Source organism: Phycodurus eques, chromosome 4 (genome assembly GCF_024500275.1).
Source record: "Phycodurus eques isolate BA_2022a chromosome 4, UOR_Pequ_1.1, whole genome shotgun sequence".
NCBI classification, from domain to species: Eukaryota; Metazoa; Chordata; class Actinopteri; order Syngnathiformes; family Syngnathidae; genus Phycodurus; species Phycodurus eques.
In genome coordinates, this window is record NC_084528.1 from 10,485,904 (window position 1) to 10,627,209 (window position 141,306).

A 141,306-nucleotide genomic window follows, 5' to 3' on the forward strand; every position below is an offset into this window, starting at 1 on the left:
TACAAACCATAATTGCAAAGGAAGTGTATCAGCGAGCAAGCAAGATTTGGTTTGAAATATTCAGACTGTGTTTAATTAAAAGCATGAGGCAAGTTCCACAACTTCATTCACAGTTTATTTATGTATAACCCTTGTGGTAGGAAAAGTATTTCATAATCTCACATTTTAAAGTACAGGACAGAATTGCTATGGGCATCTTTCCTAACATTTGTATAATATGAGCAGTATTGTGTGCTGGCGGCAGTTCTAATGGAAAAAGGGGCATCAGTCTGAGACGTGTTTGGGACAAAAACAAATGGGACAGTTTGCCTTTTCTAGGTCGTCTTTCAGCACACTGTTGGTCATTTTACATAGTACTGGAAGATTAGGTGTGTACTTCCTGTAACTATCAAACTATTGGCTGTGTAAGATTTTCCATGATGAGCATCAGAGAGTTCCTCAGTAAGCCTGTGGAGAAGTTTACTGGCATCAGCGTGTGTGTTAACCTGGCTTCTAGCCTTCAGCAATTTAGCCGATCCACAGTGCACAAAATCAATTTGATCACAAATTGAGACTTGACTGATGCGAGCACTGTGCCAAAAAGTATCAAAGGTGTAAGTTAGTGCAGTGTTTCAGAGTTTGTGACCAAATGGAATAGTGGTTGGATATTAGTTGAGCTTTGAGTGTTGTGGAAACACTTTTCTGCATGTGCAACATAATATACATCACCTCCAACATGAGCACAACTATAAATCCACACAGACAAGTATGAAATAAAAAGTAGGAATATAAAAATCTTCCCATAATTTAAAGAACTCTAGGGTGTGATTTGTGTTTGAGTGGCTCACCAAAACAGTCAACATGAATCCAAAACACAAGGCATCATGAAATCTAAGACGATCAGCAATTGTCAGCAATAATCTTGCAGAATGTCTGCAGCTGCCAAGTCTCTGACCCGGTGTTCATGTCCATACGCAGCAGACTGTTTATTTTGAAAAGCTCACTTTGCTCTCTGGGAAGATGTAGTGGATGGGAGCATAATGTATGTGAGGAAGACGATATACTCAACGTGCAGCCGTGAGGTGGAAATGCAGGATACGCCCTGCGGAATTCTGGTGCCACAGATTTGTAGCCACTTCCATGAGCAGTTTAGCCTGGCAGTTACAGCTGGGTTTTGTGGTCAGAGTGGAGGTCAGGGCACTCTCCAAAAACACAAGTCAAGGTCAAAGTCAAATTTGTTGGCTCATCTGCCTTTGAGAAGATGGGATTGTTGTTTGTTTTTTTTCAAAACACTGCTAAGGTTACATGGCATAAACAATTAGACACAAAGAAACAAACAAGTGTGTAATTCAGGGTTTCGCTTTTCACTAAGGAACTCTCAAGGTTTTGTTTCCATTTTTCATGCTGAATGCTGTCGCAGCAAAAAGACACTTATCATTAGCCGCTCTCACGCAGGCCATCTAAAGCCCGACTCAGACGTAAAGATAATCGGGACAGTTTTGAGCCTGATCTCCCCCGACTAAAGTCAGCAAAACACCAAGATGTCAGATGTCTCAAAAAACTATCCTGACTGTTTATCCATTTTCATATTATGTGTTGAATATTATTTATTTCTCACTGGCAGGCTCTAAAAGTGATCTGGGCCGACAGTCGTAAATGTTTAACATGTTCAATGTGCTCAATCAAAAATCCGTACGTTTGTGGTCAACACCCGCGACAACCTAGTCACATACGCTGTGATTTTGACAAGAAATTGATGACAGCCAGTTAGGAAGTGACCTGAAGCCGCACTGTCGCCAACAATAACAACACGAAGAAATTTGCTCACATTTAGAAAAAAAATTGTTAAATGCTAAAATGTCGGGCTTTAGCAAGCCTTTTCACTGCTTTTGAAACTGTCCTGCATGTAAGGTATCGATGCAGAATGGGGGTTTGGGGGAGTTTAAGTACACCTGTGAATTTTCAGGCTTTTGACTTAGTTTTAGGGCCGTAACAGGCGCAGAATGCCACCACTGTGTAAGAGGGATAGTGGAAAGCCACATCCGGGGTGTCACTGCACGTGACCCTGTCGACGTGCATCGAATTATCTGAATGTGTGAAGCCGCAACAGCTGTGTCAATCTGCACAACAAACACAGCGATGAAGTATTTTGGCAACTACTGTCTGAAAGCCACAGGTGAATAAATGTCGCCTTTACTGTTACACCTTGGATGTGCCAATTTGCCAGGAAGAAAGTTTAAGGGCCTACTGTTTTTTATTCAAATCAAATTAACACCCAAGTCACTGATGGTGTAGTGGTACACTCGCCTGTCTTTGGTGCAGGCAGCGTGGTTTCAGTTCCCACTCAGTGGTGGTGTGAATGTGAGTGTGAATGGTTGTCCGTGTCTATATGTGCCCATTGACTGACTGGCGACCAGTTCAGGGTGTAGTCCGCCTTTCGCCTGAAGTCAGCTGGGATAGGCTCCAGCGTCCCGCGACCCTAATCAGGATAAGCGGTGTTGAAAATGGATGGAAATTAACACCCAGTTACACTATGCAGATTGAATTACGTATATGTGATAATGCCAATAACAATGCCAGACATGCCAATTGTCTATCATTTTCCACACTGTTTGAGCTCAAAAAGTATGATAATGATTGATAATAATGATAAAGCTAAATCTAAAAAATGAGCTTAAAATGTGTGTGTGGGAGGGGCTGCAAACATTTGATTGCCTGGCACTGAAATTTTGATTGCATTTCTGTTAAGTCCACTTTCTTGCATGGTTGCATTGTACTATCTACATGTCAATCAACACAAGCTGAACCATAGATTGGTTGTGATGTCACACAGTGTGTCTGTGTGTTAAAGATTACTCAACAACAACACCCTAAATCAAATAGGAAGCAGGCCTATTATTGTTTTTATATGGTTGTCTTATCAAAATCCATCAGTGTTTTAGTGTAAAAATAGCTAAATACTGTATTTTATTATATATTTGCTTCTTTTGTGTTGCAGCCTCACAGACGTTAACAGTGGATATATGAGCTCTTTGCTCACATACTGAGTGTATTAGCCTGACATAACATTTCATTGATGTCAGTGTTTTTTTTGTGTGTGTTTTTTTTATGTTCCCCTTTTTTAATTTATGGTGCAATGCACACATCCAAAATAAAACTGTGATTTAAGGGAAAAATCTGAGCCTCCAGAACTTTCATCTCCAGAACGTGTACAGACTTACCTGCAAGACTCAAATAAAAATACAGACAAGACAGGGGGATAACTGGAAAAGAGACATGACTATGCTTGCAGCAATACATGAACGACTGTACATTGTTCATATGTATAAAACTGACCAGTAATAGGACGGCCACACACCGCCACTGTAAAAATTGTGCCTGTAATATTTTGTAGTCATTCGTTTTTATGTTTGGAAAGAGGAGAATACAGTGAAGATGTGGGCAAGAGAAAGAGAAGCTTCTGTTGACATTAAAATGAAATGATCCAGGCAGTCATACGGTGCAGTTGTGGAATGGAGCTTCTGCCACTTGTCTTTGTACGGACCATAAAGTAAGCCTCTCTGCCATGGACAATGAAGCTCCTTGTGAAATAGCAGCAGCGATGATGAGGTAGAATGAGATGAGCCTGCCAACAGAAATAAAGAAGGAGAAAATGGAGCACTCAGTAAAAACGTAAACGCTCTCAAGTAAAAAGAACAAATAAGATCGCTGCTCCACTGTGAGCCATCAATCATGCATGGGGCCTCTATCTTTTGCAAGAACAAATTATAGAAAAAAAAAATCCTATCATAAATTAGATCCTGAATATATTTTTCTTGTGTATGCCAAATTATCTTTACCACTGATACAGCACACTGTGTGAAATTGAAAAGAATGGCTTAGAAAGCATAAAAGCTAGTTTGGGATTTTAAAGAGGATTGGGCGTGTGTCCAAGTCTGTCAATTTCGGCACACAAATTATGGCTTTTATTCTGTCCATAATGTTTATGGACACATGTCATAGCTGGAATGTGGACCAAAGCCCAATGTTCAGATGATGTCAATTAGATGTTTGGGAAGTCCAGTTAAGTCTGTATTTTTTCTCAAGGGGTGGCTGTGGTACTTCCTCTTTGGCCTGGCTCCAACACAGAGGCCTCAATGCTCTCTAATGTAGCTAAGCTTCTTTAAACTTATTTTCCTCTTTTCCCCAGTTCAATCCATCTATTTTTATACTGCTTATCCTTTTTACGATTGCATGGAGCTGGAGCCTATCCCATCTGACTTGGGCCAAAAGGCTGACGACACCCTGAACTGGTCGTCAGTCACAGGGCACATCAAGAGAGAGAGAGAGAGAGAGAGACAACCATTCATTCACATTCACACCGTCACTGGGTGGGAACTGAACCTAGGCTGCATGCACGCATGTCCACCAAGTAAAGCACTACGCTATCAGTGACTATCCAGTGTTATTTATTTATTATTTGACTCTGGTTTAAAAAGTATCAATATTGTATATCTTATACTAGAGTGGAACATCTAAAGCAGACATCCTCAAATGGCAGACCGCAGTCCGGGTCTGGACGGAGTCAAGGTCTCACACGGTCAACTGCCGTTAAATAAAGATAATGTATGCCATTATGCTGTGTTTTTTTTTTCCCTCCCAGAGGCCGAAACCACAGACGTTTTACGAGCCACACGTAGCATTACGGTAGAACCTCTGTTGTGATAACTTGACCATAACGAGCCAATCAAACCATTTCTTTACCGGTGAGATTTGCAGAAGAGATTTGCTAGAGAAGATGCTGGCGGAGTGGCTCGTTTAAAAAGTTCGCAAAGTTGACTCAGCAAAGAGACTTTTTAACAGCGAGTGGATGGACCAGAACGTTTCTCTTCTTCCGGAAGCCGGCTCAAAACGTTGTGTCTCATATGTTGTCAGACTGGCTTCAATAGAAAGTGGGACTTCTAAATGAGACACGAATCCTTTGACCTTCCTCTGAACCCGGTCACGGTTACTTGCTAGATAACCAAAGTGAGAGCACAGAACAGAATGTTTGCTGCGGATAGCGTGGATTTTGGAGTAACGTAAATTAGCATTTAGCGACATTTTGGTTGTAAGGGAATGTGTCAATACAACTGTAAGATGTTACTCAAAAGGTCAACAGTCTATTTTTACTTGAAATGTGCATCTAGCTATTCTAATTTACTTCAAAGTTGGCCTTTATTTTCCTGTTCAGTGAAATTCAGGAGCTGAGATGCGTGTGCTGCTTCAAATCTTTCAATATTTACCAGCCTTTTTTGAGTTTCATCAAAATACAATTTGTACTGAAATGTATAGGCCTGACATGTTTGTGCCTATTTATTAGATACTGTGTTAAGTTATCGGTGTTCTTTGTTTTTAAATGTGAACTGTTTTAATAGTTTAGGTGTGTGTTTAAAAAGCACTTTGTATTTCTGTATTTTGGAGAAGGCATTTATTCTTGTTCATGCATTGTTGACCTTAAGAAGGATCAAAACATTAATTTACAGGCAGATATTAGTTTCTTCATGGAAACCAAAAAAATCATATACCACAGTTGTGAAAAGGAAAGGGAAATGTACCATTTGGATATTGTTCTACAGGCGGGCAACGTGGTGTAACGGTGGGCGACGAGTTACCCCACCCGCCTCAAGGTTCAGTTGTCATGGGTTCAAATCCAGGCTACGGCCTTCCTGTGTGGAGTTTGCATGTTCTCCTCGTGCCTGTGTGGGTATTCTCTGGTTTTCACCCACAGTCCAAAAACATCCATGGTAGGTTAAATGAAAACACAACATTGTCTGTGTGTGTGATGTGTTTGTTTATATGTGCCCTGCGATTGGTTGGCGACCAGTTCAGGGTGTAACCCGCCTCACCGGCAAAGTCAGCTGGGATAAAGTCCAGCATACTCCCCACCAGAGGTGGATAGAGTAGCCAAATATTGTACTCAAGTAAGAGTACCGTTAATTTAGAATAATATGACTCAAGTAAAAGTAAAAAGTAGTCAAAATATTTACTTGAGTAAGAGGAAGAAAGTACTCAATGAAAAAACTACTCAAGTAAAGAGTAACTTCTTTTTTTTAAATCATCGCAGGAACATCAAATAAAATAAAAAAATAATAATATATGGGAGTCGGCACACACCTGCCACCATTTCAATTTTTAACTGCCCAAAAACCAACAACACGTGCATTGGGCCCTACAGAAACATGATTTGCTTTATTCGCTCAAATGACTTCATGAAGAAGTTGTTTGCTGAACACACTTATTGATTGTGTGTGCATGCAACACCATAGGGATAGTGCTAATTTTGCCATATCCACTGCCAAAACAACAATAGAAACATCTGCAACTCACCGCAAGGTGTTTTCTAAAGTTAGAATTGGACTGAAATATCCAAGTTTGACAGTCACAATTTAAGAGCTGCATGATAAAGCTGTTGTTTTTTGGAGTCTGTAAAATAGTCGCAGTCACGCGGCTCTTTTTTTCCCACCCAAAATGAGTCATTTTGATTGGCTCGCAAAGGCTACGTGCGCGGTCATGTGACTGCCTTGTGTCGTCTGATTGTTGAAAAATTAGTCATTTTGATTGGCTCGTGAAGGCTACGTGCATGGTCATGTGAGTGCCTTGTGTCGTCTGATTGGTGAATTGGACTCAAATGGCATTAGTGATCCCGTTTGATTGGCGCAAAGGGTACCCTATGCGGAGGTCGAAGATGGAGTCGAAAAATAGATGCGCACACCCAAGAATGAATAAATAGAAGTAGCAAACGGCATGCCGATCATTGTAACGGAGTAAATGTATCAATCCTTCTTCACATAAATACTCAAGTAAAATTAAAAGGTATGGTGCATTTAAAATACTCTGACAGTACAGTACTTCCTCCATCTGCAGGCTCAGCAACTCCATACACCAGTTGACTAACATGCATGTGATATGGTCTTCATTCACTAATAATTTTGATAGAAGCACTATAGACTTCAATTACTTGTGCGGGAATCACTACTAACAACACGGGTTATACTAACATATCAACTCACAGGTTCTTACAGGTGGTGAGACACTAAAAAAAGAATGCCACCGCACCACTCGACAGTCGCACTGCCTTGCTCATTTTCCCACATCCTGTCCTGCCCTTTTCTGTCCTCTCTTATCTGGTTCTCTTGGTTAGTTATTGCATGTCCTCACTGGGTGTCCTCCACCCCCCAATCTACAATTAACTGTTGTCATGTTACTTGTGTTCAAATATCTATACTGTCTCACTGTTGTTCTGCTGTGGTTTTCACCCCGAGTCCCCTTTTCCAGTCTGTCCCCTAAAAGCCTTTTCTGTTTGACTGCATTTTCAATAAACATCAGAATAACTAAAACAATGAAAAAAATAAGCAGAAGGAGTATTTCAAACTCCCCTGTTGCACGGCAAAACTGTTCCGGTACAAAGGCATACAGATCCACCATTCTGCAAGGCCATGCAGCTGAACAGGACAGGTTTAAAAAAAAAATAATAATAATAATACAAAAATTGATCAGTACATGTCACAGTCACTTATCACTTAGCAGAATTCATTCATTATTTGTGCTGTTTGAGGATGACGCTGTGCATGAAAACAGAGAAAGGACAGGGAGAGTCAGCAGAAACACAACGTAGACACCTACAGTATAAGTATAATGAGACCATTTTGTCATCAGTACTCTGTATTAAATCCAGTACAAGGTCCACATTGAAAAGGCATTCATTCATCCTTCTATGCTGATTATCCTATTCAGGCTTGCGTGACGTTATCCATGAGGACTTTTGGCGAAAGGCAAACTACAGCCTGGACAGTCGCCAGTCACTAGAAAGGCACATATAGAGACAGACAATCATTTACAATTACTCGGTAAGAGTGGGTACTGAACGCTGCCTGCACAGATATAAGGCGAATGAGCTACTCAGTACACCGTGAGTGACTGTTGAAAAGACAGAAAATACAAAATGCGTGTCCCTACACTGCCCCATCTGGTGGAGCTGCCTTTTTTGGCCTCAATGTAAAATTGCTACTTTGATCAGTGTGTTTTGTGTCCTGCAGCTGGGTAGTCATTATGGAAAAAAGGGAGCAATGCATGACACACTTTCTATCAACACAGAATATGGATGATGCAGCACTTTAACATGGCCAGAGGTCAGCAAACATTTCTTGGAAACTGCTCATACTTGAGGCACACTTCACCATCATCTTTTTCCAGTGCGGTCCAACCACATGCAACACAATACCTGAATGGTAAATATCAAATGGATATCCAGTGAAAACCTGATCTCACTCCTGGTTTCAACAGTCTGAATGACTTCCCAAAGTGTGCTGGTTGTATAAGGCCACTTTGACATCATGTTGCCATGTTATTATTTCAAGCATTGTACCATCATGGTTTGACAGACAACTACTACAGTCTGCAATGTTTAGAATAATAATCCAAGAATATATTCACTTTGACTCAGTGGATGTCATGTTGACTTCCCCTTCAGGTGCACCATTGTGGTAATGTTACCTTCAACTTTGCTTCTTTCAACCTCCTCCCATCACAACGATGATGTTTTCTTTTTAGTTATCACCAACTCGCACCCCCAGCCTGTCAATCCACAGTTTAACAGCAATGGCTAATAGCTTAACCTTACTGCAGCAAATGATCCATTCCTCCCTTTGAGGTTGGCTTCGAACCTTGAAATATGACGTTGGGGCACATTTAAGGCTAGAAACCACCAGAAGTGCTAAAAATACCACTGCCAGTCTGGTAGCCACGAGGCTCCGTCACACATTCATTACCACTCGACCTGAGGTTGAGAGGAGAGGAGTGAGTAGGGGATGTGGTCAGAAAAGAGCCGTATAGCGTGTGTGTGTGTGTGTATGTGTGTGTGTGTGTGTGTGTGTGTGTGCATGTGTGTGTGTGCGTGCGTGCATGTGCGTGCGTGCTGTGTGTGTGTGCGTGTAGACAGCGACAGTAGGACAGTTTAGGGATGTGGTAGAAAGAAGAAAAGAGAAGTGGAAAGTGAAGATATGAGGTGTGTGTGTGTGTGTGTGTGTGTGTGTGTGTGTGTGTGTTTGTGTGTGTGTGCAGAATCAAAAATGGTTGTGGTCAGATACATTAGCATTATATATTTCCTCTGGTCTTCTGTCATCTCGGAATGATGGCACTCTTTGCAGTCTTTTGGCTTATTATTGAAATCTTACATCACTTCATTTCTGAAGAATGTGGCTAATGAAATCAATTTTCTATGATTCCCCTCCTCCTCCTCATGCCTCCTTCCCTCATCTTGAACCCTAGTCTGTGCTCTCGCCGCTCCCGTCTCCACGCTTCCATCCAGCGTCCTTCTCTTGTCTATGATTTATTCCCCTGCTTCTCTCTATCCGTCCGTCTGTCTGTCCGGTGTACTCTGTTCCAGCTGCAGAGTCCCTCTTGGACCATCAATCCCTCTCTTCAACCCATACCTGGCCCTCCATCAGCAAGCAAACACACATGGACACACACTCATGCTCGGCCACATTTACACTCACGGTACATTCATGCCATGTCCACGCATACAATACAGTACATGTCCTGTATCTATACTCAAATACACACATGTACGCATACACAGGATGCCAGAGGGGCAACCTGATCTTCAGTCAACCTTGGACTGAACCACACAGATGGAGCTTCCAGGTTTGGGTCCGAATGTGAAATCAAGACTAACAAGGTGATATGTGGCTGCGTAGACTCAGGCCCAACCAGTTCTGCTTCCAAATCTCGAGTTTCTTCCCAAGACTGCCCTTCAGTCTGTAGCACGGTTAGTAGGAGACAACATTGGATTTGAAAAGAAACAGAAGCAGGAATGCAGCTTTTAATTACATGGGTACAGGAGATTGTTAGAATGCCTTTGACCAATGACACAGACGGAGCACAGGAAACACGACTTCATTATAATGTGAATAAATTACTTAATGACAACCTTCAATACTGTGTCTGCGTTTTAAGGTATGTGTACAGAGTGTGACAACACTGCGACTGTAATTGGGGGGCCACTAATTTCTTCCCACTCATTTTGTATATGCAATGTGGAATAATTTCACATATTTTGATTTGTTATTGTTGGTGGTTCGGTGGTAAAACTCCAGACATACATTGAGTCACGGTTTAATTCAGTGTGGAATTCTAACCTTTCCGAGCTACAAGAAGCATGATTGGTGTGATCGCTGAAGGAGGAAGGTGTGCCTAAATGTAGCAGAAAGGACGTACCAGAGGCTTTGACAAATAAGATAGTGTTACTTGGCTTTTTTTACCCCATTAGTTTGAATGATTAACAGGTCATAGCCCATGCAGATAGTAAGAAAATAAACTGTACAGTTTATGTGCTGATCCACGAATTGTTCATGATCAGACTTGGGATGGGATGCTGGTTTACATTGGGAAAAGGGATGAAAATCTAGATAGCATTATCAGTCACCCTTTCTTTACATCATCACTTTTACTTCCTATTTTGAATACAGTGTTTTCTACTTTTACCTGACTACCACCTCTTTTAGATAATCTGTTATATTTTATTGAAAATGCAATACACTATTCGCGGTGGATAGGAACATTGAATAGCAAAAATCCTCGTATAATTGACACCCATTAGAATTGCGTTAAAAAAATTAAAAAATAAAATAATCCAAAAACTTTGAGTATGCAGGGATAAACCACCAATGTGTTTTCTGCATTGGTTTCCCACCCCAAAAAAGAAATAACAAAAAGAAAAATGAAATGAAAATTGTTTCAATATATATATATATATATATATTCCCCTGCTATATATATACACATACACAGGTTGGTTGAAAGGTAACTCCCTTTTTAAGTACTTGTAATTTATCTCTGAAGTATAATTCTTACAAGAAATTAACATGAGAAGAAAGTGTATTGCATGGAGTTTTATTTAAAATTCGATATGGGCGCCAGCATTAGCCACCAGTTTCTCTAGCCGCCTGGGAACTGCATTAACTGAATTGACAAGGAACGCTTGTGGGATGGAAGACATAACTTCTCGTGTTCGCCACATTCTTCCAAAGTTGTTGGTTTGGTAGAATAGACTTGCTCCTTTAATCATTGAACATACACAAAAAGAAGAAGAAAAATATTACAACATATTAATAAATTATAAGTATTTTAAAACAGGGAGTTACTTTTCAATCACCCTGTATATTTGTATTAAAACTCAGTGAATGTGTAAATCCGCAGGGGTCCAACTGTAGATTTCACAGTCTATCCTCCAAATGTTACTGCTTTGCCTAAAACATATCTCGGGTTCAGACCGTCCCTTCTGCAACAGCCTATTCTCACAAGAATTAGTAATAGGATTAGGATAGTGTACAAAAAAATGATGCACTTCAAATATGAGACCGAGAGACAAAATCTGTAGTTGTTTTTTTTTTTATTACTTGGTAATAATGTCAAAATAAATGTTTTTTAGATGCGATGCTTCTTTTGCTTGATGAATGTCCAGTTATATACAGTATTTCCTCAAATAGTGGTCTCCGCTTTAATAGCCACACCCTAATGAATCACCACAGGTGCAATCCACTTAAATAATGAAATGCCTCAGCCAAAATAAATGTTTCATTTATTCCCCTCAGAGAAGCAAGCAGCTGAAGAAAGTTAGAGAGAAGTTTGAGAGAAAACCTTTAGCGTGTACTCAAATAAGAAAATGGTTATGGTGATTAAAAATATCTGGATTATTTGACAAATGAGAACTATATCTAGTGCTCGAGCATGATGTATTTCCCTGGTCCCAGAACAGCTGAAAACAACGTGCTTGGTAACGGTGTGGCTACTCAAGCATGGGTCCATGCACCGACAAGCAGAGAATGGCTCGTTTTTTTATCGGTCCACCAATAAACATCAACAACCCCCATCTCGCAGAATCAAAATAAGCGGAATTACTCAAAAAGGGGCAAAACACCACATCCACACACAAGTGGGAAAGAGAGTCGTGTCAAAATGGCAAAGGGAAAGAGAAGGGAAAATGTGGGGGGTAAAGGCAAAGATATTCCGAGACGAGATGAGGCATTTAAACATCGAAAAACATGTAAAACAACTTGAAGTGTGATTCACGGTTGGCCTATTGCCAGATGATGTGTTTAATGCACAACACGTCTGCAGATGGAGATTTACTAAGTGGCAGATGTGCTGAGAGAGGGGGACAGATGAGGAGTGAAACAGAGGCGGGAGGGCACATGCAGGACTTAGTGTTGATGCACTGAGGTGAGAGAGGAGGCAGGGAGATGATCTCACTGTTAAATCCAAATCAGACAAATCAGTTGAAGCCAGGAAAAAAAAAAACTTGGAGAGGAAAGAAGAAAAGACAGAAGTCGTATATATACTGTATACATAGTTCGGATATGCAGACCGAGAACAGCTGTTTAAACATAGCGGTTCGGTGTGTGTGCGCATGCAACTCATTATCTTTTGTATAATTACCAGGTGAGACATTAAAGAAATGTCAAACTCCAAAATGCAAAGCGCCCTTCGCTCTATCAAGATCAGATAAGGTTATGTTTAACAGATTAGATTAAAAAGTCACAATGCTAGAATTCTGTCTGTCAGTTTGTGATTCAATATACAAATATTTTACACAGTACACGTTTAAATAAAAAAATCTAAATGTGGTATGCATATGACAGTCGTACTGCTGCAGACGGTGAAGTCGGTCACAGCTGTTAAAATAGTTTATAGAATATTGCTTTAAATATTTACCATAATCAAAAAAATAAAACATGCTCCAAGAGTATTGCCCTCTTTTTTTTGTTTGTTGCTATGTTGCTAAAGTAGTAGGTTTCTCTATTATCTATTATTTCTCTATTAGCTATACTATCTCTCAGACTGTGAATGTTTATAGATGAAGAAGAAAAATTGCATTGAGAATATACTGTATTGTGATCCTTTTGTGGATTAAGTAGAAAAGGGCAAGATGTTAATATTACTTTATTCCCTACCCTGAAAGTATAACATAAAAAAAGCAATATCTATGCAGCTGAGGGAAATACAGTACATTAGAAGCATTGATCAGGATAAGCTTCATTGGATTTTTAGTAGCCCTGATGTGGAAATGTACACACTTTTAATGTACAGCACCTTGAACAACAGTAAAACTACAGTATAATTTTCTTGCTTGTGCCTGCAAAGAAGTAGGTGTCAAGTGCATAAACAGCACAGCACGGATATAATAACATTGCATTTTCCAATTGGTAACTTTCAAAAAAGTTATACGCCTCTAGAATTAATAGTCAATTTCTATTTTGGTTTTGGAAATTGCTCATCTTTCTTCCCTTGCTGGCCTTTTCTCTGCATTCTCCTTTCTTTTCCTCATATCTCCTGGGGCCCACCTGATGTTTTTGTACTCTGAAGAATGTAATTTTACTTTTGCCATAGAACGTCTCACATCCTAAAACAAGCGCACACACTAAAATGTATTCATTTCATTTTGTTTTCTAACTTGAAGTCTGCCTTCAACCAAACCAGTTTATGACAAATTAACTTTGTGAACATAATTTTAAAAATGCTATACAAATAAAGTTATTATTATTATTAATCGTGTACTTATACATTAACCACATCTAACCACATCACTGTGCCAAAGAGAAGTAAAAAGTTGTTTTGTGCACGTGGACAATTTCTACTGTAAAGCCATAAAAATAGTTGCGCACACCAGGTCAACTAATAAAGAATCCAGTTGACAGAGAATTTCTGGTGGACTACAATTAAATGAGAGTACATGAAAAAAAACTGAGTGACTGCTCATTACAGAAGAAGCCATACACAGAAGTAAGATTCTCTGTTGTTCAGATCAATCCAAGTTAATAATCTCTTTCGTCCTTTGACCATTAACATTACAGTACATAACCATTTGCAACAAATATCAATCAAAAGTAAATTGATTAGCAAATATGCTTGAGACTTAGGTGAATACAGTGCATGTTTTAACCACCCTCACGTCAGTGTGTACAATTACTTAAAAATTACAGTACAATACTTACTGTTACTGTTCAGTGAAATAACTATAATTAACTATTTTGTCAAAGGAATTTGAAGAAATTTTTGTTCATAATACCTGTTTTGTGCTCCTGTCCAAACTAAGACACACACACACACACAAAAACGACTTGAAACTGTCAGACACATCCCACACACGACTGAGGCCGAGCTCCTTGTAGAGTTATTATAGACAGTCAATCTCTCAAATAGACAAAGTTTTAGATTTTTTGGTGGCCCTTTTCTGTGGAGTCAAAAGGTGTTTGTAGCACGCTGCCAGTTCCAGGTTGAGGATTTCAGATCAGATTAACAGACATCCTTCGACAATCTCCAATGACAACAAAAGTCGGCTGTGATGAAGTGACAGCTCCAAGGCAGCAAACAGGCCAAAACAAATAGAGGATGGAGGAGAAGAAGGTAGGCAGAAGGACAGGTTAATTCATCACACACAGTGTAATGATCATTATAGCCTGTGTTTGCTTGGCAATTATGTTGATTGGAAAGGTTTGTAAGGAAATCTAAGAAGAAATCTCACTCAATTGATGAAATACGTTAAAAGACTCAGTTAGGTTCAGGGAGAGAGGGCAGGTTTAAAATCTAAGTAAGCCTGGTGAAGGGAGGCTAGTGAATATAAAAAGTCAACACACCCCTTGCTCAAATGGCAGGGTTGTAAGCATAGCTAGCTACCTAGATAACTGCTGAACGCTGCAGTTTTGGGTCTATTAATAATAACTAACGTTGCATCTGTATGCCTTTTGTGCTGGAACAATTTTGCTTTGCAACAGGGGAGTCCTGAAATAGTCCCTCTGCCTATTTTTTAAATTTTGTAATTATTCTGATGTTTATTGGAAATGCAGCCGGACAGAACAATTGTTAGACTGTACAGATATTTGACTACAACTAACGTTACAAAAATCAAAACATGTTCTTATTGTGGAGGGGGGACATGCAATAACTAACCAATAGAAAAAGATGAGAGAGGACAGAAAAGGGCAGGACAGGACAGGATATGGGAAATGAGCAACGCAGTGCTAGTGATGAATGGTGCGGTGGGATGCTTTTATAGTGTCTAAACACCTGTAAGAACCTGTGAGTTGATATCTTAATATAACCTGTATTATTGTTAGTTGTCCCAACACAAGCAATTCAAGCATATAGACTGTCTATGGACCTTATTAGTGAATGAAGACCATATCACATGCATGTTAGTCAACTCGTGTACAGGGTTGCTGAGTTGGCACATTGAGGAAGGGTGGGCCAAGCCAGCGAGCCCATCGTGCGGGGGACCCAGCCAGGGGGATGCCTCCCACGCCCCAGGACAGTCCCCCAGCCCAACCGAAGCGCCCCGATCGGTCCCAAAGGGAGGGGCAAGGGTACCAGACCACCACCACCCATGCCCAATATCAGGGGGAAAGAAATCTATTATTAGTAGGTGAAATTAAATTTGGCTCATTACTTTTTGACTGGCCCTTGCACAAGTTGTATTTATTACTGACATTTTAGTGATATATCGGGAATCCAGAAATGTATTTTGTTAATGAAGGCAGATATTTAAAAGCTTTACATACAATGTTAAAAGGATAAGATAAAGTGCAGCACTGCGCACAGTAATGAATTATTTTGGCCTCAGAACGTCTTGTTCACGAGTGAGGGAAGAATGGAACAGGAGCTCGACAGGCGGCTCGGTGCGCCGTCTGCAGTGATGCGGACTTTGTATCGGTCCGTTGTGGTAAAGAAGGAGCTAAGCCGAAAGGCGAAGCTCTCAATTTACCGGTCGATCTACGTTTCCTACCCTCACCTATGGTCATGAGCTGTGGGTCGTGACCGAAAGAACAAGATCCCGGATACAAGCGGCCGAAATGAGTTTCCTCCGCAGGGTGTCCGGGCTCTCCCTTAGAGATAGGGTGAGAAGCTCGGGCATCCGGGAGGAGCGCTGAGTAGAGCCGCTGCTCCTTCACATCGAGAGGAGCCAGATGAGCTGGCTGGGGCATCTGATTCAGATGCCTCCCGGATGCCTCCCTGGTGAGGTGTTCCGGGCACATCCCACTGGGAGGATGACCCAGGACACGCTGGAGAGACTACATCACCTCGGAACGGGAACTGGGAACGCCTCAGGATCCCCCCGGAAGAGATGCATGAAGTGGCTGGGGAGAGGGAAGTCTGGGCGTCCCTGCTAAAGCTACTGCCCCCGCGACTCGACCTCGGATAAGCGGTAGAAAATGGATGGATGGATGAACTTCCTGTGATCCTGTTCAAACTTCACAAATGTATTACATTGAGTTTTCAAATGGTCTAAAATTTTATTTTAATGCGTCCATAGTATAAAGTATGTCTTCAAATGTTCCAAGTATCTTTAGTATCCAAGTACGATTGAAATGTGAATGTGCAACTTGAATATAATACAGTTAAAACAAAGATGGTGGGTTATGATGTCATAGTTTTCCTTAAATTGCTAAACATTGTGGCTTTATAGTGTCGATAGCTAAATGTCTTAATTTTATTTATTGTTTTTACAATTCATTAATGTCTTTTGCCCTGTTTGAATGTTCCTGCAACACAAGATTTATTTCACCAGCTTCATTAAGCATGTGAGTCTAATTAATTCCCAAATACGTATTCCAATATTTTTTTTATTTAGAAATTTGGAACCACATACTCTCTTTTATCATTTATTTTATGTCACTTTTGCAAGGATTTGCAATTAGTCTATTTCAAATGAAATAAAAATTGACTCAATCTTCGAGACCATTTTAAAAAACACTATATAAGTCCTTTTTTTTTTACAATCATTCAGACATCTGTTATGTCACTGTGGATAAATATCTCACTCACTTTTATGGAATCTAGCATTCCATCCACTCCATACTTCAACCTGAGGTTCTCATTGTGAATGTTGTTTTCCATCCCTATTCCCTAGTATTCTTTAGCAGTAGTCCAGTCCACCCACAGGCTTTCTTAGAAAAGCTTTCAGGTTAATGTGCAGAAAGACAGATGATTCACGTTTCCTAAGCAGACATAACCTGACTGTCCAACCAGTAAAGCAAGCACACTTATAGGTAACTTTATGTTTCACTGGAAAGATCAAATATTTCTTCGTCTCTATAGCAATGCTTTTGATTCAACATTGTTCCCATCTTTCATTGTATTTTTCACGTTACATTTTCATAAATAGCAGACATGCTGTAAAAAAAAATAATTGTCATGATAAATGTCTGCACTTGGGCTAAATCCTGGCCCCCAAGCCCTTTTAGCAGACTTTGTGGCTTAATGATGGTAAGCAGATCCCGGTATGTGAGTAACATTGCGTTTAGTGCCCCTTTAAATGCTTATAATTCTTAGCCTATGAAAATATTATCAGAGAGGTTTGCCTCTTTGCCTGAGGGGGTCAAGGGGTTGTTTTAAGGCTACCAGTGTATGATGAACTGTTTGAGCTTGTATGCTTGAATACCATTCAGTGGACTGAGGTGGTAAAGAAACACTACCTTATATATGATTATATGCTTAAAATTAATGGTGGTATGTAAACATGAAAATTGAGCTTAATGATCCAACTTTTAAACCACTGACAATAAGAGAGCATGTGGAATTGATTGTAATAGTTGGCGGTATCATGACAAATGCTTTGTTTTTCCAATGTTGTGGGTGAAGGAAACCCAAAATTCTAATATGTTCACATCTGCACAAGCATATACATACACCCCCACACCTCAGCTCAGACCGAAATTTCCTGTTAAGTAGTGGTGGGAGATGAATATGAAAGATTTGTCATCGGCCAAGTGGCTCATTTCAACTGACAGTTTACAAAAGGAAGCTTAAATATCAATGAATACTACGTTGTGCTACACAGGGGCTTTATGCTACAAAGAAGACATACTTTGGTGTGTTGAAGGGGAAAAGATGGAAAATATCAGTCATAAATGGAAATACTGTATACTATAGTTGGCTGAAGGGCCATCATGCCAGATTAAGCAGTTGGTTTTCATCCTTTATAAAATGTACACGCTGTGTTTCTATAAACACGAAAGGGTAAAACACTTCCACCACAATTGCAGAGAAGGTTGTTGAATCGTTTTTGTTTTGGTTGCTACATACCCGATATCATGTGTTTTTGAGCCATTTTTGTAACAATTCATATAACTTGTGGTATATTTGTGGTATAATATGATTTGCAGTGCTGTAGAAGTGCACTGCATTATATAATCCATCCATCCATCCATCCATCCATCCATTTTCTGTACCGCTTTATCCTCACAAGGGTCACGGGTGTGCTGGAGCCTATCCCAGCTATATTCGGGCAAAAGGCGGGGTACACCCTGAACTGGTCGCCAGCCAATCGCACAGCCCATAGAAACAAAGAACCATTTGCGCACACATTCACACTGAAGGGCAATTTAGAGTTTCCAATCAACCTGCCATGCATATTTTTGGGATGTGGGAGGAAACCGGAGTCCCCAGAGAAAATCCACGCAGGCACGGGGAGAACATGCAAACTCCACACAGGCGGGGCCGGGATTTGAACCCCGGTCCTCAGAACAGTGAGGCAGATGTGCTAACCAGTCTCTAACCGTGCCGCACGCATTATATATTTCTGATATTTTGATTACCTTCTTTAGCTACATGTCAGACTAGATCTCATTATTGTGCTGGTGTACCTAATGACGTGTCCATAATAACAATATATAACAACATGTATATTCTCTAAATACCAATGATATGGTTATATCTATTATTATAAGAATAATGATATTGTTTTGACTGTTCTTCTGGAAGACAGACAAATGTGAAGGCCCATACTCCTTACATACGCTTCACACACTGTATTTCCTTTTCTGAAGCAGCATTTTTAATGCAAAAGAATACAAGAGAATTCCCATAGCTTTTAAATTTGTCATACAGAATAAGTGGCGATCATGAACTGCTCCTTATGTTGTGTTCGAGACAAGATTGCCCCCTATTGAGCCAAGAAAAAATGGCATCTGATAACGGCCAAACATTTTTTCTGATAAATTGACAGCCAATTGTTCAGCGGTGGAAAGAATAGCCAAATATTGTACTCAAGTAAGAGTACTGTTACTTTAGAATAATATGACTCAAGTAAAAGTAAAAAGTAGACATCCAAATAAGAAAAGTACTCAATGAAAAAACACCTCAAGTAAAGAGTAATTTGTGAGTAACCTGTTTTGTTTTTGTTTTGTTTTTGACCAGTCATGTGACTGCCTTGTGTCGTCTGATTGGTGAATTGGAGTCAAATGACACTAGTGATCCCGTTTGATTGGCGCTACGGCTGCCCTATGCGGAAGTGGAAGATCGAGTCTCAAAATAGACGCGCATGCATGTGGATCATTGTAACGGAGTAAAAGTATCGATTCTTCCTCACATAAATACTCAAGTAAAAGTAAAAAGTACAGTGCATTTACAGTACTGTGACAAGTACAGTTTATCGAAAACGTTACTTGAGTAAATGTAACGGAGTAAATGTAGCTCGTTACTACCCTCCTCTGCAACTGTTCAACAGTACCAGACATTTTATTTTCACAATACAGTGATATTGATTACAAGAACCTTTACCAATATGCAGTATTAATGCTGGTAGTGTTTTGACAAATTCACAAAGCTAATAAAATCGCTATTATGTGTTTATTGCTGGGGTTGAAGTGGTGTACAACCAGGGACGTTCTGGGACCGAAATTCAGTCCGAGAATTTGAGAGAGGCCGTGATTTTAGGCCTAATTATTTTTTTGTGGTGTAGCCTACTATGCATAACGCAATTGCCTACCCAGTACGGCAGCGTGACAAACATGCATGACCCTGTGCTGTGGTCTGAAAAATTTATTTCTCACATATTCAGCATATTGCTGTGAAGGGGCCAAATGCTAGACTTAGTTTGAAAGTTTGATTAGTTGCACTTATACAGGACTTTGATAGGAAATGACATGACTGTATGCAAACGATCAATATAGTTTTTCAGATTTATTTATTTATTTGCTCTGATTCTTTTATCTTTATCTCAATGTTAGTGACTGAAATAAATAGGTTTATACTGAAATAAAATTTTACATGAAGATTGGCACAAAAGTTACATTAATTTACTTTATCTGAAGCTGTCATGTCGCTCAATTTAAGACCTTCCTTTAATTTCAAATTAGAAACCAAATTTGGGTAGTTAAATATTAATTAAGCCAATGGTAATGATTGAGGGGTTAGGTCAGGAGATGTCACCGATCTTTGTCAACTGTGGGCATGTGAAGCCCTTTGATACAAATAAACTTGACAATGGGCCTACTATTATGCCAATAAAATTAAATAGACAGCTTTTCCTATTTATTAATCATTCTTGTAGATGCTGCTCTTTATTGTATACTATATAGCGCGATATAGTACATACAACTACTTTTAAATGTAAATATATTTATTTTTATTTTATTTTTTTGTGTAAATGCTTGTATTAAGTACATACTGTATGTGACTTTTGGCCAGGATGCTGCAATAAAATATTTTTGTCATTCTACTGCAAAATATGTTCGTAGTCTCCCCTGGCTTTCACATCAACAAAATTAAAATTTTAAATGAGAAAAGACGAGTGGACTAATGTGCAAAAACTGTCTTTAAATTCTCTGCCCATCAGATGAGCTGTCTTTCTGTCTGTGCTGAAGCTTCTCTTCATTAACATGAAAACGTGACAATTAGAAATCACGGAACTCGTTAGTTAGCAAAAGACCTTGCAGAGATTATGAAAGGCGCTATATAAAATAAACATTATGCTCGCACAGATGCCGAACGAGTGCTGTGTGATACGCGATATGTCCACAAGATGGTGCCATCGCTTAATTTTTTTAATTTGATGAGTCATAGCTGCAGTTCGTCGTCATTCAACTGGTAAAACTTTTGGGCAAAAGGGGGTCATGGATGGGGGGGGGTCTTCTTATTATCCCATTTTCATTTTGTTATTTTGAAATAATAGTAGTTATTTTGTTTTGCCATCATATATCACCCAACGCTTAAAGACAAACGAGTCTCTCGAGACTGCATAGAGTTATATAGAGCCTTTCAAACAGTCATACACAAAATAAGATAAAATAGCATCTAATCAATCTGTTGGATGGCTCGATGGACTGGAGGATGGATGGATGGATGGATGGATGCATGCATGCATGCATGGATGGATGGATTTCCCCATTCTTGCCCCGGAAATCAAACAGTGACCATAAAAGACAGCAATAGAGCAGGGATGTTGCAGTGCAGGAATTTCCCATGCTGCACACATCCTGCTGCACGTAGCCTTGCACGAGACGCGTCATATGACACTTGTGTAAGAACGATTACAAATCAGTCGAGGACATTCAAACGTCAAATGCTACTGAAAAGTGTATGTTAATCAAGAATATCGTGTCTCAGTGTTGTATTGCCACATTTCTTTAACCAGTCAGATATTCCGTCGTCTGAATGGTTGTGGTTGGTCAGAGCAAAACCAGTTAACAGTCAAATTTGACTAGCAAAACACGTCTTTTGCGCTCTGCACAGATTAGTAATCAGCATTTCTGGGCGGTATGATGTATTTTATTGACATTTTAAAATATGTTTTCGTCTTTTTTGACGTTATTTGATGCGCATGCACCAGAGGATGTGTTGTTTTGGTGCGTTTGTTTTTTGTTTTGTTTTTTGTGAATCATTGACAATTTGCGACATGATAGTTGCGGTATTAAGAGGTGGATTAAGACGGGTAAATGTCATGCGTTCACTATTTCAACACGACTAATGTTTAATCGTCATTGTAGTATTCTCTTCTGCCATTTCGCCGCCTGCTGTTAAATCTGTGAGGGTGACGGTTCGTCACTATGGCGGAGGGGGGAGAGCGGCCGTGTGCGGAGCCTCGTCCAGAATGGACGCCGGCAGCCAAAGGATGGCGTGACGTCACGTCGCCATGGAAACCCGGCTCAGCGAGACACGTGTCACGTATAAAAGCGGAAGGCGGACCAGGGGGTTGCGCACTCACAGGCACATTCAAGGGAACATAAGTCGTCGAGGTAAGCTGCAAGCCTACTTAGGCCTTACTTCCTTCACATTAGTAACTAGCACGCAAGTATGTGTAACTATGGACGAGTATTGGAAACGTCATTGTAAAGACATTTAGTTTTATCTGTCGGTGTGCAGCGCAGCTTGGCCTCTGATGCAACGACGACATCATGTTTTATGTGCGTGCCTGCACGTCCTATTTTGCCTCGCGGAAGCTCCATACCATCATGAACCCGTGTTCGTTCCTTTCAGATACACTTAATCAGTTTACACTGGGGCGAGATGATGAGTCGGTGGTATTAAGAAGGTGATGGTTAGCATTCTGCTTGATTTATGACTTCCTTCCTTCTGTAATGGAGGATAAACCCGGGGTCGAGGGGGAGGGGGGGTGCGGTTATGGCGCCTGCAGGCTCCTCGTTGTGTAATCCATGCGTCGTTGCATCATTTTGATGGTTCTTTTTAAATATTCACAAGGGGTTTTTAGTCTCACCGATAGGAGTCGTCTATATGAATGTAAAACGGCACGAAAGAGTGCATTCGTCTGATGTGGGCAGGAGCAGCCTTGCTTCGTGACATTGGCGGCGGCACCCTTTGCTGCATCTTTGCGGAAGTGTATTCGCGACCGTGTGACGCAACCTGCCAGATTCAACATATTTGCAGTTATTACAGTGAAATAGGCTAAATAGGCATCGTTTTAACATGTTAAATTTTACAGAAATCATATAGAATCCTGTGATTTGACTGGGATACCGTTGTGACGTCGTTAATTTACATGGTTAAAATGTGAGCGAAAAGAGCTACGTGCCTGTGTGTCTTTTCATAATGCGGCCTGGTGTCTGGATGCTTGTGCACTTTTTTGGAATATTATGTAATTCGCCGAATGAATGAATACACTGCAACATACCACATTTTTGTGTTTGAAACTAGAAGGGTGCTTTTGACTGTCCACAGCCTTTTGAGTTGTCCTTTTGTAATGTAGCTCATCTGGTGTGAGCCTCCTCTGTGTTTAAATAGTGCACAGATGCAGGTATGGCTGAAGGTCATCACTCCAGCTGGGGAAGGTCGACGATGCAGGCCTGCAGCTGCTGTTACAGTGCAGATCATCGGTGAATTTATTCTCATCAAATAAAGTTGAGATGGGCTAACCACTGAATCCATAGTACAGGCCATGAATGACATCATGCCAGGCCTGTGGTTGCTGGGGACATGCTTGGTCTTGTCGTTGGCAATCCTATATCTGTTAGCAGGGTTTTTTGGGCCTAGTGATGTTTTGGAAGGTATTTCTTCGTGACAAGCATTGATATGGTTTCAGAATGAGAATTTTGTACATTTGAAGTTTTTATAATAATTATAAAGGGTTGACTATCCTAAATCACGTACACTGGTTTGCAGGAAGTGCTATTGCTAATTTTATATACAGTATGACTATCCCAAGGAAAATTCTCAGTTGAACAATATATGTACATCCTGTATGTTCTGTATTTGCTACCAGTTATGAAGAGAAGAGGTCATTTATGCCAATGTAATATAAAGCCTCATAATACGATGTAATATAACATACATAATCAGTTATTTCACCACTGCTGGTTTTACAAATGCTGCATTCGAGTAGCATTTTTCAAGGGGGCAGAGTTGGCCTACCTGCATCTCCTCTGCAGAGTCATCATGACACGTCTCCTATTGAATCCTCTGCAGGCTGACAGGCACGCCTTTCATTTATTCATGCGCACTGTGTGTGCTGTCTTATACATTAATGTGTTGCTATTTAATTTGACAGCCTTATTTTCCAAATTTTAAAATCAACATGGTGTGTATCTGCCAGGGAACAATGCTCAGCCACTGCCAGTCCCAAGCCTGGATTAAAAATGGGTGGGTTGTGTCAGGAAGGGCATCCGGCGTAAAAAACTGCCTAACAAAATATGCGGACAAGCTACAAGTCCCAACAACAACTAAGTCTTTTTGGCAGCTACTGATAAACCAGACACAAAGAGCAGACGTGTCAAATGGGTTTCACGGTCCGCAGGAAGTGTAAAGCCTGCTGAATGTGCATCCAGTGTGTGTGTGGGGGGGGGGGGAATAAGAATGTGGCAGCAAGGCGACATTGCTGTAATAGAAACTGGCAGGGGAAGGTTGCGAGAGTTCTTATATGTTGTAATTAACAGAGTAAAGCTGCAACCAAAGTCTGTCTTTGCCTTGTTTCTCTGGGAGGAAGGCCACAAGTGAAAACATGCCCTAACTGGATGTTCCTCCTGGCCTACAGCCAGTCAGCTCACTCCAATGGAAAATTACTGTTGGGATAAAAGGTGTGGCAGAGGGATAGAAAGTGAGATGACTGTTTGAATAGGCCAGAGAGGTTATGGGTAGGACAGAAAAAAGTTAGGGAGTGGCATTAGTTTGACGTTTCTTGGGGGGTATCTGACATTAATTGTAGCTCATATCGATTGCCTTGGTTCTCATAGAACAGACAATGGAAGAATGTTGTTTAGCACAGACCCCTTTTCCCCAGCTATGGCCCCTCCAACTCCCACCCATTTCCCTCTTAAAATGGGTCACAGCTCAGGGTGAGGGCACTGTGTGCCAAAGGAGCTATACAGGACTAACAAAGAACACTGAAAAAAGGAACAAGTAGGTTGATTGGGAGGGGGGGCTTGCTGAATTGTAATAATTAAAAATAGTACAGAAATGACAACCGGTGGCAGTGAGTGAGCAGGTGAAGGAAGATGTACAGCTAATGAATGTGGAAAGAAAATGTGCCCATGAAATAGAATGTTCCGGACATGCAGGACTAAAGTTTTTGGCCTTCCAGTGATGTCAGAAAAATGATGGACGCCTCCAGACCATCAGAGAATCTGTGTCAACCTCCCCCTCTACATTTAATGAGTGTCATCAGATTTGAAGCTGCTGTTCACATTTGACTTGACTACTCTGCTAGGCACAATGCAGCCTCTTGTCCACTGACTGGTTTAATATGTGAGAGCGTGTGCTGAATACAGGATCAGCCAGTTAAGGCCTCTATATACTCCCAACAGTGCCCACATTGCATCACGTGACTGACTCATTGGTCAGCTTGGCCCCTATGCGTCACGACGCGCACACGGCAAAAATTGTTGCTGCGCGTAGATTGCCGCGGAGATCATCTCTCATTATTGGTCCGTTTTCGTCACATGCTGTGATGACGTAGTCGGCGTTCCCCTTGGTTCCACATACCATCTGCGCCGCTGCCTTCTTGATCAATTTTGCAGTATAATTAAACGTATCATCTGGTCATCTAGGTCCATTTGTTTTAGCAGACACTGTTCTACAGTCGCCATTGTTGTTGCTTTGTTCCTTGTTCCGAAAAGGAAAGTAAAAATGGCTACCGGAAATGGCGCAAAAATGTAGAGGAAACTCCACCCTGTGGTGTCCTAGCCAATACCAGCTGTAGCGACACCCTGCCGACTTGGAGGTGAACTGCAGTACATTTTCCAAACTGCGCGTGTGACTTGCGCGCGAGTATAAAGGCAAACTGCCGCAGTGACGTCAGCGTGGTCGCCGCCCACCCGTGGATAAAGAAAGAAGCCTTTAGTGTTTGTCATGTTTGAATTCAAAATGTAAATGGCAGCTTTCAGTTTACTGAAACTACTACAATACTGTTTAAAGCAAATTTAAATGAATATTCCCATTTAGCAAAATAGTCTACATTTGCATGCGTTAGTGCCAAGGTTATTATAGCAAACAACAACTACCAAAATTAAAAACAAAATTTAAAAACATTTGTAAATGAAATAAAATAAAAACAAGTGTTTTTTTTTTTTTTTTTTTAAACAACTTTCAATTTGCAAAACTAACTAAAACTATAATTACAGCAAAAATGTCCTTCATTTTTGTCTTTGTCAATTTCATACATTAGCTTTCGGCTTTTATTTTAAATGTTTTTATTTCGGATAAATACATAGATATGGAATGAATATGGGAGGAAGGTGGGATCAGTCCTTTGGTAATTGTAGTTCACTTACTGTGTGTCGCCTAGAAGTGATGCCATCGGGCAGCGCCGTCATATTGACGGCTCGACAGACCAAGCGTGAGTTTTACCGCGAAGCTAACTTAACTTTTACATCCAAGCTGTTTTTACGCACTGCTAACGGAAATGCTGAAACGGCTAAGACGGCTACTGAGTAGGTAGCTCCTTCACCAAACCTGCACGTCGTTTATTCGTCTTTTGGGGAAAACTCAGACAAACGGACAACTGCCGAGAGTCTTAAAATGCCCCACCGCAAAAAGCAGATGTGAAAGTAGACAAGGAGTTTGTCTCACTCACACAGCAGGTGATTGAACTATTGCAACTTCAGGAGATTTTCACAGGACTACTTCAGCAACAGCATTAAAACTTGAAAGGCTTTGTCACAATTGTCATGGACTCAACAAAAAAAAAAAAGTATGGATGCACTTTCACTGGAAATACAGAAGGTAAAAGCAAGCTTACTTTGTCTATCTGTCTGACAGTCACAAATCTCCAGCACGCCCGCGACCGTAGTGAGGATAAGCGGTACAGAAAATGGATGGATGGATGGGAAGGAAAACATGCAATTAAGAACTTGTCCATACTACAGCATGTGGCTCATGAATGGTTTTACTGTACGTTGTAATGCATCTAATCTAACCTTAAAAGCAGGATTATGTACTGCACCTATTGCACTTTAAATTTGTTTGTTACACAGTACCTGTATTTGATTTGTGGATGGTTCTTCATCTGTTAGTTAAGTTAATAAATGTTTAAAGTGGTATTTTTTTGTTGTGTTTTTATTCCACAATACTTATTGTGATCTTTTTTTTTTTTTTCACACTTGACAAATACTCAGAATATATATTTAAAAAAACTAATACTGGAACTAAACTCAAATGAAGCATTCTTGAAAAAACAAATACTAATAACTAAAAAAAAAACTTCTCTAAAAACAAATTAAACTAACTGAATTTGAAAAAGAAGAGCCAAAAACAAATAAAAACCAACTATAATGGAAAATCCAAAACTTTTATAACCTTGGTTAGAGCTGAATAAGCCCCTTTCACTCCACGCATCTACTTTGGTTGTCATGGCTTTACTTGCTATTGGCACATTTTCCACATTCAAATCCAGATACCACGAGGTGAGATTTCTCATACTTGGGCAGCTGGGGTTCCAAGTGGATTGTACTGACACAATATGGGTTTACATAAACAACTGCTGGTTCCTCATTATGAAATTGCAATGAGGAATTAAAAAAGACAATTCATTTCAACTTTCACTTATTTATAGAGCACTTTAAAAAAACTGTACCTCTAACAAAGTACTGTACATAATAAACATCAAACAAAACAATAAATGGAATACTTAAAATACAAACAAAATAAAGTCTTAGTTTTTTCATTAAAATATGTCTCTTGAAACAATTTTTCCAAACAACTCCTGGAGCTCTCCTTTTTATTTCCAAATTGTCACAGTCCAAATATAATTCATCACTGACAATGCCTCAGCACAAATTTTTGGACATAAATGCTGTTATTTATTAGAGAATCAAATATTATAAATATTGTATTTTATTCACTTTATCCTCATTTAATTGAGTAGCATTAAGATCACCTCAGCTAATGCAAACACTCTTTAAAACTAAGTTCTCGGTTATGTCTGATGCCGCAATGTTATGTTAATCCAGCCCCACTTCCATCTACTTCCTAGTCCTATTTAATGGCAAGAATGTGTATCATTTATCAGCAAAGTAGCCATGTTGTTTTGTTGCTGAGTTTTGTAAACACATGAAAGGTGATGTAAAGGTAGATGAGGAAAAAAAGGGTGCATATAGCCACACTAGCTTGAATCCTCTCTCTTGTAGAGACCTTTGTGAATAAGAGAGAGCCACACTGCACAAAATGGTGGACAGGACCCATAATGAGTTTCAGTGGTTTGACAGCCTGTCTTAACATGATTGAGACACACATTTAGCCACACAGCAGTTAAGGAGATTAAAGCAGTCTAAAATAACTTCCAACCAGTGTCAAGGACAACTTGCAAAGTGCCCTTACTTACATGACACACACATGCGCACACACTCAAACATACGAGCTTCTCACCACACATTTTTAATGCTGCTGGTTCAGCAAAGGCTGGAAGTTTCAGAAATACATTTGCATTTATAAACATTTCATGATACCAAGTTCTCTAATACAGAGCGGGTCTAATAACTCATTCCCTATGTTACTGAATGAGAGTCAACAAATTACTTCTATTAAAGTGGAAGAAAGACAAAGGCATAACTAGACACAGGATAGACTGGCTATGTGCCTCTATCTACCATGGGTCATTGCACTCAGCATAAATGAAAGGAGACTAAAAAAACAAGTGGGGTCATGGGGAAGGGTGATCACATAGCTGAGTGGATGCCAGCCATCTTGTCTGATCTGATTGCAGTGCTCCAGTCCAACCTCTTTCCCTGTGTTTCTCCCTGCCTCCCTTCTCATCGTCACCATTGTTTTCTAAACATGTCCCTGCACGACACAATACCACAGCCTGCAGTATATTCATTGTCAAAACCTGTATTTTTCTTTCACTGCACTGGAACAGACTAACATTCAACTTACTGAAATGACTACATAGCACCTTGGTGATATGTTCACCCTATTTGGTCACACTGCCTTTACATAGACCATGGCATAACATAATGTAATACTTCAATGTCTTATGTATTTTATATTGTCTTTTGGCATTCAATACACCACTTTAATATACATAACAAGAGAGGTCTCTTGCTTTGTCCCTATTGCTGCTTTGCATGCCATGTAAGGTTTTTGTCAATAAGTCTTCTTATGTTGGCTTTCCTCTTCTTCTTTCCAGGTAACCCAGCAGCCCCCAAGAAACAGCAACCATGCCAGAGCTCTGTGTTGGAATCAATGGGTGTGTTAGAAACACATTTAGTTTTAGGTTGCATAATGGTTCATCCTTCTTGCAGCTGTTATCACAATAAAATTCCTCAGAATGTGTTCAGGTTGCATTATTTATGACTGGTCTGGATGTTGCTTTTTATTTTTTTTTACTTTTACAAAATATTTTGAAATGCTGTTTCATGTAACATCATAGGCATGACTGATGTCTCTTTTTTTTCTTTATTCTTTTTTGCAGCTTTGGCCGTATTGGCCGCCTTGTGTTGAGGGCCTGCCTTCAGAAAGAAGGCATCAAGGTTGTGGCCATCAATGACCCCTTCATTGACCTGCAGTACATGGTGAGAGAATTTAAGATATGCTGAAATGTGGTGTGGCCCATGTGGGTGTAACATTTAAGATGATGAGCTGTGCTAAAGCTTAGAAGACTAACATTAGACTGTTCTTGCTATTTCTTGCTTGTTATTCCATTTAAATGTGTGTCCATTGATCACAAACATGCATAGTTAGCATTATCATTTCAACTCTTAGGTCTACATGTTCAAGTATGACTCCACCCATGGCCGTTACAAAGGTGAGGTCTCCGAGGAGAACGGCCAGCTCATCGTGGATGGCCAGTCAATCTCTGTCTTCCAGTAGTAAGTGGTAACAGTGTTTCATAGACATGAACGTTAAAGTAGGATTCATTACTATTAGGTTACCAGTTTTTCCTGCTGCTCAGTCACCTCCCAAGTGAATTTCTGGCAACATGGAAAAGGATTTGAGCCTCGTGAAATAGTTGCCTTTGCTCTCTTTGTAAAACTTGGTAAAAGACAAAAAGGGGATTATTCAAGTTTGCTGTTTGAGCACTAAGCCTAGCTTTTTAAATGTTTCCTCTTGTGTCATCTTTTTTAAAGTACAAAGATTTTTGTTTGTCCGTTACAAGCTAGTAGTTATTAAAGATCTTTTCTTCTTTATCTGACTCGAGTATGAAGCCAGCTGAGATCCCTTGGGGCAAGGCTGGTGCCAAGTATGTTGTGGAGTCCACCGGAGTCTTCCTCAATTTGGAGAAGGCTTCTGTATGTCCATGCACATCCACTACATGCATCCACGTGTCCAGTTGGTCACATTTCCAACGTGTGCCCTTTCTCTCCTGGCCATAGGCTCACATAAGTGGTGGGGCTGAACGTGTGGTAGTGTCAGCACCCTCACCTGATGCTCCCATGTTTGTCATGGGTGTCAATGAGGACAAATATGATCCCTCCTCCATGACTATCGTCAGGTAATATGGTGGCGTCTTTTAAGTGTTGTGTTTTATGCAGGTGACTGACGTGACTCTCACGACTCCTCTTTAAAATACACGTGTGTGTTTCTGTTGACAGCAATGCCTCCTGCACCACCAACTGCCTGGCCCCACTGGCCAAAGTCATCCATGATAACTTTGGCATTGAAGAGGCCCTCATGGTAAGCTCCAGTAAGAGTGTATTACCACAATAACAACAAGAACCATTTTGTTTTTAAATTTATCTACTTTTAATTGATAGTATTACTAAAAATTCAATGATGAGGTTGAAAGTTAAGTCTTTTCTCTTTGTAGACTACAGTTCATGCTTACACAGCCACCCAGAAGACAGTGGATGGTCCCAGTGCCAAGGCCTGGCGTGATGGTCGTGGGGGTCACCAGAACATCATTCCGGCCTCCACTGGTGCTGCCAAGGCGGTGGGCAAAGTCATTCCCGAGCTTAACGGGTAGGGACATAAACACATTATATGAATCACCCATTGTAGTGAAGTAATGAATTGTAATGTTTTTCATTTGTCTCCAGTAAGCTGACAGGCATGGCGTTCAGGGTGCCTGTGGCTGATGTGTCTGTGGTGGACCTGACATGTCGCCTTTCCAAGGCTGCATCTTATGCTCAGATCAAGGAAGCTGTCAAGAAGGCCGCTCGTGGGCCCTTGAAGGGAGTGCTTGGTTACACTGAGGATCAGGTGACATAAATAATGTCAATGGCTGTTTTTTTTTTAAATGTTAATTTAATTAGCAGACACTGACTGCCTGTATTGTTTTTTGCAGGTGGTGTCCTCTGACTTCATTGGTGACACCCACTCCTCCATCTTTGATGCTGGTGCTGGCATCTCCCTCAATGACAACTTTGTGAAGCTCATATCCTGGTTAGTTGTTCTGTGCAATTGTCCTTCTCATGAATACAATTCTTCTCAACAGAAAACAATTCATTTTATGAACAAATTATCTAATTTCTTTGTTCCCTGCTGCAGGTATGATAACGAGTTTGGCTACAGCCACCGTGTTGCTGACCTGCTGTTGTACATGCACAGCAAGGAGTAGACACTTCCTGTGCTGAAAGCACATCCAGAAAGGGACCACACCAACCATGCTCGTCTCCCCACCTTTCTCTTTTACGCACAGGCTCCACCATAAACGTGTCATAGAATCACAGTCCCTTAGCTCTTTTTCTGGACAAGTAAAAAGCAGCAACCATGTGTTCAGTGTTCTGATTTACTCTTGTCTTTTCCTTTAATGATGAGATGATCGGCTGGTGATAGTATTTGTGTCTGTGTGCCCCTGCTCTTTTCACCTCCCACTGCCCCTGTAGATGTGTTGTTATGGCTCAGTACTGTCGTTAACTGCTGGATCCATCTTCATGTTGGTGTGTTTTAAAGGCTTATTTACCAGTGGAAGGAGGAAGAGCAGAGTGACTAACTCCTCTAAAGGGTAACGAAACAAAAAACAATAAAACTTGAAACTTCAAGCTGTCTACTTGTCCTGTTTATTTATCCAGTACATGTATAAATGCATGTATGTCAATATGATACTGTGACATTGCTCCTAATTAAATGTAACTTAAAAGTGTCATAAGCATTATTAGTACACTCAACATAACACTTATGTCCTGTATTTAATTTAATTAGTTGTTAGAGTAAATCTAACCTAAAAAGTAGATCAGAGTAAATCTAAACCCGAGTAAATTTAATAAGTTTTCTGAAAATGATACTGTTGGGCAGTAATCACAAGTAAATAATTGTATAGCTAGATAATCTTGCAATATACTGTATGTATGTTATGTTTCCATACAATATTATAAAGTCACAAATATAGAGCATTATTTACTACAAGGTTAGGAGTCATGCGGCTTGGGTTATATCTTATTGACTTCCTGTGTGTTTTACTTAGGTTTCATACAGAATAATGGGGGACACACACACACACACACCCCAAAAATGAATGGATCCCTTTAAAAGGACAAGGAGTTGGTCAGAGTTACAATGACCATTGTCTGCAGTAATTGCAATAATCAGACAACAATGTGTATTCATGCTGAGCAGCTAACTTTCCCTCCTCATTGAATTGCTGGTAACATGGTGTAAGTGATGACACCTTGGATTTAGGGTGCTGTGAAGTAAAACAAAAAGGGAAAAAAATAGGTTTTTGCCTCCTCACGTCAAATTGAAAATACAGTACTTCTTTCTAGGGCCCCTGTCTGTCATGGGCCCCAAGAACCATCATCTTTCTCCCCTTGCAGAGCCCCTGGTTCTTTGGATGATCCCTGGAATGATGCAGATGTATTTTTCTCATATCCTCCAGAAAAATGTTGGACAGCTATCTGCAACACACATCCAATCTAGCTGTTAGATATTAAAACGGCTTGCCATAAAAACCAATGCATATGAATGACAAAAAGTGCCATCATTTGTCATAGCCAAAATGACACTGCAGATGACTGTAATTCAGTTTTGACTACACAAAACTGATTTACAGATATCTGCTTCGACAATTATGTTTCAGATAGTTTGAATGAAATTTTTAACTTCAGAATGTAATTACCACTAGTCAGAAAGACGTTGAGATCGACAATGTTAATTCCGGATAGTCAAACATAGCTTTTACTTGTTGATAGAGCTTGCCATAGTTACCTTGTTACCCCAGAAAAGCACCTTATTTGAGTGGTCTTATAACACTGAATGTTATCAGTTTAAATTTTTGTTTGTTTGTTTTTTGCAAGGTTGCGGGTTGTACACGTGATGAGTGTTTTTTCCCCTCAGGGGCGGTGGTTTCTTTTATATCAAATTAGAGGCACAAGATTGGGCCAGAGACGGCTGATTTGTTCACAGATCATATTTATCATGTACTACTGTCAAAACATGTTGACAAGTTTAACAAATCGGGCAACTTGTGTTTAAAAAAAACAAAAATCTTTTTTTTTTTTTTTAAATTGCTAACAGTTTGAACAGGGCTTCTTCAGTTGGTCTACATTGAGCCCCTGCGGAACCATTGACAAATAGATTCCTTTTACACAGTCGGAGGTATTTTAACGTAGAACTAACACACTAACTTCCGGTTGTCGTTCGTTGCCGGACGGTATTCTGCTTTTCCAGTGTTGTTATTGTAAGTGATGTCTTTACTAATATTCATTTTTGGATTAGAAACATATTTACATGCTAAATGTTTTTTTAGACGCTAAGAGATGTATATATAAGTGTATATTGTGTATCTATGGCTTGATGGACATGTGTGTCTAGTGTTAGTCTGATCAAGGTGCCTTATACAGCTAATACAATCAGATTAATACTATTCAGAAAATGTACCGCGTAAATTCGAAATTTTGAATTGTAATAATGAGTATCAGTCCAGTAGTGTGAATGTCCTTGCACATATGTCATACCGACTGTTAATACTTTATTATTCTTTACTTTTTAAATCTGTGCTTCTACAGGCCACCCGATTTTCTGACCTGCCGTCATGACCCTGTTTCATTTTGGAAATTGCTTCGCTTTGGCGTATTTCCCTTACTTTATAACATACAAGTGCAGCGGGCTGTAAGTGTCTCTTCTCTTTTAAATCTGCAACAATTGTTGATACAGCCATAGAACATTTTCAAGTTGCTCCAATTTGAAAGAAATGTGTTCCATTGGAAAGGGCCCGGAAAAACTTGACATCAAATCTACTGAGAGTATCTTGAGTAATAAGGAAATCGCAAGCTTTTTTTATATCAGCAATTGACACCTTAATAAAAAAATTTAAAAAAAGGTAGGGACGAGCCTTTTGTGACCTTCTACAGCTTGGTTGACACCATGATGATTGTTGGCAATATTATTTGGCTTATTAAGACAATTTATTTTAGTAAACTTATAAATCCCACATCTCAAGATGTATATTGAGCATTAGGATAAGCGGTTCAGAAAATGGATGGATGGATGATACATAATTTGGTGTTTGTAGCCATTTCAAGATGTGTTTAATGGACTTTACTGAATGCACGCACCACTTATGTATTTGGGGTGAGGTCGCGAGTTAACTTCCGGTTGCTGGTCAATGCATAGCGCAATGACGGCATACAACTCTTCAAAGTGTACTCAGTCTGCTGGAATTATGTAAAGTTATCATTAATGACATATTAGCATTATAATTGTGAGAGTTATCCAAGTATCATAGAAGCAATCAAAGCACGCTTATCTGATTTAACGAGCCATTGACAGTCTCACAGTACGTACGCATGTGTGTGTGTGTACTTGCGTAGCATTGAGACGCATAGCTGTCAGGATCAATGTTCTCATGGCTCGATTGTTTCTCAGTCCCCTTGAGTGACCGGAGCTTCGTGATGGCAGCGGCTGGCAGTCGATCGGCGGGCAGAAGCCTAATGGTGCCAAGCGGGGAGGGAGAGGGAGTGGGCTCAGAAGGGAACGGAGGTTCGACCACTGGCCGACTCTTGTTGTTGCACACCCGCGATGGTCAAATTGTCTCAGTGAATGTTAACTTTCCGTCTCCTTTGTAGCACTGGGTCACTGTTAAAGTGACCTAGTTGAATAGCTGAATATAGCGGGCGGGCGACACGTAGTGTTGGCTGGAGGAGCTATCCATTCGTCTTTATAAAGTCAAAACATTTGATGAAATTTCCACCTCGAAAAACACTGAACTCTGAACTATTGAATATACCTCATTAAACAACCCCGCTATATCACACGTTTAAAGAATTTGGTTATTTTAACATCCGATGGCGCCAAAGTAGATTTAAACAGCCGGACACGCGAAACTCCTATGCTGCCTGTTCTTTCTGCTGGAAATACGTAATATGTTGCCGTGCATATGGTCCATTACCCACCAAGGCGCAAACAGTGAGTGAGTGTGAGTGAGTGTGAGTCACTGGGATACATACATTCATGAACAACCCCGGTCACCTTCTTTCGTGGTCGAGAGAATGCCTTGACAGTTTACACAATTCTCAATCAAACATCAAATAAGTCAGCTTATCTTTAAATAGCGTCACATCCAGTGGTGCTTGTCTCTGGAAATTGGTCAAATAAGTCAGCTTATCTTTAAATAGCGTCACATCCAGTGGTGCTTGTCTCTGGAAAGATGTTTAAAAGAACAAAAAACCTCAAGCATCAAATCTATCAGAATTAATAACGGAGGTGTAGGGGTTTACCAAAGGTCGACTGTGGGTTAACAAGCAATTTCTTACAGCAGTCAATGAATGCGAGAGTTTTTTAGACCTCCTGCATGCTCAGCCTGTGCAGTTACAGAACAGCAATCTGTTAGAAAATGGCCACCAGCGTTTCTTCACATACACTATATTGCCAAAAGTGTTGGCTCACCTGCCTTTATTCAGATAAGAATTTCAGTGACATCCCATTTTTACTCCATAGGGTTTAATATGACATCGGTCCAGCCTCTGCAATTATAACATCTTAAACTCTTCTGGAATTGCTTTCCACAAGGTTTAGGATTGTGTTTATGGGAATTTATGACCATTTTTCCAGAAGTGCATTTGTGAGGTTACACACTGATGTTGGATGAGAAGACCTGGCTCTCAGAGCCTGCTCTAATTCATCCAAAATGTTCTATAGGGTTGAGGTCAGAATTGTGCAGGCCAAGTTCAAGTTCAGTCACATCAAACTCTCATCTGTGTCTTTATGAACCTCGATTTGTGCACTGATGTCCAGTCATGTTGGAACACGAAGGGGCTAGCGCCAAAATGTTCCCACAAAGTCGGAACTGTCCAAAATATTAGTCCCTGTGCTCCAGTGAAAGGAGCTCTGAATGCTTCAGCATACCAAGAGATCTTGGACAGTCAAACAGTTTGGGGATTACCCCTTCCTGTTCCAACATGTCTGTGCACCAGTGCACAAAGGAAGCTCCATAAAGACATGGATGAGAGATTTTGGTACGGAGGAATTTGACTGGCCTGCACAGAGTGCTTCCCTCAAGCTGATGGAATACCTTTGGGTTGATTTCGAGCAGACAGTGAGCCAGGCCTTCACGTCCAACATCAGTGTGAGACCTCATAAATATGCTCCTCGAAGAATGGGAAACATTTCCCATAAACTCACTCCTAAACCTTGTTGAAAGTCTTTCCACAAGAGTTGAAGCTGTTATAGCTGCAAAGGGTAGACCAACGTCATATTAAACCATATGGATTTAGAATGGGATATCACTTAAAATCATATGTGAGTCAAGGCATGTGAATCAAGGCAGGTGAGCGAATACCTTTGGCAATATAGTGTACCTATATGATAAAACTTACCCATCTTGAAACATGTTACTATTTACAATATCATTCTTTTGTAATTTTACATGCTGCTTTCGTGTTCCGTTTCCTTATTGTCGCGACAAAAGGGTCAACTAATCAGCTTAGTAATGTCAGAGCTTTGTGAGGGTCTGCATAAACCTCTTAGTAGTGTACAAATGGTGGTACAGTACTTCGTTTAACAATAAATTTTAGGCTTTATATTAGTATTTTTGCAGGATTTGCAGGAAATGGTGAAACTTACTCTCCAGGTTTTTGTCTTTTCCTAATAAAATCTCATCTTCACCCTGTGCGTCTGAATTTTAGTTCCGAGTACAATGCTTTCTGGAGGTGTGTCCAGGCCGGAGCTACCTACTTGTTTGTGCAGCTCTGTAAAGTGAGTGAGCTTTCTAGTTTGGCATTTACCTTTAAGCTAAATGAGGACAATTTATAATAAACTTTCCTATTAGATAGATAACACTGAAAATGTCTGGATAATCATCCCTTAAGAACATGGAAAACTCTGATGTGACTTTTTTTGCTTATCTTCATGGTTTATATTATTGTTTTTGCCAGATGTTGTTCCTTGCAACCTTTTTCCCTACCTGGGAAGGAGGAGCTGGAGTTTATGACTTTGTAGGGGTAAGTGTCCAAGTGGCATCACATGTACTTACTAGACACAACATTAGGTACTTTTGTACAATAGATGAGATTCAAAACAAAATCTGTTTCAAAAAGTATGCCTTCAAAAAGATAAGTATAATTACCTCTGCTGAGGCTGGAAAATTCTAAACATGTCTGTCCTCCTCATAATTGCTGATACTGTTTCAGTAAGACCTTTAAAGTGACAGTAATTTGCACAAAAATGGGTGCCAGTTGCCATACACAGCAAGCTTTTTTAATCTTGCTGTATCTCAGTTGGATCTGGTGGGTCACGGCCCCGACGTGGCGTCAATGCAAGCAGACTGTAACAATGAAAAGTGATAATACATTCCATGATACATTTTATATGTTTATGCAACACAGTATAATTGATTCTCCTGTGGCTTGTACTGTATGCCACCTGTGCTCAAGGTGTTGTCTCTAAACATTTTTGTAGATTTTCACAGCTCAACAAGAAGCCATACAAAGTCTTTTCCTGCTTGGCAGAGGTAATAATGGTCCATTTTAATGGAAACTTGTTGGAGATGTTAAGTTACCAATATGTTAATGGGGGTTCTAGTGCTGCACTGCAACACACAGAGATATTTTGATTACCTTTACATGTGTGTGACAAAATATTAGAAACAGCTAATAGTATGATGCAGTACACCACTGAAAAACTACAACCTCAAAATAATTTATATATTGTGTAAGTAATTTCTCTCAGCCAAAGCGGCATCATAATACTTTTAAAACAAGATTTTGTTTATTTTTTTTGATAGAGCTCTGTGATTTGATTAGAGAGTGCAGGTGTACCTAAGGTTTTGGACAAGACTGTAATTCCTGGTTTTCCTGCCATACTGTGTGTGTGTGTGTGTGTGTGTATGTGTATCTATCTATCAGGAATTCATGAAAGCAACAGTGGACCTTGCAGACCTGTTGGGCCTCCATCTTGTCATGTCACGTAATGCCGGCAAAGGAGAGTACAAAATCATGGTAGCCGCAATGGGCTGGGCAACAGCAGAACTTGTAATGTCAAGGTAAGCATTGTCCTTTTTCTTTGAAAAATTACCATAACTTGACTTTGTTGCATTTAAACAAATAGCTCTGTTTCGTCAAACGAGTGTTCATATCTCGCTTGTCTGCTTGTGGCTCTGCAGATGTCTTCCTCTCTGGGTCGGGGCCAGAGGGATCGAGTTTGACTGGAAATATATCCAGATGAGCTTTGACTCCAATATTAGTTTGGTGAGTGTCTGCCATTCATTTTCCGATCCACTGGGGTCTCCTTTTCTCACATACTTTTTGTTCACAGTAGCACTGGCAACATGTCAATCTCCATTTTGGAATCATGGCAACGTTTGAAAAGATAGTTCCGCTCTGTGGTCAGATGAGCACATTGTCAAATTGTTGTTATTTCTCTTCTTTCTGTCTGTGCACAGGTCCATTATATTGCCATGGCAGCAGTAGTGTGGATGTTTACACGCTATGACCTTCCCAAGAGCTTCAGACTCCCTGTTACTGTGCTGCTGGCACTATGTGTCTACAAGTCCTTCTTAATGGAGTAAGTACATCCTCAACACACTCATTATTGCATATACACCAAACACGAGCACGGAGAGCAGCAAACCCGTTAAGTGGGATTTCTATCAAAAACTGTAACCAGAAAGTTGCATATAAAAGTGAAGTGTCATATCAAAGTTAAAAAAGAAAAAAGGATCTCTAGGGCTAGGGGTGTCCCAAGCCGCAACAAACTCGCTTAACAGCACAAGCTGACAGAGGAGCAAGCGGAGGCATTGTGAGCAGAGGGAGATGCGTCACTGTCTGTGTGAACTAACAAATTCTGTCTAAAGTATTATTTGTATTTTTTAGACTTATTATTATTTTTCAGGCGTTTCATTCATTCTGTTCAGTACTAGAATATGCTTATGTTAAGTTAAACATTGTGGTCATTTAGCACTTTAAAGCAGTGGTTCTCAACTGTTGTCGTCACCCCACGACCTGTATTTTTCTATTGTTGCAAAGTCGCGACCCACTTTCATTTCTTGTCTCTTTTCTACTATGCTCCGTGTGGGAACGTAGTACGCCTCTGTACTGTATTGAAAGAAGATAATAGGAACACGTAATTTTTCACTAGCAGCCTGCAACCCACCCATAATTGGCCCATGACCCACTTATGGGTCTGACCCACCGGTTGGAAATCACTGCTTTAAAGTATATGTTTTTTTATTTATTTTTTTATTCAATTGTAGTATGTTCTTATGTTTAAGGTTAAGCTTTATGTGACACACTAATTTATAAAAAATGTTCTGTTTTTCTGAGACCTACTGCTGCTGACTAATGTTCCCTGTTTGAATAATATAATTTGATTGAAGCTGTTGCTAAGAATCCATACAACAAAATAAATGTATGTATGATTCGTGCTGACATTGTATCAGCTCAATATCGGTAATACCAATGCCAGTAAGCCTAATAATAGTAATGCCAATACTCGATGTTGAAAGTAAAAAGTTTGTTTCGGGACATCCCTATTGAGGGCATCTAACTCTGGTATCCTGACTTTTGGGCTTGTAGAGAATCTGACAACACCTAGGCCTGGTACAGAAGTAAGGATTTTTCAAATCGTAAAAGAGATATTCCTGAGCCATCAGGAAACCTCTTCTTCATTTCTGGCTTTACTCTTTTCTCTATAACTTCCAAATACTGCTCAGAACGCCTCATTCCTTCAACTGGATGCAGTGGACCGACCGACTCCACGGTAACTGAAACAACCCCAGAACATCATCTTGATAATGCGACTTACAGATGATTGAGCAACTCCCACCAACTGCGATATTTTCCGTTGTGACATGGAACAGTGGTCGTGTAACGCGATAATCGTTTGCCTTTTTTTTCGGTGTAATATCCATAGTGAAGAGTGCGTCTTGCTCGAGCGTTCACACAACAATGGGCAGGCGAATAGCAGTGAGCGGGGATAATGCAATACCAAGAGGGATGATGTAATATCTCATCGGTCACGAAACTATGCTGGTTTTGTAACATGTAAGCATTTGTCTTACCATATTTGGCAAAAAAGGCGCCAGAGGCATGAATACAGATAGTCATGAACTTTTAATTGCGATATTTTCGATAATACGTGGAGAGAAATATGAAAACAAAAAAATTGCCTGGTGATCCAATTCATTTGCACAAAGCTATAGGGTCCAGCCCCTGTTGTGACCTTAAAAAGGCTGCTAAGCAATACAGAAAATGCACAAATCTGTACATTGAAAAAAACTTAAGATGATTCTTGATAGTGCTTAATTTGAATTTGGAGGATGCTATGAAGCCTGAATGTGGCGACTGCACTTAATCAAAAATAGGATAGTGCTATAATATGATGGCTCAGCTGGTCGGGTTAGTACATTTTATTTTCAGTGCAAATCATATATAAATCTGTAATAAAACAAGGTTGTATGCTGATCCTTAAAAATCTTTCAGTAAATAATTATCATTAAAAATACTCTCAATCCGTAATTCACCATTCAAAGGTATTCAAAATACCACAAACCTAAAAACTGTTATGTTTTTGGTTGGAAAGCTTTGTCAATTTTGTATATTAAAAATCCGCAATGTCAAAATATTTTGTAATAAGATTGAGCTAACTTCTAATAGCCACATTTAATGAATGGGGGTCTTAAATCTGATCAGAATGTCTTAAAAGGGCATATATTTGTAAATTGCAGGTAACCTATAACATGAATTGTTGAATGTATGTTAAATGTCCTTCTAACGGCATAGCTAAGAACTTTTTTTTTTCCACCTCTGTATGTGCAGGTTGTTCATCCAAGCCTTCCTTCTGGGCAGCTGGACCGTGTTGTTGGTGAAAGCTATGCTGACTGGAGCGATCTCTCTCTGCTCACTTTTTCTCTTTGTCACCCTGGTGCACAGTAACTAAGTCCAAAACTACTTATATTGACGGGACTTACATGTAAACCACCAATTGGTAATCAAACCAATTCATCCCCCCAAAAAGTCCCCCTAATTGTTGATTTGGTGGACCTGCAATGGGGCTTATTCTTTTGCTGTGGATGCAAGTGACATCAGAATACACCCTCTTTTATATTGACTGAAACACTGAGATATTGTGAAAGGCGGTGTCTTGTGTCACAAATTAAGCCATCATAAGTAACATTTATGTTTCTTTCTTTTTATATCACAGATTAACAATACATTTTGATTGTGCATGTTTGGTAAAGTATGGGTTTTGTATGTGGACACTAGAAATTAAATTTTATTTTTAGAAATGTCGGTCAATATCTATGAATTGGAAATAATCATTGAGCAACCTATTTATTTTTCATCACAGTTCAAAACATTTTACGTGTATGTGATTAATACACTTGGAATGTTCTAAACCTAGGAGAAACATTACCTGATCATTTATCTAGAAATACCACAGGACAAATTCAAACCTGTAACCCATAGTGTCGAGAATGTTTCTATGTGTGGAGAAAATACATTGAATACAGTTTTTAGGGGGGAAAAAAATTAATTATTGTTCTTCCTCAAATCTGGATTAAAGACATAATCTTCCACTTGCCATGGCCTCTTACACCTGAGTCTTGTTGGCCAGTTGGAGGAGTTCGTAAGATGACATTCCTACAATAAATTAATAAATATGAACTTGTTTTTATTGTTTTTTCGTGATTGATTAGACTGTTGAGTTTCAGGGATTTTTTTTCTTGGTTGTCCATCTTGATTTATCCTGGTCAAACGGGTTTCGAGCGTACCGATAATTGGGCCGAGTGTGAGCGGGAAGAAGGTGCAAAGAGGATAACAGACCCGAAAGTACTTCTACAACAAACAATGGAAGAATGGCACCCATCCTCTGCATGGTTTACTTTCATTCTAAACAACAACAAATAATGGTGGTCTGGCTATCTGGTTTTCATTATGACTACTCTGCATTAAACCAACATTTACATTTTTAAATTACCCCCTTCCCCCCCAACATATACAGTATCAATACTCAAATTAGTCATGATTTTTCGGGATATTTATCCACTGTTGGAGCAGAAAGATTTTTGGGGTGTTTGTAGTTTACGCGAGAGTGATGATAAGACTTTCAGAGTGATGATAAGACTCCCCCCCCCCCCCCCCCTTGCTCCACCTCTTCACGGGTGTTTCAGGGGGCCCACAGCGTTTGCATTCTGAGCAGGCCTCAATGCTCATGGCTGTTCGCTAATTGCACATAGACATTGCTTTCTCTGTTGATACACTGTGGCTTGTGTATGTAAGAAAAACGGATGCTGGGAAATGCTAGTAGGCTGATGAATGCACATTCCACTGAGAATTAAACAAGTGTGACTCTGGTGGCAGGGGGTCAGCATCACTAACTAGTAGGGTGTCTGCAGATCTTGGGTTTAAATTGGACTTTACCAAATTAAGGTTTTAAATATCCTGAAAAATGACATGCATGAGGAATCCCACAGATGTCATTTTCATATTACTTCACCAGATGGTGCCTTTCCTCGAAGACCCTAGAAAGTTGGAAGCATCAAGCTCAGTATCCCTGCAAAATCAATGGTTGGCAGTAAAGGCGAATGTATAAGGGAGAAAAGTGGCTCAGCCTTGTCAACTGAAGAAGAAGAAATTTATTTATAATCTCGCAAACTACTAATCTGACTACCTCAAAGAGTGAGGTGTGACGTGGACTATCAGTCCTCCTCCTGCAGTTCTCCAGTCAGCATGTCCTGGCCCAGCTACATCAAGTACCACGGCCTGGCCCTGCCACCCGGAGCACACTCTGAGGAGAGCTTGGAATATGCCCAAAACTTCGCTGTGGAGGACACTGACGTGTTTACTGTGACATATCCCAAATCAGGTACTGTGCTGTTTATTTTAATGTCTAGTCTGAAGGACATGGTATAATCCTTTGAGAGTCTGGGACTTCATATAACAAAATGCAACATGATGAAGATTATAGTCAAAATTCAGAGTGACAGGTTGGACCAAGATGTTGGCATTCATGTGTACAGGTTTGATGAATTAAGGGCAGCAGTGGCATACAATAGTCCAGTTTGGGGGGGGCACTACGACTGGGTCTGTAAGTACATTACAATATTTGCACTATTTGAAACCGCTTCATTCTCTGCTCTTCTTAACTATTACAATATTACATTTTAACTTTTAAAATTGTATTTCATGGTGGCTACTGATTTAAATTTAAGAATCTGACTTGAGTACTGTGAGGGTTTCATTCTTTCTGTACAGAATTTAGATTGGCTTCACTTCTGGCCTGCATTTGGCAGATGTGCCTTGTGACCATTATCATCAAGTCTTTGGCGTCTTGGAACGTACTTTGAATTTCAATGGCAGGTGAACGTGTTGTTTTATCAATGTTAGATACGCTCGACGCACCACAAAACTATAATTCGCACAGTTTAAGCGTGAAGTTTTTATTTACGTGTTGGAAAGTGACATCCACTAGTCCCGTGGAAGTGAGAAAGTTCGGAAGTGGTGTGCTTACTTCTGGTACCCTCGGAAATGTGCCTATTTCAAATCGGGCGTCTTCTTCTTGTCTCCTTTTGGACATTGGGTGGTGATATTAACTTTTAGGGCTTTCCCGACCCAACGGTAAATATGAAAAAGATTGGACGCTGTCGAATATATCTTTCTGGTTGCTCCAACTTCGTAAATTTGAAACACATATTCCAGTGTACGTGAATGTCTCAGCGGATCCGCCTGGCTCTTCGCCTCGGTAGCGTGAAGGACAAACACAATGCTTACACAGGACCTTTATTTTATGTACCATGGATGTATGCTGCCAAATGAAACCCACTCCCAAGAAAGCCTGACATTTTTTGCACAGGACTTCACGTTTAAAGACGACGACGCCATTGCCGTCACGTACCCAAAGTCAGGTCAGTGTTGTTGTTGATCCATCAGTGTTGCCTCTGGCGGTCCTTATGTATCGTAGGATATTTTTTTGCTAATATGGAGTCCATGTAAGTGTTTATCAGCTACCACTGACACCAGATAGGCTTGAGCTGTGATTTCTAGTATACTACTTGATTTGTTATTTATTTATTTATTTACTGATGAATCAGATGTTCACTCAACGTTGGTCAAGTTGGTGTTTTTGTTTCTGTACTGAATGATGGTGCAGTCTATGCCAGGGAGCTGATGATAAACACTAAGGGGGGGAAGCATGGCAATAAGTTGCACCATCGGATTCTCTAATCCAAATGGCGTGTAAGTGTGTGGACATTGCAATATCGCGCAGACGAAAGATAATCATGGAATTATATGAATCTTGACTTTGCGTCATTCAAAAGAATAGTAACAATACATTTAACATGAAAGTCAGAAACGTACATTGTGTCAACTCGTACATGAAACGCATGAGCTGAACTAGACTGGGAGCTAATTACCGGCGTTGTGGAGTGAATTCGTGAATTGCCAGCAAAAGGTGTGGTTCTGTGAGTGTGAACTGTGCATTACTTCTCTTGAATGTCTATTTGTAATTGAACAAACGACTTAGACTAAAATTGTGAAAATCACTTATTATTAAAGTGTTCATTTTGTACATTCTTAGTAAAAAAAAAACAAAAAAACAAGATTTATACAACTTTTGGCATACCTACGCTGTGTATACAGTAATGTACATAGTAATATAAAATGCTCTCCTCTGCAGGTACAATCTGGATGCAAGAGCTCCTCCCGCTGGTGCTGAGTGGGGGGGACTTGACGCCCATTCAAACCATTCCCAACTGGGATAGAGTTCCCTGGCTGGAGGAGAAAAGATTAAAAGTAGTTGTGGATCAATTGTCTTCTCCACGAGCGCTGGTCACACATTTTCCTTATCAACTCATGCCACAGTCCTTCTTCTCCTCAAAAGCCAAGGTTAATTGTGCTTCCAAAAACAGAACTCTCGCTCTCTTGAGCAAATTCAAAGTCATCCTGCATTTGACTCCTTTTACCCCCATCCTCAGGTGATCTATGTAATGAGGAACCCCAAGGATGTCATTGTGTCTTCCTATTACTTCCACCAGATGGCCACTTTCCTTGAAGACCCTGGAACCTGGGATGAATTTATGGACAAATTCCTGGAAGGCAGAGGTTTTAGTTTGAAAAAGTTTCTTTCCTTATGTGGGCTTGCCGTCACTCCGTGCCTTGTTGTCATGGTAGGAAAGGCTGTTGTCCCCCTGAGAATAGGTGGGGCTGGGCGAACAGTGGCTAATTTGCATGAGAGAGAATACAGTACCATATGTCCAGAAAAGTAATTTAAATGAATAGATGGTGATTTCATTCATTTAATTACTTCACACATTGATGCCAGTACTGTATTAAGCCCCCATACAATGGATGAGATCGGATTTCTAGGAATTGAGGTGTAATGTTAGGAGCTATCATTAGACATGTACTTTCACGTTCACGATAGACGGACATGTCCCCCCCACCTTTTCAGAGGGCCATCCCCTGCACTTTTACCATCCAGCACCCATTGCTTCCCCCCCCCCCCCCCCCAATTTTAACATTTATATAATTGTAAGAGAATATGGGCTCCTTATTTGTTATTCTAGCTATGTCTAATCTACTTTTATCATTGATGATCATATTTACCTGTTTTCTACTTCTGGAGCAAAATCTAGAGTTAATTTTATCACTTTCCCTTGTAGATGCCATAGTTTTACCTTCCACATGATTGTCACTTGAGCTGAGTTCTCTTCCTTGGTCAGAATGCGAGTGATGTCATCTGAGATACGCCTCTGACTCATGGTGGAAAACTAAATAGTACACTAATTATTCCATTATCAACAAAACGTCAGCGACAGTGCATGATGGTGTTCACTGATTAATTAATCTTTTACACTGACCATAATTTCTCTTCTGCACCCCCACCCCACATATGAACATTGATTTTGAATTATATTACAACTAATACTATTATACTTATTCTTATTATGTACTATTAATTATACTATTTTGACCAAAGCATTCTTTGTCATCTGTCTGCAGTGATGTTTGGCAAATGGACCGACCATGTCAAGAGTTGGAGGCACACAGAGCTGGGAGACAGAATCATGTATATCACATATGAGCAAATGATTCAGGTAAAAAAAAAAAAAAAAACGATTCTATGCGACACACACACTTAGAGGATTCATTGAGAAATGCTCATACCTTGCAGGACCTTCCTGCAGCTGTGCGTCTTATTTCCGATTTCCTGGGGAAGAACCTGAGTGACAAAATCATTGAGAAAATAGCCTACCACTGTTCTTTCAACTCCATGCAGGCCAACATCATGTCTAACTTCAGTTTGGTCCCCAAAGTATACATGGACTCTGACAAGTCTCAGTTCCTTAGGAAAGGTGAGGCAGCACTTCTCTTTTCTCTGGTTACAGCTGGTCATTTACGTATGTTGTCAATTTACATGCGTTGCTTTTGATAGGAATATTGCCCCCACTAACATGGCCGCTACATAGGCACGTCGCTTAGCCAGCCTGCTATCGCGTACTCATCTAATGTTCATATATGTGGTTGTAGCAGTTATAGCAAATACATAACCTGTGTGCTAAGGCTAAAGAAAATGTCCTCGTTAGCCTTGAACTAATGTTAATGCTTATCGTGTTAAGCAATTAGCTAATGTTAGGAGCGAACAGCTTACCATAATAACTGTCCTTCTTCGTCAGGAATGGAATCAGCCACAACGTACTTCCTTTTTAGATGCTCCTGTATAACTGTCGTGCTGCCACGAAAGGCCCGTTCAGTCTCATGTTTTGAATTGCATTCCTCTACAGTATTTGGGCTTAAATGCTTTCAAGCGGTCCTGCTACGCAGGTGACTGTAATTTTTCTGGGTACAGCACGGCTAACCCAGTAGACCACTACTTTGCATGTCCGTCACGCCGCAAGCAGACAACAGGGAAGCGCAGCGAGCATTGGGAGGATTCAAACGCTTTTGTGAGAAAATCAAAGCTTAAAAATAAAAAGAAATGACGATTTTGACGAATACATTTATTGTCGATTATCTTGGTCGTCGTGACTAATCGTGGCAGCCCTAGTATAGTCAAACAGCCCCTCATCCAGAGAAGCAACTGCTTGCGAACTGTTTTGTATATTTTGTCGGACTGGATTTCTTTCTGTTTTGTGTGTGTGTTAGGTGTTGTTGGGGACTGGAGAAAACATTTTAGCTCCGAGCAACTGGTCCACTTCTCCTCTGCCATTTACAAGGAGCTGGAGGGCGAGCGCTTCACTCTGCCATGGAGCCTGGATGGCGCAACGGATGTAGCAAATGTGGTTGCACAAGTTTAAATGCCACAGCTGAAGTTTCAAAGTTAGGTTATTTCATACTCAAATACAACCCTAATTCCAATGAAGTTGGGACGTTGTGTTAAACATTAATAAAAACAGAATACAATGATTTGCAAGTCATGTTGAACCTATATTTAATTGAATACACTACAAAGACAAGATATTTAATGTTCAAACTGACAAATGTGATTGTTTTTAGCAAATAATCATTAACTTAGAATTTTATGGCTGCAACACGTTCCAAAGAAGCTGGGACAAGTGGCAAAAAAGACTGAAAAAGTTGAGGAATGCTCACTGTACTGCATCAAAAACCGATATCAATGTGTAAAGGATATTACCACATGGGCTCAGGAACACTTCAGAAAACCATTGTCAGTTAACACAGTTCATTGCTACATCCACAAATGCAAGTTAAAACTCTCCCATGCAAAGCAAAAGCCATTTATCAACAACACCCAGAAATGCAGCCAGCTTCTTTGGGCCCAAGCCCATCTGAGATAGACTGACGCAAAGTGGAAAAGTGTTCTGTGGTCCGACGAGTCCACATTTCAAATTTATTTTGGAAATTGTGGACGTCATGTCCTCTGGGCCAAAGAGGAAAAGACCCATCCGGACTGTTATGGACGCAAAGTTCAAAAGGCAGCATCTGTGATGGTATGGGGCTGTGTTAGTGCCAATGGCATGGGTAACTTAGACATCTGTGAAGGCACCATTAATGCTGAAAGGTACATACAGGTTTTGGAGAAACCTATGCTGCCATCCAAGCAACGTCTTTTTAATGCACGCCCCTGCTTATTTCAGCAAGACAATGTCAAACCACATTCTGTACGTGTTACAACAGCGTGGCTTCGTAGTAAAAGAGTGCAGGTACTAGAGTAGCCTGCCTGCAGTTCAGACCTGACTCCCATTGAAAATATGTGGCGCATTATGAAGCGTAAAATACGACAACGGAGACCCCGGACTGTTGACCAGCTGAAGCTGTACATCAAGCAAGAATGGTAAAGAATTCCACCTACAAAGCGTCAACAGTTAGTGTCCTCAGTTCCCAAACGTTTATTGATTGTTGTTAAAAGAAAAGGTGTTGTAACACAGTGGTAAACATGACCCTGTCCCAGATTTTTGGGAATGTGTTGCAGCAATAAAATTCTAAGTTAATGATTATTTGCTAAAAACAGTGAAGTTTATCAGTTTGAACATTAAATATCTTGTCTTTGTAGCGTATTCAATTAAATATAGGTTGAACATGGTTTTCTAATCATTGTATTCTGTTTTTATTTGTTTAAGACAACGTCCCAACTTCATTGGAATTGGCGTTGTATTATACACAAGACTTAACCCGCCTTTCCCCTGTTGACTAATCTAGTTTGCATTGTCCCCACTACCTGAATTTAGTATGATGCTGGGACGTATACTATGCAGGTTTAGTGCTTCACATGGGCCATGGCAGGCTTCATTATCAATATAGTTACTGTACACTAACTGGCCTCTTTATTAGGTGCACCTGCACAGTCAATTGAGATCCAATACAATACCAATACATTGGAACCTCGATAAAACGTACCCCGATATAACTGATATCGGATAAAACGGACCATCGGCACTGAACAAGGCGTCCAAAAATAGTTTCCATTTGTCACTTAAAATGCCGTTGACAAAGTCTGGTAGTTCCAGAATTGGCCGCTGTTGTTTACTGGCGCTGTGGTGTAATGCAGGCAGAGAATGGCGAGTGATGTATTTCCGGGTCAAGGCTATACTAATTATACTCGATCCTCCTGTTGTTGAGGGTGGGGCATTGACGTTGTGGCCATGTGACAATGGTAAAGCTATTGTCCATTGTACATACAGTAGAGCAGAGAGAGAGAGCATCATGGCTGCAGCGTTAACTGTGAGAAGTACAAGACACATCTTTGGAGTCTGGAACAAGCTATTTTTGGTACAGTAACAGTTTCTTTTAAATATTTTTTTTGTCAAGCCGTTTGCTTTTGCAAATGGAATTAGGAAGCACACAAATTCCCCGCGGCTCATGAAAGCGACTCGCCTATGATGAGTACTGTATGTCAACAATGTCACCATGACGAAGCACACCGGAATGGTAAGTTTGGATAAAATTTGAAACTTTCAAACATTTTAAAGCTTTTTTACAAATATTTGTTTACAATAACGTTGTACTGTACTTGATGTTTTAGGCCACACAAAAAAATCTACAAAACAACAATTTTGTACTGTACAGTAATATGCATGGATATGGCCATAAAATAAGTGCTTCAATGTAACGGACAATCGGCTATATCGGACGATCCCCTCCCCTATTACTCCGCTCTATCAAGGTTCCACTGTATATTAAAAGAACGGGCCATGCATGTATTACTTAACAAACATCATGTATACCTACTGCCATACTAACAAGCATAATTCTTATAATCACTGCATATGTTTTTAACCTCATGAGTATATTGGTTCTTAGCTTGCATGATATTGAAATACATTACTTACCACAAGCATTTTATTTTTAATCACTACTTGGGTGCCTTATTTACCTAGTTACAAATGGGATGATCAAATGCTTGTAATTTCATTTTCCATTTACCTTTTAGCGTATATGATGGTACTAAAATAAATTTCTTTTTTTTTATTAGATTGCTTTGCTAATGGATTTATTGCAGGCTAATGTTTTTTGGAATGCTAAAGGATTCCTTTTGTTTTATAAAAATATTTTTGGAACTCATTGGTTTAACTTTTTATTTAGCCTCACAGTCATGTATGCCAGAGTGACAGAATACATCAACCAAAAATAAATAAAGAAACAAACAAATAAATAAAACTTGAAAGTATTCACTGCAGCGATTTTTATGGATATTGTAATGCTTTAGCATCCCTGTGTAATTTAACATGTGAGTGCATTCATCTGTCGAACTGTAGCAGTCAAGCGCAGACATGCTGAGTAAGAAAGAACTTGTCATATTTGCCTACTTAACCGATAGGGGGCAGCAGATTTTTACTGTCGTCGAGAGCTCGGGTGGCACCACACACACACACGCACACACACGATATCAATATACAGTATTGTTCTGCTATACTGTATTTTATGAGGGGTCATATTATTATGCCATATTAAGGAATCCCAATATAATTCTGACTGACTGACAAGGTCAGTTGGAATATATTTTCTATTTACAGTATGGACTTGGAGGGGCCTAATGTGAGTTATTAATTAATATATATATATATTTTTTTTTAACAAGCCCTAAAACTGGCAGTGCTCGTCGACTCATGACCACCAGTCCAGCGTGCACCCATGTCATCTGGGACAAACTGTATCCAACATGTAAACAACCTGAACAGGCTAAGTTGTTGAAAATGAATTAATTTAATTCATGAATCTAATTGTCAAATTTTTATTACCAAACCACAATTTAAAGCTTCAACGGCTCTGACCAAAGTGTTAAAACATGCAATTTGTCAATAATAATAATAAAAAAAAGTGAATTCATCATCATTAATCATCATCATTCATTAATCATTAATCGATGAAATACTGCATTACATGAGTGATGATGCTACAGCTTAACTCTATGGAAAGTGAACGTCACAGTATACTGGTATCCCTTTTTAACTACAACAGATCCCCTCTTCTGGGAAGGCGTGAGCTTAGACCTGGCTCAAAATCTCTGTTCTAGTTTGTCAGGTGCTCGATGGAGTAAAAGTTAAGGCTCACAGTTGTTCCACACCAAACTCATCCAAGCACATCTACATATATAACATCTTTGTGCACTGGAGCAAAAAAAAAGAGCTTTTCTCAAAACTGTTCCTATGTAAGAAGTAAAGAAGTGTCCAAAATGTCTTTTAGATGAGGTGAAGGGAACTGAGGGATTTGCTGTATAGTCCAACTTCAGACTGATCAGTAGAGAGGTATGTTCCAATACTTACATCCATCCATCCATCCATCCATTTTCTGAGCAGCTTCTCCTCACTAGGGTCGCGGGAGTGCTGGAGCCTATCCCAGCTATCTTCAGGCGAGAGGCGGGGTACAACATGAACTGTTCGCCAGCCAATCGCAGGGCACATACAGTATGAACAAACAACCATTTGCACTCACAGTCACACCTACAGGCACTCTAAAGTCATCAAATAACCTACCGTGCATGTTTTTTGGGACGTGGGAGGAAACCGGAGTACCTGGAGAAAACCCACGCAGGCACGGGGAGAACATGCAAACTTCACACAGGCAGGGCCGGCTATGAACCCGGGTCCTCAGAACTGTGAGGGAGATGTGCTAACCAGTCGGCCACTGTGCCGCCCCAGTACTTCCAGTATGTCAATAATGCGTATTAGTCAGAAAGCAGTCCTCTTTCCGAAGTTAGAAAACTATGATGACCTTACATGATTCTGATTCAAGTAAATACATTTGATCTTTGCCTTTTGTGTCACGGATTGGAAATAAAAACTTTAAACTGGTGGCTGAGTCTCAGTTTATGATAGTTAAATTGCAATTGTGTGCGTGCGCGCGTGTGTACATGTGAGTGTTATAGTCTTATCTGTCCCCTGAGTCCTTACATTACATTACATTCATTACATTCAATTACATGGTGGACTATTTATCTGTGTGTGTGTGTGTGTGTGAGAGAGAGAGAGAGTGTGCGTGTACGCGTGTGCGTGTACGCGTGTGTGTGAGAGTGTATGTGTATGTTGCAGACGTCATGGTGCCTGCTCTAGGACACCCACTTTGCCACTGCCTTGCACCCACTGGTCCTGCCCTGGGCTGCCCACAGGATGCTTGCCTTCTTTGAAGCCTTCTCTCATTAAGACACACAACCGCACGCTGCAAACATCATTCAGCCAGCAGAGTCCTTTTGAGTCTGCCCGGAGACATGTTCACATTTATCTGATGTTCAGAAGTTTACTTTAGGCCAGCAAAATGTTTTGATCAGTTACACTGTTCACAACGTTTTTTTTTTCAAAAATTATGCCATTTGCTGACTATCTTTTCCAGGATTTGAACAATGTTTAATAAGCAGTTAACCCTAGTTTTTGTCACATCACGTAGTGTTATTCGCAGCCCAAAATCCTGGCCGGAAGTTTCATTCAAAACTCTGAATTGCTCATAGGAGTGAATGTGCGTGTGAGTAGTGATCTGTCTTTAGTCCTTTAATTGACAGCTGATCAGTCCTGGGTGTAATCTGCCTCTCAGCTGGGATAAACTCAAGTTCACCCTAAACAGGATAAGCAGTAAAGAAAATGATGGCTGAATGGTCAAAGTTGGATTCATTCCACAATTAAAGACATCCTGTCTCGTGGGAAATGGCGTCATTCACCGACTTTCTATGAAAAAAGGTTTTAGCCTCATTGTCGCAGTCATCTGCTAAATTGCCCATGCTTCTTTGATGCCTTTGTTAGATATGTGCAGACTGCCGTGTGCCCTCCCCAGGGTCATATAGAATTCTGTGGATGACAAATGCCCAGTGATAACATGGAATGTGTACAACACACATACATCCTCCCCCCCGCTTCATGTGTAATATAGAGACATAATATAGGGACATCCCTGTGTAGAGCCACTGTATCTATGGCCTCAGTTGATGTGCAGTATTATCCTTGTGCCACAGTGAGGCGCCAGGACGCACGCTTACTCATTATACCTTTTATGTTTGCTTCCTTCTTGTGTGTCAAGAAAGTTCTTTGCAGCTTTCTTCTTTGAATGCAGTTGGTTCTGTGAGGCTGATGTGACCACAGTTCCTATTAAATATGCCGCGCTGGGCTAAGTAGACTCCTATTCTTCATCGTCCATTCATCTGAATACAATGTTAGGCTGCGACAACTTAACAACCACTCTTGCTCAAACTGTCATGTTGGACCAGTACAATTCTGATCTGTCAACTTGATCAAATCAAAGGTACTGTCAAACATCACTTTAGTTCTCACTGCTTTGTTGTACTTTCACATATACAGTAAGGTTCCATTTTATATCTGTTTTAAGTTTGTGATGATCCAAAATTCCATGAATATCAGATCCAGCACCTGGGTGGGTTGTAGAGGCCAGAAAGAGAAGCTAATTTTATTTGGGCCCTAGGTCCTGGAATGACCTTCAGAGTTGACTCAAACTAGCCTCGTTGGTCTCTTTGCATTGTTTTCAGTGAAAAGTTGCTGAATTTCTTGATACCAGTTGCTCGTGCTCTTTGTTGATCTTCCTCATTGTGATGTGAATATATGCTGGGTATGCTAGACTGCTGTTGTTTTGTTCCATCCATCCATTCTCAACTTCGATTATCCTGTTCAGGGTCACGGGGCACTGGAGCCTACCCCACATGACTTCGGGCGAAAGGCAGACTACACCCTGAACTGGTCGCCAGTCAGTCGCAGGGCACATGTAGACGCGGACAACAATTCACACTCACATTCACACCGTCCCTGAGTGGGAACTGAACCCACACTGCGCGTGCCAAAGTCAGGCGAGTGTACCAATACACCATCAGTGACCTGTTATTTTGTTGCGCTTGCATTTTGTACATTTGATCAGTATTTACTGCTCTGCATTCCAGGTAGTCTATCAACGGTAGTTTTCTGTTTGCATGTACTGTTCTTTTATGTATACTTTTATGTATACTGTGTTCTTTTATGTTTACATTTTATTATGATGGGAAATGTGCTTTACCTTCTTGACCAGATCAGTAGAGCATCCTGGAAAAAGAGACAATTGGTTTTTATTTTTGGATTAAATTAAGGTTTTGATTGGCCCACAGCATGATGCTACCACTATCTTTCATTGGTAGTGGTTATTGTCTGAGTAGAACATTTTGGCCATTGACAAATTTCTTTTTCCCTGCAGTTATGCCCAGAATTATTCATACCCATGCCACATTGTGAGTTAAATTAAAGAGTTAGGAGGAGTATTGTTTACAAGAAAGTTGCAAAAGACTGAGAATTTTCTTTCGACATTTTCATTGTTTTGTTTTTTCATTATTAATATCCTTGATCTGAAAACTATTCAAGGTAACTAAATCTGTTGTAGCAATGTAAAGGATCCTGGTCATTTATGGCCCAGTTACTATGAATTTGAAATATTGGCTGTGCCTGTGTTGAGAAAGAATCTGAATAAAATAACAACTTAATTCAGAAAGTGAAAGATCATTAAAAGAGCAATTTCCCTATCCTAAAGAATATTTTTAAAAATGTTCAAAATTTGTATTCTTATAGTTTTACATTATGATCATCAATTTATCCCACCTCTCGCCTGAAGTCACCTGCGACCATATAAGGATAAGCGGTATAGAAAATGGATGAATGGATGAAGATTTCCAATAAGAACAACCTTGTACAACTGATTTCATTTGTAGGCTTATGAATAACATTTCTTTCTCTCTCTCTCACACACACACACACACACACACACACACACGCACACACAGACTCACGTCACGACCCACCCAGGGTGTCTGCTGAGTTCCGGGCTGTGGGGCAATTAGCAGTAATAGCAGGAAGCTAGTTAGTGTTATCTGCGCCGTGGCACCCTCTATTGGTCCCTGACAGACCCTGGCCGGTCACGTAGGGATACAGTCAGACAGACAGCAAGGGAGGCGGAGAGGTGCACAGTTGGGAAGATGGACTAGACAGAGGCCCCAAGTATCATATGAGAACATACATCGTAGGGCCCACACTGCCTCATGAATGCCATCATAAAGAACTGTACATTAATTTGGGTTTCTAGAAATTGTCACAATGGTTTCTCAGATTAAAACTTAGTCTATACTGGCTTTTATTGAAAAGGATAAGATCATGTGCCATTGCTTTATCTGCACAGAGGCTCCTGGCTGCAATAGTAATGTCTCCATTGTTTCAGCAGCACATCTCTCTTCCTGGATTCCTGCATGCATTTAACTACGTACGGTGCCTCTCTTGGAGCAGGTGACGGAGTGGGTTGGTTTGGGGGGAATTGGCACGGGGATAATAGAATGAATATGTGCTTGAAAGCATTTGAGGATGTAGTCTGGGAGGCCCAAAAGAGATCCAACAAAACAAACAAGAGAAATCCCTGAATGGAAGTCAGACACAACAGTCACGTAGCATTCACTCAGCAGGCAGACAGGCGCGCACACGGAGGATGCTCCGCTCCACTCTTTGCATCTACTGTGATTGTATTTATGCTCCATTTGTATCAACATCTGGTAGGGTTGTTGATAAAGCAACTCACATGTCACAGAAGAGCGAGTAAATATGGTCCAAATGTAGCTGCTGTGGACTGAATTGACGAAACATCTTTAAATGGCTTTGAGTTCATCCATGCATGGATTCCCAAATTGTGAAATAATATTTATACAATCACCAACTGCTCAAAAGAAGAAAAAGATTAAGAAATTAATGATTTAGAAAACACTATCCTGATTACTGTTAATGAAAGTTGTTCATTGTTTTCTCTATTTCTTTATTTTTGTTTTATGTGTATCTCTTTTCTCCTGTGTCTCTTACTGTTTGCTGCCCATGTTTGGAGGATGACATCCTTCACTGCAATGTTTGGACATGGACTCATTCACATATGAGGGCCTGCAAAATAAACGTTGTGGCAAACAAACAGCTCCCCATTCAAGTGAAATGTTATTTGTTTGTGTGTTAGTTCCTGTTTCACAGCAACGAAGTTGATAAGTTTCCATTCACCATTCAAAACTCATCTTGGAATAGAATAGAATAGAATAGATTAGACACATTTTAAATACCATTACACGGTGTATAAGAAAATCACACTGCTGGCCAATTACAGTATGTGACCATTTTGTTCCAACAAAGGACGGATATCACAGTACTGCACATCTGGAACTGGCCTTGGCAGCGTGGGGTTACGATGTTGTGGCTGTTCACATTAAGGCTCTGGTGAGAGAATTAAAGGCAGCAGTCAAGATTGTTTTAACAGCCAAGCTGGATGATGAGTGATATGTCTTTTAATGGAAAATCCTCTCTTTGTGTACTACCAAGCTGCTGTCACTCCTAAATTTGTACCTTTTATGTCATCAGGTCAGAACCACAGAACAGGAAGAATCCTGATTAATTCCATTATTTAGTGCATTTACTCAGGGTCTGTGAAAACCTTGGACAGTGCCTGAGTTGATGATGGAAACATGCGTACTGTATATGCACATGAAGTTCAAGGAGAAAGTACAGTACACTACAGCTTTTGTATATTAGTGACACAATGATTGTGGTAAACAAAGGCTTAAATGACCTCCCGACGGCTCTGTCTTCACTATGTATAAACATAATGTGGTTAAATATAGCGAGCAGTGTTGCCGTCACTTTCACAGTGATAACAGCAGAGACAATGAGAAAAAGGAGTGAATCACTTTTGTTTACAGTTCAGACTACGGTAGTTCTATTCCAGTAAGACATGATTTTCCAACCAGCACCATTATAAACTGTATAGCTCGATGCATGGGGCAAAAAACTGTTTTAATTTCTTTCTTAAACGTGGAGCCAGTGATGTTTTTGTATGTGCATGCGTTCAGTGCCAACCACTATTTGTCTATTTGTCAACATAGACAAATTATTACTTTGCTTGGATTGTTCTTCTTGGTCACATCACATTTCACTAGCATTTGTTGCCAGGCCGAGTTCTCAGGCCTTAATTGTACAGGTATCTGCCCCATCTACCAATGGACCATATGCAGGACAACACATTGAGCATTTCCAGTGGAAAGGTTAGGTTGGAAATGAGTTTCCGGTGTCAATTTATTTTAACCTACTGGGACGTCATCTGACGGAAAAATATTTGGGGTTGTGTAGTGAGTATATTCAACAGTTTAGTGCTGGTACTCATTTTTTACTTTTTAAAGACAAAGGGATCGCAAAACGGCAGTGTGCAACCTGTTATATTCAGCGTTTTAACACGTTTAACAGGGAGCCAGTACTATCCATCCATCCATTTTTCTGAGCCGCTTATCCTCACAAGGGTCACAGGAGTGCTGGAGCCTATCCCAGCTATCTCCGGGCAGGAGGCAGGGTACACCCTGAACTGGTTGCCAGCCAATCGCGACCCAGTACTATGTAGGACTATATACACTCTCAGAGCGCAGTGAAAGCGTCAGATGGAATTTCCGAATGTAGCGTCAGTTTTCAGAGAGACAGAGCACAATCAATTTTGGATGAATTTACGAAAGAGCGTGTTGGCCTTTGGCGGGGATACATCAGTGCGTCCGCCATATTGAATGTGTCAGTTCTGCCCTTACCAATCTCGTCCTGCCCGTCCAAATCTCCCGCCGCTTTGACTCCGGCACTCCCAGAGTGCACCACTCTGAATAACCGAAAGGCACCACTCCAACAACGCTCTGTGTTTCCGAACGTTGCAGAGTGTAGAGAGCGGGCTTGGAGTGAATTTCTGAATGGACCCAAGATTACCACTGAGACCATTTTCTGCTTTTACATACATGGTTCATAATGTCAAGCAAAGTAGATTGATGGCTACTGCTGTGGGCATTTTACGCAACATACCAATCACACACACAGCTCGACATCCTTCCTGCTTCCTGATGTTACAGTAATAAAGTGCGAGGACATGCCTTCTCTATATTAAGGCCAGTTTTCCTTCTTTTGTTTTAAACAATTCAAGTGCAAATTAAGGTAAATCCTTATGAACAATTTCATATTAATTTCCATCTGTACCTTTATATCCGGCAACATCAACTGACTGACTGTAGACGCATAGACACACACACACACACACACACACACCAACAGATGTGAGTTCACTGAGAGGAGCGTGGGAGGTGTGCCTCGTCCCATCACAAGATTTTGTGTGTGCCTCTCCTTCCACTTCCTACTGTCTCGCCGTCATGTCTTCATTATCTTCTCATTGTTTTTCTGTGTCTGTGCGTAATATAGCACTGTTTGTGTATACTGTTTGTCAGTGTTGTGATAAAGTGCATGTTAAAAAAAAAAGTGTACATACATTACATAATTGTTTGTACAACAGTGTATACATAGTAGATTGCATGTATTGTATTCCATCATAACTGGAAGTCAGTAAAAAATGACACAGTACAATGCATTATACATACAGTAGATATACGTGTCTTCGAACACCCAGTTGAGAATCTCTCAAAGGGGTTCTCATATACAACTCATGCATTCCCCAGTGGGCAAAATTGACAAAAAACATGCATTGATATGATACCTGAGGCTATGTTTTAAACTATGTTTCTGGCAGCCACCTGAACCGTAATGCACCGTAGGCTTTTGTGCATTTATTTCTCTCCATGCTCAAGTTTTGCTAAGTTTTCTCACAGTTTATCAAGGTATTCGTGATAGACCAGAGGGTCACGGTTTACCACAGATACCAGTACATTCTCTTCTGGGCTGTCACGTTATGATGGGGTCCCTCACGTTTCTCACAGCTTTCTACGGATGAAAAGTGGACCCAGCAGAGTCAAATGACTCTGGACCTGGCTACAGAGTTGGCATCTGTGGGGTGGTAAGGGTGGGGCACATACCGCCGCTCAATAAAAGCAGGAGCATTTCTGTCAACAACTCAGACTGTCTAATCAATCTCTTGTACCGAAACATTCCAAATAGCCCATTATTCACGTACAGCCTGCTTATTCGCACACTCTCTCTCACACACTTTCTCTCGTGCACGTACACACACATGCATGCACACGTACACACACATTCAACATGAATCGTTATAAACAGGCATGTCACGCTGGGCATTTAACACATGGCTTAGCTTTAGAGGAGTTGTAGGCGGTGAATTTGAGATGGCGGGGAATACATATGCTTCCCGTCCTTCTGTGGACCTCCTCCAAGTTTTGATACGACCTATTACAGACTTTCAGGTGTTGTTGCGTTTACCCCGTCTAATGGACTGGGATGGAACGGTCCCAAAATAAAGTTTAATATATGCAATAGAAAATGGATGGATTAATGGTAAAACCTTGAGACCGGTAAAGAGGAGGCTAATATTAGCACAGCTAGCATCCAAGATCAATAGGGTTATTGCTTTCAATTGAGATATAATCCTTAACCGTTTGAATATGTAATCACACTGTACAATATACTATACTGTAGCTTCGTGAGATTCGAAAAAAAATGCTTCTCTCGAAAGTAGCGAAGAACAAAAATTGTATGGTTTAATGGAGTGTTGGGCAGTGAACCTTCACATACAGAACATCAAATGCCACAGGCAATTCACCAATCACTGTGAACCATGCATTGTACTGCTTTTCATTTTGCCATTTAAAATCTCATGTAACTCCTGTCGTGTCTACACCCCCAAACTGTTTTTCTGAAACAAGTCTTCCACTCGCTCTAAAGTGCGTCTTCACTCACTGAAGGAATTAAAAAAAGATCTGTTTTCCCATTAAAAAAGGCAAAGTTGAAATAAATTGTTTTTTAATTTCCTTTTCTTAAGTCTCAGGATACACTGTTTTAACATCTGCCTTTTGGTGGTTAAATCCTCCTAATTACTGTTTGCATCAGTGCCTTCAATCACTTACTAAGTTGCTCTAACGTGAAGTCTCTTAAGGCTCACGCCTTCAGCGTCGCAGCACCTACTCCGTGGAACTTTCTTCCCATGGAGATTTGGCAGGCAGGTGCCACCACCAACATTGGGCAGTTTCAAATCTGCATACAAATGACACTTTTTCACCCAACCTAGTTTGGCTGTTCTGTTTGTTGTTGTCAGTTGACTGTTTCTTGATTATGTCTTTCTCGTCTACTTGTTATGATTGCCTTTTGTTGATGTAAAGCGTCCTTGGGTTTCATGAAAGTCGCTACATAAGATAAAGTTATTATTTATTATTATTCACAGCCCCCACGGGGCAAATTTGCAGGGTATCTGCTGTGCTATGGTATGCCATGATATATTATTAACCAGCATTCCTCAGTTCATTTTACTCTTCGGCATTTCATCTGTGCAACGATTATTAGTTCTACACTTGTGCTTTCCTCTATCACAACAATTTACAGTGGAATGATGTAAAAGTCACACCTAAAAAGAGTGGTGGTCAGTGGGTGCCCACCCATGTTAATGGCCCTAATTTTGAGCACACGCCAATATAATGACCCATAATAGCACCTCCTGATAGTCAACCTGATAGGTACCCCCAATGGACTATTTATGTTTTGATTAGAGGATTGGAGTCTAGCGTGAAGATACTGATAGGCTATCAATGTGAGGTGGGAGGGGCAGCCTGGTGCTCAGCCAATGAAAGTGATAGGACCCACAGGAACAGGTACTTAGACTGTTGTAAGATGAAAGAACAGTGACAAAAGCACAATATTTCATAGTGTGATATATGGCTGTTACAGGATGACTTTTTTTGGGATAGCACAATTAATGCTGCACTATTTCATGGTAAAGCAAAGCACAGCAGACTGTGATTTTTCACATTTTTTTGAAAGGGTAAACAGCAAGAGCTTTGACGCTTTACCAATGACTGGCCCATTAGTAGAGATGTAATCATATTACAAAGGGAGCATAGTGTGTTTGGAAAATATGAAATCATAATAAAATATCTAATATCAATATCAAATTATATCACATATCCATTCATTCATCTTCCGTACCGCTTATCCTCACTTGGGTCACGGCCATGCTGGAGCCTATCCCACCTGACTCTGACTCTGGGCTGGAGGCGGGGCACACCCTGAGCTGGTTGCCAGCCAATCGCAGGGCACATACAAACAAACAACCATTTCCACTCACATTCACACCTACGGGCAATTTAGAGTCTTCAATGAACCTACCATGCATGTTTTTGGGATGTGGGAGGAAACCGGAGTACCCGGAGAAAACCCACGCTTATCAAACCAAAATCATTATATTGTAATAAGAGTGCATATACAGAAACAGCTAAAAATATCTGCATCAGGTATTTATATTACTTTGATATTGTGACATAAAATCTTGCTAATTAAAAGACTTTTTAGTAAAATGGACTAAGGAAGTTGTTTCACAGCCATTTCTGCTCATGAATGACAAATGATGTGTTGAAACGGCAGTGTCGTATAAACAGAAAAGAAATGAGTTTCGTTTGCTTTCTCTCCACCCACTTCTTACTTCCTTTCATCCCCTCCTGCGTCCCTATATAATCTCAGACACAGACTGTCCCTGTTACATACATAGCTCTAAAAAGCATCTTCACCAACTAATCTGACAGGAGTTTTGCGGTGACCGTGCCAAAAGAGACCATTTTTGACATGAGAATTGCCTTGCTTCTGATTCTTCTGGTTGCGTACAGGACAGGTAAAGTCTGTTATTTATTGTTGTTTGTCGTAATTTAATGCGAACACAGTAAATGTCATCTCAGAAATTTTGGGTTCTCTGAGAGATTAATTTTGCATTTTCATCTTTTAGAGATGACTGTCTCTGAACTGATCATTTTAGGGGACAAACATGAAGTGGCTGTGTAATATGCAGTACATAGTAGTATGAAAGAATGTGACAGGTGTGTGATGTATTTGATAGTACAGTGCATCTTTCGTCTCTTCATCAGATGCCAAAATGGACATCATCACCAGCAAACAAGATATTCAAATTGGAGATGAACTTATACTGTTGTGTAAAGGTCAGCTTTCCACCTCTAATTTAAATATGGCTGACTTTTATGTACAGTATCTGTTATGTACACCATCTGGATACATACAGTAGAGCTTGTGAACTCCTTTTGATGCATATTTTCATCTCTTAGCCGGGGGAGAAGGAGAGATAACATGGCAAAAGAATAGCGAGGAGATTGATGTAGCGATGACAACAAAGGTGGATGAGTCCTCCTCTAAACTGGTCATCAGGAGCACCACAGTGGAGGATGCAGGAAGGTACACCTGCCTGTGTGAATTTGACAGCGGCCACACGGACGATGTTCAGACACAGATTTATGTTTACGGTATGTAAGCGCATCATACACTTTGGCGGATGTGCAGAAAACATGCCCTCTACACCAACTGGCTACTACACATGCACAATCTAATGAGCTGTAACAACAATTCTGTTGCATGATACTCAGTTTTAACTTGTACAGTCAGAGAAGTACTCACATGAACAATGTGTTTATAATATTTTATTTTGGTTATCTGTTTTGTAGAACTGCATTGCATCATACTGATAGCTCCTCTCATGGGGACAAATAAATTAACTAGCATGCAAGTAATGCACCATGGTTGTATACCGCTGTAAATCAACATTATAGTAAAATTGAGTTCAATTAATTACCAACATTTTAAACTACAATGCCTTTGTGGTCATTGGTAGTGTACTAGTTAACATAACTGACTTTCATGCAGCAGGAGTGATATTAATTCACAGTGAACAGCAGGATAAATTATAGAATAAAAAGAGGGAGAGATAGAATGACAAGCGAAGCGCAGACCCCCACCAAAGTTGAATAATCCAATTTTCCTAATGCCATGTCTTTAAGATTACATATTATAGTTTCTAAAAAGATGACAATCTTGCAGTGTTAAACAAAAGTGCAAACAAATTCCTGGATTCAAAACTTTACTTTGGAATCCTGGAATCTGGATGAGTATGTTTTGTTTTTCTGCTCAGGGATGGCAGAGGTAATAAATAGCTCTCTGACAGCATCAATCATATGGAGTATTAAAAACTGAGAAACTCATTAAGGTTGTGCAGGTACTGTTGTGGCTGTGTAACGGCACTGCTAAAATGACACTTGTCTGCGACAAGAAGTTACCACACCCAAAAACCAGCGTCTTTCCTTTGTTGTCAGAGGTTCCATCATTTGAAACCACCCCCACCTACCATGAGTTTTTGGAGGGCACAGATGGGGCGGTGCCTTGCCGGGTGTCTGGCCAGCCGGCAGTGGAGGTCCGCTGGATATACAACACAGACGCCATGTCGTCTCACGGTGAGTGTATCATCCAGGAGCGGTACCTTCATATGATAATTTGGCAAAACCTTTTGGGGATTTTCTGATCCATCTCCTTGTCATTATTTAGGAAATAATGTCCAAATGTTGCCTGATCACACACTTGTGATTGGGAAAATGAAGCGACAGGATGCTGGGACGTTCATCTGCCAGGCCCAGATCAGTGGAAGGCCCATCTTTAAGCAGCTTTCCATATCTGTTGTTGTCAATGGTGTGTGTCTTCTTTGCATCATCATTAATGAAATCAATCATGACGTTACATTTATGAGTTTCCAAAACCTTTCCAAACCAGTCATTTGGAAAGTTATTTATGAAAATTTTCATTCAGTCCAATTATGGATATTCTGAAAGGTACAATAACAAAAGCATTCTAATGCAGCGGCTCCTACTGTGCATCTGAAAGAAGAAGTGAAGAAAGTCATAGCTGGACCAGAAACCAATGTTTCCTTGCTGTGTTTGGTGGACGGCCAACCGAAACCCAATATCACCTGGAATATGTAAGACCTGATTTCACCAATTGGAATGCATCCATTTTATAGTAATACACATGCTTGGTTTAGAGGAAAAAATATACATATTAGTAACTTAATCACATATGCGTAATTTGCTCACCTTTGCCTTTATAATTCACTCTCACTGTTGATTAACACTGTCAGAGAAGTATTAATGTGCAACCCCAATTCCATTGAAGTTGGGACGTTGTGTTAAACATAAATTAAAAACAGAATACAATGATTTGCAAATCATGTTGAACCTATATTTAATGGAATACACTACAAAGACAAGATATTTAATGTTCAAACTGATAAACGTGATTGTTTTTAGCAAATAATAATTAACTTAGAATTTTATGGCTGCAACACGTTCCAAAAAAGCTGGGACAGGGTAATGTTTATCACTGTGTTATATCACCTTTTCTTTTAACAACATTCAATAAACGTTTTGGAACTGAGGACACTAATTGTTGAAGCTTTGTAGGTGGAATTCTTTCCCATTCTTGCTTGATGTACAGCTTCAGCTGTTCAACAGTCTGGGGTCTCCGTTGTCATATTTTACACTTCATAATGCGCCACACATTTTCAGTGGGAGACAGGTCTGAACTGCAGGCAGGCCAGTCTAGTACCCGCACTCTTTTACTACAAAGCCACACTGTTGTAAAACATGCAGATTGTGGTTTGGCATTGTCTTGCTGAAATAAGCAGGGACGTCCATGAAAAAGACGTTGCTTGGATGGCAGCATATGTTTCTCCAAAACCTGTATGTACCGTTCAGCATTAATGGTGCCTTCACAGATGTGCAAGTTACCGATGCTATTGGCACTAACACAGACTAATACCATCACAGATGCTAGCTTTTTAACATTGCGTCCATAACAGTCCGGATGGTTATTTTCCTCTTTGGCCCAAAGGACACGGCGTTCACAATTTCCAAAAACAATTTGAAATGTGGACTCGTCGGACCGCAGAACACTTTTCCACTTTGCATCAGTCCATCTTAGATGAGCTCGGGCCCAGAGAAGCCGGTGGTGTTTCTGGGTGTTGTTGATAAATGGCTTTTGCTTTGCAATAATAGAGTTTCAAGTTGCACTCACGGATGTAGCGCCAAACTGTATTTACTGACATTGGTTTTCTGAAGTGTTCCTGAGCCCATGTGGTAATATCCTTTACACATTGATGTCGGTTTTTGATGCAGTGCCGCCTGAGGGATCGAAGGTCACGGGCATTCAATGTTGGTTTGCGGCCTTGCCGCTTACATGCAGTGATTTCTCCAGATTCTCTGAAGCCTTTGATGATATTATGGACCGTAGATGGTGAAATCCCTAAAGTCCTTGCAATTGTACGTTGAGGAACATTGTCCTTAAACTGTTCGACTATTTTCTCACGCACTTGTTCACAAAGAGGTGAACCTCGCCCCATCTTTGCTTGTGAATGACTGAGCAATTCAGGGAAGCTCCTTTTATACCCAATCATGGCACCCACCTGTTCCCAATTAGCCTGTTCACCTGTGGGATGTTCCAAACAGGTGTTTGATGAGCATTCCTCGACTTTCTCAGTCTTTTTGCACCTGTCCCAGCTTTTTTGGAATGTGTTGCAGCCATAAAATTCTCAGTTAATGATTATTTGCTAAAAACAATAAAGTTTTTCAGTTTGAACATTAAATATCTTGTCTTTGTAGTGTATTCGATTAAATATAGGTTGAACATGATTTGCAAATCATTGTATTCTGTTTTTATTTATCTTTAACACAATGTCCCAACTTCATTGGAATTGGGGTTATATTAAGTATTAATATCAAGAATATGATTATTATTGTGGTTGTTTGCTGTGTTGTCAAACTACTCCACATCATACATTTGACTCACCTTAATAAGGCAACCAAAAGAACTAAGCCTACTAAATTTTAGTGCAGGACATGTCCAACCTACGGCAAACTACAAGCACAACATAATGTCAAATTGATCCCTCCCTGAAAAACTGAGCATTATTATATTTGTAAAACCATCTGGTCCTAAATATGTTGTTGATGAGAGTTTAATCCAGTTTAGTTGGTGCCTGATGCTTAGATCTCTGAGCAATTATTGTTTTTCGTGGCTTTATTATTATTGTCCTGATTCAATCAGACATTCATCCTCCCAATAAAACATACAGCATTATGGCTGTTGTTTCTTCTTTACAATCTGTCATGCCTTACAGAGTATAAACTTTATTTAAACCATGAACCGCTTGTAATATGTTGAGCTTTATTTTCAGTACAGAGATCTCCCGTCCATCCCAGGAGTGATGTTGCAAACCCACCCACAATGAAAACCCTGCCATGTAAAAAGACCATATAAAACATATTGTATACATATTTCAACACCCAAAAAAAAAAAAAGTAAATCCGCAAGACAGAGGGACTTCAATAGTTGAAGCGTGATCTCGCGGGGGCTTACTGCAATCACTTCATACTTCTCTGTCACAGGCCGGCATTGCATGACCCCACACATCACAAGTACAACTCTGACCGCAGCCAGTTGACCCTCAAGTCAGTTGTCAGGGACGACCACGGGGAGTACATCTGCACCGCAACCAACAAGATCGGCAATAGCAGTGCTACCATTATGCTTCATGTCTTTGGTGGGTTTTATTCTATTCTGACTCCATATAGAATGTAAACCCCCTCTGCAATACAAAAAGAAAATATCACTCGCATAAAAAATGTGGCTGCTGTGGTGATGATGGAGTTGTTTTATTCCAGAGGCCCCAGAGGTGTTTTTGTCTGTAGAGCAGCAGAATGTCACCGTGGGCGAGAACGTGACTCTGGCCTGCAACGTCTCCGGCTTTCCTCAGCCTGACCTGCACTGGATCAACAAGTGCAATGGACGGACACTGGTAGGGGTGATACACACATACACGCACGCATGTACAGACACACCTACTAAACTCATTCTTGTGCCTCGCGACGACGTAAGATTCTGAAGGCCCTTGGCAGATTAGATTGACATTGCACTACACAAAGGCTGAAATCCGATTTCACACAACCAATAACACCCCACATACATGTAGTGTACTGGAAGCAATTAATACCATTTTTCAATTGCAAATGTGGGTCAGTGCTTCTGATAGAGTTTAGACCCGCAAAGAGGGCCTGGCTGGCCCTGATGGCTAACCACTGGCAGTAAGTGAGCATGCCATGTTGTGCCACATGAAGATATGTTCTTACATTCATAACCTCGAACTTTTGTACAGCAGGACGAAGGACCCCCTGCACATTGCTTTTATCAATCTATGTTTTGGTCCAAATATGTTTGATCTATGTCTTTTGTGTGTTTGGCCTCATTAGGACTCATCTTCTGGTCGTATTCGTGTTGAGGGTGGCGTTTTAGTGATTGACAAAATAGCACCTTCTGATGGTGGTCTGTATTCCTGCATGGCTGTTGGCATCATTGGCAATGCATCAAGAGACGTTGCAATTCACAGTAAGTTCTGAGTTTATATTTGCACTGTAATTTACACTGACTGGATCAAACAAATAAGAAACATCACAAGAGTTGTCCATATATTTGCCTTAAAAAAAGACGAATGCTCAGTTTTGCATTATTGTGCTTGTATTTTGCAGCGGTAAAACTGTAATGCATTATAGTGGCAGATTTTTTAAAAACTATATTATCCCATCCTTTATTACAATAAGATATTATATATGATACCTCCATGACAGTGTTAATCAAAACTTGACATTAATGTCTACATTATGTAGGCCTAGTAGAGAAGGCGTCATTTTTAACACAGCAGATCATGTAGGTGTAGAGTCACACGTTATGAATATCATTTTAAACCATTTGCTTTTTTTTACTGTGTCCTCTTGACCCACAGCCCAGCCTGGTCCCCCTCCGTACCTGTCAGTCTCATCTGGACCCGCATCAATCTTATTCTCCCTCAAAGCACTACCCATCAGTGGGGGAACACCAATTACGAACTTCGTCCTGCAGTGGAGACAAAATGCAGCCGAGCAATGGCAGGAGTTCACAGTCCCAGCTGCAGGTAATTGTAAGGGTTGCATATCAAAGTTAGAATCATCGTTCGTACAACCAGGCATGCCCACAGACATTTCTCGAGGCAGGTGCTCAAGCCAAAAAAAGGTCACCCAGCCCCAAAATGATTCATACTATGTAGCAAAAAAAATGTTTTTTTCTGTTAACACAATGAACACAGTCAATAAATCAGCTATTAACAAAGGAGGTGAAGGGACGCTATAGTGGATCTAAAACGTTTACCCACACCTGGCAGGTTTTTATGGTATACAGAGCAAGATAAATCCTTTGAAATCTTGTTTCCAATATTAGTTAATCTATAACCTGTAAAACTCAAATTAAAAAAAGAGAGGGGAAGTCAAAATAAACAACTGCGATAACATGGCTGCACCCACCCTCTTATAAATGGGGATGGGGCCTTGTTGATTCAAACTCATGTTAAAAGGAGGTCAGCACATACAATATATTGTCAAAAGTATTCCCTCACCTGTCTTGACTCAGATATGAATTTAAGTGCCATCCGATTCCTAATCCATGACGTCGGTCTACCCTTTGCAGCTATAAGACCCTCAACTCTTCTGAGAAGGTCTGTCCACAAGGTTTAGGAGTGTGTGTTTATGGATTTTTTTTTTTTTAACCATTCTTCCAGAAGCGCATTTGTGAGGTCACACATTGATGTTGGACGAGAAGACCTGGCTCTCAGTCTCCGCTCTAATTCATCCAAAAGGTGTTATATCGGGTTGAGGTCATGATTTTGTGATTTCCCCAATCCACTTCTGGAAAACGTTTCAAACATTCCCATAAACACACTCCTAAACCTTGTGGATAGCCTTCCCAGAAGAGTTGAAGGTGTTATAGCGCCAAAGGGTGGACCAACGTCATATTTAACCCTATGGATTAGGAATGGAATGTCACTTTAGTTCATATGTTGAGCCAAGGCGCGTGAACGAATTCTTTTGGCAATATAGTGTACCTGCCACTATTTAAAGTGCCTCCGATTGACTCCGAATAAATTAAAGTGGGAGCATATGCACAATTTTCCAAATGAATCAAATAAATGATCTTCAAATTTCAAAACACTTTGGGAGGAATTGATGACAAAGTTGTTGTTTTTTTCAACTGTGTATAATTGAAGAAGAAAAAAATGGGCTGCAGCAAAAGGGGCACTTTTTTCATCAAGGGCAAAAGGGCAGGTGCTTGAGCACCACTTGGGATCTATGTGTGCATGCGTAGTGTACAAGTGTTATTTTAAAAGTGTGTTCTCATGTTTGTGCTTGTAGATACCCTGGCTGTGACCTCCCTCATGCCCTACACATTATACACTGTTCGTCTGGCTGCCTTGAATGCAGCAGGACGGGGCGCATTCTCAGACGCAAACACCGTCCGAACCCAAGGAATGCGTGAGTGTCAAACCACTAAAACTGTGTTGACGTGTCCATGGCCATGCACACTATTGTCACTGACCTTACAGCAATGTTTTTGCACAACAGGCCGTTGAACCTCCAATGTCATCTTACAATCTATTTATAAATAGCTATGTTAATGTTACTGAAATGTTTTTCTAGTCATGTTTGTTAATAATGTTATGCTACAAGCCTTCTTTTTTTTAATCTCATCTGTTGTCACTCATTTTCTGTTTCATCTTTGTCTTTTATAATGTTTCCTTCGTCATCATCATGTGCTGCTGCCTATTGCTGTCGCTGACACGATCCAATCTCCCATTATCCATCTATAGGAGGTAAGACCCACACAATGGTTTACTGAATATGCTTCATGTATTACTAACCACTGATATGTAGTTTGTATTCATTGCTGCTAAATGTAAATGAGTCCCTGCAATATCATGGGGGCTTAATGTTCTGCATTGCCTTTCTAAATTGCCCTCTAGGTGAACCAGACAGCCCTGTTTTGCTGTGTGATGAGATGAAAGTAGGGGGCAACTCCTTCTTTATGCCCCTCAAACACATTGATGATGGCGGGACTCCTCTCCTCCACTACAATCTCCGATATCGCGAGGTCAAGCTCAGCATGCGTTTGCCAGCTTTTGCATTTTCTTTTGTCTGTTAGACTGTGTGATAGTTTCAATGTTTTAGGTGGGGTAGTTGGAAAAGGACTGTTAAATAAAAAAGTACTAGTAAAAAAGTTAATTACAGTGTTTCACATTATCTAAAAGCATGTTATTTAGTTGTATGCAATAGTTGTGTGTGGCGTTTTCCAGTGCACTTCCTTACATTTGCTCTCATCAACCTCTTCTTGTGATTTCCTGTGTTCTTTGACACACACAGTCATTTAAATATTACATAATCTATATTTTACATTTTTGCCATACTAAATGCCTCAAAGCTACAGTATCTCTGTTTTGTCCAGGATAGAGATGGGGCTCTGTGGAAAGAGAAGAAGCTGTCATCCAATACTGACTCTATTACCCTGGTAGACCTGACCTTTAGCTCTGACTATCAACTGGAAGTCATAGCAGTCAATGCGAATGGTTCCTCTCGCCCTGCAACATTCAACTTCACCATTGCAGAGAAACCTGGTAAGAATCACATCATCTCAAATATAGATGACAATGTCTTCATCTCCATTTATAATGAACTTCCTCTTTTTACTCCACTCCATCTCATCTTCCTTGCACTCACAGTGCGTAGCAGCATGACGAAAGGCAGCGTGGTTGGCATCGTCATGGTGAGCTTCCTGGTGATTTTCTTTGTGGTGGATGCCACTTGCTGCTACAGAAACCGCTGTGGCCTGCTCATGTCCATCGCTGTGAAACTTTTTGGACAGAAAGTTCCAGGCCTCAAAGAAGGAGAGGAGGGCACTAATGGGTAAGTTTGCGTATTGGTTTGTATCTTGTGTGTTTTTTTTTTTTTTGCACTGATCTTGAATTGGAATTGGATGCAGGTTAACATGTTTCTAATCCCGTTTGTTTTGTGCATGTTGCTCTAGGGAAGTAAAGATGAATGGCTTGTCCACTCCAAGAGGCGACAGGCACCATACGGGAGTTCAGACACTTCCCTCAAAGGAAGGCGGCACGCTCACAGAGGTCACCAGCGACAAAGCATCTCTCACTAAACATGAGTATGTGTGCGGTCACACTCAGTAACAGTAAATTGATTTTTTTTAATATTGGAAAAATTGCACACATGAGTATATAACAAATAAATAAAATGTAATGGCATTGCTGGTAAAGCACAATGTGTGCATTACGTTGATGTCTTTCAGTATTTATCATCTCTGATAAGATCTCTTAGCTTTCACTTGCTATTTCTGAGGGAACTGTTGCAGTAAAGAAAGAATACTGACTTCTGATAAATCTATTTGATAGATATAGTCATAAATACATAATGATAATGGAGCAGGGGAAATAGATGACTGAATTGATTCATTTACAATAAAACAAATCAATCAATCATGACATTTAATGTGAAAATGATATATTGGTTATTAATTAGATTTTTTTTTTTTTTCCCTGACAGGAAAACTCAATCAGACAGAAATCTACAGATGCATGAGGGGAACATCTAGAAAACAAAACAAAACAAGAGACGAACAAAAATATATACTTTTTGAAGAGAAGATAACAATTAAAAAAAAAACAAAAAAAAAACAAGTATAAATTTGAACAGTCAGCAGTACAGTCAAAAGAAATGAAAGATTATTTCTCTCATACCGCTGTGCTGCTGAGGACAGCAAGCATGTTGAGCATCTCCTGACATCACATCTTCTTCTCATAATGAACACCCCCCCCCCGCCCCCCCTTCCTTCCGAGTTGGTGAAAGCAGTAGGAGACAACAAGTTATATATTACATCATCATGTCATGTTGGTAGTCTAGTGGGTCAATTGCTTTCATGCTTAGGGTGCTCTTGAGATCGGTCTTTTACAGGGTATTGCTGTTTGTAACTTATTCTTGAAATGGCAGTGTTCTCAAACAGGCATACTTACTGCATGTTTTGAATGTTTAAAACGGACAAAGATTTATTCCAAACAGCATCCAATGCAGCTGTTTAACATTAAAAGTGCCCGTCTGTGGGCAGCACAGTGGGAAGGTTATTATTAGCAGGGTGCCTCACAGTCAAGGGGTCCCAGGTTCGAATCTCAGCTCAGACCATCCTGTGTTGAGTTTGCATGCAGTCCTCGAATGCTTGCACGGGTCTCTCCAGGCACTCCGGTTTCCTCCCACATTTCCCCAAACATGCATGTGGGTTTCATTGAAGTCTCTAAACTGCCAGACGGTGTGAATGCTTGTATGTGTATAAGTGCCCTGCAATTGGCTAGCAACCAGACCTGGGTGGATCAATCCAGAGTGGGCCACTTGCTCAAAGTCAGCTGGGATAGGCTACGGCTTCTAGGACAAGCACTATAGAAAATGGATGGATGCCTGTCTCTGTGAACATTATTTAAATTTTGCTTTGTTATTAACTTTTTATAAATATTGTTATGAGGCTGCTATACTGATTTTAATGTCGACCTATAACATACTAACACAAGCAATACAGGCCATTAAACTTGTATCACTGTTATGATAATACAGTACTGTACATACAAGACTTAAGGCAATAAGAGCTAATATTTTAAAGCAGCTCATAGTCTAGTTTGAGTCTGCCTGATGAATAAATTTTGACTTTTACAAAACGTTATGCTTGCAAATCATATAAGCTTGTGAATGGCTGTGTGTGGTTGTAAATATGTATGTTTTTACCTGTGTCTGAATTATATCCAGTAAAAGGATTAAGACCATGTTTTGAAGTCACTCTTTATATTCAATAGAGGCTTATTATTATTGTGCAATCTTCTTATAGCCTCCTAGGCCATCTTTATGTAGAGCAACTATAATTTTTTTATCTTGTCGTCAGAGGGTTCTTTGCCATGAGGTGCCATATTGAAATTTGAGTGACCAGTATGAGAGCGCCTGAGAGCGATAACACTACATTTAACACACCTGCTCACCATTCACACCTTAGACCTTTTAAGACTATGATTCACATGATAAAATGGCATGTTGGGCTCAATTCGGACAGTTTCACTTAAGGGTGTACTCACTTTTGTTGCCAGCGGTGTAGACTTTAATGGCGGTGTGTTGAGTTATTTTAAGGGGAAAGTAAATTTACACTGCTGTATGCTGTTTGCTGACGACGTTAGATGCAAGCAAAGTGTAATTTTTGTATTGTAATAATGTATTTTCCTATGAAAAGATAAAATAAAATGTCTATGAAAATGAGGGGTGCTGTGAAATAATATAAATGGCACAGTTGGGTGCTGCTTTTTTTAAAAATAGTTTTGAGGGTTTTCTATAATTGTGTCATAGTGGAGGTATTAAGAAGTCAGGTAAATTCTTATTTCCTACCCAGGGAAATGCTACTGACTAATAATAATACAGTAATAAAGCCTAAAAATAATAATGATTCATGCTGTTGCATGTTTGCCTGTAGCCTTGAAGGCAGTAAGGCACATGTTTAACGCACTCATAGAATTGAGAATTTGAAATGATCCTTTGAATGGGCAAAATCTAGTTTGAAAAACCAGATTGGCGACTCACCCCTTCCTTGAGACGGTTTCTCTGCCTATGCGGTCCTGTACGGTAGGCGGCGGTATGCACGCCTTTGATTTTTTTTTTAGCCATAGATATGAAAACTAGATTCGTCAGTAGCCTGCCTAATAAACGTGTCTCACTGACGGCCATGTTGAAAAGGTAAACTTTTCCTTCAAAGGCAATTCATTAACAGTGAAATAAAGTTGTAACTTGCTCATTTCTAAACCGATTTTCACAAAGTTGACTTTTTTTCCAACACCAAAGCGTGAATAATTAATAAAGATCATAAAACAAAAATACCCTCAATATTTAGCTTACATTAGGTTAATCCCAGTTTCCTTGTTCTGATTGTACCGCGTTGTGTGCAACTATATGCAGCACAATGTGCCTTCAAATCATTGTTCTTTTCGTGTATGGAAGCCCATTCCCGCCAGTTAAAAAAAATAATAAAATAATAATAATAATTCCATTGGAACAGGCTCCGCCTATAGTTTTGTTTTTGTTTTTTTTTAACTGGCGGAAACGGGGTCCTGCCCTGGTGGGAAAAAAAAACAAACAAAAAAAAAAAAAAAAAAACGAAGACTTTGCCCCTCCTAGCTAAGCGTCACCGTAGGCACATTGCTCATAAGGGGCGTGTGTTCAGCTACATTCTCATATCTGTGGTCACAGCCCTAATATCAAAGAAGAAGCGGCACTGGACTGGCGTCAAATCGCTGATTTGTTGCTGCTGACCAGAAACACATGACCGACTGTGTTGACATCTGCGACTCAACATACATACAAGTTCGCCATCACGTTTTCGAGTACGACGAGCCGAGCCAAAACATAGTGATATTTGTTCAGCGCTAAACTTGGTAAGTAAAGCTTACTTCTTGCTTATTCCGTTGTGTTGAGGACGTGTTGGTTCTTCCGTAGCAGCAGCTAAAGCTAATAGTGAATTGGGAGACCTCGTTGGGCAGGTAATGGGAGATTTCGACATTTCGTATGAAAGCGAATGCTGTTGGCTTCTGGTTTCGAAATTCTGTTGCGATGACACTTCATAAGGTGCTACTTTTTAAATATATATTTTAATGTCCATCGTTCGACGTCCTTATTCGTAATACATAATACTGGTAGTGAATTAAAAATGTTTACTTGAAAGAAGTTATTGCTTAATGCTTGCAGGGGTCATTGAGCCCAGGAAACCAGCCCTCTGTCCACCATGGGCGAGACAGATGTGGAACGTGAGTTGTCTCTTAAGGTGTATCTGAATCAGATTTTTTATATATATTTTTTAAGCTGTAGTCATTATACATTTCCAACATCTTATTTTCATTTTTTTAAATTTTATTTATTATTATTATTATTTTTTTTTTACAAACTACAGTATCTGCAATTCTGTCTAATGCAACTGCTAACCATTTGTGTTGCATGCCTTGCTCTGCAATAAATATTCTGACAACCTTTTCGATTTGTGACTTCCTTGTTGCCTTTCTACTCCAGAGGTGACCCTGGCTCTGCTCGATGCGGCCAATGATAAAGACTCTGAGGTCCAGGCTCAGGTCAGGAAGTCAATGCTGACTCTGGGAAACGAGCAGCCTGACAGAGTGCTTGCTATGTGTCAGGACTACCTGCTCAAACACCCTAAGGTAACGCCACACTGTACAGCAGAGATGTCAAAAGTATGTGTATTCAGTACTTTAAGTAAAAGTACTAGTACTTGTGCAAAAAAAAGAAAAACAACTGGTAAAAGTACTGAAGACACTCCCTTACTTAAGCAAAAGAACAAAAGTACACACTTAAAAATGTACTTCAGTAAAAAAGTACATTTACATTTTTCAACCCAATAATAAAACACGTATAGTGAGAGTTTTGTACCTCTCTAGATGATTGGCATGCTTTCTCTGAGGGCAGGAATGGACTAAACGAACAAAAATCTTTCATTTTCTCTGCTTTGGCATATAAATAACGAACATAACCCACTAAGCGGAGCTTTCAAGCCTGTTGTTTATTTTTAGATCAGAGCATATGCAAAATAAAAAAAATAATGAACCATCATGTAACAATGTTATGTGGTCATACGTTACACTCTGTCACAGCCACCCGTCCCAGTGGCAATCATTTGATGTCAACATTTACATACTAATGTTAGGAAATATCAGTGAGTTGTGCAGTCGCTATATTTGAACTTTTGCATTAATAAAAAACGTCTTCCAAAGAACTTGGCATTTGCAATGCAAATTTTCTTCCATGAATATGTAACCCAGTTTGTGTTGTTGTTGTAATTGTACATTTTTTAAAAACATCTTAATAGTTGTCAATGTCTTCTTTCTCTTGCTGTGCTTCCTGCCTCACCTTCTCCTGCTCCAGTTGGTCGTGAGTCACAGAGTTGTGATTCTTCAAACCATTGAGCTGATTGTTGGCAGCAGGATAGACGCAATCTCTTACCCCAGGATCAAGAGCATCATCTCCTTGGCCTCAGATGAGATGACACGATCAAAGGTAAACAGTGTTACATTAGTTTTGGTTTATTTTTGGGGGGCAGCTGTTTAGTCTGTTTCTGTGTTTCTGTTTCACACAGGAAGTTGTTCCTAACTGGCAGCAGGCAGCCAGTAACATTCTGGTAGCTGTGGGCAACAAACACATCAATGACATAATGGAGGAGATACTGAGCAAATTTCAACCTGGAGTTTTGCCTCACTTTTTTGTGGTCCAGACATTAGCCAAGCTCTCTGATTCCAATGGTAGGAAAACTGTTGCACATTAAAGCACAAGTGAACTGCACATTTGGCATATTTTTAAAGGGGATATAATCTGCACTAATTATAAATAATTTGTTGACAAAACCTTGGGTTTGGTGGAGCAAAATGCATATGTATAGCTGCAATCTGGTGTTAAGATGAGGAAAAACTAATATTTATTCAGATGATTTTTGTACATTTACAGGCATTACTGTTCAAGATTAGCCCATTTTTTATTTTTTAGAGAAACACATTTGGACTTTCTTTGCACAGACTAGAAGTCTATCAATTTAAGCCGTTGCTTCTCCTTTTTCTCTTCAAAATACGCATGCATGCATGCATGCACACTAGTCATTGAGTAGCTGTCCTTTAAGGCTACCCCAAATTCAAATGACAAAGTTTGTTTGTCATGTAATGTGGTGTTTTAAAGAAGCCACCATTTTTATTAACACCGTACTCCTTCCTTTTCTTTAGTTTATGGCATGGTGCCGTTCCTAAACGCTATTCTTGGTACCATGTTGCCGATGCTGAGCCTGACCAAACAAGACAACATGAAGTGGGTCTTCTCCTACGGTACAAAACTGACTTTCAAGTTTTTGGTAGTATTTGACTCTCTTCTAAGGTGCATTGACGTGCTCCAGTAACATTTTTATCTCTGTCAGATGAGAGGAGCAATTCAAGAACTTCAGTGTTATTTTCAACAAGAAAAGTTTCATCTTTAAAAATAATGCTCTTCTAATTCTGTTTGTTTTTGTTTGTGTTTCTGCAGCTCTGTGCCATTTCAGTGACAGTATCTTGGAGTACCTTGCCAATCTCGACAAGGCTCCAGATCCCACAGTCAGACAGGACACATTCTCAAGTGAAATCAATGCTGCGTTCGACATCCTTTTCAATAACTGGTTACAAAGCAGAGAATCGAAGGTAATATACGCTCACAAGTTTGCCACTGGTGGTCGGTGCAGCTGATCAGCCTAAAGTCCATGTGCTTTCAGGCGTTAATTTAGGGAAGTTATGAGAAAGTGTGTGATGGGAAGCTGAGACAAGTCTGTTGAACCTTAACATTAGGGTTTCAAAAGTTTTTCTGGCTCTCCAAAATACTTGAAGCATTTAATGTCGTACTAGAAAAGTGCATAAAAGTTTGATTGTGTTACCGTGCTGTAAAAAAGATTAAAGTGGCTTTAAAGGGAAGCTCGTCGGACTAGTGGTTAGCAAGTCCGCTTAACAATTCTGAGGTTCGGATCGTCGGAGTTTGCATTTCCCACCATGCTTGCAAGGGTTTTTACCCACTCTGCCTTTTACCCACCGTCCAAAAACCTCCATGAACACTCTAAAATGCCCATATGTGTGAAATATTTTTTTCTATATGTACCTTGCATTTGACAGGTGGCCAATCCAGAGTGTACCCCACCTCTTGACCAAAGTCAGCTGGTCAAGAGGTGGGGTACAGGCCAGCAATCCTAATTAGGACAAGAGCTATAGAAAAAGAATGGATGGGGAGAGTTTGAAGTTCAGATTGTTGAGATAAAACATGTGGGGGCTTCCAACAACACCATGTTGTGAATAAACATTAATTCTGAATCAGTCTTAAAAAATAAATGAATAAAAAATAGATGGGCAAAAAAGGTCGTGGTGCTAAATGAGTAAAGCATTCATAGTTTACTGAGCTCCTACATAGGAACTGTACAAAAATATTTGCCCTTCTCCTCAGTGGTGATTGACACCATCAGGGAGGCTTTTAACACTCCCCTACTTGATATGCTTGCAATTTGCAGTGGTGTGCTGTTCTACATCATAGAGCAGATTGTTTTTAATACCTCAGTTACCTTATTTAGTTCAATGAAAGGTTCATTTGGTTCAGTTCTTGGATTGAATCTCTAATTTGATCTAAGTATATAATCATTAGCACTTTTATTTGTCTTCTGTCTGAAGACAAATTCATCTATTTAGTGATGTCCTGTCCTCTTCTTTTTTTTTTTCTTTCTGTCCTTCAGTTGAGGTTAACAGTAGCTGAGGCAGTGGGCTCGATGTGCCATCTTATGGCCAGCGATAAACTGGAGGAACAGATTCCCAAGCTCATCCCCGCCATTCTGTCTTTGTTTAAGAAAAACAACGAGCACTACATCATTAGCAAGGTACCCCAGAGTTGCAGCACCTGTATAGTTGGTTCTTTGGATTTTATGCATATTAAGAAACAATACACCACATTTTTTCTTTTAATTAAAATTGTCCATCCATCCATTTTCCGCAGCTTATCCGAGGTCGGGTTGCGGGGGCAGTAGCTTTAGCAGGGAAGCCCAGACTTCCCTCTCCACAGCCACTTTCTCCAGCTCTTCCGCGGGGATCCCGAGGCTATTCCCAGGCAAGCCGAGAGACATAGTCTCTCCAGCGTATCCTGGGTTGTCCCCGGTGTCTCCTCCCGGTGGTACGTTCCCGGAACACCTCACCAGGGAGGCGTCCTGGAGGCATCCTAAACAGATGCCCGAGCCACCTCACCAGGGAGGCGTCCGGGAGGCATCCGAATCAGATGCCCCAGCCACCTCATCTGGCTCCTCTCAATGTGGAGGAGCAGCGGCTCTACTCTGAGCCTCTCCCGGATGCCCGAGCTTCTCACCTTATCTCTAAGGGAGAGCCCGGACACCCTGCGGAGGAAACTCATTTCGGCCGCTTGGATCCGGGATCTTGTTCTTTCGGTCACGACCCACAGCTCGTGACGATAGGTGAGGGTAAGAACGTAGATTGACTGTTAAATAGAGCGCTTCGCCTTTCGGCTTAGCTCCTTGTTCACCACAATGGACCGATACAAAGTCTGCATCACTGCAGACGCTCCACCGATCCGCCTGTCGATCTCCCGTTCCATTGTTGCCTCACTCGTGAACAAGACTCAAAGATATTTGAACTCCTTCACTTGGTGAAAGATCTCATCCCTGACCTGGAGAGGGCACGCCACCCTTTTCCGACTGAGGACCATGGTCTCAGATTTAGAGGTGCTGATTCTCATCCCAGTCACTTCACACTCCGCTGCGAAATGCTCCAGTGCCAGTTGGAGATCACGGCCTAATGAAGCCAACAGAACCACATCATCTGCAAAAAGCAAAGATGCAATACTGAGGCCACCACACTGGACCCCCTCTACGCCTCGGCTGCGCCTAGAAATTCTGTCCATAAAAGTTATGAACAGAATCGGTGACAAAGGGCAGCCTTGGCGGTGTCCAACCCTCACCGGAAACTAGTCTGACTTACTGCCAGCAATCCGGACCAAACTCTGACACCGGTTGTACGGGGACCGAACAGCCTGTATCAGGGGGTTTAGTACCCCATGCTCCCGAAGCACCCCCTACAGGACTCCACGAGGGACACGGTCGAACGCCTTCTCCAAGTCCACAATAACACATGTAGACTGGTTGGGCTAACTCCTATGCACCCTCGAGGACCCTGCCGAGGGTGAAGAGCTGGTCCACTGTTCCACGGCCAGGACGAAAACCACACTGCTCCTCCTGAATCTGAGATTCAACTTCCCGACAGACCCTCCTCTCCAGCACCCCTGAATAGACCTTACCAGGGAGCATGAGGAGTGTGATCCCCTTGTAGTTGGAACACACCCACCGCTCCCCCTTCTTAAAAAGGGGGACCACCACAGTGCCTCTGGATTGGCAGATGTGGGAGGCGTGTCAACAAGGAGAGCCCTACAACATACATACGATCCATGGTAAGCACAGAAGTCCAATAACAGAACACCACTCGAGAGAGTCCAACCCCTCTCGAGAGGACTGCTACCAGAACCCAAGCTGTGTGTGGAGGCGAGCCCGACTATATCTAGTCGGAACATCTTAACCTCACACACCAGCTCGGCCTCCTTCCCTGCCAGAGAGGTGACGTTCGACATCCCTAGAGCCAGTTTCTGTAGCCGGGGATCGGATCGCCAAGGTCCCCGCCTTCAGCCACCGCCCAGCTCACACTGCACAGAACCCCTCTGGCCCCTCCCACATGATGTGAGCCCATGGGAAGGGGAACCCACGTTACCCTTTCGGGCTGTGCCCGGGCGGGCCCCATGGGTGCAGGCCCAGCCACCAGGCGGTCGCCTTCGAGCCCCACCTCTAGGCCTGGCTCCAGGGAGGGGCCTCGGTGTCTGGTGTTTGTCTGGTCCCTCACCTAGGACCTGTTTGCCATGGGTGACCCTACTAGGGGCGGGACGCCCCAGACAATTTAGCTCCTAGGATCATTGGGACACACAAATCCCTCCACCACGATAAGGTGACTGCTCAAGGAGAGGATTTAACTCGTTCGCATTGCCATCCATCCATGCAGGCATCCATTCATTTTCTTTAAACTGTGATAGTATCATTGCATGGATATTTGAGCTAATCCAGACAACTACATGTTTTTTTCTTTAATCTCCCTCTGTATAGAGTCTTTGCCATATTCTTGATGCTTCTGTTAACATGGGAAGCAGGCTGCTAGAGACCCAACTGGACAGCCTGCTCTTTGCACTGCATCAACAGGTACATGGTTCAGAATAGCCTTTTATTTGGGAATTATATTTGTATTGTGTTTGTCTTTCAGATGTGCAAAAAAGAATGCTTGATTCCTCTTTTGTTGCAACAGTTCACGTCACTGACTTTGCCAATTAAACTTTTATGTGACTAAATCTTGAAATACACTTATATGGGCAGAAACAACAGCACTTTGTTTGGTGCTATTTCATTGCACTGTACTGTAGCTCAGCCGATACTGTTGCTGTTAACATTTAACAATGCTCTTCTTTGTCACTTTCAGCAGCAATAAAAGAAAAGCAACACATAAAGTTGCTATTTTCAAAGTCTCTTAACTTTGGCGAGTTAAAACTAGCGCCGCACTATTGTTTGCTATGTAGTGCATTCTTTTACCATGATATGACAGTCATTGTTAGGAAGCTAAGCTAATGTTAGCCCTCGATGACAAACACAAATCATTCTGCAAATCTACTATTTTTTTAATTTTTTATTTATTTATTTATTATTTTTTTTACTAATACTGCTACTATTACTATTTAGGTTCACTTGCACAATTGGGAGTGTAGTTCACTACTGCAACCTACACCTCCAATTATACAGTACCCTCCAAAGGTATTGGAACGGAAAGGTCCATTCCTTTGCCTTCGACCCATTGACTTTACCAGACTTGCATTCCATCCATCCATCCATTTTCTGAGCCGCTTATCCTCACAAGGGTCGCCGGACAGACTTGCATTCTTAATTTGAAATGCTTTTCCAGGCCTTTGCTACAGCCTCTTAGTTATTGTTTGTTTCTGGAGTTTTGTACTGTCAATCTTTGCTTCAGGAGGTAAAATGCATTCTCTATTGGATTAAGGTCTGGTGACTGACCTTGCCAGTCTAAGACTTTCCACTTTTTCCTCCTAATGAAGTCCTTTGTTGTGTTGTCAATGTGTTTTGGGGTCCTTGCCTAGTTGCGTGATGAAACGGCTCATGATTAGTCTCCAAAAGTTTTATTTACACACTCACACACACACACACACACACACACATACACACATTTGGATATAGATAGAGGCCAGATTGGATTTTATAAAGAAGTACAGAGATGAGCCACAAAAGATTTGGAACAAAGTTTTCTGGACTGATGGGGCCAAGATTAACCTCTACCAAAGTGATGGAAAGGCCGAAATATGGAGAAAGAAAGGATCTGCTTATGATCCAAAACCACAAACTCATCTATGAAGCATAGTGGAGGTAACATCAGGGCTTGGTCTTGCATGACGGCTTCTGGAATGGAATCACTGGTCTTTATTGATGATGGTAGTCTACAAAACCATTTTGCCGAAAAATGCATCCAAACTAATCGAGAGAATCTTCATCATGCAAGTGAAAAAGTGGAAGGTCTTAGATTGGCCAAGTCAATAACTTGACCTTAACCCAATAGAGCATGAATTTTACCTCCTGAAGAGGAGATTGAAGGGAGAAACCCCCAGAAACAAACAAGAACTGAATGAGGCTGTAGTAAAGGCCTGGAAAAGCATTTCAAATTAAGAATGGAACAGTCGGGTAAAGTCAATGGGTTGCAGGCTTGATGCAGTTATTAAAAGTAAGGTTATGCCACCAAATAGTAAATGTTATTGACTTTAAGTTAATTTTATTATGTCTATTCCAGTACTTTTGCTCACTTGAAAAGTGGGTGGCTTCAAACAAAAGATGCTCTGTCCTGAGTTGTTTACCATATCTAGATATAAATACCATGAAATAAAAGCTGGAATTCTGAACTTCTGTCTCATATTCATCTTTTGATCGGAAACCGAAATGTCTTCAGTATATAAAAAAAGTGTATCTTGCTGAGCCAAATTATTGCCTATTTAGCTATAATGCAACGACTCCAATGTTGCATCAGTACAATTTTGGAAGGTGTGTGCTAGTGTGAAACTGTTTTTCTCCCGTCAGGTGTCCACCTCTGTTGATTACAGTAACCCTCCTACAGTCAAGAACCACAATGAGGTTCTTCGTTGCTTCAGTCTGTTAGGTAGCAGAACTCTTCTACCTTATCAATGATTATGTGCATATCACCTCTAACAGTTGCATTTCTATGGAGTCACAAAAACAGTAACATCCATTATTTGTGTCAGACATGATGTCCCTCTGAGGATAAACATATTAACTGTGAGGCTCAGTGTAACAACATGTTTCTCTCTTGACCAATTTGTCCACACTTTTTCAAATGTTATTATGTATGCTATTTTGGTCACAAATTTCTACTTACTACATTTTGACACTTGAAAATCTTTCCACCTACCTCTAATTCTAGCAAACGCCTTCCCAGACCGACTGGTAATGTTTGTTCTTCAGAGGCTAGAGAACAGCAATGAGCGGAGTAGGTTCGGCTCCCTGGCTGTCCTGCGTCACCTCATCAACTCCAGCAGTGAGCAAATGCACTCTAACGTATTCATCTCTAACTCATCCCATTCACATCTTTACTTGGCAGGAGCATTTTGGAACATATATTTTTTAGGTTTTACACGATCAGGATTTTTGGGACCGATCAACGAGTTTAAAAAAACGATCACAAGATAGCGCAATGTGTCTATTTAAATGACTTGTTCATTTACTGCATATACTTGTGTACTGTATACTGAGTATCATCAAAAGTATTCTCTAGTCAGGTCATGTATTCTAATCAGCCTGGTCAAACCAACATGACAGAAATAATGGGTGATAATTTACTGTAATTCAATTACTTCACACACGCCGAAACTTGAGAGCATGATTCAACATAACGCCGGCATGTTTCCGTACAACCGTTAGTGCTAGCACTATCTTGCTAGGCTACATAGTGTTTTTTTGCCTGCTTGCGAGCGGTTTCGTATTAAAAGTACGTGAACATACCTCAAGCGAGCCTTAAATGAAAGTCCTCTCCCGAGCACCGGTGATCACCAGCACACGTTTTCCCCCATTTTGTTCTTATGAACACATGCGTCGCGATGTTGTCGCCCTGGTAACAAGTGTATCCGGTCGCATTTGAGTTGACAAGATAAAGCCCAGTGATCGTAAAAACAGGATGCGAACATTTTATTGCAGTAGTCTGACATAGTGCAATTGTGAAAGTCCAAATTTGTCTTGGTCTGATCCAGGCGTTACGTGTTGCTTGTCCAGCACCGCCGATGTTTTTTGTTGTTGTTTTTTTTAAACCTTATTGGCAGTCAGATATTTACAGTAGTACAACACACATTAGTACAAACACGCGACAAAGGCTAAAAATAAACTAGCTTTTGGAATCAAATACAGACCCTTTCCAAAAAAATTTAACATCATGGAAAAGTTTATTTACTTCCATACCTCCATTCAAAAAGTTAAACTTTCATAGATTATACATTCAGAGCCCACAATTTAAATAATTTCAAGTACTTATTTGTTTATTTTTACAAAATTTGGGCTTCCAGCTCATAAAACCCACGAAATCAGGAATTCAAAAAATTAGAACACTGTGAAGAAACCAGCCTAAATTTTGGAGGCCATAAATGTTTTAAACTTAGTGTCACCCACTACTAAACTCAAAGCACCCACACAAGTTTCCCCAGGTGTCATTAAATTGTTTCAGTTTGGTTCAGTTACCTCAGCTGGGTTCAATGTGGGCAAGACTGCAGACTTGACAACTGGCCAGAAGACCATCATCGATATGCTCCATAGGATGGGTAAGCCACAAAAGTTCATAGCTGAGGAGGCTGGATCTTCACAGACTGCTGTGTCCAAGCATACCAATGGAAGGACAAAATGTGGCAGGAGAAGATGCACCAGCAAAAGAGATGACCGTGGGCTTCAGCGGCTTATCAAACGGGGAACATTTACAAAACTAGCAGAGATCTGAGTTTGGGATTTTCTCCCCGTGCTTGTGGGTTTTCTCGGGGTACTCCTGTTTCTTTTCACATTCCCAAAACCCAAATGTGAATGAAAACTACTTAACTTGTAGGTGTGGATGTTAGCAGGAATGGGTGTTAGTTTAATGTGCCCTGTGATTTGCTGCCTCTAGCCCAAAGTCAGCTGGGATAGGCTCCAGCTCACATGACCCTGATGAGGAAAAACAGTATAGAAGATGAATGGAAGTTTTCTGGACTCTCAGTCCTTGTTTTTTTTATTACAGTATGTGATGATGTAATACTAGTGCATGTGTGTTGCAGCTTCCATGATGGAGAGTAAGAAGCTTCTGATTCTAGCCAGCATTAGGCAGCCAATGGCTGACCACAGTAACAAGGTAACACACACACATGCATTGATACAACTTGAGGATTGCCATCCAGAAGACCATAAAGTTTGCCTCTTGACTTAGGTTAAGAAGCGTGTGGTGCAGGTGATCAGCGCCATGGCACATCACGGTTACCTGGAGTTGGATGGAGGAGAGTTACTGGTGCGATTCCTAGTTCAACACTGTGCATTACCGAACACTTCTCAGGTATTTTTTAAACGAAACTCGGAAACGTTGCAGTATTTCCTCTCTGTATATTCAGGCCATTTTCTGTTAATCTGTAATAATTTCCACAAAGATGGTTAATCTGCAGGTAACTTTGAGAATTCATTCACCACACCACTTCACCAAAATTAATGCTGTGAATCGAACTATTTTACCAGTGGTCGTAGACATATCTTGGCTGTACAGTGGCTCGTTTTGTTTGGTTTGCAACTGAAATTGCAATGAAAATGAAATATACTGTTTTTCCTTATCTGCGTGTGCTTTTCTTCCTACAGCGTGGACAGAAACCTGCAGACCCGGAAGAGGTGACAAACGAGGCACTGAGGATGATGTGTGATAACACCTTTCATCTACTGACAACAACTGTTGGACGTCTGGCCGATGTATGTAAAGTACCAGTCACACAGTTTTACCTGTAGGTAACGACTGATTGTTATGAACCTGGAGCGCATATATTCATATAGTTAGGGTTTCATTTAATTGACTTTGTTGTTTTTAGGTGCTTTGGCCAAAGCTACTCAACTACCTGATCCCTCCTCAGTACAGCAATGCCACCACTCCACTGTGTAAGAGTCTGATTGTACTTGGCAATAAAAAGAAAGACAACAAGGAACCTACCTTCATTATCGACTTTTCAGAGGAAGGTAGGTGCAACATTCATTTACCTTCTGTCTTAATGTGTACAGTATGTCAAATGGGGGATGTAATATTAAAATAGAAGAATGCTCTCAGCAATTCTAACACACTTTTTGGCATACTAAAAAATGTCTGCGTATATGAACAGCCTTTGCTAACTTTACCCTTCCTTCCACATATCTGGAATTGGTCATTTTCTGTACATAATTGCAGATTAAATGTATTTTTCCTCTCCTGTAGTCAATCTGCCCTCTCCTCAAACACTGATGATCAAACTGCTTGTAAGTACAGGCCACACGTGAACACAAATACGGAATTATTAAATACATACATACATTAAAAACAAAAAGTAATTGCCTTGGATTATTTTATGTTAAACGCCTAAATATCCAATTGACACACGAGTAATGTTTAACAGGGTAACACAGTCCTGATTGTGAAAATAATTTAAAAGCAACAAAATTCATTGGATGTATGGAGGTTCTATTCACCAAACCTATGCCTGATGTTGCTTTGTTCATTCCAGGTCAATGCAGCCTTTCCATTCAATAGCAGAGGTCATGGAGCGCCATCACTCTCCCTCCTACAGCTACTCTCTGTCAACATTCACCACAACACAGAGGCTGTCTGGGACAAAGAGATCCCTCCTCTCTTGACAGTGTTGGAGGGTAAGCAGGTGTTTGCTAAGAGCAGAAATGGATTCCACTGCTGTCACTGAATGAAAATAATATTTAAACCAAGTAGGTTCAAAGAAGAACAATTTCCATCAAAAGCAAATATCTGTTCATCTGTCTGTCTTGTCTTGTTGTTTTGCTTCCAGAGTCAACAGCAGAAAGCCTTGATAAGAAAAGTTGGGATGAAAATCTGCTGAAGGTGGGCTTTTTTTAAATAGAAGACTATGTATAGTAAGTTGACGACGGAAAGACAACAACATTTAGTGTTAACTAATATTGTGGAATCAGGTGTAACCATTGTTTCCATTTGGACTAGGTAACCGCAATAAATGTGTATTCTAGACTTCCAGAAAAATATTCTCACTGTCGGGCAGAAATCTCCTATGTCCAGATTTGGTCAATTTCAAACTCGTTTCACAAACCTATGTAATATTACTCAGTCCACACTTATTCATCAATCTAAAGTGTTAAAAATGGCTAGCTGTCTTTGATGATGCAATGTTAATGGCTCAATAAAGATGCGTTTGTTTCGGGTTTCCTGAAAAGTGATGGTTTTGGAGATGATAGGATTCCACCTGATGCCAGCGATATTGTTTCCCCGTTCAGGATCATGATGATGCTTTATAAATTTTTATTAACAAACTCAGTTTGACTGAAATGCCATTATAACATAATGAAATTGTCTCCAGCTCCTGTCTAAAACATTGGTGGCTGTTGACAATGACAAGTGGGTGTGCCAGTTTGGAGCAGAAGCAACAAGTTATCTGTCCACGTATAATAATGCTTTGGAGGAGAAGGTACACGCTTACGAACTACTTTAAAGGCCCAAAACACTGCAACATGAAGTCATATTTTAAAATGTAACTGTTCTTTCCCTGACAGAGTTTCCTGTATCAGTGTATTGGAGTGACCCTCCAGCAATCTTTCAATAAGGAGTTTGTTAAAAAACAGTTGCAGGAAATCCTCCTGACAGCAAGACACAGTGATGCTGTTGAAAGAGAGGTACCGTCAACCAAATTATTCCATTCGCATTTCCTGTTTTTGCCTTCAGTAATTGACTAGAATTAAACTTGAAGTACATTTTATCACAGGATTACCTGTACCAAAATTGCAACTCAATGGGCACTTGATAATACTCAATATTAATAAACATTTTATTAACAATTAAGAATGATCTGTATCTAATGTAAAATTCCATGTTCTATAAATATACGTATTGTATGATATCGAAAACAATGTATTGTTTTATTTTGAAAAACCACCAAAACGAGAAAGAAAATACTCCGTGAATGAGTAGAGTTGAATAAATATATTTTGTAGTTTATGAGCAGGAATAAAAACGTTTTGAAGTAATCTTTCCCATAAGTTTGATAAAATAAACTGGACTTCACTTTAAGATGGCTATGTATGTTGACGATAACTTTTGTATTCCTTGATTGGTCAGGGTGTGGCTCTGGGCATTGGATTGTGTGCCAACAGCCATCTCGAAGGCACTCTTGCCAAGCTTGATGAGTTTGGAAAGTCGGATGTGTTCAAAAAATCCCCAAGCATCTTCAACCTGCTCAAAGTAAAAGGAACATTTCTGTTCACTTCAATTCAAAACATGAATGAATCAGTTGATCATCAGTTTATGTCTGTGCCTCCTGTTCTCAGGATCGTAATGATGTTGAGGTGGAGAAGGTAAAAAGCACATTAATCTTGTGTTATGGTCAAGTGGCTGTGAATGCTCCTCCAGAAAAGATCCTGAATTGCATTGATCAAGACATTCTGCGCTGCATCAGTAAACACTTCAAAACTAAGGTAATGTTTGTTTGCGGTCATGGTCGCAAAAAGTGTATTGACTGTGTGTTTTAAGTGTATTGAATCACATAGTATATCCACACAGGGTATTATGCAATTTAATAATGCAGAGTTTAAAATGAACATATCACTGTGAAAGTTATGATTCATCCTTCATCTTCAATCTCCTAACATTATTTAATTATTATTATTTTTTTGTCTAACATAGTCACAAAATCTTTATAGGTTGTAACAGTTTGTTGTGTTTAATTTTGTGTTTCAACAGCAATATTTATATTTAGGCTTGTGACTCTATCACCTCTATTTTATACAGGTTCTGGGGATTAAAGTAGAGACAAAGGTATCGTCACAGGGATAGAGGAGTTATTTCAATGTAACTTTCATAAACTTCCCAGTCAACTTTTTCCTACTCTTCTGATCTTTTTTTTCCTTTTCTGGTCCACATGTTTGCAGTAATGCTGCCTTTCACCCCTTAAAGCCTACCAGTCAGAAATATCTTTGTTGCATAAAGAATTTGCATTCACCAACTTTTTAACTACTTTGTATTTTCAAATTTAATCATTTTGTCAGTGTGATGGTCACTATGATGGGTGCATTTCTTTGTTGCTAAAATGTTTTAAGGTTTGCTTTGAAGTCTTTCTCAGTTGCTCACAATTGGTAAACCGAACTAGAAATGAAGAACGCATTTTACACTAACATCTGGCATCATTCATGATCACGATTAATGAACAAGAACAGTATTGCTATATTGTTTCAAATTCAAATTAAATTGCTTTTCCCACATCTAAAATTTTGATTTGATTTTGCTGACTGCTCCATGAATGCTGAGCAGACTACTATTCATTCTCATTTTTATTCCTAACAGCTTGTTTATGCGTCTCAGCTTCCAACAGGTCTGTCACCTTCTAGACAATAGCCTGTGGGTGGCTGTTGAACTGACCTACTCTAATTAACAGTGATTTCATCTCTTAATCAACAACAGTGGTGGATCAATCTTAATTTCTAGATTGATTAACATATTGCTTTTGATTCTAGTGTTTGCTTATGCTTTGCTGTTTGTAAAATGTGCTAATAGTGGTGGCGTATCCATTTCAGTCTTCAGAATTTTGACATTTAAGTCTGTAAACAAAATCTTGTGATGTTTTTGTCCTCTCACTGTCCTCTCTTTTGTGTGCCCGCAATCGTGTGTCTGTGGCCAAATGTTAGGATTTGACAATGAAATTGAGTTTGATCCAGAGTGTCGGCCTTGTTGCCAAAGCCATCAGTGAGTGTGTAAAGAAACGAAGCTACGTCTTCTCTCGCAAACAAGAGCTCATTGCCGTTATCCAGGTGAGTGATCAGCACTTTTAATTTGCTTCATAAAACAAATGGTAGAGCAAACAAATGCGGTTAGTGCAACAAGTACCTGACAGCCAAGTGCGTTCAGCCCTCCCTCTGTGGCGGTTGCATGCTCTCCCCTCGCTTTTTTTTGTTTCTCCCCAGGTACTCTGGATTCCTCCCACATTCCAAAAACATGCATTTTCAGTTAAAGATTTAATTGATTGGTGATTATTGTTATCCTAATTGTTTGCCTGATTGTGAAGTAACAGCAGGGCCAAAATCTGAATGGCTTAATAACAGACATGCAGCACACATACAGTAAAATTAAATTGGTTGTTTAATTTCACACGTGAAACAGTATATTTATGCAAACAATTAAAAAGTCAGTTTTTAGTGCTTTCACAAATGATTGGTAATCATTTTTTACGGCAATCTTGCTAACCAACAAAGGGCAATTAGAACAATACCTTGACACTTTTGTTGATGTATTAATGACTGATTTGTTTTCTTGGACAGGATTTTATAAAGGCAGAACCTGCTGATGCGCTTCGGACTCCAGTGCGCCACCTGGTCATGAGCACTTGTGCCAACCTAATGTATCCTCCTATGTTCCTCAAAGGTTTTACAGTTGAAGTAAACTAGTTTTTAGTTGACATTTATTCTCTGCAACAAACATTTAAAATAAATAAATAAAATTTTAGGTTGATTTTGTAAAGCTTATTGCAAACAGAGCTAGTTAGCATTTTTTCGGTGTGACTTACATTTCATTTCCCAAGCCCTCTTCGGATTCTTGTTTTTAAGTTTCCTATCCTGCCCGATCGAGATGAACCAGAAGTACTTGGACGATAGGGCGTTCAAATTTTACAAAATGCTGAGGAAAGGTGCCTTGATGCAACCTTTAAGCCACCTTTAGCATAGGTTACTCCTGAGCAACCTTTATGAAAGGAAAGGAGATACTTTATATTACCCACAATCTTTTATGGCAGAAAACCTTAAAAGCAACAGATCACTGACGATTACAGACTATATGAAGATGCTTGAGTTTCACGCAAAAGCCTTACAAAATAATAAAATAAAATTGTACAGAATGGTGTGTATATATATATATATATATAAACAAACATGCATCAAGAATACGGTCTTTGTGAACAATGACAATGTAAACAAACAAATTTGAGATGTACAGGTATGTATGAAATGTACGACTAACATTACTATCATACAGAAAAAAACTAATGTAAACAAAAATATAAAATACAGAAACGTGCGAGGGATTAAATAAACTTCGAGTGAGATAGAAGGACAGAAAAAAGCAAGGTAAAAACTGTTTTCATTATTATTTATTGATACAACACAGAAAATACAAAGACAGTCACCAGGGTGACATACAATCGTTAGCAAAAAGGCAGATTATTGTATTACAAAAATTTTGTTCTTTAAAGTTTATAGATCCAAGGTTTTAATGACACGCAGTGTCTAATGATCCTAATATATTGTTTGACTTCATTTTAGTATCTATACTTCCTTTAGATGATGTAGAAACACTTAACATGGGTAGAATCTGTGAATTATTAAAAAAAATATTTTGAATCAGCAAAACGTTCAATGCATATCATGTATTTATACACATGATATAATATAATTATGTAAACTTGAATGAAGCCTAAATAGCAACTATTGTAATCTTTGGTTGCTCTGTGCTGACATCATGTGGTCAAAGACATTGTAGACGTTTTATTATTGGTCAAATATTTTTCAGGTAAAGTCTGGAAGCTTAAGAGTTTATGTCAGCAATACTCGCTGTCTCGTGATGACTCCAGTTAGCAAAAGTGGAGTCAAATTGGTTTGAATGTTCTTTGTTTCCTATGTTCGAAAAGAGGCACATTTTTGTGTCTCCTTTCCCCACAAAGTTTCAAGAAAGGTGGCATGAAGGTTTGGAGACGGAAGAATTCAAAGAGGGCACCAGTGTTTTTTCCCTTTGACCTTTTAGTGCTTCAGGCCTCTTGACCCAGCACTGAGTGAGAATGAGAGTTTTGACTTGCTGAAGGTGTGTGTCCACGGTGTGCTCTCTCTGCCACCTGAGACTCACACTCCAGAGAAAACGACAAAAGAAGAAGAAATACTAGACCCCAAAAAAAGAAAGGTGACCTGAGCACATTTTCACCTCATTACTCATATTAAGATACAAACAACCTTGTACTACATTTGTAATAAACCATATTGTTAATCAAACAAACACATCATGTGTGCAGGCTTTATACAAAGACACATTTTCTTCACTGCATGAGTTACTGAGCAGTGCGCTCGCCAAGGATCCCACGCCTGATAGTTTACAGAGTGTATTCAAGGTAGGACTCTTATTTTTCTTTCCCATCTTGCTCTCGTAGTTCACGTTGTAACATCGGCAATATTCATAATCATGAATTATTGATTTACGGTGCTCAGAATAAATGATGTATATCCAGTTCTCTGTGAACATCATATTTAGCATATTATAACAGAACTTTTGTTACTCTTGTAAACTTCAGAGAATTAAATGATCAACATAACAGATATTTATCATTCTTTACAAACTAAAAATAATTCAGTCCATTTTACGCGGTGACGTTCACGTTATCCTATGTGGTCTCTTGTGGTTCTGTCCTACGCAGCACGTTGAATGCTGGCTGACCTCGCCACAAGACCACGAGAGAGCGAGAGCTATCTCAGCCACTGCTCACATGCTTACTCACTACCTGGACAGCATGACCGTAAAGGTGAACACCCTTAATATAGACTCTGGCATTTCATTACTAGATTTGAGAGGAAGACTTCATGACACGCAATTGAGACATTTCTCACGTGCACCCTTTTTGTAGAACATGGTGTCCTTCCACAACCTCGGAGCTATGCTGGGTCGACTGTCTCCACGCTGCTCCGACCTCCACCTCGCCGTCCGCACCGCCGCTATCGACTGCATATACATATTGCTTTCTATCCAACTACGCTATGAAGGTCAAAACACTGACATTTATTTATTTATTTGAAATATATTGATGAGCTTGTACTTTATTTTGTAATATAATGCGTGGGGCTGCCTTTTATTATTATTATTATTATTATTATTTAACTTTGGTTAGTTTGAGTTTGTCATACACCGACAACGTGACTGGGTCACCTGTTATTACATCAAAAAGGATGTGAAGTTGTTCCACACCCAACTGAGCTGCTTTTTTGCACTGGGGCATTTTGGAACAGAAAATTGCCTTTTTCAAGCCGTTCTCATGAAAACATACATTTTCCGGACTGACTTTGTAAAATAAAGATTTTAAGATTCAGGACGGGATTTTAAGATTCAGGACAGGATTCAGTATAGTTTTAGATTTACTGAAATGCATGCATGCCTTTTTTTTTTTCTTGTACAATTTTGTTGATGTACATTATGAGGTATTATGAATCTGAATTTATTCAATTGAATTTGTCCTTCTGAATGTGAAATGCAGGTTTTGCTCTTGACTATAAAGATGAAGCTGTGGAGGGTCTATTGCCCCTTAAAACACAACTCGAAAACCCTGACCATTCAGTTCTCTACAAGACCTGCTCTGAGCTCACCAAGGTGCAACATTTTAGCTCCTATCCAATCAATAACAGGCTAAACTCTTTTGTATTGAAAATGTCCTTAATCTGTCACACATCGGCTATGGTCACATGCTTGGTGTTGCTTAACAGAGTATGTAACGTCATTAAAATGCAAGTGAATGTAACAAATGTGCTATCACTGTATATTTTCTCATGCACTTCAGGTGATGAGTAAGCGTCTGCCTCAGCAGCAGATGAGCACATTGGTGTTCATGTTGTTTGAGGGGCTGGTTGACAGTCAGACAAACTGTTGCAGAGCTTCATCTGTCATCCTGAACACGTTGCTGAAGAACAGAGGAGGCGGACTACAAGAGATGGTAGCGCTAATGCTTACAGGCGGCTTTCCCTTGATAAACCACGTGCTTGTTGCTTCATTTGAAATGGTTTTTGTCTCATATAATCTTAATTTATGTATGCAAGGTACCAGAGATGCTGGAGGTGCTTCATGTGCAACTGCAGAGCATCACTGAGGAGCAGGTAGGGCAAGACGATACCACAAAATAATATTTATTTGCTTTTATGGAACAGTTTTTTTATCATGTTTTGGCAACAAAGTTATGCACAATTGTCTCATGCCTGATGGTCATGTAATATCTTTGTAAAATGTATTTAGGTGAGAGTGGCAGTTGGGCAAACCGTACTCATCATGGCCTCACAGCATCTCCAGACTGTTGTTAATGCACTGATTAACCAACCACTACCTTATGACAGGTAGTTTATACAACAACTACACAAAACATTTAGTCGCTACACACTCCCTTTAATGCCATGAAAGAGTTCCCGCAAATACTTGACAGTCTTTTGCCCCTCAGATTGCCTGTTCCAATGCAATTCGTTCTTTTCAGCTGGACTAGTGAGATGTGGATGGCCTTGGGAGCAGACCCCATAGTGGCCAATCAAATCATAGAGATAGTGATGGAGAAACTTGCTGTCATGGCACCCTATGTGGACAAAAAAGAGTCAATGATCAGAGGAACAACAACCAAGATGGCTACTAATAAGCCACTTGCTGTAAGTGACAAACACACTGCCTGCTGCCGTGCTATTGCAGGACTTAACGGTCACAGATGTGTGTTTGTTCCTTATTTTCAGATGACATGTGGTCTCAAGGAATTGTTATTGAACGGGCAGAGCCAGGAGCCGGCGCTCAGCAAGTTTCCTCAGCTCTTCTCCTGTCTCATTGTCAGACTGGCAGCTAGTGTTGGCGTGTCGGCACCGAGGGATAACACCACCAAACGCACTGCCACCGTCCACGTTGCAGGGTTGGCATGTTTGTCATTGTGAGTGTCGCCTATGTGAAGCAGATTCTAGTGACTAATTATTTAGTCTTCTGTGTGTGTCCAGAGTTGCAGCTGATGCACTGAGTATCTTGCTAGCGAGAGCTCAGTTAGATGAGGTGTTGAAAAGATTAGATGAAGATAAAGCCTGGGACGCAATAAAGGAACAGAATACACACATCACTGGAGTAACGCTACTAGCAAGGTAAATGAATTACACATTATACAATATCTCTATTCTCTACCAGGTAAATGTAATTAGTTAAATTACATGTACATTTTGACAACAGTTAATTCAGAACAAATTATTATTTATCATAGGCAGGTTTGGGATCACCCGTTAGAATCCCACATGAGCAAAATCCTTGAACGTAACCAAGATGCATTGTGGGGCGCCTATCTGCCGCCAATTGTTGGTATGAGTAGAGGAGAAGCTGATGGATATCATGATAATAAACTTTGTATAGAGCTTTTTAAAATTCTGACTAGAGATTAACTCATAATTTATAACAATAGTAGAAAACACAGTGGAGTGATTGGACCCTGAAAATTTGGTGGATCCACTCCCGAGTTTGTAAACAGTGTCCCCTCGCTGTTCACCTCTTGCGGATTCAGTGAATTGCGGATTTTTTTTCATATTCATATCGTGCATAATTCTCCATATCGCTGGATTTTGAGTGTATGCTGTAATTTATTTTGTGGTTCAATAAATGCTTTGTAGCCTAAAACAAAAGAAAAATTCATTTAAACGCATTCGGTAATTTCTTGTGCGTGCGCATTCCCCCCCCCCTCTTTTTTTTTTTTTTAATCAAAAGTCTTTAGAGCACATTGTACATAGGTATAAGGAAAATGGAAAAAAAAAATCTTTCACATTGTATAAAAGTATACCGGTAGTTTGAGGCTGTGAAAAAGGTGTGAAAAACTTTCATTCTGCTATGATACAGTAGTTTCCAATACTTCAACCTTATATAACTGTAGATTTCCACCGCTCACCCGTGAGAATCATGACATCCTTGCGCCATATTGATATGAAATCCAAAATATTGGGAATATTGGAGATATTTTCAGAGTTGTGGCCATAGGTAGAGATGTCCACAAATTTTGGTGAAGACTGGTTTTAATTTTTGTGAGATTAAGCAATATAGGCTTTTTCTGTACAGTGAGCGGCTTATGAGGAGGAAAATGCTAACCGCCATAAAATAACAAATATTAGGAATTTCGTTCTGATATTTTCAGATGGGGATGGGGGCGCAGTTCGAGATGTCCATATAAATTTAGGTGATGATTGGTCACAGGTTTGTGACATTAAGCAACATTAAGATTTTTTTACATTAAGCTTGGACTGTCCCAACAGGGGGATATAAAGAAAAACAAAACAGAATTACGTCAGCGCATGTTCGCCACTTAGGGGTTTTCACCTATTGCGTGGGTGATCTGGAACCGATCCCCCGCAATAAACGAGGCATTACTGTACCCTGAACATGATTAAACTGTATAGAAAATGGATGGATGGATAGATGGCTCTGTGTAAAACTAATGAAATTTGTTGTTATGAAACTGGTCTTACCTATTTAGGTTAAAAAAGTCGACTACCAGGCATCACATATGCTCCAGTTCACCTGTGAACCTAATGAGGACAAATGGGGACAGATAAGTTGATGACCAATCAAATCATATGGCATTTAACTGTAGCTGTATAATGGCGGTAAAGTTTAGTTGTTGTTGTTTTCTTTTTTTTTTTTCTTTTTTTAACCGATGCAAGGATACTCCCTTGGAAATATTAGTTCAATTAGTTGTGATGTAGCAGTTTCTCCAACTATGTATAATATATAATTGCTTAATGGTTTTGTTTTATCGTGTTTAATAAAGTCGAACAATGTAAAAGTGGCCCTTGCATCATTTGCTTTTTCTCTATGCAGCCTTTGGAAGAAAGGCTATCCGTGGCCTTATCAGCTATAAATAACGGCGAGTCAAATTTATTATTATTATTTTTTAAACCATGTTTTGGGTGCACATATTTACAACTACATTTGGGAAAATATTCACTTTTTTATTGTCTTATTGCAAATCTTGTTTCAGATCATATGAGCAATCACAAATGTGAGTGAAATTTCAAAAATATGAATCAGTTTTCAGTTACAGTTGCCACTTACAGATCACAGATATATAAACTGTTTGTACCTTTTTTAAAACAACTTATTTAGAAATCATAGAAATTTGCATTCATTTTCACATCCATCTTGAAAGGCTCAACTGACTCATCACGCCTTACAAAGTAAAGTTTGTACTTCCAGAATGAAAGTGCAGTTATCCTCTGCCTCGTAAACGTACACAGGCAGACTGACAGAGTGAAACTAAAAAATGAAGACAAAATAAATGTATTAGCTATGTCTGTTAAGGACATACATATCCAAAGTAAGTGCAAAATACAAACTAGCAGATTAGGTGCTTATTTAATAGTCACCCAGTAGCTTGCCATAAAAAGCTGAGAACAAACAATGAGTCTCTATGAGGTTAGCATTAGTCTGCTATTACTATTTGCATGCATCAAATTAGCTTGTGGCCTGCATCTAACAAAAGAAGTGACTTTCAGCTTTTCCTGTCAGGGGTCTCCGCCACAGTGAGTCACTTGCATGATTTGTTTGTATGACGTAATCCAACCTTTTTTATCCGGGCTTAAACCCATGTCCCAATTAACTTCACAAACTTGTTTTCAACTGCACATTTGCACATGAAATGACTTAACAATACATGATATGAAACATATATAGGCATTCCTTCACACAAAGTCTCACTCTGTTACTGCAATGGCTTGGCACATTGCACAGCACTTCTGGTTCTACGGTGCTTGTGTCAAAATAAAAGCAAGCAAGCAAAACAAATTAAGAGTTCTAAATTTGGTGAATTTGTGAGTTTTGATTTGGAACAGAATGTTCAGTCTTCCCATTGCATTTATATGTATGGAAATGAAAGCTATTATAAGGATTTTTAGCTTTTATTGACCTTTTTTTAAAACACTGCTATTATTCTGAGCAGAACTGGAATTTCGAGGCCGTATCGCCTTACTACTAATTGTACTACTATTGCTACTTCTTCCACATTTATTACTATGACTTCTGGCAGTAGTTCTAATGATGTAAGTTACCAAAGGTGGGTAGACTATCCAAATATTGTACTCAAGTGAGAGTAAGAATAATATGACTCAAGTAAAAGTAAAAAGTAGTTCTTTAAATATTTACTTGTGTATGAGTAAGAAAGTATTCAGTGAAAAAACTGCTCGAGTAACTGGTGAGTAACTTGTGATTTATAAAAAAAAAAAAAACAGCGCATGAACATCAAATAAAAAAAATAAAAATAAATAATGACAGTCCACACACACACGTGCCGCGATTTCAAATTTTAACAGCCCAAAAACCTGCATTGCATTGGGCCCTACAGAAACGTAATTTGCTTAAATGATAAATGAAGAAGCTGTTTGCTGACCAGACGTATTGATTGTGTGTGTGTGTGTGTGTGTGTGTGTGTGTTTGTTTGTGTTTGAGCGTGCCTGAGAGAGAAACATCTGCAACTAACCACAAGGTGTTTTCTCAAGTTAAAAGTGGGCTATCCACGTTTGGGCAGTCATAATTTAAGACTACGCTGCATGACAAAACTGTTGTTTTTCAGAGTTTCTAAAGTAAACATTCGCGCGCTGTCCCCCCCCCGAAATGACTCACTTTGATTGGCCCACGAAGGGTTTGTGTGCGGTCATGTGATTGCCTTGTGCCATCTGATTGGTGAATTGGAGTCAAATGACACTCGTGATCACGTTGGATTGGCGCAATGGCGGCCTGTGCGGAAGTCGATGATCCATTTCATTTTCTGTACTGCTTATCCTCACTAGTGTCGCGGGCGTGCTGGAGCCTATCCCAACTGACTTTGGGTGAGAGTCGTGGTACACCATGAACTGGTCGTCAGCCAATTGCAAGGCACATATAAAGAAACAACAATTCACACTCACAATCACACCTAGGGGCAATTTAGAGTCTTCAATTAACCGACCATGCATTTTTTTTGGGATGTGGGAGAAACCGGAGTACCCGGAGAAAACCCACGCAAGCTTGGGGAGAACATGCAAGCTCCGCATAGGTGAGGCCGGATTTGGAACCAGGTCCTCAGAACTGTGAGGCAGATGTGATAACCAGTTGACCCACCATGCCACAAAGTCGATGAAGTTTAAAAATAGACGCGCACGAGCATGAATGGATAAATAAAAGTATCGATTCTTCTTCACATAAATACTCAAGTAAAAGTAATAAGTATTTTGCATTCAAACTACTCTGACGAGTACAATTTATCCAAAATGTTACTTGAGTAAATGTAACGGAGTAAATGTAGTGCATTACTACCCACCTGTTACTTACAGATCAATAATGGAATAGAAATTACAGACTCTTCCAGTTATCAAGTACAAATGAGTGGCAGTGACTCAAAAATGAGGTTGTTTTCTCCATTCTCCCTTCCCCCTGCCCAAGAGGTCTCAGTAATGCTATATTTATCTTGTCAACAGGGCGATGGCGAAACACGCCGGTCCCAGGTTGCCCACCATCGTTGAGTGTTTATGCCCTTCCTTGAACAACATTTATGAGTGTCAGCGCATCACCGTCACATCTTTCTTCTCTGAGGTGACAGCTAACAAATGCTACCACATATTTATGCGAAATCTTTTATTATTCACAAAGGTGGCCTCTTGTTTTTGTTTTCTTTACAATATTTAGAAGCAAATTACTCTCTCTTTCTTCCTAGCTCTTGAACCATCACGTGGCTACGGAGTTGATGTTTATTGACGTATTAATGAACAACATGATGGAAAGGATATCGGATCCTTCCTGTACTGTCCGCATGTTGGCCGTGCGGGGCCTCGGCAACATAGCTGTCGGATCACCCGAAAAGGTCCACACACATGCAGGCACAGGTGCCAACGCTGGCATGACTAGAGCAAGCTGACTATTCATCTCTCCTTCTTCTCTACAGGTGAACAAATATGCCAAAGAACTGCTGGCGGCCATGAGTTCAGGGATGGAGGAGAAGGACGACCCTGGTAATTGTCTTGTCGCGCAACAACACAGTATGGGTGCATTACGGGTATTTCATGTTCTCTGGTCTGATATAGTTAACAGCTCTCTAAACGTAGTCTCCGTTGTTCAAAACATTAAAAAAATCCATCCATCCACAATGTTATCTCACCTGCTAATACTTGCGCAATAGATGATGTGGAACTCCAAATGTATGCAGATGACACAGTTATCCACACACCGGAGTGATGCAGATCAAGCTCCTAGCAAGCTATCTGCTTCCATGAAGAAAGTATCAAAAATGGCTACAATGATGCTTACCTTAATGTAGGAAAAATGGCTATGTGCTTTACTAATAAACAAAAACACAGAGACTATATAAGTGTCAGTGGAGAACAAATTAAAAAAATATTTAAAATAGCTGGGTATTTTATTTCTAGTTTCTATTATTAGTTTCAGAAAGCATGTAAAACAAATGAGTCACAGGCTAATTTTCAGAAGTAAAAGAAACTTGCTCACATTAGAGGCATCAAAAACGTTTTTAATGCAATGACCCCAGACTGTTGAACAGGGGAAGCTGTACATCAAGCAAGAATGGGAAAGAATTCCACCTACAAAGCTTCAACAATTAGTGTCCTAAGTTCCCAAACGTTTATTGAATGTTATTCAAAGAAAAGGTGATGTAACACAGTGGTAAACATGACCCTGTCCCAGCTTTTTTTGACACAACGTCCCAACTTCATTGGAATTGGGGTTGTAAATGCAAAACGGCCTTTGCAAATAAATGGCCTCGTACAAGGCCGTAAAAGAATGTAACAAGCTCAGCACAAAATCTACCAACCTGCACGAATTATGCAGCCTTCTCGAGAGAAGCAAAACAATATTTATTTTTAACAATCAAACCTGTCATCGAGGGAGTACGCTGCTGTCTTGTTTTCTCCCTGCATAAATGGCCGACACAGTGACCCTAACTAAATTCAAAAACAAGCTAGAGTTTGATGAAAGCAACAGCTCGCCAACTGTACCTGAACTAGATGTCACGGTTTGATTTGTTTGCAGGCAAGCTGATTACTCTTGAGGCTATGTCAGGTCTTTCTAAAGTTCTCCTCTACTTGGACAAGAAGAATGTCCAACTCCTAGTGGTTTATATCTTCATGAAGATCAAGCCATTTTTAGAGAGTGTAAGTTGAAAAACGAAGTCTTATTTGCACATGAAAATGGTATTCTTCTGCGGAAGAGACCTGCTAACATTAGAGGCTGTATCTGTCCCCATTTAGGAGAATGATGAGATTCGCTGTGCTTCTATTCACCTTATGGGGAAACTCTCTAAGTTTGGCTCTGGAGAGCCAGTGTTCAAGGACCAGATACACAATGTTCTGGTGAGCCTGCTTTTACACCTGGTCGATCCAAACCCACATGTGGTCAAGGTAGGAACCGTGTTCTCATATATGCAGAAAACTGCCCCTTTTGGCACAGTTGAAACAGTTGTTTCGCCTACAAATTTGTGTTTTTATTTGTTTTCAGGCATGTAAGTATGCGATGCGTGTGTGCGCTCCAATGGTGGGCTCGGAGCAGATCACAGCCATGTTTCAGAACCACCTCTACGAGGACAAGAGTTTGCACTACGGGGAGTTCATCAATGATCTCACAAAGTATCTGGTGAGACAGACAGACAAGACTTTACTTGAAATCAAGATTAGCTAGAAAAGGGCAACGGTGAACTTGTGGTTCGCACTTCTGTCTAACCGTCTGAGTTTCAGGGTTCGAATTTTTACTCCAGCCATCCTGCGTGGAATTTGCATGTTCTCACCTGTAATTGTGTGTATTGTTTTTTTTTGGGGGGGCAGCGGATTTTTTTTGCCTTTTACTATATGTTGCTGGCATAGATAGATGAACAAAGATATAATTATTTGTAGTAAAAAAAAAATAATTTTCCACAACACGCCTGATGATCTCTAACGATGTACAATGTGCAGCACAGCGGTTGGGAATCAGTGCTCCAAAGTGTGCATAGCTGTGAATGTTAGTGTGCATGGTTGATTGTCTATATGTGCCCTTTGATTGGCAACCAGTCCAGGGTGTACACCTCCTTTCGTCAAAAGTCAGCTGGAATAGGCTCCAGCTCACCCGGGACCCGAATTCGGATAATCGTAATAGAAAATGGATGGATGCATGATTCAGAATAGTTGTCCCCATTTTGTTTGGGAGCATTGTTTACAATCAAATTATAAATCTATCCTTTCATGAGACTATGCTTGGTATTTTTGTAGATCCAGGACTTTCCAGGCATGCTGAACTTCTACCACATCTCCGTTCTGCAGTTCTTTAAGAGCAACTGGTCTGAAGTCCGAGCAGGAGCTGCGATGTTCATAGGTAGGAATCAACAGTCACTGATCGCTCATCGACAGTCTCTAAGTGAAGCTGCACCCCTGTGATGTTTTTAAGCAAATGAGTTAGGTAACTGCTAATGACGTGTGTTTTTGTGTGTGTGTGCATGTGTTTATCAGGGTTTCTGCTGGGGAACCTTTCAGAGGAGCATTACTCTCATCTCAACATGGGCATCATCACTAAAGGTGATGCAGCTTTCAAGTAATTTAAATAGAATACAATGAACCCCTGTCTACAAAAGGGGATAGGGTCCAGATCCACCAGAGATAGGAGAAAATCCACCATATAGAGACTGTTTATTTTCTAGTAGTATAGCCCTGCCACGAGCTCATAACGTATTTAAACTTATCAATATTCCTTAGCACCTGTTCTAGATGTCACGAAATTAAAGGTTATTGTGGAGCAATACTTTGAGAAAATGAAACAAAGACATTGTATTTAAACACAAAAATGTTCAATCACCCCCTGACCCCCATAGTGGTGTGCTGGCCAGTAAGTGGTTTTAAAAAGAAAGTAATAATGCTGATAATAATGCTTTCAATGAAATGACAATGATCAAGAGGTTTTAAATAAATCTGCCTGCATTCTCATCGATCAGATTCACCAATATTGCCTTCGATCTCTGTGCCACAACTTAGACCGTGGTCTAAGTTCAGACATACTTTTTGACACCATTATGTCACTCCGCCGCAGCGAGTCTTGCGCTTGCATGAGAATGAAGATGCATCACTGGACATAGACCGCTCAGTCACCAAAACAGGTGGAAGCCAAAGGACACACCCTCGCTGTGCTGCCCACCTTGGCACAGACTGGTCTTCTAAATAGGGAAATGCGCAGCGACACTTCAAGACTTCAATATCAAGATGTGCACCATTTGCGCTCCGACGCACGTTGTGCGGTCTACGCGCAAAATGTGAAAACACCATAGACGAGGTAACGGAAAATTAGCTTAGATGGTTATGGTAATTATAAACCTTCAGCCAAACAACTGCTACTTTAACACATGAAGGAGCAGTAGATACAACGCATACATTACTCACAGGCATACATTTTCTGCTCTGTGGAAACTATCAGTTAATGGGTGCACTTTTCTGCCTCTTTTTCTTGCTCTTAATTACACTGCATCTACAGCTAGTAGAGATCAGTGCTGCCCGGAAACTCTAAATTCAGACTCCCCTTTATACTGTAACAATCCATAAAAACGACTGCTTAAAAATCCACGATATGGTGAGGGCACAAAAGATGACCCCGTGATATTGTGTGGGTTCACTGTATTGTACATAAGTAATTATCTTTAATATGCGTGTATATTTGTATATTCCTCCTCAGGCCTTGTGATGTTGCTCCAAGATCCTGACCCTGTGGTACGAGTGAAGGCTGCAGAGGCCATGGGACATTTCCACTGACACAAACATCCGCATGTCATTCAGTTACTGGCAAGTAAGTGTTTGGTCTTCATCGCGTACACGGCAACATGAACAAGTCCAATGTGTTTGAATCAGTCGTGCTAGTAGTCATGGCTGAACGTATGTACTGTATGTACTGTATACTGTATATGTTGCAAAACCGCAGTCAGTCATGCAATTAAAGAAGACTCACTATTTTAATGACCTCATACAGGTGACTCCACGTTCACATTGACACACACTTATGCACGCGTAGCTTTATTGACTTGTCTTTTGACAGTTCACTTATCGCACATACAAAGTGTTTTTTTCTTGTTATATTTTAGCAACCAAAGATTGTAGTTTATAGCAGAGGCATGTCAGTGAGGTATCGTATCCTGTCTCACACATGCATTTTTTTTATTACACATGTAGAGAATTATATATATATATATATATATATATAAGAATGAAAAAGGGTCTAGACGACTCATATTTCCAAATAGAAAAGTAGACTTTTACTTGAGTCTGGGTGTTGGTAAAGTGTGCGTGGGTGTTTATTTTTAAACAATGCATAAGCATATTTTGTTAATACAAATCTAAAATTAACTTTACTTTTATTTTTATTTGTGGGTTTGGTTTATTGTTCTTTTGTAGTAACGTCAGCCAGCCAATCACATGGTAACAGCTACTGGACTGTAATATGTAAATGTAAATATATCAACTCATGTTTGAGCTGTGTTTTTCCACTAGTAGGGCCAAACAATATCCCAAAAAGTCTAAACTATCATATCACATCATGCCATCATGTCACGAATGCGCCTCACTGAGCTTTTTTTTTTCCCTTTTCATTTCATTCATTGCATAGTTATTACTCTGCTACATGCCATCACTAACTGTAACGTAGCAGCCTATAGACATCTCAAAATTGGTCCTGCAGTGCAATAAGATGTCACAATTCATAGTACATAAACTAACGACCCTTTAATAAGGATTCTGATGTTGCGTATGTTAGAACCGGCCTGATTCTATAAGTGCCAATGTGTCATTTAGAGAACATTTCTATTTGGTTTGCTATGTCACAATGAATGTGTGTGTTGTTTTTTTACCCCGTGTCACTGTGTTTACGTGTGGCCGGTTGTATGTCAGCCTTGTGATTGTTTGATGAATTGACAGCTGGGAAAGGTAGCGAATTAGATTAGAGCAGTTCAGTGATTTTCTCCTCTTTCATATTTGTGTAGCACTTCAAGATCTGCATTTTTACCTTTAATTGAAAAAAACAGGTTAACAATAAAGAAGCTGCATTTTTACATTCCGATCCTAAAACCATGGGCAGGCACCAAGTCAACTGAGGTTAGCCCACCACAATGTAGCTTAACAACCAGTAAGACAGTTCTAGATATTAAGATAATGCAAACATCTTTTCCTGGATCTGTATTTGTTGTATTGACGTGAAATAAAGATATGAAAGCTCCAGGCACTTTCTGTGTAAATGCAATTAGAATTACTCTTTATTGTTTTTGAAACTGTTATAAATGTAGTTCTGCTGATCTCGTGTTTCAATTTTACAGTGGGCGTTATATGCGTTTAGTACATTCAACATTGCATTGGGCAACATTCCCTCTGTGTGTAGCACATGATATCTTAATGTGGAAAAAAGAAAGTTTTCTTGTCACTTATCCTGTCTCAACAACTGAAAGTTTGAAGACACTATAAATAAAGAGACTCACAAAAAAATGTTTGATTCTTTTTTTTAATATTTCAAAAACATTATTATATGCAGGAAAAGAAGTTGCATACATGTACTCTTTGATAGTATGCTAAAGCAAACCAACAACTCCAAAAGCCTTAATATATTATACTCAGTCAGTCACAGCAGCCTCAAGATTTCAGAATAAGAATCATCTTTATTTGCCAAGTATGTCCAAAAACACACAAGGAATTTGTCTCCGGTAGTTAGAGCCGGTCTAGTGTTGCCTTATCCATTTAATATAAATGCACTTTTAACGATATCCACATGGGTGTGCCAAATAGATGTTTTGCACTTCATACTTTACGGAAAACCAGATTAAACACATGTAAGAAGAGTTTAACCTTCAGCGTCTTGCTCAAGGTTACCTCGACAGTAGCCAGCAAGCAGACTCTAGCCAACAACCAGTTGTCATTTTTTTGTTCAAATCGACACTCCGGCTCCAAAGCCCATGTCCTTTACAAATGAGCTACTGCCACCCCAATTCAAAGACAATGAAAGCAATTCGCTGTCTGCGTTTACAACCCCAATTCCAATGAAGTTGGGACCTTGTGTTAAACAAATAAAAACAATACAATGATTTGCAAATCATGTACGACCTATATTTCATTGAATACACTACAAAGACAAGATATTTAATGTTCAAACTGATAAACTTTGTTTTTAGCAAATAATTATTAACTTAGAATTTTATGGCTGCAACGTGTTCCAAAAAAGCTGGGACAGGGTCATGTTTACCACTGTGTTACATCACCTTTTCTTTTAACAACATTCAATAAACGTTTTGGAACTGAGGACAGTAATTGTTGAAGCTTTGTAGGTGGAATTCTTTGCCATTCTTGCTTGCTTTACAGCTTCAGCTGTTCAACAGTCCGGGGTCTCCGTTGTCGTATTTTACGCTTCATAATGCGCCACACATTTTCAATGGGAGACAGGTCTGGACTGCAGGCAGGCACTCTTTTACTGAGAAGCCACGCTGTTGTAACACGTACAGAATGTGGTTTGGCATTGTCTTGCTCAAATAAGCAGGGGCGTCAATGAAAAAGACGTTGCTTGGATGGCAGCATACATTTCGCCAAAACCTGTATGTACCTTTCAGCATTAATGGTGCCTTCACAGATGTGTAAGTTACCCATGCCATTGGCACTAACACAGCCCCATACCATCACACATGCTGGCTTTTGAACTTCGCGTCCATAACAGTCCGGATGGTTCTTTTCCTCTTTGGCCCGGAGGACACGACGTCCACAACTTCCAAAAACAATTTGAAATGTGGACTCGTCGGACCACAGAACACTTTTCCACTTTGCATCAGTCCATCTTAGATGAGCTCTGGCCCAGAGAAGCCGGCGGCGTTTCTGGGTGTTGTTGATAAATGGCTTTTGCTTCGCATAGTAGAGTTTCAAGTTGCACTTACGGATGTAGCGCCGAACTATATTTATTGACATTGGTTTTCTGAAGTGTTCCTGAGCCCATGTGGTGATATCCTTTACACATTGATGTCGGTTTTTGATGCAGTGCCGCCTGAGGGATCGAAGGTCACAGGTATTCAATGTCGGTTTTCGGCCTTGCTGCTTACATGCAGTGATTTCTCCAGATTCTTTGAAGCTTTTGATGATATTATATATATATATTATTATTATTATTTGACACACCACAGAGAAGAGTGTTTTTAAAAAGCCTGCTAAATTAGAATGAATGCAAAATTCACTATGTATTTAAAATAAGGTTCTGAAATCATGAAAACTAAGGTTCGCCCTTGTGCTGCAGGACTGTATGGGCGTGTCCGCTGAAGGCACACCACTGGTTTTAAGCTATATATATATATATATGTATATATATATATTAATTCAGTACTAAATTGTACTCAGTATTTGCACGTTTTCATTTTCATTTCATTTATTTAGAAACAAAACACGAAAATGACTGGTTCAACTTTAAGAGTTCCGAACTAAAATGTAATCATTGAAAATGGGGATATGCACTTTATGTACAGTATGTAACGCGTTTTCTAGCGTTGCTAAGTATTTAAAAAACGAAACCAAAAAAAACACGGATGTATGGACCTGGTATCTGGTCAGAGTGAGATCACCTCACCTGTTACCAAAGCTTCCGGTAGACTATCCTTTTTTAAAGATGATAAAAAACTAAAGTATTATGAGGATTCACCTCAGTTTAAAGTTAACAGAAATTGAGAATGCATTGAGAATGCAAAAAAAAAACTGTACTGTACCTCCTACAAAACATTGCCCAGTCTCTTCCTTATTGTTGTGTCATAAACACTGACCTTATCTGAGGCAAGGGAGGCCTGCAGTTCTTTAGAGTTCCTTTGTGGCCTCCTGGATGAGTCATTGCTGTTCTCTTGGGGTAATCTTTGTAGGCCGGCCATTCCTGGGAAGGTTCACCACTGTTCCATGTTTTCTCCATGTGAGGATAATGGCTCTCCCTATGGTTCGCTGGAATCCTAGAGCTTTAGAAATGGCTTTTGAAACCCTCTTTTGCAGCCATTTGCAAAAATCATTTTTCATTTTTTTCTCATTAATGTACACACAGCACCCCATATTGACAGAAATAAAAAAAAAAGCAGATTTATTAAAAAAGAAAAACTTAAATATCACACAGCCATAAGTAATCAGATCCTTTACTCAGTATTTAGTAGAAGCACCCTTTTGACCTAATACAGCCATGAGTCTTTTGGGGAATGCCATTACTCCTTGAAGATCCTCTCCAGTTCTGTCAGTTTGGATGGTGAATGTTGGTGGATAGCCGTTTTCAGGTCTCTCCAGAGATGCTCAATTGGGTTTAAGTCAGGGCTCTGGCTGGGCCATTCAAGAACAGTCAAGGAGTTGTTCTAAAGCCACTCCTTCGTTATTTTAGTTGTGTGCTTAGGGTCATTGTCTTGTTGGAAGGTGACCCTTCGGCCCAGTCTGAGGTCCTGAGCACTATGGAGAAGGTTTTCGTCCAGGATATCCCTGTACTTGGCCGCATTCATCTTTCCTGCGATCGCAACCAGTCGTCCTGTCCCTGCAGCTGAAAAACATCCCCACGGCATGATGCTGCCACCACCATGCTTCACTGTTGGGACTGTATTGGACAGGTGATGAACAGTGCCTGGTTTTCTCCACACATACCACTTAGAATTAAGGCCAAAAAGTTCTATCTTGGTCTCATCAGACCAGATAATCTTATTTCTCACCATCTAGGTGTCCTTCAGGTGTGTGTGTTTTTATTTTTATTTTTTAAGCAAACTCCATGTGGGCTTTCATGTGTCTTGTACTGAGGAGAGGCTTCCGTCGAGCCATTCTGCCATAAAGCCCCGACTGGTGGAGGGCTGCAGTGATGGTTGACTTTCTAGAGCTTTGTCCCATCTTCCGTCTGCATCTCTGGAGCTCAGCCACAGTGATCTTTGTGTTCTTCATGACGTCTCTCACCAAGGCTCTTCTCTTTTTTTTGTAACCTTGGCCAGATCTGTGCCTAGCCACAATTTTGTCTCTGACCTCTTCAGGTAGTTCCTTTGGCCTCATGATTCTCATTTGCTCTGACATGCACTGTGAGCTGTAAGGTTTTATATAGACAGGTGTGTGGCTTTCCTAATCAAGCCCAATCACTATAATCAAACACAGCTGGACTCCAATGAAGGTGTAGAACCAGCTCAAGGATGATCAGAAGAAATGGACCGCACCCGCGTTAAATATGAGTTTCACAGCAAAGAGTCTGAATGCTTATGGCTGTGTGATATTTCATTTTTTCTTTTTGAATAAATCTGCAAAAAATTCAACAATTAATTTTTTTCTGTCAGTATGGGGATCTGTGTGTACATTAATGAGGAAAAAATGAACTTAAATGATTTTAGCAAATTGCTGCAATATAACAAAGCATGAAAAATTAAGGGTATTAACTGTATGTACAGTTGTGTTACATACCCAGGCTGAAGTTTTTTAAAAAATACGACTGATGACTGAACAACATCCATCCATCCATCCATCCATTTTCTACCGCTTATCCGGGTCGGGTCGCGGGAGCAGTAGCTTTAGCAGGGACGCCCAGACTTCCCTCTCCCCAGCCACTTCATCCAGCTCTTCCGGAGGGATCCCGAGGCGTTCCCAGGCCAGCCGAAGGACGTAGTCTCTCCAGCGTGTCCTGGGTCGTCCCCGGGGTCTCCTCCCGGTGGGACGTGCCCGGAACACCTCACCAGGGAGGCGTCCGGGAGGCATCCGAATCAGATGCCCCAGCCACCTCATCTGGCTCCTCTCAATGCGGAGAAGCAGCGGCTCTACTCTGAGATCCTCCCGGATGACCGAGCTTCTCACCCTCTCTCTAAGGGAGAGCCCGGACACCCAGCGGAGGAAACTCATTTCGGCCGCTTGTATCCGGGATCTCGTTCTTTCGGTCATGACCTACAGCTCATGACCATAGGTGAGGGTAGGAACGAAGATCGACCGGTAAATTGAGAGCTTCGCCTTTTGGCTTAGCTCCTTCTTTACCACAACGGACCGATACAAAGTCCGCATCACTGGAGATGCTGCACCGATCCGTCTGTCGATCTCCCGTTCCATTCTTCCCTCACTCGTCAACAAGAACCCAAGATACTTGAACTCCTCCACTTGGGGCAGGATCTCATCCCCGACCTGGAGAGGGCATGCCACCCTTTTCCGACTGAGGACCATGGTCTCAGATTTGGAGGTGCTTATTCTAATCCCAGCCACTTCACACTCGGCTGCGAACTGCTCCAGTGAGAGTTGGAGCTCACGGCTTGATGAAGCCAACAAAACCACATCATCAGCAAAAAGTAGAGATGCAATACTGAGGCCACCAAACCGGACCCCCTCTACGCCTTGGCTGCGCCTAGAAATTCTGTCCATAAAAGTTATGAACAGAATCGGTGACAAAGGGCAGCCTTGGCGGAGTCCAACCCTCACCGGGAACGAGTCCGACTTACTGCCGGATATGCGGACCAAACTCTGACTCCGGTCGTACAGGGACCGAACAGCCCGTATCAGGGGGTTCGGTACCCCATACTCCTGAAGCACCCTCCACAGGACTCCCCGAGGGACACGGTCGAACGCCTTCTCCAAGTCCACAAAACACATGTAGACTGGTTGGGCGAACTCCCATGCACCCTCAAGGACCCTGCCGAGGGTGTAGAGCTGGTCCACTGTTCCACGGCCAGGACGAAAACCACACTGCTCCTCCTGAATCTGAGATTCGACTTCCCGACGGACCCTCCTCTCCAGCACCCCTGAATAGACCTTACCAGGGAGGCTGAGCAGTGTGATCCCCCTGTAGTTGGAACACACCCTCCGGTCCCCCTTCTTAAAAAGGGGGACCACCACCCCAGTCTGCCAATCCAGAGGCACTATCCCCGATGTCCATGCGATGTTGCAGAGGCGTGTCAACCAGGACAGCCCCACAACATCCAGAGCCTTTAGGAACTCCAGGCGAATCTCATCCACCCCCGGGGCCCTGCCATCGAGGAGCTTTTTAACTACCTCGGTGACCTCAAACCCAGAGATAGGAGAGCCCGCCTCAGAGAACCCACACTCTGCTTCCTCATGGGCAGGCGTGTCGGTGGAATTGAGGAGGTCTTCGAAGTATTCTCCCCGCCGACTCACAACGTCCCGAGTCGAGGTCAGCAGCGCCCCATCCCCACTATACGCAGTGTTGGTGGTGCACTGCTTTCCTCTCCTGAGACGTCGGATGGTGGACCAGAATTTCCTCGAAGCCGTCCGGAAGTCTTTCTCCATGGCCTCACCGAACTCCTCCCATACCCGAGTTTTTGCTTCAGCGACCACCAGAGCTGCATTCCGCTTGGCCAGCCCGTACCCATCAGCTGCCTCAGGAGTCCCACAGGCCAAAAAGGCCCAATAGGACTCCTTCTTCTGCTTGACGGCATCCCTCACTGTTGGTGTCCACCAACGGGTTCGGGGATTGCCGCCACGACAGGCACCGACCACCTTACGGCCACAGCTCCGGTCGGCCACCTCAGCAATGGAGGCCACCTCAGCAATGGAGGCGTGGAACATGGTCCACTCAGACTCGATGTCCCCAGCCTCGATGTCCCCAGCCTCCCCCGGAACATGAGCAAAGTTCTGTCGGAGGTGGGAGTTGAAACTCCTTCTGACGTTCCCAGCAGACCCTCACAATACGTTTGGGACTGCCACGTCGGACCGGCATCTTCCCCCACCATCGGAGCAAACTCACCACCAGGTGGTGATCAGTTGACAGCTCCGCCCCTCTCTTCACCCAAGTGTCCAAGACATGTGGCCGCAAGTCCGATGACACGACCACAAAGTCGATCATCGAACTGCGACCTAGGGTGTCCTGGTGCCAAGTGTGAACAACAACCATCATTAATTTGTTTATGGTTATGTTTTGTTTAATGATAATGCTTTTCTGAAATGCTTGACAGTTTAATTTGAATCCCATTAAAATAAAATTAAATGTGTTTTGCCTGGTCTTTCATGTTTCTTAAGTATTGTACACATCTTTCAAATTCTGCCTGGGTAATCAAACATATGAGCACAACTGTGTGTTTTCTCATTTACTAAATAAAAGTAGGGCTGTAAATTTCAATATAAGAGCAAGTAAATAAAAAGTATTATGAGTTCAAATAAAGTGCTTAACTTCAGAATAATTATTTGAAAAAACTAACAAAATACAGATAATACTTAATGTTTTGATCACATGGGTAGAAGCAAAATCATGCATTGTAAAAATGCATTATACATAGGTTGAAGCGTTTTCCAGAATTTTGAGGTCAACTTTGGAGGTACGCATTATACACGAGAAATTACTGTAATTACTGTTTCACACAGGGCCAGGTAACTGAATAGTTTTTTCCCTTAATAAATGAAATCACCATTTAAAAACAGCATTTTAACTTCACTTGGGTTATATTTGTCTGGTATTTGCATTTGTTTGATGATCTTAAAGTGGGAAAATGAAAAAATATAAGAATTTGAGAAGGGGGCCAATACTTTTTCACGGCAAAGTATATAAATTGTAAGCTTTGTGGAAACATTGTGTTACCAACCTTCTTCAAACCTTTATGTTCAACATTTGTCACTTGTGCTATGCTAGTCATAGAATAGTATTCGGAAGATACTGTTATAGAACACTTGGCACTTAGAAACAATTTTTATTCTTGCTTAAAAGAATTGGAAATATTTGATACAATACATAGCCCATTGTGACAAGATGTGAAAAAGACAAGTGAAGTTATAATATTCCACTGCTGGAAAAAATCATATATGAGACAGGAAGCAGGAAGAAGCAATTTGGGATGAAAAGACAATGATGACTACAATGACACAAATTGTTCTAATGGGATTATAATATTAATATACATCATATCTGCATAATGAAAAAAAATTGTCGTGTTTTTTTTTTTTTTTTTTTTTAAGTGCTTATAATCAAGCGGTATTTATCCATTATATGGGTTTTCCACGGATAAATATAGAGTATACATACAGTTAAATCAAAATTAGTCATACAGTGGAAACTTTTGTAATGACATTTTATTTCGGAAATTGGCTTATAGCTGCAAACTACACATACAGTGGCAAATGATTGTTTATATATGAATTATAATCTTTATTGTCCTTGCACGACTGTGCCTTAACAAGCTGTTTTCTTTTATTTAAATTTATTTATTATTATTTTTTTACATTTTGCCGAAATGATTCATACGTTTACTCCGCACAGACAGTATCCAATGTTTTAAATTCATTCAGATAATTAAAATGATGTTAGATCAGTGGTGCCAAACATATGGCCCATGGTCCAGAACATAGGCCCATCAGGGGGTCCAATCTGGCCTGCGGGGACAGAGAACACATTCACTGCTCTTTTTCAAGTAACTGATGTTGCTAATTTTGTCAACTGGCGGTCACACTGACAACCGCTTAAATGACATTCTGAAATAGGCTGCGACTCACGATTTGAAACACCTGAAATTTATGCATTTGTGAAGGTCAAAAGGTGCCGAGTTTTTGAAGGAGCAAAGGAGGCCTATTTCATATAAAATGCTGTGGCATCTTTGGACTAGAGTTCTGTGAAAATAAATACCTCCTGTAGAAATGAGTTTAAGACATTGAATATTGCAAAATGTTCATCAACAGTTTTAGTTCTAAAGAGGTTGGTTGGACCCTTTTATATTTTTCTATGCACTGCCACAATTTTCTATATCTAATTTTACGTATACAATTACATGGTAACGGGATAACTGTACTTTCTGAAAAGTTCCCACTTTAGTTTGTGTGGTGTGACAAGTCAGTTGAGGTTGTCAAAATTTCCAGATGGATGCAGAAATTTATGGAAATTAAAAAAATATTTCTAGATCTTAAGTTTTTATAAATGGTAGAATATATAGATGCACTTTGATCTGATCTGAAAGTTGTACAAGTGTAAAAGAAAAAACTGATTCATAATAATGTACTGTTGAAATTACAATAATTTGTGTTGAGAAATTGCTCATATGATTTGCAACAGGATAACCAATAAATGTGAATATTTTCCAAATGTACTTGTAATTATTTGTACCAATACAATACAAAAATCAGGAAAACTTTGAATTTTTTTTGTAGTTTATTAAGCCCACATATATACTGGGGAACCCGTGAACTCAAATGTGTTTGACACCCCTGCTCTTGATTATGCTAAAATGATCAGGAGCCTTTAGAATGGTGCAAAAGATTATGAGCCCTCAAAATTATCCAATAAAATGAGGGAAATTAAGACTTTTCAAAAAGTGAAACATAAAAATGAAACACTGAAAATGGCAAACATTCCGCATTCGTAATGCTAACCCAACTTCTTAAAGTCTTCCATTAGCTCGTGTCATTTACAGCCAATCTCCAAATAAAAGAACACATATCGCTGGCATCAGGTGGAAACCTCCCATCCATGCATCTCTTTTCCGTACCGCTTACCTCACTATAATCATGGTTGTGCTGGCGCCTATCTCAGCTGACTCTGGGCCAGAGGCGGGGTGCACCTTGAACCGGTCGCCAGCCAATCGCAAGGCACACAGACAACCATTCAGACTCATATTCACACCGACAGACAATTGTAGAGTCTTCAATTAACCTAGCATGCATGTTTTTGGGATGTGGGAGGAAACTGGAGTACCCGGAGTAAACCCCACGCAGGCACGTGGAGAAAATGCCAACTCCACACAGGTGAGGCCGGATTTGAACCCGGGTCCTCAGAACTGTGAGGCAGATGTGCTAACCAGTTGTTCACCGTGCCACCTGCAAATCTATCTCCCGTGTCCAAATTTGGTACATTTTTATTTTTTTCACAAATGTATACTATTGGTCATTACCGGTGTGTGTGTGTGTGTGTGTGTGTGTGTGTGTGTGTTTCTTTTACAAATTATTGACCTTTCTAGAGTGTTGAAAATGGGTTGCGTTTCCTGAAAAGTGATGGTTTTGGAGATATGAGGATCTTGCCCGATGCCAGCAATATGGAAGAGTGTGAATCATTTTGGGCTTAACTGTACACTGTGAGTAGGACATATATTGAGGGGATGCTTTTTGGCAATGTTGAGGACTGTAGCTCTGCATTGAAAGAAAGAAAGCCGTGCCTTTAGGAGTATTCAAACGCCTCTGCGCTGCGCCTTCCGAAGTCCATCCAGCCCTCATAATCTCGGTCCTTTATCCTGTGCTCAGGCGCCAGACCGCTGGCTCTGCTCGCGATGGGGGATCTGCTTTGGTAGGGCATGCCTAGAAGAAACCAAGACAAGCATGTGTAAACATTACGTGTTTAATGAAGTAACTTGTGTCTATACTTCTGATGGTGTCTAGAGCAGTTTTTCCCCAACCTTTATTGGGCCGAGGCACATAATTTACATTAGAAATAGCTCATGGCACACATCAAACAAACATGTCAAAAAGGTATGTACTGTATGCTAAAACGATAATCTTGTCTCAATTTACTCACAATTTACTTAAGTGTGAAGACTGGGCCTGTTTAGTTGAACACAAAGCAAAAAAATTCAGTTTTATGGATGGCAACCAGTGGTTACACAGATTAATTGTGCCTTCTGCCAACCATTGAAAGCGCATTTACTCATTCTGTCTGTCAATATACATCACCAGCATAGATGGATGAACAGAAATTGTGCCATCGTACAGCGGTTGGGAATCACTGCACCAAAGTGGCCACAGATGTAAATGTGAGTGTGATTAGTTGATTGTGTATCAAAACATCCCTTTGGACACCATCACTTCTATACAAATTGAAAATAGTCATGTTCATATCCTCAATTTGCTACTTGCGAATTCTAAAACTATTAACATATCCTCTGTTATTTGCTGGATAAAAATACATCACCTATTTGCTGTTTTCTGTGATGAGGCAGGCTATAGCCCTGTCTAATGTAAAGATAGTGCTATGGCACCATCTTGTGGCATCTTGTCGCAAAGGAACTACACTATATTGCCAAAAGTATTTGCTCACCTGCCTTGACTCACATGCGTTTAAGTGATATCCCAGTCTAAATCCATATGGTATAATCTGACGTTGGTCTACCCTTTGCAGCTTCAACTCTTGTGGGAAGGCTTTCAACAAGGTTTAGGTTTGAGTTTATGGGAATTTTTACCCATTCTTCCAGGAGCAGATTTGTGAGGACACATATTGGATGAGAAGGCATGGCTCACTGTCCACTCAAAATCAACCCAAAGATGTTCTGTCGGATTGAGGTGCAGGCCAGTCAAATTCATCCATACCAAATTCTCTCATCCATGTCTTTATGGGCCTTGCTTTGTGCACTGGTGCACAGATATGTCTGAACAGGAAGGGGTAATCACCAAACTGTTTCAAAGTTCCTTTCATTCAAGCTCAGGGGCTAATATTTTGAACATTTCCAACTTTGTGGGAACAGTTTGGAGATGTTCTCTTCCTGTTCCAACATGACATAAGTGCATCGGTGCACAAATCAATGTTCATAGAGACATGGATGTGAGAGTTTGACGTGGATGAACATAACTGGGCTGCACAATCCTGGCCTCAACCCTATAGAAGACGTTTGAATGAATTAGAGCGGAGATTGAGAGCCAGGCCTTCTCGTCCACCATCAATGTGCAACCTCACAAATGTGCTTCTGGAAAAAATGGTCATAAATACCCATAACACATTCCTAAATCTTGTGGACAGCCTTCCCAGAAGAGTTGAAGCTGTTATAGCGGCAAAGGGTGGACTGATGTCATATTAAACCCTATGGATTAAGAATGGGATGTCACTTAAATGCATTTTTGAGTCAAGGCAGGTGAGCGAATACTTTTGGCAATATAGTGTATGTTGAATTGAGGGAAGGAGCTTCATTTAGTCAGGCCAAACCCCTGTCTAAAAGAAAAGCAGCGCTTTTTAGGGGGGTGTCAATTACTTAACGGTAGGACTATGCCCCTAACACTGTATTATTGTTTTTAGGGACTATGTCAGTCCACGTTCCCAATTCAAGCACCACTGTACCACAGTGATGACTTCCCTAAGATGCATACATAATGACTTGAAAACCCAGAGAAATGTCAAGGGATGAGGGGAAGAAAACAAGAAAGGAATGAAAAGAAAGAGCTATATACAAAAGGAAAGAAAGCAGGAAAACAAGGAGAATAATGGATTGAAAGCTTAGGAAGCAAGAGGGAGGCGGCAAATGCCAGATGGCGGCACTGCAGCACAGCATGACTGGATGAAGAGGAAGCTTGTAGGAGTAAGTCCTGTAGATCCTCTCCGTTCCTCGTCATGCTCATCAAGCGCATTGTCACACACCTTTCCTGGAGATGAGTCTGACCAGTAGCTGACGCAACGTGTTGAAAACCTCCTCGTCTTTCCGGGGTTGGTTGGCCTGCTGTTCTGAGGGGAGCGCTCCGGCAGAGCGCGCCTGGCGCGTGTGGTTGTACGTCGGGCCATCCAACACGACTGCATCGCTGTCGGATCTGTCGTGTATCATCTGGAGATGATAAGAGAGGCGTGTTTCAAAAGTCTTCTTAGGACCATGTGGTTTGTGTGTGTGCAAACCACAATGCTTGAGTTGCCACTTTTTTGTGGACCAGCTTTCTCATGCTATATAATATGTGTAACTTAATAATAAATACCCAAAACATTTAAAGATCACTTATGGGGTTCCCCAAGGAACTGTGTTGGGCCCCAAAGTATTCATACTATATATTAATGATATCTGCAATGTCACCAAAGTCTCCATATATGTCGTATTTGCTGATGACAAAGCTATCTACAGCTCAGGGGAAAAAACGAGAACAGCTTCTGACTACTGTGGAAAATGAATCAAATACATTGGACAAACTGGTTCGATGTTTATAAACTATCAGTTAATTTAAACAAAACGAATCTTAGCATTGATGCACTGGTCTGTGTGAGGTCCACACAACTTACAATGACATGGTGCAAAAGGCAGACGAAGACATCTGCAGTCATAATACTGTATGTGTATTTATTGTTCGTAACTAACTTTTGACATACGCCCTTTTTGGTGGCGATACGTGTCCCTTGTAGACCTAATGAAAGGAAAGCAAGACACCTGAAGTCATAATACTGCTTCTTGTGTGTGCGTGCGTCCGCTCGTGTTCATCCTTGTTACTCTAGTCATTGGAGGGCCAACGCTTGACATGACACATTCTTGGTGGGAACATTTTTCTCTTGTAGACATAATGTGAGGGCCACATAAAGCAAAGCAAGATCCATGCAGTCATAATAATGCTGCTGCTCTTCTGTGTGTCCGTGCGTGTGTCACTTACAAGGGACTGTGAGGGCAGACTCAGGGAGACCTTAGACACAGCAGCCAGGAAGACGACCACATAGATAAAGACATTCATGCCTGTAGGCATGAAATGGCGGGTAAAAAGAAATATCAAAGTTCAAAATACAGTAATGTAAAACCAAATGAGGTATGATATATAATAACAATATATACTGTATGGATAACCACTGCGCTGTGCGTTCGTTCCCTATACAAACTTTGAATAACTCCTAACAATGGACCTCTCTCTTTTCCAACAGGACCAAAGCTTTTAAACAAATTACCCTTAAACGGATAATATCTCATCTTGTGTACTACACACACATAGAAATTGAATATAACATAAAGCTTTCCCGAAGGCATCAATTGTGAGCCATGTGTTGTCCTTCTCACACTTATGGGCGTTTACAGTGGTGGTGATGTAAATAGTCATTCTTTCAATGCTAATATAATTCCTGGTTGCAGCCAGTCTTTGTCACATATACATTATTCAAATGGTTGTGAAGTGTGAGCTGCTATGTGTAGAAAGTCCTCCAATCGCCACTTCACTTTTCTCCTCTCCTCTCCTTTCCTGCCTTTTTACAACTATTATGCATTTTTAAACAATAATGCCAGGAAAGTTAAGGTAGGGTGTAAACATCTAATGCCATGATCTACAACGTTGGACAGTAATTATATATTCACGACTTGGATGGAATCATAAATTGGATTATTTTAAATGATAGTATTCCATATTTGTTTTAGTTTTGACGGTTCACAGACTGCATCTTATTGAATCTTATTTTTAACTTGAATGAATTTAAATTCATCAATCATCATTCATAAATCAGACGAAATAATCCAGTGTACCTGCTTATAAATACTGTAAAAAAATAAAATAATTGGACTTAAGATAAAAGGACCATTGCATGATAACTCATGAACAGATAGCTGAGCCAGTGAAAGCCTGAAACTAATCCAAAATAATATTTTTTCTGATACTTACCTACAGCCGTGTGCGTGGACGAGGACGTCAAGAGGTTTGCTTCAGCGGTCAGGTTGTGAATGCGTGAGAGAGACGACGCAATGTTCTATATACACACACACACACAAGAAGGGGTGGGCCCTCGGCAAGTAGGATGGGCTTCTTCTGGCACAGAAACCGAAGCGGGTGACGCATGTGAACACGCCAAATCACTTTGTCGTGCACAACTGCGCATAGAGATGTACTCAGAGAGCATGAGTGTGACAACACAAACTACCAACCGCACATTTCATATCTTTGCTTGAAGCTTCAACTTGTTCTTCTCCAAATCTTTGTAACAACAAAACAGCATTGTGCACTTTGGTGCCCTTTCAATTTCAGTGATGGCAAAGTGGGTACGGCCAATGAAACCCACAGGATTTGTTGACATATGTCAGGTCACCTCTGTGTCATAAACCAAACACATACAGTATATTTCCCGCTCTTCTACCAGATTAAAGTTTAGACCAAATGAGCCCCAAGAGAATTGTAATGTAATTCCCACTTTTTCCTGTCGGATGCTCAGAGATTGTCTCAAATGGACTGTGCGTGCGTGCGTGTATTGTTTGCGAACAATACAAAAAGGTTGTTCCGTCAGAAAAATCTTTGGCAGAGTGCTGCTGATTTAACCTTTAAAATGAGCTAACTCCGCCAATACTTTTATCAAAATGCTTATATCTGCGGCAAAACACTCGAATGCACCGCAGCCTTCAATACTAAAGGTTGCTTGACAAGTTGTTCTTGTCCACAGAGAATCTGCACAAGGTACAGTACATGTGGTGGCAAAAAGCAAACAACAGCATAAGTGTGTTTACTGGAAAAAATGCTGGCTGTCCTTCATACTTAAGTGCTGAAAGCCACACAATGTAGGTCACCGTGGTGTCTTAGTAATAATGCGATGCGTGGTTTTTAAAAGCTTTCAACTGTCTGTTCCATCTGAAGTATCAATCACCGCCTGACATCTTTATTCACAGCATTCAAGGTCGCCTTGTACTATCTTTATTACGATATACACAATGCACTTCTTTTTGCCGATATGATGTATATACTGGTACAAGTTCCGGTCAAAGGTTGACCACATTTATAGCACGTGCAACAAAACAAAAACTTAACCAGTGAAATATAATTGCTTACAGTTTGCAACAAGTCACGTGTGTTGCTTTCATTTCAGTGCAGAACACAACTCACTGACCTCATGTAGACTTGAGAACAGCATGTCGGTCCTTAGCTTTTGTATTCCTCCCTTGTTAGTTCATGGTGAAGTTGGAGGAAAGATAAAATAATCTGGGCACATCTTTTCTCTCCTGCATTTTTGTGCTGGCTTTTTAGTTTATAAACGGTCACATTTGAAGTGAGCTTCAAATGTGACCTTCTCTGGGCCTGCAGCAAACCGGTGCTTCGTGCCTTTATTGTTGCCGCCACCCGGCTCAGCTGTGCAACGAGAGAAGGGAGTTAACCCCGAGGAGGACCACCTCGGCCCTGGAGAAGGCGTCTCCCGACCACGGTCGGGTGACCGTCGCAGGAAAGGTTAACACTTTGTATAAAGAAACTAAAATACATTAAAATACAAAAATAAGATGCTCTACTTACCATTACTGCTGAGAGTGTGAAAAAAGGAGGGTGAAAAAGGCAAAGATACTCCAACCGCGCAAACACAGACAAGCACTAAGCACTAGCTAAGCAGAAACACTATGGTGCTGGGACAAAATGGCGGACGAGGCACGGGCGTCGTAATGTCGAAACGTCGTAGGGCGAGTGCGTCGTAACTCGCGGACTTCCTGTAGTTCTTTCTCCAGAACAGACAAACTGCTCTTTTTTTTCTCTGAATATCAAGACTGTTTTTCCCTCTTATTGTCATAAAATTGACTTGTTTCTTTCTAGTAAACCTTTTCATTCAAAACGTACGACTTTATTTTCATATATTTTGCCTGCAATCTCGTAGAGAGAGAGAGAGAGAGAGAGAGAGAGCGCATGCATGCATGCGTGCGCACGTGTGTGTGTGTGTGTATAATAATAATAAGGAGGAGATACTTTTCTAGTTGTGTACACGTGATCTACATCCAATTCAAACATGTACAGTAAATCTGACTGTGTACACACAACTCGGGTATGGTAGTAAGGGTAACATGAACTGAATCTTCCTGTCATGTGCAACTGTTCTCATTCAACTATGCTGTCAATGGCACCTGTGTTAATGGCCTCAACTTCGTTCTACCACTATTTTCACACCATCTGGTTATCCATTCTAGGCTTCTATGTGCAAGACGCATGAACATTTTCTCAGTCATCCGCAAACAAGAGGACATTCATCATCATCTTTTTTTTTTTATATGTCCTCATTAGGGTAACGGGTGAGCTGGACTCCATCTCAGCTGACTTTGGGCGAGAGGCGGTTACATCCTGGACTGGTCGCCAGTTAGTCACAGTCACATACAGAGATGGGTAGGGTAGCGATATATTAGAAGAAATATTAAAATTAGTAAGTAAAACCTTACATGCATGTTTTGGGAATGTGGGAACGTGGAAACTTCAAGTAATCACAGGGAAAATGTGCAAACTTCACACACAAAGGCCAGAGAAACGTTTCAAAACCTGAACCTCAGAGGCAGATGCGCTCACCAAAATGAAGAAAATTCACTTCTCACAGTTTCATTAGGCAAGTGCCAAATGACAAAAAAAAAAAAAAAGAACCAAAAAAAAGTATATTTTCAGACTTGATCCGCCCTTCCAAATGAATTCCATGAATGCAACTCTGGATGGAAATGTCATATCATCGCACAAGCCTACTGATGCCGAAAGGAGACAGACTTTTATAGCTGTCTCTCGGCAAAACGGACAAGTGAGATGTTTTCAGACAGATGCTTCATTTTGTTCTCATCACGGTACCATCATACACTGCTTGCAGTCATCAAACACTGTGGCAAAACATACAAATAAACACTATCTTTGTAACACTTTAAACGATATACCTGCTCCTCTTTGGATTCAAGTGTTTGAGTTTCATCTGTCAGTAACTTTCATTCAAAGATGGGACCATGCACAACAGGCCAATGCACAGTACACACTAGTGGTACGAACGAATAGTTAGTAAGTCGAGTCAATTTGCGAGTAAAAAATAAAAAGCCAAAGCCAAATCAGAATTTTCACATTTCAATGAAAACGAGCCAATGTACTTTTTTTTTTTATTTTTTATTCTTATTCTGACAAGTGCTGCAATGCTTTTGTTAACTTCTGCCGCCATTTTGACTTACATTTTAAACTAAAAAGAACAACTTTTCTGTACCAAGATGCGGCAGCTAAAAGGGTGTAAGTCATAAGTCAAAACGTGCCAGCGTACTCTCTTACCGGTTCAAAAGATAGTTTTCAAATCAATTTGGACTTTTCATTTGTTGGACTATTATTTTGGAAAAGCACAAAGAGTAACCATTTGAATCGGATTCATTATCCGCTCATCACAAATAGTGAGCGGAGAGATCGACCCCGAGTCCGAGCATTAGTACATACAGTTAAAATACAATACAATACAATACAAAATTAAATGAATATTAAAAGGAGAATCTGCCTTTTTCAATTTGTCAAGACACCAAGACTTTGCTGTTTGGTTTGGTTGGTTTCTTTACTTCATGACCTGAATCTCCATCCATCCATCCATCCATCCCTTTGCTATACAAAGTTCTTTATTAAAAACGTGACAAAAAATGTGATGGTTTTGGGGGGGCAGAAACGGATTGATGTCATTTCAATTCATTTAAATCCGGAGCATTGATTTGATATTTGAGTATATTAAGTGACGAGCTTGGTTACAGAATGAATTAAACACCCAAGTCGAGGTACCACCGTACTGTAACTACTGTACATTATCCTTAGCAGATAATGAACCTAATGATGATAACACATTCTAGTGTTGGTCCATGGTGCTTGACTTTAGAATCTTTTTTCAGGCTACATTTGCTGCAGTTTACTGATAATGAGTCTCAACAGGAAGTAAATGTCCACTGGATTAAGCCCTTGGTCCACTTAATAGGACTAAAGAATGTCTATGGCTCACGATGATATCTGTGCAAATAAAACACGCGTCATTCAATTTTTCAAGGATTGTGTGTTTGTTTCCACTCTGAAGCGTTCCCCTCCCACTAATGACTCATCCTACTTCAATTAATTACCACGTTTTATTCTGCCGGTCAGGAACCTCTTCAGTTGACTGACCTGTTGCGATTCTGATCACCTAGCTCCGACTGAACAAAAAAAATGTAGAATTTAAAGAAAGCTCTTGTTATCAAAAAGTACGGCTTCACAGGCAGTAAGGGATTAGTTTCTCTGGGAAAAGCGCATAAGAGATGACAAATAAACCTCTATATTTATTTATTTGAGTTTTGTGGCAACATTTCGACATATGACGCCCATCCATGTTTGATCACCCACCGGAAGTGACGTAAACTGTCGGTACTGCTGCCAAATAATAGTTCATTCAGCATCAATGAGGTCACAGAGAATAATAATGACGTGAAATATTGCAAGGTTTTGACCAAAAACAACCCACATTGGGTACACGCTTTTATATTGTTCCACGAAAGGGCTACTTACGGAGGCAACGGCTCGCCAAGTGTTGCTGAGCTCCCGGGAAGGACAAGCAAGCCCGTGTGTGTCGTGAGCAGTTTACACCCGAGGACTATGACAGCATTCTCCACTTGAGAGACACGAGATTAAAGCCCGTCACCGCGCCAAGTGATTTCAACGAGCCAGAGGTGGGAACTGATCGAGACGAGGGTGAATCTACGCCGGCTACTTCTGCTGGCAACATGGAGGAGCCTTCTTCATGGACCATGTCAACAGCATGCGTGAATCAACAACCGCCGCGCTCTACAGCAAAATCGAGGAGAAGAGAGGCCAATCTCAAGAAAAAGGTAGGAATTTTTCAGGAAAACACATTTGCAAATGCACGGCACAAAACCTGTTCATATGTTGTCTTGTCTGAAGCTAACTGCTAGGAGAGGATGGGGGGGGGGAACAATGTATGTTTGGTGTTCTAATCGTTGAGCTTCTCATACTCCACATCCCAAAAACATGCATGGTAGGCTCATTGAAAAGTTGACATTGCCCGTAGGTGTGAATGTAAAGTGAATGCAAATGGTTGTTTGTTTATAATGCATGTGGCCTGCGATTGGCTGCCGACCAGCTCAGAGTGTAGCCCGCCTCTCGCCCAGAGTCAGCTGGGATAGGCTCCAGCTCACCCACGACCCTAGTATAAGGGGGAAGGAAAGTGGATAGAATGGATATGTTGTCTGAGGCTAAACAGCATGAGGAAGGGAAGAGGGGAACTTTTGGTGAACATTTAGATTTATACTTCACTCCCTGACCTTGGTCATGATCTTAGATGAACATAAAACGTATATATTGTGCAATAAATCATATCCTCTATTCCTTTCGGCTTGTCCTGTTAGGGGTCGTCACAGCATGACATCCTTTTCCATGTAAGCTTGTCTCCTGCGTCCTCCTCTCTAACACCAACTGCCCTCATGTCTTCTGATTTGGAAATTTTATGTTTCATACATACCACATATTAGTTCTATTAGTTTGATACAACCTTCACGTTTTATTGTTCCACAGCTCTTAGTCAGCACAGTACTATGTGTGACAGTGTGTCCCGGCCATATTTTGACTACTCCCTGTTTTCCACCTCCTTACTCATCCTCTGCATGTACCCATTCCCATAAAATATTAATTTTCCTCTCTTTGCAAAGATTTCTTTTTTTTCTTTCTTTCTTGTAATAAAAACTCACAAAGACAAGTTTGCTTCCTTACTTATTCTGTCAGAAAAGGATTTGCCAAAACACTTCCCTCACTACATCCATCAACCTTCTCTTTGGTCTTCCTCGAGCTCTCTTGCCGGGCAGCTCCCTCCTCATCATCTTTTTACCAATATACTTACTCTCTTCTCTGGATGTGTACAAAGCATCGAAGTCAGCTCTCTTTTACTTTGTCTACCAAACATCTAACCTTGACTGTCCCTCTGATCAGCTCATTTATAATCCTATCCAACCTAGTCACTCCTCGAGAGAACCTTAACATCTTAATTTCTGACAGCTCTGCTTCCTTCTCTAATCCGTACATCATGGCTGGCCTCACCACTGTTTTATGAACTTTGCCCTTCATCCTAGCCGTGACTCTTCTGTCACACAACACACCTGACACCTTCCTCCACCCGTTCCAACCTGCTTGGACCCGTTTCTTCACTTCCTTACCACAGTCACCATTGCTCTGGACGGTTGACCCCAAGTATTTAAAGTCCTCCACCCTTGCTATCTCTTCTCCCTGTAGCCTCACTCTTCCCCCACCAGCCCTCTCATTTATGCACATATAGCCTGTCTTACTCCGGCTAATCTTCATTCCTCTCCTTTCCAGTGCATACCTCCATCTTTCCAACTGTTCCTCCACCTGCTCCCTGCTTTCACTGCAGATCACAAAGTCATCTGCAAACATCATGGTCAATGGGAATTCCAGTCTAACCTTATCTCTCAGCCTACCTATCACCATTGCAAACAGGAAGGGACTCAGAGCTGATCCCTGATGCAGTCCCACCTCCACCTTAAACTCCCCTGTCACACCTACAGCACACTCCTGTCCCCTGTTGTGCTGCCCTCATACATTTCCTGTATTATTCTAACATACTTCTCTGCCACTGCACACTTCCGCATGCAGTACCAAAGTTCCTCTCTAGGTACCCTGTCATAGGCTTTCTCTAGTTCTACAAAGACACAATGTAGCTCTTTCTGACCTTCTGCGTACTTCTCCATCAACGCCCTCGAGGCAAACAATGCATCTGTGCTACTCTTTCTAGGCATGAAACCATACTGTTGCTCGCAAATACTCACTTCTGCCCTGAGTCTAGGCCTCTACTACTCTTTCGCATAACCTTATTATCTGGCTCATCAACTTTATTCCTCTATAGTTCCCACAGGTCTGCACATCACCCTTGTTCTTAAAAATGGGCACCAGCACACTTTTCCTCCATTCCTCAGGCATCTTCTCACCTGCTAAATTTTGGTCAATAACTCCACAGGCACCTCTCCCAGATGCTTCTATACCTCCTCTTTAGTGCCTTTGTAACTTCCCCCTTACTAATCACTACTTCCTGGTCCACCACATTTGCCTCTTCTACTCTTCCTTCTCGTCATTCATCAACTCCTCACAGTATTATTTCCATCTGTCAGTCAATACATTTCCATTTCTATCCTTAATCACCCTAACCTGCTGCACACCCTTCCCATCTCTATCCCGCTCTCTGGCCAACCTGTATAGATCTTTCTCCCCTTCATTAATGTCCAACCTGGCACACATGTCATCATATGCCACTTGTTTGGCCTTTACCACCTCTACTTTCGTCCCAAATCACATTCCTTTATCCTCTCCTCAGTCTTTTCAGTGTCCCACTCCTTCCGAGCTAACCCCTTGTATGATTCCCTGTACTTTAAGGTTCCACCACCAAGTCTCCTTCTCCCTTTTTCAGAAGACACACCAAATACTCCAATGCCCATCTCTCTGATCATCTTGGTTGTAGTGGTCCAGTCTTCTAGAAGCCTGTCTCACCTCTTCTTGAAAAGCCGCACAACACTCTTCCTTTCTCAGCTTCCACCACATGGTTCTCTGCTCTGCCTTTGTCTTCCTCCCCACCACCATAGTCATTTTACAGACCACCATCCTATGGTGTCTAGCCACACTCTCCCCTACCACTACTTTACAATCAGTAATCTCCTTCAGATTACATCGTCTGCACAAAATGTAATCCAGCCGTGTGCTTCTACCTCTCCTCTTGTATGTCAGCCTATGGTCCTGCCTCTTCTGGAAAAATGTGTTCACTACAGCCAAGTTTGTTTCCTGGATGCCAAACTTACCCATCACTTCTTCATCACCCCTGTTTCCTTCACCAACATGTCCATTACAATCTGCACCAATCACGACTCTCTCTCTGTCTGGGATGCTCAGAACTACTTCGTCTAGCTCCTACCAGAATTTCTCTTTCACCTCTAGGTCACATCCTACCTGTGGGGCATAGCCACTAATCACATTATACATAACACCTTCTACTTCAAGTCTCAGCCTCATCAATCGATCTGACACTGTTTTCACCTCCAAGACATTCTTAGCCAACTCTTCTTTTAAAATAACCCCGACTTCATTTCTCTTCCCATCTACACCATGGTAAAATAATTTGTCCCTGTCCCTAAGCTTCTAGCCTAACTGCCTTTTCACCTGCTCTCTTGGTCACACAATACTTACATTTCTCCTAATTATCATGTCAACCAACGCTCCCTAGCTTTTCCTGTCATAGTCCCAACATTCAAAGTCCCCACATTCAGTTCTAGGCTCTGTGCTTTCCTCTTCTCTTTCTGCCCAAGGATCCGCTTTCCATCTCTCCTTTGTCTTCATTGCATTGCATATTGTCATTATGACAAGCTGGATTACAATACGGTGCATGCACATGACCCTGTCCAGACTTTGTTTTATATAACTGCACAAATGTTTGGCACATCACATAATATGGTTTGTTGTATGTTTTTGTTTTTTTCCCGTGCTTTTATTTTGCCTTGTTTTGCCCTGCTGTTTGCTGTCAGATCAGCATTATAAAAGAGAAACTGTTCTTATTTGCCTTACCTAAATAGGCCTAGATGACAATAATCCCACCCAAGTACAAACACATCCTGTACATCACACAAGTACAAACAATGTAAAAATATTTATATTATATTATTATATTTCATTATTAGTCACTGATGGTGTAGTGGTACACTCGCCTGACTTTGGTGCGGGCAGCGTGTGTTCAGTTCCCACTCAGTGACGGTCTGAATGTGAGTGCGAATGGTTGTCAGTGTCTGTATGTGCCCTGCGACTGACTGGCGACCAGTTCAGGGTGTAGTCCGCATTTCGCCCTAAATTAGCTGGGATAGTCTCCAGCACCCCGTGACCCTACCCAGGATAAGCGGTGTTGACAATGGATGGATGGATGGATTGTCATTATTCTTTCTTTCCAGGTATTGGAGGAGTTGTTGTCACCAAGCATGCCAGGAGCAAGAAGTCCCACGATGTGTCTGTCAGTTGATGATAGTCATGCGTCACTGCCACCTTTGCAAGATGATGATGACAACTGCGCCAACATCATCTGATATACAGCAGTTATGAACTGTACATATATGTAAAAAGTCAATTGACCACCACATAGTCTGTTAGGTGCACATTTGCGCCAACACAGCTAAAAATGTTCCTAAGTGGTGGTCCAATGATTTTATTTAAAAGGGCTAATAATTACTCAGTGTCTGCACATCACATCTAAGCATTAGTGACAGAACACCCAGATTCCTTCAAATTCCGTGAAATACTAGTTGCTTTTAATTCAATAGACTAAGTCTGTTTGTTTGTCATATGCTCAGTAAAAACAAAGTATTAGTATTTAGAGAAGAAATTCTGACTTTGATAGACTCCCCTCACTTCCACAAAATATATAAAAGGTAAAGAAAAAATGTCAATGATAAATACTGCAAGTAAGAGTGGCAATATATATATAATTTTTAAAAACATGACAATATTCAAGTTCAGCAGTAGTGAGTCTGTTTAATGTCAAAATAAAAGTATGTAATGTGCAAAGCATTTGACTGTTTCAAGTATTACAGGGATTGCACAGTGCACACATTCAAGTGAGCAGGATAATAGAAAAAATATTGCACATTGTTCAAAGATTGCGATGTGATTATGTTTAGTCCGGGAAAGCAGCATCATCTTCATCCCCAGCCTCTCTGAATCCAACATACTGGTTGTCATCGCTGGGTTAGGTCCTCCCAATATTGGCCATCACGCAACTTCCGCATTTGATAATTGAGCTTCAGCTGGTGGGCATTCTTGGTGGGCAAAATACATTCTTGTGTACTCAAAACACTGTTGGGCAGGAGGAGGTTGACGCTGGAATTCCCAAGATGGGGAACGTCATTGTGTAAATAGTTGCTAAGAATTACGTTTTTATTGTTAATGTTGGATGTTAATTATTTCATAGTCGTAGTAGAAGTAGTAGAAGACCTGTGTTCATTCACCCCTTTTATTTTGTTAGACTACTATTCACTCACGTGAGTGGGTGTCATGTCAATCAGTTCAGTTCACTTAGCCAGAAAACATACTTTGAAATAAGGCTGTTTTTCACCACACAGGCTTAGCAGCTTAAAATTTGCCTTTACAAGCTCATACCTTTGGCACAACTCGAATGCCTTTGTTAACTGAAGATTAGCCTTATATGGTGTGGGGGATGGGGGATGGATTGGAGTTATTATGAATCGGGGGCGGGGGACGGGGGGGGGGGGGGACGTCCGTTCCCCCCCCCCCCGTTCCGAATACCATCTGCGTCTATGTGTAGTCTACTGCATGGTGGCCAGAGACTGCACAAGTCACAGTAAAAAAAATGAAAAACAAAACCTGTTGACCGTTTTAAAATCCAGGAAACTGAAAGCTTTTTTAGATCCATGACAGACAGTGTTTGGTCAGTCAAAATGAATATCGTAGTAATGCGAGACATCTTGTTATAACCGCTTTAAAAAAAAAAAAAAATCAACCAATCAAAATAAGGGACACACTTGACAATAACCAAAGAAGTCAACATGTCAGTGCGAGAAGAACCAGAAGAATTTGGAAAAAAAAAAGGATTTGTGGTGATGATAAGTGTTGCAATCAGCCAAAGATGGGAACAGAGGTGGAACTGATATTTCATTGCTGGGTGACAGGAGGAAAATATTAAACTTATATTACAGTCACTGAATTGGCACAGTGTATATATTTAATTATCTTTAGTCTGCCCAAAATCCATGAATTCATCCACATCAAATGTAAATAAGACGGACACAATGATTCTTTTTTTTAAGCAAGTTGGGAGATGTGAGGTATGACCTCACTTAATTGCATCTTAGCAACATTAAAAAGAGAAGACATTTAAAATAACACGAAGAGACCAGTGATTACGTGAAATAACTTTTGCTCTTCCCTGTAGTTTTTATGCGTAATTTATTCATAAACCATTGTTGCGCTAACCACTGTTCGGCTGTGCTGTCCTTGCAAAATCAAATGTTTAATAAATAATGATGAAACTAATATGTTTATATAAAGGCATATTGTTTCATTCTGTAGACACATTCTGCTCATGATCAGGAATTAACCAAAACTAGTGGTTTCTGTGATACAGAGCACAAGGTGACCATCACTAACTGTTGTTTTAACTGCAATTTGTCTTAAAAATGAATTTCTCTGGGTTAATAACATGTAAACATTGGACTGAATGTGCAAATAGAACCTTACCACCTTACCACTGCGTTAGCTCTGTTTGTAGGGGTTTTTCTCCAGGTACAGTACTCTCTTCACCCCAAATCGCCAAATTTGGTATTTCCGTTAGACACACAAACACTTGATAGTAAAAAAGAAAAAGGGTGGCTGGGAGTTATAGCATTGAAGTGACCAGATGTTTTAGAACATCGCTGGTATGTATCAAAGTCTAGCACACATACAGTAGCACAGTCTCTGAAGTGGATTCATTGGGATGAAGCCTAATCATGGTGTAATGATACTGTAGAGATCAATTTCAATCTACAATGTGAGTTGTTTTAATGGAATTTTGTTTACTTTACACTTTCGGAAAGAACACATTGTCAGCGACAGAAGTTTCATTTTCTGCTCTCCTTCTCTCCCACCGTCCTTCCCTTTCCACCAACCCTAGTTTTGACAGTTAGTTTTGGCAGTCTTATTGCCAGCCCGAGGCAGTCTGTCAATGTCTGGAAATAGAGATTTACTGGCTGAATGAAGAAAAGTGCAGCACAGTGACACACGCACACACACAATAGATACAAAGTCAATGCAAACCTTGTCAAATGCCAGGTTTTTGTGATATTAAAAACAAAACCAGGATAAATCATTTCGAAATCTGTAAAATTCAGTTCATTCTTTTTATTTTTTTTTTCGAGGAAAATTAAAAATAAACTGAAATTAATGTGGTTGCACAAGTGTGCACACCCTTTTATAAAATGGGAAATAAGTTAGTTAATGGTTAAATAAGAGTCAGCACATGCCTGTCACAATTTAAAGTTCCACTGATTAAACCCAAATCAGTTTTAGATGTTCTCGTAGGGTTTCCTGAAAATGCAACCTTGGTTTCATCTGATCATAGCACACACACGCCACGTGTTGGGGAGATTTTGGATTTTGTTATGTTCCCTCTCCGGGACACGTAGGTGTCATGCAGTTCCGTGATGAAATCTGTGCTTTCGTTACACTCACTGTATCGGATTGGACAGAGACTTGTGAAAGCCACATCTAGTAGCTGACAGGAGGGAAACAATGTGAGATACAACAGTAAAAGAGGTAAACCCTTTCTCTGTGCATTTCAGAGGGGCTTTTATACCAATTAGTCACATGGAGTGTAAATCCACCTGTAAATAATCATGTCATCTACTCTGACTGTAGAACCGATTGCCATGATGGAAATATCACCTTGTATGAAACACTAGTGTTGACTAGAGTGGCGTGAAAAACAGTCTCATCTTATAGTTTCCTCCACGTGTTAAATCAATAGGTGTGTGAGTGGTAACACTTAGGGCGTCAGAGAATAGAAACGGGGGGCATTGTTCACCTCCTCCGGGATGTGAGTGGGTGCTGCTGCAACTGTGTGTGTTGCTCTCGGCAGCATGGCACCAATACAAAGGTGGCAAACAGATATCGTTCCAAAAATGGACTGGGGGAAGGGGAACTGTGCCACGTTAGAAACTAGCTGGAACGAGAAGTTGGGGAGGGGTCAGTGTAATAATCTTCTTGTTCTTTGTTACATTCATAAGGTTGACTGACTCCACTAAATGACTTTGCTCTTGTCATTCAAAAGGAAAATATACTTGTATAAGCTAAGAGGCTGTGTGCAGAGAGCTGTTCTTTTTCTGGAAACCTTTCCTGAGGTTTCCTTGTGCCCAGTGCCAGAAAAAGGCAAGCGTTTCACGTGATGATCTGCTGATCAAACCTCTGCAATGCACAGTTTTCCAAAAACAACCTGTGCAAAAGGAAACAACAACAACAATAAACAACAAATGCAGGCGTTTGGCAACAAATCTCTCTCTACCGCCACGAAAGGGCACTTCAGACTGAGCCAATGATTTGTTTTTGTTGCGACTTTCAACATGTCACAGCAAGGGTCACCACAGCGAGTCACTCACATGATTTGTTTGAAGCAGTTTTTTTCGCCAGACGCCCACCCATTTCTAATCCGTGCTTGGGGCCAGCAGTGTCGAGGTATTGGGGAACTGGCCGGGAATTGAACTGCACCAAAGGCAGCAGCATATACCACGACACAGAGCCAACGAATGGTTTTAACAGGAATCAATCAATCAAATAAATAATAATTAAAAAAATACTAGTTTTAAATTTGCGGGTATGGCTAAATATTTTTGTATTTTTTTTCACAGAACCAACAAAGTTGATTTATAGAGTTTTGGATTTATAACAGCATTAGCAACGGACAACAACAGCAAAAACAATGGCAAATATTTGGTTTGGGGAGAAACAGACAGGAAAAGAGAACAAGAACTACAAAGAAATGAATGAATGAGAACAAAAGGAGAAGAAATGAGAACAAAGAGACAACAATAGCAACCATAATAGCTCCTGGGTTGAGAGGGGAAAGACAGAGAGACACTCGAGAACAAAAAGCAATCACAGAAGACAGGAACGTTTATACAGTATTAGACAGTAATTCATGCAGTTTGGGCGTTCCAGTGCTATGCACAAGGAAAATAACTCGCGTGGCCTAATGCCACGAATCAGCTCAGACAGCATCGTGTACAAAAGAGCAGGCAAGCAAAAGGTCAAAAGGTTGCACAAACATTTTGTTTTGGGTTTGTCTTTCTAATCCAGTAAGGGACAGTCAAACCAAGTAACTGTTTTTGTTTTGCTGAAGCAATTTACTATAAGGCTTCTGTGGTTTTTTCTTGAGTAGAAATGTGTGGTTCTGTTAGAACTGCATCCACTGTAATATCTAGCGTTAGGCAGTTTTTTTTTGGGTTTTTTTTGTTTGCTCTTGGTGATCTTAGTTCACAAGAAACGAATACAATGATTATTTGCTAAAAACAATAAAGTTCATCAGTTTGAACATGAAATATCTTGTCTTTGTAGTGTATTCAATTAAATATAGGTCGAACATGATCATTGTGTTCTTTTATTTATTATTTATGTTTCACACAACGTCCCAACGTCATTGGAATTGGCGTTGTATGTCCAACTTGAATCTTGTTAGTTTGGTTTTATGATATCCAGAGGGAAAACAGATTTTACTATTCATATCGGGCATTTTCTTTGTATTTACAGGAGGTGAAACAAGGACCTGTGTTGCCTTTACTGGTGTACAGTTCATTAAGTCGCTGCTATTCCTTTTTGCGGAGTAGCAACTGTTTTAAAAACCTCACCATAGCATGCCTGTTTGCTAACCTGGTTAATAAGCTATATTTCTAACCAGATTCATATAGTACATTACATGTCACACTTTAGACCACCTTTCAGCCTAAAGAATGGTTTCCTAGCTGCTTCCTTGCACAGCTGCAATACACAAACGCTGAATCTCTCTTCAGATGGGAAATCCACAAGTTGTTCCACGAGATTGTTTCACTCCCATTTGTCTTTCACCACCTGACAGCTTCCATGATGTATTATGATTCGCCATTAGCAGCTGACTATGTAATCTCCTCAGAGAACCCGTTACGCGCGCTGCCAACTAAGCAGCGATTTGTCACAATACCATTGTGGCCCGACAGGAAGACATTCCAAGTGTGATTTGCAACTTTTTCATATCAACAAAGGAGTGATGTGAAATATAGTCCAGACCCGGTAAAGAAATCAAGGCTGTCCTTTGGGATTAAACAATTATTTGATGTCACGTGTGTCGGAATATTCCACGACCAAATGGAATTCTGTGTTCTCATTTAAATGTTGGATCATTTCTTTGGTAACATTCAAAACATAACTTGATTGCTTTGAAGTTCGCGGAGTGAAACCAATCGGTAGGTTTGTCACGTTTGTGACTCAGTACAGTGCAAGTGAGCAAACTGGGTCATCCATCATTTTTGCTACAGTCCAAGTAAAAACTGGTCTGATTCTTTTGAAATGACAACATTCGGTTTTCTCCAATGAGGACATGAGGAGGAAGTTCTCAGATGCAATACCAAGTACGAGCTTAACTCATCAGTGATGCTTGGCAAGTTCAAACATGCAAGTCATCATCACTGTGACCCTATAGTTGACAGCACTTTATAAATATTGTATACGGAGCCTCACTTTCACGTGAGTTACTGCCTTTGAAAGGAAATGCAAGCGCACACACAACACGTGCTTACAGTAGGATTTACGATTTACGATTTACGGTATATGTTTACCTTCTGGGAATTAAATGGAGATTAGACCACGCGATATAAATATCAAACGTAAATGCTGACTGTAACAAGTAAATGGTAAATAAAACATGGTGTCTTCAGGAAGACACACACTTGTACGCACAGACGCGTTTTCCCTCACGTTGAACATACGGTATCATTAATGAGCCTCATTTAGCTCCACACAAAACGTTACCTGCAATTTCCAGTGATTATTATCATAATGGTTTCCTACGAGGATGGTAAAGCTCATTAGTAACCATAAATCACATTTAATACTATTGAACTTCTCATTTACGATAGCCATACACCAAATAGTCTATGATACAGAACATGCGGTTCTGTTTGTCCAACAGAGAAGATATCATCTGAAAATAAATGGAGCAGAGGAAACATTGCATTATTTTGTGTTGACTCGACGTCTTTCGTTGTTGACTGATGCTTTCAAATGAGAACAAACACACGTATTCGACTACAAATGGACTGTAAATGATTTGTTGAGTGCTGCTCTGAATATGTCGCACTCATATGTACTCTCTTATATACGGTCAGGTATACTGTACTTTATGTTCAAATGCACACAGCGGACATCTGAAATCTGTCCAAATATTTATTGACAAGTGAAAATATGCATTAATAATGTCCCACTTTTATGAGCCAGCCTGGGCACCTCTCATTTTGTGTTAGCACTGTTTGAAGTCGCATTTTGCGCTCATACTGAAAATACTGCTACTTTTTTTTAAATACTGCAACAGCTGTAACAACTTTATTGTGACCCATTCCACTTATTTAGAACAGGAGTATGAAGGCAAAAAAATTGGGGTTGTAGCAGGTATAGATGCAAAAGGCCAAAAAGTTTTTTTATTTTAAAAATAACATTTCTCTAAGACCAGCAAATAGTCCTGGGTGTACCCTGCCTTTTAACAGCTGGAATGGGCTCCAGTTCACTCGTGACCCTAATGGGGACAAGTGGAAAATAACATAGATAAATGGATAGCTGGATGGATGCTTCATTCATGTTAAGTTTAGAATTTACTTCATCTTTTTAAGCACGTTTTGACTTATCGTCTTGAGCGAAAACCATTGCGCTTCTTCCCATCTACATGAGGTTATTTGTGTGGCAAATAAAGCAGCAGACGTGTGAAGAGTGGGACTATGAAGGACCCAACAGCTGCCCAACAACAGCAAAGTGCCAAAGGCTTATTCAAAGAGAGCGTGTGACAGGGACCGCTCTTGATGTGCAGCGTGCCTGTGCATAGTAACAACTGTCAGGAAGTCAAGTGGCTGCACAGAACAATGCAACGAGCAGCAGTGTGTGTGTGTGTGTGTGTGTGTGTGTGTGTGTGTGTGTGTGTGTGTGTGTGTGTGTGTGTGTGTGTGTGTGTGTGTGTGTGCTGTGTGCACTTTTGGGCCACGGGGCGAGTGCGTTGGCGTCAGCATGATGCACATAAACGTACGTAACAGATGATGTCAATATTGTACACACACGCACACACAGATTTGTGTTGGTAGCTAAGGACAACTGCTAAAAATTCCATTCCATTACTTCTGCTGTTGTTTTTTTTTTTTGTTGTTGTCTGTCTTTTCCTATGGAAAACTAAATTGATGGTTGGGTATTGACTTGTTCAGTAGTGGATTATTAGATTAGATGTGATTTGAGGTCAGAAGAAAATGTCCCGACATGAAAAGGAGAGGAAAAGGCAATTAAATTGCTCTGCCAATAAGACTGAACTCCGTCCACCCGTGAGTTATTGTTAGAGTGTGTGAACATGTTAGATTTGATAATTCTCAGGACCCTCCATGATATAATGTGTTATAATCTCCCAAAAAAATGAACGTTTGTAAGTGTGTCTTTGCAACATGGGATTATGGATTATCATGCTGCAAAATAAACATGTAATATTCAGGATAAGCGGTACGGAACATGAATGAATGAATGAATAACCCATTCTTGGGAGCTCATTACAATATCTCCAGCCATTTAATTTCTATACTGCTCCTTCTGTCACCGGTCACTTGGAAGGTGGAGACAAGCCGAGCTACGCCGTGCACCAATCACTTGTCAATCACACACAACCATCCGCTCTCCCATTCATTCGCACAGAACATGAAGAACATGCAAACTTCATACAGAGGATTAAATATCTATGAGTGGATTGATATCTGTATGTATTAAATGGTTTTTTTTAACTCAAACATTGTTGTAGTTTTCTGGGACATTCGGCACAGCCGGATTTTGGTTATAGTACACACAATGGCCAAGATGTTTGCTGGCGCAATGTTATTTACAAAGCTTGAGCAAATGCGGACAGACGACTAGAAATTTTATAACGTTATTGCAGAGCACTCCATTTACGTTGCATCATCAGGGAGATGGAGCCATAAAACACATGGAACCATAAAACACATACACACACGCTCACTTTACAACACGATGTTGACATCCAAATGGTCAAAGACGAGGGTAGATAAGAAAACCGATGTAGTGTGTTCGATACCACAAATATATAAACATATTGTTAAATTAATCCCTTGATGACGTTGTAAAGGTGGCATTTGTGGGCGATCACTTGCATTTGATGTCACTACATTGTGCAAGTGTACCTAACGTTATGGTCGGTGTGTGTATTTGTCTCCATCAGGATGATGAGTGTGCGACCTGGCTGCCTCCGCCAAGACGCCGGCATCATGACATGTGAGGTTGTTGGGCAACTCTATCAAGTTGATGTAGTTACACCTGCAGTGCATGTGAAAAACAACATAAATAATTCTACCTATTGTACGCTTAACAAATGTGTTGTTGCTAAATAGACTCATTCACTGGAATGCTTCTGTAGGTTGTTCCTGTTCATTATTCATAAAGTTACCAAAACAGTCCCTGGTAATGATTCCGCTCCCTCTGCTCATGCTGTCGGGTTCATTCATCATTCCCTCAAAAGGGTTTCCATGAAAAAAAAAAAAAGTAAATAAATAAAAAAAAAAACAGAGGGGAACGCTCTTAAGATTTAGGGGAGAGTGAATGAGTGAGAGAACAAACAAAACTATCCGTTGTGGCAGCTTTAATTCCTGAATGACTAACTTTAACTACTCAACTACTTTGCGCTGTAGTTATCCACTTTAAAGTGTCACGAAAAAGACAAACCTTACTCTCCATGCCTAATGCACACAATCGCAGGCATACACAGGACTAAATGAATATGACTCCATTCCATGTCATCCTGTTCTACATCCCACTTGTGACGCAGGCTGATTCAAGCACAGAGCGCTAAATATAACTTTGCTCTGCAAATGTCATCAATGTTACGTCTGCTAATCATACCCCCCAACCAAACACAAAACTAGGGGCAGAAAGTATGTTCTTTTTTTGGCTAGCTCTTGTTCACGACACAGTGACCTCTTGACGCAGCGCATTGATAGGACAGACGTGTCGGCAGGGAATTTTTACTTTAAAATATCCTCGGCGTGTTGGGAACTGTGTTACTCACAATATAGTGAGGATAAGAGATATACAGTAGAAAATGGACGGGTGGAGTATATTTATTCTTCTGTTCATTAAAAGGTTTTTTTTCTTTCATTTCTGATATTGAAATATGAGTAATGCTCCATCCTCTAGGTTCATGAGGTCACACACCCAGGTGCCCGGTTGTCATGCCAGAGATATTGTTATGATTGCACGTGCGTTATATACCTACATTATCGCTCACATAGCCTTAATATAGTACACGTGACATAGCACATAAAGACAACAGAGGTGTGGAAACTGTCGCCTGTGAATTGGAACTGGGTTTCATCCTGGTGAGGAGTTGCCATGTGTGGCACTATATCTTTTTCCTAAAATAAAAACAGGGGAAAAAAAAGAACCCCTCTTCTCTGAAGTCATTATTTCTCCATTTCAGAAATGTCACAACAATCTTTAGCTCCACGTCTTTTACTGCAGAACACAACTAAGATTCCGATTACAATATCATTCAGCGTTACCAGGTAAAATGTGTTTCTGTCAAACATACCATTACTGTCAATGCGGCCTTTCACAAAATTGGGTTTGGAGTTTGAATGACGTCGATAATTGTCAGGGTAAATTGCTGTAAGGTATTCTCCGGTATATGTGGTCAAGAAGGCACACGTTTCCTGCCGAAGGGCTTTTGGAGTAATTTTTGTTGTAATGAAGTCATATGATTTTTAGTTAATATGTACAGTACAGTACATGCCAATTTCTTCACAATAATTACGCATTTTTGCAGGTTTTGCTCACTTTAAGAAGCCACATTTCTAATTTGTTTATTGACTAACTATATTGTCCATTGTGATTTTAATAGATGTGTATTTTAGGGTTTAGGGTTGCAATAAAAGGCTAATTACTGTAGATGATTTTATAGGAGTCTAAATGCAAGACGGCTTGGTGGCAAAAACAGTCAAATCTCACTCTCAGCGTCATTTGATTCTACTTTTCGGCAAAGGATAGACGTGCGTTTTGAACGAAGTTGACTTTTATTGGCGAAAATACTGTTTTACAAAATACATTGAGGAACCTTGAATTCAAAGATTATGCTTTTGCTGAACACTGTCTGGAAACGCTCTCAGGGCTTAACATTTTATAGGCAATGCGTTGGCAGACTGTACCAAACACTGACAAGTACTGGAATAAATCAATGTATGTGATCCCCCACAGTTTTTTGTGTGTGAATTTTCCAATGTATGATTATTATTTATGTGATTTCTTATATTATATTTACAGTATGTAACATTGATGATGCCTTTTTCATTATTGTCATGATTTTGCTTTGCTTATTGTCTTGCAATTGTACTGCAACAGTGTAAGCACGCAGCATGCTTTTAAAAATGAGGCTTCAATTTCCCCATTATGGTTCCTTGCCCAAAAGAGGATTTGTCGATAGCTTGCTATTATCTCGTCATAAAAAAAAATGTTCTGTGTTCTGATGCTGTGTTTCCAGCTTCAGAAACATTTGAATCGTTCTCAACATCCCCAAGCTTATTTTCCATCCATTTTCTATACTGCTCATCTGCTCTCGGGTTGCGGGCGGCTGCCCCCTATACCAGCTGGCTTTGGGCAAGAGGTGGGGTATACAGACAACCATTTACACGCACATTCACACCTTAGGACAATTTAGAGGCTTCGATGAACCCAACATGCGTGTTTTTGGAATGTGGGAGGAAGCTTGAGCACACAGATAAAACCCACGCAAACACGGAGAGAACATGCAAACTCCACACAGAAAGGCCGAACTCCGGATTTGAACCGCCAACCTCAGAACTGTAAGGTATATGTGCCAACCACTCTCACCACTGCGCTGTCCGAATCATGCTTCAATTTTGAGCTTTTACAACAATGACACTTTGCGTAGGTTTGTGTTTATTTCTCAGACACCCCAGGCGAAATGCAATTTTACTTTATTGTACTTCATTCAATTAGCTGTCTGGAAAATCCCAATAATCTAATAGAAATATTGTTTAGAGTTGAAAATGCCATGTAGAACTTGAATTAGAAGAGGGCTGAAAATGTTTTCAGCAGAAGACACATAATCTCATTTTGTTGCTCCTCCAGGAGGTGCCACTAATGAATGTTTCGGCTGCAATAAACAACGTCGGATAAATTGCAGGCAGTTGTCTTGTTGTCTATAATGTCACCAATAATCAGAATACTAAAGTGGTTTGCATCACGCTGGATTCTTAAAGCTGCAGGTTTTATTAAGAATGTGTTTCCTGGAAAACAGTGGAAGCGAAATATAGAAAGTGAGACCTAATAACAGTACATGACATGTCTGCAAAGGGTCATTTGTTCTTTGAACCTTTTGTAGCTAAACAGCTTAGAGTTACAACCCAGTTAACAGCCTGCGTATGCCCTCATCTGCACTTTTGATTTTCTGTTTGTATTCAGCTCGTAAAACCGGATTTGTAGTTGAAAATCCCTTGTGTTTCTGAGTTTTGTGTTTGCGCTATCACCCTTTCCCTCTTGTGTCCAACTAATCAGGTGCCGCCTCCACCTGTGTCACTGCCTTTGCGACACATTTGGAGTCATTTCAGTCTTCCCAACCGCTTGTTTCTCATCGGATCATGCTTCTTGGCTCAAGGCTGTCAGACTCTTGAGTTAATGTACGAATGTTCTTTCGGGCCAAACTATTTTTTTTTAACTTACTTTACTTTGCCTCCTTTTGGTTATCCAAGAGGTGTATATATATATATATATATATATATATATATATATATGTATATATATATATATATATATATTTTACAAATCTTTCTTTACAGAGATGATGATAATCAGTTTTGATTGACAACGTCAGTAAGCTATTAATCTGACAGTATGTTTATTACTACGGTAGCAGTTCGCAGTGGTGTAGAGCTGCACTGGATCATACTGAGAGCTTTTGGTTAGCTAATTAAAGACAGCATGTTGGCGAAGAGTCTTTGGTACGCACTGCAGTGTATCAAACGAGTACATCATTTATTACCTAATTTTTCAGGCCGTATAGCGGTGTTGTGGTTAGCACATCTGCCTCACAATTGAACGATTCTTAGTCACTGAGTTTGGATGTTTTGCCCGTGCTTGCGTGGGGCGTTCCGGCTTCGACATTCCAAAAATATCCAAGTTAGATTTTCAATGAACCTGACGTTTCTAAAGGTGTCGTTGGCTGTTTGTCAATATGTGCCGCTGTGATTGACAGGCGACTGGTCCAGGTGTACCCCGCCTCTCACCCAAAGTCAATTCCAGTAACATTTCATGCATGAGTACCTCCATTAAAGATACGTTCATTACTGACCTGCTGGTGTCAATTACCGTGTTACTTCTAGGTTATTAGGTATTGGTATCCGTTTGACTGGTGCCCTAAGAAATCTCAATGCAAGGGAAAGTGGCCATCATCTGAACCCCATCAACATACTGTAGATGTATAAACAAATATAAAGAGTTGTAGTTGCATGTTTTTGAAATGCAGGACGAAGCCAGAGCACCCAGGACGCGAATACAGGGAGAACATGCAAACTCCACAGCTGAGAGTCGAACTTTGAATCGGATTCCAACCAGGATCAATTTATATAAATATGATGGGAAGAGGAAAGTATACGAAAAGTTTGATATTGACCCTCTCAGTTTATGTGCTCCCTTGCTGTGTCCCCACACTCCCCGCAAGAATTCCTAAGACTTGAATTCTTACTATTAAATTGTTTTTCATTTCATCCGAAAATGGACTATCGACTGCTGGTGTGAATTAGAAGTGGAAAGGCATTGAAAAATAGAATGGAGGCTATAAAAGTTGAGACGTGCCCGGTGTGAAAGTTTCCTTCCTTTCG

General features: G+C 40.5%; 6 protein-coding genes across 11 annotated transcripts; 5 read left to right on the plus strand and 1 right to left on the minus strand.

Moving 5' to 3' along the window:
• Window positions 1-21,934: 21,934 nt before the first annotated feature.
• gapdhs (glyceraldehyde-3-phosphate dehydrogenase, spermatogenic) lies at window positions 21,935-31,643 on the plus strand. The gene is made up of 11 exons (XM_061673906.1): window positions 21,935-22,013; window positions 28,850-28,909; window positions 29,135-29,234; window positions 29,425-29,531; window positions 29,861-29,951; window positions 30,036-30,154; window positions 30,255-30,336; window positions 30,470-30,621; window positions 30,699-30,861; window positions 30,947-31,044; window positions 31,150-31,643. Exons 2-11 carry the CDS (start codon window positions 28,881-28,883, stop codon window positions 31,217-31,219), a joined length of 1,011 nt encoding a protein of 336 aa, XP_061529890.1. The 5' UTR covers window positions 21,935-22,013; window positions 28,850-28,880; the 3' UTR covers window positions 31,220-31,643.
• Window positions 31,644-33,194: 1,551 nt separating this feature from the next.
• Window positions 33,195-41,699, plus strand: tmem147 (transmembrane protein 147). Its single transcript, XM_061675551.1, has 8 exons — window positions 33,195-33,277; window positions 33,606-33,708; window positions 36,723-36,792; window positions 36,972-37,037; window positions 37,941-38,077; window positions 38,198-38,282; window positions 38,477-38,598; window positions 40,851-41,699. Exons 2-8 carry the CDS (start codon window positions 33,632-33,634, stop codon window positions 40,969-40,971), a joined length of 678 nt encoding a protein of 225 aa, XP_061531535.1. The 5' UTR covers window positions 33,195-33,277; window positions 33,606-33,631; the 3' UTR covers window positions 40,972-41,699.
• A 1,032-nt stretch (window positions 41,700-42,731) lies between these two features.
• sult2st3 (sulfotransferase family 2, cytosolic sulfotransferase 3) lies at window positions 42,732-50,057 on the plus strand. Of its 3 annotated transcripts, none has more exons than XM_061673909.1 (6): window positions 42,732-42,900; window positions 44,713-44,921; window positions 45,011-45,137; window positions 46,038-46,132; window positions 46,210-46,390; window positions 47,181-50,057. In XM_061673909.1, exons 1-6 carry the CDS (start codon window positions 42,765-42,767, stop codon window positions 47,330-47,332), a joined length of 900 nt encoding a protein of 299 aa, XP_061529893.1. In that variant the 5' UTR covers window positions 42,732-42,764; the 3' UTR covers window positions 47,333-50,057. The 3 variants fall into 3 exon arrangements, with proteins under 3 accessions (XP_061529893.1, XP_061529892.1, XP_061529891.1); XM_061673908.1 differs by lacking the exon at window positions 42,732-42,900 and adding an exon at window positions 43,357-43,939 and having other exon boundaries at window positions 45,071-45,137; XM_061673907.1 differs by lacking the exon at window positions 42,732-42,900 and adding an exon at window positions 43,359-43,939.
• An 11,358-nt stretch (window positions 50,058-61,415) lies between these two features.
• Window positions 61,416-72,872, plus strand: ncam3 (neural cell adhesion molecule 3). The gene is made up of 16 exons (XM_061673910.1): window positions 61,416-61,556; window positions 61,807-61,878; window positions 62,002-62,196; window positions 63,040-63,177; window positions 63,269-63,409; window positions 63,578-63,695; window positions 66,160-66,314; window positions 66,436-66,569; window positions 67,021-67,156; window positions 67,551-67,718; window positions 68,989-69,109; window positions 69,595-69,724; window positions 70,076-70,244; window positions 70,350-70,533; window positions 70,655-70,786; window positions 71,185-72,872. The coding sequence occupies exons 1-16, from the start codon at window positions 61,511-61,513 to the stop codon at window positions 71,231-71,233; spliced, it is 2,088 nt and encodes a 695-aa protein (XP_061529894.1). The 5' UTR covers window positions 61,416-61,510; the 3' UTR covers window positions 71,234-72,872.
• A 1,019-nt stretch (window positions 72,873-73,891) lies between these two features.
• mroh1 (maestro heat-like repeat family member 1) lies at window positions 73,892-104,782 on the plus strand. Of its 3 annotated transcripts, XM_061673911.1 has the most exons (45): window positions 73,893-74,093; window positions 74,404-74,462; window positions 74,722-74,867; window positions 75,589-75,720; window positions 75,800-75,962; window positions 76,434-76,532; window positions 76,729-76,880; window positions 77,951-78,091; window positions 80,366-80,458; window positions 82,388-82,466; window positions 82,749-82,862; window positions 84,616-84,689; window positions 84,765-84,887; window positions 85,181-85,288; window positions 85,405-85,549; window positions 85,782-85,822; window positions 86,068-86,209; window positions 86,362-86,414; window positions 86,905-87,012; window positions 87,098-87,217; window positions 87,660-87,782; window positions 87,869-88,015; window positions 88,329-88,355; window positions 89,222-89,344; window positions 89,852-89,931; window positions 91,334-91,478; window positions 91,588-91,683; window positions 91,987-92,091; window positions 92,194-92,329; window positions 92,818-92,930; window positions 93,118-93,270; window positions 93,374-93,430; window positions 93,567-93,664; window positions 93,799-93,964; window positions 94,046-94,215; window positions 94,298-94,435; window positions 98,780-98,894; window positions 99,016-99,162; window positions 99,244-99,310; window positions 100,344-100,465; window positions 100,562-100,711; window positions 100,809-100,943; window positions 101,555-101,657; window positions 101,792-101,857; window positions 103,002-104,782. In XM_061673911.1, the coding sequence occupies exons 2-45, from the start codon at window positions 74,441-74,443 to the stop codon at window positions 103,076-103,078; spliced, it is 4,914 nt and encodes a 1,637-aa protein (XP_061529895.1). In that variant the 5' UTR covers window positions 73,893-74,093; window positions 74,404-74,440; the 3' UTR covers window positions 103,079-104,782. The 3 variants fall into 3 exon arrangements, with proteins under 3 accessions (XP_061529898.1, XP_061529895.1, XP_061529897.1); XM_061673913.1 differs by lacking the exon at window positions 88,329-88,355; XM_061673914.1 differs by lacking the exons at window positions 98,780-98,894; window positions 99,016-99,162; window positions 99,244-99,310; ... (4 more) ...; window positions 101,792-101,857; window positions 103,002-104,782 and adding an exon at window positions 95,806-95,930 and having other exon boundaries at window positions 73,892-74,093.
• A 7,143-nt stretch (window positions 104,783-111,925) lies between these two features.
• LOC133401214 (cholecystokinin-like) lies at window positions 111,926-118,639 on the minus strand. Of its 2 annotated transcripts, XM_061673916.1 has the most exons (4): window positions 118,550-118,639; window positions 117,563-117,642; window positions 116,577-116,757; window positions 111,926-114,532 (listed from the first exon to the last, which is right to left on the minus strand). In XM_061673916.1, the coding sequence occupies exons 2-4, from the start codon at window positions 117,638-117,640 to the stop codon at window positions 114,396-114,398; spliced, it is 396 nt and encodes a 131-aa protein (XP_061529900.1). In that variant the 5' UTR covers window positions 117,641-117,642; window positions 118,550-118,639; the 3' UTR covers window positions 111,926-114,395. The 2 variants fall into 2 exon arrangements, with proteins under 2 accessions (XP_061529900.1, XP_061529899.1); XM_061673915.1 differs by lacking the exon at window positions 118,550-118,639 and having other exon boundaries at window positions 117,563-117,652.
• Window positions 118,640-141,306: the final 22,667 nt, after the last annotated feature.

Excerpts from the sequence above, each read along its gene's own strand:
- gapdhs (XM_061673906.1), top strand. The coding sequence starts at position 28,881 with ATGCCAGAGCTCTGTGTTGGAATCAATGG. Across the intron at positions 29,235-29,424 it reads TCATTGACCTGCAGTACATG|GTCTACATGTTCAAGTATGA; the intron begins GTGAGAGAATTT and ends TTCAACTCTTAG. Across the intron at positions 29,952-30,035 it reads TCAATTTGGAGAAGGCTTCT|GCTCACATAAGTGGTGGGGC; the intron begins GTATGTCCATGC and ends TCCTGGCCATAG.
- tmem147 (XM_061675551.1), top strand. The coding sequence starts at position 33,632 with ATGACCCTGTTTCATTTTGGAAATTGCTTCGCTTTGGCGTATTTCCCT. Across the intron at positions 36,793-36,971 it reads TGTTTGTGCAGCTCTGTAAA|ATGTTGTTCCTTGCAACCTT; the intron begins GTGAGTGAGCTT and ends TGTTTTTGCCAG. Across the intron at positions 38,283-38,476 it reads TTGACTCCAATATTAGTTTG|GTCCATTATATTGCCATGGC; the intron begins GTGAGTGTCTGC and ends GTCTGTGCACAG.
- sult2st3 (XM_061673907.1), top strand. The coding sequence starts at position 43,798 with ATGCTTACACAGGACCTTTATTTTATGTACCATGGATGTATGCTGCCA. Across the intron at positions 45,138-46,037 it reads CAAATTCCTGGAAGGCAGAG|TGATGTTTGGCAAATGGACC; the intron begins GTTTTAGTTTGA and ends ATCTGTCTGCAG. Across the intron at positions 46,133-46,209 it reads CATATGAGCAAATGATTCAG|GACCTTCCTGCAGCTGTGCG; the intron begins GTAAAAAAAAAA and ends CATACCTTGCAG.
- ncam3 (XM_061673910.1), top strand. The coding sequence starts at position 61,511 with ATGAGAATTGCCTTGCTTCTGATTCTTCTGGTTGCGTACAGGACAG. Across the intron at positions 66,315-66,435 it reads CATTATGCTTCATGTCTTTG|AGGCCCCAGAGGTGTTTTTG; the intron begins GTGGGTTTTATT and ends GTTTTATTCCAG. Across the intron at positions 70,245-70,349 it reads CACCATTGCAGAGAAACCTG|TGCGTAGCAGCATGACGAAA; the intron begins GTAAGAATCACA and ends TTGCACTCACAG.
- mroh1 (XM_061673911.1), top strand. The coding sequence starts at position 74,441 with ATGGGCGAGACAGATGTGGAAC. Across the intron at positions 88,356-89,221 it reads GGATTAAAGTAGAGACAAAG|GATTTGACAATGAAATTGAG; the intron begins GTATCGTCACAG and ends GCCAAATGTTAG. Across the intron at positions 92,330-92,817 it reads TATCCAACTACGCTATGAAG|GTTTTGCTCTTGACTATAAA; the intron begins GTCAAAACACTG and ends TGTGAAATGCAG.
- LOC133401214 (XM_061673915.1), bottom strand. The coding sequence starts at position 117,652 with ATGCCTACAGGCATGAATGTCTTTATCTATGTGGTCGTCTTCCTGGCT. Across the intron at positions 116,758-117,562 it reads GTCTGCCCTCACAGTCCCTT|ATGATACACGACAGATCCGA; the intron begins GTAAGTGACACA and ends TATCATCTCCAG. Across the intron at positions 114,533-116,576 it reads CAGACTCATCTCCAGGAAAG|GCATGCCCTACCAAAGCAGA; the intron begins GTGTGTGACAAT and ends GGTTTCTTCTAG.